Source organism: Eumetopias jubatus, unplaced genomic scaffold (genome assembly GCF_037043125.1).
Source record: "Eumetopias jubatus isolate StellerSeaLion01/CBP00866 unplaced genomic scaffold, mEumJub1_p1.0 scaffold_12, whole genome shotgun sequence".
In the NCBI taxonomy this organism is placed as follows: Eukaryota; Metazoa; Chordata; class Mammalia; order Carnivora; family Otariidae; genus Eumetopias; species Eumetopias jubatus.
In genome coordinates, this window is record NW_028274818.1 from 66986931 (window position 1) to 67105385 (window position 118455).

The 118455-nt window shown below is 56.0% G+C and overlaps 4 protein-coding genes and 2 pseudogenes across 6 annotated transcripts; 4 read left to right on the forward strand and 2 right to left on the reverse strand.

Moving 5' to 3' along the window:
- The first annotated feature begins 2937 nt into the window (after window positions 1-2937).
- On the forward strand, window positions 2938-5517 carry LOC114215766 (left-right determination factor 1-like). Of its 2 annotated transcripts, XM_088016945.1 has the most exons (5): window positions 2938-3187; window positions 3812-3854; window positions 3957-4058; window positions 4633-4875; window positions 5154-5517. In XM_088016945.1, the coding sequence occupies exons 1-5, from the start codon at window positions 2938-2940 to the stop codon at window positions 5515-5517; spliced, it is 1002 nt and encodes a 333-aa protein (XP_087873071.1). The 2 variants fall into 2 exon arrangements, with proteins under 2 accessions (XP_087873071.1, XP_027967775.2); XM_028111974.2 differs by having other exon boundaries at window positions 3812-4058.
- Window positions 5518-13226: 7709 nt separating this feature from the next.
- On the forward strand, window positions 13227-16564 carry PYCR2 (pyrroline-5-carboxylate reductase 2). The gene is made up of 7 exons (XM_028111948.1): window positions 13227-13479; window positions 13698-13768; window positions 14168-14347; window positions 14432-14653; window positions 14840-14932; window positions 15137-15300; window positions 15863-16564. The coding sequence occupies exons 1-7, from the start codon at window positions 13413-13415 to the stop codon at window positions 16026-16028; spliced, it is 963 nt and encodes a 320-aa protein (XP_027967749.1). The 5' UTR covers window positions 13227-13412; the 3' UTR covers window positions 16029-16564.
- A 24786-nt stretch (window positions 16565-41350) lies between these two features.
- LOC114215768 (left-right determination factor 2-like) lies at window positions 41351-43594 on the forward strand (annotated as a pseudogene).
- Window positions 43595-45944: 2350 nt separating this feature from the next.
- Window positions 45945-70862, forward strand: TMEM63A (transmembrane protein 63A). 2 transcript variants are annotated; one of them, XM_028111706.2, is made up of 24 exons: window positions 45945-46072; window positions 48326-48508; window positions 50147-50346; window positions 52117-52196; window positions 53257-53323; window positions 54192-54229; window positions 56225-56367; window positions 57410-57461; window positions 57830-57938; window positions 58600-58670; window positions 60739-60819; window positions 61044-61167; window positions 61257-61390; window positions 62452-62589; window positions 63652-63805; window positions 65327-65433; window positions 65551-65637; window positions 66080-66142; window positions 66537-66699; window positions 67076-67181; window positions 68054-68221; window positions 68892-69007; window positions 69232-69294; window positions 69853-70862. In XM_028111706.2, exons 1-24 carry the CDS (start codon window positions 45976-45978, stop codon window positions 70012-70014), a joined length of 2706 nt encoding a protein of 901 aa, XP_027967507.1. In that variant the 5' UTR covers window positions 45945-45975; the 3' UTR covers window positions 70015-70862. The 2 variants fall into 2 exon arrangements, with proteins under 2 accessions (XP_027967507.1, XP_027967508.1); XM_028111707.2 differs by lacking the exon at window positions 48326-48508 and having other exon boundaries at window positions 45949-46072.
- EPHX1 (epoxide hydrolase 1) lies at window positions 70835-101785 on the reverse strand. Its single transcript, XM_028111708.1, has 9 exons — window positions 101688-101785; window positions 87880-88067; window positions 85183-85363; window positions 76744-76971; window positions 76175-76304; window positions 75471-75676; window positions 74577-74685; window positions 71740-71865; window positions 70835-71237 (listed from the first exon to the last, which is right to left on the reverse strand). The coding sequence occupies exons 2-9, from the start codon at window positions 88060-88062 to the stop codon at window positions 71036-71038; spliced, it is 1365 nt and encodes a 454-aa protein (XP_027967509.1). The 5' UTR covers window positions 88063-88067; window positions 101688-101785; the 3' UTR covers window positions 70835-71035.
- On the reverse strand, window positions 88282-88581 carry LOC114215603 (small nuclear ribonucleoprotein G pseudogene; annotated as a pseudogene).
- Window positions 101786-118455: the final 16670 nt, after the last annotated feature.

Here is a 118455-nt window from a genome sequence, read left to right on the forward strand (position 1 = left end):
AGCCCACCCTGGGCCCCCATCCAGGCCAGACCGTCCACCCAGAGACGCACATTCTCTGGGCCTGCGTCCCAAGCTCTGCGCCACAAAGGCCGTGGCCCTCCCTCCTGCTGGCTAATGAGCCCCTGGTAAAAAGTGTCCCAATCCACATTTGTGTTTTTCTTCTGGTCACTAGCTAATTGCCCAATTATTTTATTTCCCCAGCAAAACTTCAGTCGGCCTGGAATCCACATTCAGGACTAAAAGCCTGTGTCCAGGGAGTCAGGGGATTTGTCCTCTGTCTGTCTGTCTGCTTCTCCGTGGCCCCTGCCCAGCCCAGGCCTGACCCAACTGAGTCCCCAGCCTGTCTGGGGCTGGGGGGGGGGGGCGCCCTGCCCGCTTCAGAGGTCAGGCAGAACTGTGCCCTGGAAAGAACTTCCGGGTGTGGAAGGAATTCGGGCCTAGGAATCGAAGGCCGGCCTTTCTGCCAGCAGCCATCAGAAACTGTGGGAGCTTGGGCAAGTGGTCACCTCTCTGAGCTTCACTTTTCTTGGCTTTAGAAATGGGGGCAGAGGGGGGTGGGGGCAGATTGGCCCGGACAGGCCATGTCGGCTCTCAGCTCCCTGAGTCTACAACGTAGCGGGGGAGCGGAGCAGGGGGCCCCTTGCTGGGCAAACCCTCTGGGGTTTGCCAAATGCTCCCAGGCTCTCCCCGCCTAAGGGAGGTCCCCAGGATCTGGAAGCGTTCTGTTTCCCAACTGTGGACCACCTGCCCACGTGCCCACGGGCCCCGAGGGGCTCCCCCCGAGCACTGGGTTCCAGAAGCCCGTTCCTCAGTCAGAGATGCTGGGTGTTGGCTGGTGGTTTCAGTTCCCACTGAGGACAAAGCTCTAGAATCATCTCTGTGCTTGGGAGGCCACCCCAGGAGCCCAGCGACAGGCCTGGGGGAGGTGGGAATCCAGCAGTGGACGGTCTTGCCCATTGACTTTCTTCTTGGGAAAGTGAAGTTTCAGTTTAACTGGTCGGTGACCCCAGGGACAAAAGGGGCTCGGGACACTGAGGATTCCCAGGGGTCCTCAGCCCTGAGGGGCCTCCTGGGGTCGGGGGGAGAGCCTCATGTCCTCGTGCCTTGTCGGCCAGGGAGTAGCAGCACCGGGGGCCTGACCTCCCCCAGCCCTGGGACAGCAGGTCCCTGTGGAAACCAACACAGGGGGCCACATGGCCTCATTGTGAACTTCCAGCCCCCAGGGGGCTCCTGGGGCCTAGACGATGGGGGCCTGGGGAGGGGGTCCCTGGCCTCTGAGGGGCAGCCCGGGTGTTACTTCCTTGGCACCATCCTGGCCCGTGATAAGCCACCGGGCTTCCTCTCTGCAAGTGGACTCTTGCATATTTATGGAACAGCCGCTCGGGATAGCTTCCAGGGACTAAGGGCCACGGGTCCTGGGTCGCCTGCGAATGTGACACTCTGCACCTTTTGGCTTGACTTAAGGCCCAAATGTTTGCATCAAGTAAGTCCCTGCTGATCACTTGCAAAGAAAAGCCGCAGCTCTCCTCCCCGGTGGAGGCCGCACTTGGCCCAGAGAGAGCAGGAGGCCCGTGGGGCCCCGCGGTGCAGGGGGTGTTCAGACCACAGGAGACGTGAGCCCCTCCCTCCCTCTGCATTGCTCCTTCCCTGAGCGGTATTCTGACTTTGCATCTGGAAGGTGCATGCGGACACCTGCCTTCTCTGTTGTTGCAAATACCTGCTCAGAGCTGAGAACAGTGCCTGCCATGCGGTGAGCACTCTAGAAATGATTGCTCTTGGGGCCATTGTTAGAAAGGCCACGGGTAATAAGGGGGGCAAACCCTTATTGTGCACTTACTGTGGACCAGGCTCTGGGATGCGCCTCCTCCATGTGCTAATGCATTTGCTCTCCAGACTAGCCCTGTGAAAGAGACCCGATTATTACCACCTCTCCTTCAGAAGGGGAAACTAAGTCACTAAGGCCTTGAGGAACTTGCTAGAAGGTCCAACAGCCAGCAAGGCACACAGACCCCATATTTGTACCCAGCCGGTCTAAACCCTGTGTTTGGGAGGCCCCGGGAGGCTCCCACCCCCGTGTGCTCCCCACCTGAGGCTTTGGACAGGACATGACTCTGGGCAGCTATGGCCTCGCTTTCCAGGTCCCTGTCCCTTGGCCCGGGTCCCCCTGAGCACCAGTGTGAGCCCACAGCCGGACTCAGGGCGTGGAGTGCTCCCAGGGTGACTGGCACAGCCTGATGGACCTCCGTGTGGGACTGCGAAGACGCTTGCAAAGTTGCCCTTCGTGGCACAGCCAGAGAGCCGGGCCCGACAGCAGCAGCTTCCTCGGTCAGGGACAGCACACGGTCCTCCGAGGGCCTGAGGAGAGGAGCAGGAGGGGTGCCGCAGGGACAGAGAAGGCGAGAAGATGGGTCACGGGCTTCTGCGGGAGCTCGCTGAATGGGGCCTGGCCAGAGCAGGCAGGAATGCAGAGTCCTCACCCTCCTTCCTTCCTGACGAACACACGGAGACCCTGACTGGCCTCTAGGAAAGAGATTTAAACAGTTGCCCGATAGGATTCTCTTTCTTACAGAATAGGCCCACTTTTTCATAGGCTGGGACCGGGGTAGGGCCCGGGAAATTCAACAGGCACTAAAACAATCCCTGAGCTGCCCAGACAGCAGGGCCCAGAGGCCCCAGGCTGGTGTGGCATCCAGACAGGCCTTTGTGCCCGTTCTAGACGGCCCCCTCCTCCAGGCTCCTGGACCTGCCTGGCCTCTGAGCTCCCAGGAGGTCCGAGGGGTGTGGCCTGGCTCCCCCCACCCAGGCCCGGCCCAGGGCTGGCTATAAAGCCGGCCCAGCCTGACCCTCGGCACAGCCAGCCCGGACCCTCCTGGAGCCTCCCCCAGGGACACGTCTGTCGCCTCCGCTGCTCCTGCTCGTGCTCTCGTGCACGGTCCCATGCGGCCACTGTGGCTGTGCTGGGCGCTCTGGGCGCTGCCCCTCCCCGGCCCCGGGGCCGCCCTGAGCGGGGAGCAGATCCGGGGCAGCCTGCTGCAGCAGCTGCACCTCAGCCAGGTGCCCGTCCTGGACGAGGGCGACGCTGAGGGGCTGGTCACCCCTGCCCACGTGACAGCCCAGTACGTGGCCCTGTTGCAGCGCAGCCACAGCGCACGCTCTCGAGGGAAGAGGTTCAGCCAGAAATTCCGAGGTGAGGCCTCCCTGCGGCTGCGCCCCGCTCCTTGTCGGGGTGCCAACCTGGAGCTCAGGGGTTAGGGACACGGGGCGTGTGGGGAGGGTGTGGAACACGTCCCGCCGTTGGCCCCCGGACTCGGTAGCCCCGCTAAAGCTGCGCACAGGCCCCGGACTCCTCTTGGGGACATCTCCCTGGGCATGGGAGGGAGATGGGAGGAATTCAGGGCTCTTGCTCTGCTTCTTAGGACACTGGGCTGGTGACCAGAGGTCTCCATGGCAGGGCTCTCTGCCCCCGCTCCAGAGCCCCCCCCCCCCGTTTTGTGGTGCCCTTTGCCCAAAGAAGGCTACAGGTCTCTGGGCCTGGCTGGCTCAGCAGGTGGAGCATGTGACTCTTGATCTTGGGGTTGTGAGTTCGAGCCCCCGCTGGGCCTAGGTAGAGGTTACTTAGAAGTAAAATGTTCAAGCAAACAGAAAAGAAGGCTTCATGTCTGTGCACTTGAGGGGCAGCCCCAGCTCCCACATTCTCCCTGCTCATCTCCCTGGGGACTCCTGGGGAAATGCTGTTCACCGGCTGGGGGCCCAGCCCCCTCTCAGCCGCCCTGGTGCTGTACAGGCCTCCTGACCCTGCTCCTGTCCCCAGAGGTGGTGGGCAGGTGGCTGGCGTCGGAGGCCTCCACGCACTTGCTGGTGTTCAGCATGGAGCAGCGGCTGCCCCCCAACAGCGAGCTGGTGCGGGCCGTGCTGCGCCTCTTCCAGGAGCCGGTGCCCAGGGCCGCGCTCCGCAGGCTGGAGCGGCTGTCCCCGCACAGCGCCCGCGCCCGTGTCACCGTCGAGTGGCTGCACGTCCGCGAGGACAACTCCAATCGCACCTCCCTGGTGGACTCCAGGTGGGGGCTGCAAGTGGGGAGGGTGCTGGGGAGGAGGGATGGGGAGGGGAGGGGAGGGGGAGGTCCCAGCGCGGGGCGGGGGGGGGGTGGGGGAGGAGACGGGAGGAGGAGAGGGGAGGGGCGGGGGCCGGGGTCCCAGCGCGGAAGACGGGGTTGGGGGGCGAGGTAAGTAGGTGTCCTAGCGCGGGGCCGGGGGGTGGGGTGGGGAGCGGGCGTGGTCCCAGCGCGGGGGGAGGAGACGGGAGGAGGAGAGGGGAGGGGCGCGGGCCGGGGGTCCCAGCGCGGGGGACGGGCCGGGGGGTGGGGGGGGCGGGCGGGGGAAGTAGGTGTCCTAGCGCTGGGGGGAGCGGGCGGGGGTCCCAGCGCGGGGGGGAGGAGACGGGAGAAGAGGGGAGGGGCGCGGGCCGGGGGTCCCAGAGCGGGGGGGGGGCCAGAGGAGGGGGCGGGGAAGTAGGTGTCCTAGAGTGGGGGGCGCGGGGGGTGCCAGCGCGGGGGGAGGGGGAGGGGAAGGCTCCCCCAGGGGGAACCCGCAGCCCCCAGCTCAGGCCCCCGTCCCCGCGCCGCCCCGTCGCAGGCTGGTGTCCCTCCACGACAGCGGCTGGAAGGCCTTCGACGTGACGGAGGCCGTGACCTTCTGGCAGCAGCTGAGCCGGCCTCGGCAGCCCCTGCTCCTGCAGGTGACGGTGCAGACGGAGCACCTGGGCCCGCCGGCCGCGGGCGCCCACAAGCTGGTGCGCTTCGCCTCCCAGGGGCCTGCGGGCGCCGGACAGGGCGAGCCCCAGCTGGAGCTGCACACGCTGGACCTGGGGGCCTACGGGTAGGCGCCCGGGGCCGCACGGGGGGACCCCACTCCCAAGGCCAGCTCAGTCCGAGTGGGACTTTTCCGGGTGCCGTGGGAGTGATTGCCCGCAGGAGAGTCCCCTTCAGTCTCAGGACTAAGGGCTCACGCGATGTACCGTTTGGTTGTTGACCGGTCCTTATCCTTTTGAACGTAAGGAGCGCTGGGTGGCAAAGCTCCTCCCAGATGCCCCCCAGGCCCTCCCTGCCCCCCTCCCCGCCCTCCCCGCTGACCTCTGCCTCTCTTTGCCCCCGCAGAGCTCAGGGCGATTGTGACCCGGAGGCGCCCGGGGCGGAGGCCCCCCGCTGCTGCCGCCGGGAGATGTACATCGACCTGCAGGGGATGAAGTGGGCTGAGAACTGGGTCCTGGAGCCCCCGGGCTTCCTGGCCTACGAGTGTGTGGGCGCCTGCCGGCAGCCCCGGCAGCCCCTGCCCTTCAAGTGGCCGCTTCTGGGGCCTCGGCAGTGCATCGCCTCGGAAACGGCCTCGCTGCCCATGATCGTCCGTGTCGAGGAGGGAGGCAGGCCCAGGCCCCAGGTGGTCAGCCTGCCCAACATGAGGGTGCAGAGCTGTAGCTGCTCCTGGGACGGGGCGCCAGTGCCCCGGAAGCTGGAGCCTTAGGTGTGGGGCGTCGCCACCGCGGCGCCGCCCTGGACAGGTGCACAGAAGCAGGTCTGGCCGTAGGTGTTAATTTCCTCCTTAGCAAGTGACCCCTGGCCCCACTCACCGCCCCTGTTTTACCTTTCCTGCACGTTCTTCCTTTTCTTGTCCTCCTGTGCATCACCCACCCTAAGCACTTACGTGAGTAACTAATGCGGCTGGGATTGCTGAGCTCTAGAAGGAAATCCCAGCCTCCTTGTTAAAGGACACAGCCGGGCATGGGCAGACTGTCCGCGGGGAGCCTCTCTATGGCAAACTCTCAGCTGAGTATGGACAACATGCCCTATGATGTGAGCTGGGGAAACAGACTGATTTACTCTACTGCATGATGGGAATTAAAACAAAAATTTTAAAAATCCCCCACTTTCCCCTAGGTAGGGAGGAGGTCAAAAAAAGAACACCCCTTCCCCCAAACGTTGACCCGTTCTGGACTCTTGTAAACATGCTTGGTCCCCCCTCCCCTGAGAGATTGCTAGGAGGGAGGACGATGGGCTTCCAGCTGGGGTGCTTGGTTTCTGGATCAAACAGGGTCACAACTGTGACCTCAAGCCAATGGGGAAGCCTTTGGGCCACCATTTCCTCTTAAAAGAGAGGAGGTGGGAGTCAGCTGAGTCATTACCCTGGGGGTCAGAGAGCCCAAAACTCACTGGCTCCCCTGCAGACCCAGCTTTTCCAGTGCGTAGTTAGGTTATTTCCCCCACTGTTTTAGAAGATTTACCACCAGAACCCACATGTATTTACTTCTTAAAAAATGTAGCCAAAACAGTTGAGTGTAGATAATCTGCTGAAATAAAATGATGGTTTGCTCTGTGTCTCTGCATTTCGTTTCTGGTACCCTTTACACCAGAGAGGAGGGAGTGGTGATGGGGACGAGATCTCATAATGATGTGAAGAGATGGGGAGACCAAGACCTCCGGTCTCTGGGGGTGCCAAACATTGCAATAACTAGGTTTGGATTAAGCTTTCATTTCTAATACTTATATTGTCCCCCAGCTCCCACTCCAAAACCAGTATCATGAACAATCAGTCACACGTGCCACCTCTTTAGAAAACACTTCCCCCCCGGCAGTGGTTATGGGGACGGGGACAGACACGGGGTGACAGTGGTGTGGCAAGCAACCTAACATTTATTGAGCACTCACTGTAAGCCAGGGTGCTGGGCCAGGCAATTTTGTATACCTTACATCACTTAATTCTTGCAATGAATTCCTTAAGGTAGGTATTATGATTCCCATTTTCCAGATGAAGAAATCGAGGCAGGGCGATGCAAAGCTGTTGAATCTCTACACTGAGGCATGGGTTATAACACTCCTTCCCACTGTGCTCCCCCCACCCCCCCCACGTAAGCGTGTTCTGTTGATGACACAGGCGTTAGCCACCAGGTCATCTGGAAGCGGCCACACCTGGCAGTGCCCTAAAGTAACCTTTCTAGGCAGCTGGGTTTCCTTATGCTTGGCTGTTGAAGTTCTTGGGCTCTGTTTTCACCCACAAAGCTCATTAATAACAACGGACTAGTGGAGGGGAAAATGGAGCCAGTCTCTGGACAGCCAGGATCTGAGAATGTGGCAAGCGTATGGCTGGAGGCAGGGGAGAGGACTTGGCTCGGACAGAAAGGCCTAGATCACCTCCATCAGACGTCTGAATGAAGCCCTTCTGCATGGAATGCTGTGAGGACCATGCAGACCATTGTTTTCTTTACAAGAAGGGTATCCATACCTTCTAAAGAGTTCCACCAGCTACTCAGTGACCTATCTGTGGACTCCCAGCCAGTCCATTCAATCAGCGGCAAGGATGGGCCTGCTCCCATCAGCCCCTGTGAGCTAAAAAGTCCAGGAGATCGGCCTCATTTCAAAATATAAGGATGTGTTCCTCAGCACAGGGAGATGGTGTGGTACATAGAATGTTTTCCCCAATACATCCATGCCTCCCAATCCTTGGAGCCTGTGACTCTGTCATCTTATACTTCAAAGGGGATTTTGCAGATGTGATTAAGGTTACAGACCTCAAAATAAGGAGACGATCTTGGATTAACCAAGTACACGCAATCTAATCACAGGATTCCTTCAAAGTAGAGAACTTTGTCTGGCTGGAGGCACAGAGATAAGGCTTTAGGGAAGGTCAATGAGAAGATGTGACCACCAGTTGACCCGTGAGCTGGACCTGGGCAAGGGAAGCTCCTCATCCCCTCTCCTGCCCTTGGAATGTTCCAGTAGCCTTGCCCAGAAGCTTCCCCCAGGACAGCCTTGAGACGGTTGATGTAGTGCTGGGACCATCAGGAGGGAGGGGGGTACAAGACCAAAACCTCCCCACTGAGGCCTCTCTATGAACGGTTAGGATGTGGCCAGCGGGTGCAGGGGTCCACCTTCTCGCAGCCCCCAAGACAAGCCTCGTAGGTCGGTTCCCTGAGCTCGTTCAACCCACCTGGAGTGGCCTGCCTCCTTCCACCGTCGCTCCCTGTCCACTGTGTCTGGGCGCCGGGTTGAGATCACACCTGGAGCTCCCAGGAGGATGCGAACCAACAGAGGCAGAAGAGGAGGCCAGAAAGATTTGAAGCAGGAAAAGGACCGGACCTGCCGTTACTGGTTTGCAGATGAAGGGGACCCTGAGCCCGGAATGTGAGAGCCTTCGAGAAGCTGAGAACAACCCCTGGCTGGCAGCCAGCACGGAAAGGGGACCTCAGTCCTACACCCTGAGATCATGACCTGAGCCGAGGCAGACGCTTAACAGACTGAGCCACCCAGGTGCCCTTAAACCTGATTAAACACGGAGCCAAACTCCGCCAGCCCCCTGAATGAGTCTTGGTGCCGAATCTCCCCCAGAGCCTCTAGAGAAGGACTCAGATCAGCTGCCATCTTGATGTGGCCTGTGGGACCCAGAGCAGAGAAACCAGCTGGATCCACTGACCACTTGTGACCTGCAACACATGAGGTAACACCTTTATTCTGTGATGCAAAATTTGCAGGGCATTGTTATGGCAGCAGCAGAAATGAAGACAGACAGTCTGCCAAAGTCCATTAGAAGTGAGGTGTAATTATAATGTTTTCACTTAAAAGACAAAGTAACAGCATTAAAGGTAATTTTGAATGACTTGAAAATTGCCCGTAATCCCTATGATTTTTGCATGTCTCCTTTATATACAACCTGACCTGTTCACATACAACATGAACACGTACTTATTTTAAAAATCAGGTTTAAGGGCGCCTCGGTGGCTCAGTCTGTTAAACGTCTGCCTTCGGCTCAGATCATGATCTCAGGGTCCTGGGATGGAGTCCCGCGTCGGGTTCCTTGCTCAGCGGGGAGTCTGCTTCTCCCTCTGACTCTGCCCCTCTCCCCCTGCTCGTGCTCTCTCTCTCAAATGAATAAAGTCTTTTTTTTTTAAAAATCTGGTTTAAGATGTGCCTGACTGGGGTGCCCGGGTGGCTTAGTCGTTAAGCGTCTGCCTTCGGCTCAGGTCGTGATCCCAGAATCCTGGGATCGAGCCCTGCATCGAGCTCCCTGCTCCGCGGGAAGCCTGCTTCTCCCTCTCCCACTCCCCCTGCTTGTGTTCCCTCTCTCGCTGTGTCTCTCTCTGTCAAATAAAAAAATAAAATCTTAGGGAAAAAAAGAATATTAAAAAAGATGTGCCTGACTTACAGGACAAAGAAGTGTCGAGTTATATTCCAAAGAGTCACATTGGATCTCTTTAGGTGGTGGGATTAAAAGCAATGTTCATTTTTCCATTTGCTCAAATTTAAATTTTTTCTTCAGTCTGCATAGGTTACTGGTGTGATTAAAAAAAAGAAAGAAAGAAAGAAAAAGAAAAACCCATGCAAAATGTGCCTCCCTGGAGAGGTCCCTAAGTCAGGACAGACTGGGGTCAAGGGGACTTGCCACAGGATTAGCTGGAATTAGCTCAGGATCCTCCCTCATTCCCTGGATCTGTCCATTGTTAGAACAGATGAGCCCCCAGCTCATTAGATCAGGAAGGAGGCCCGGGGGCCCTGGGGGTGAAGAATCGGACAAGTGGAGGCAGAAATGAGGCATTATCCACTTTGGGAAGCAGGAGGGGGAGGAGCGGGACTGTGGGGAGGAAGGAGGGGGGAGGGCAGCAACAGTTGACCTAACTGACCAGGAGAGGAGGGGGAGGAGGGAGGAGGGGGGGGAAAGTGGGCAGTCCCCGAAGCTTGGTGAGCTTCCCCATTTTCCTTCTGGGCTTCTCTGCCTGTTCAGATGGAGTAAAATGGAGAGGACACAGGTGCCGGACATGGAGAGTGTGTGTCCCCGGCCGGATGGCAGCACCAGGCTGGGGCCCTCCTGTGGGGGGGGGCCCTAAGTACTGGGGGAGGAGGGCACTTTCCTCCCTGCGTCTTGCCAAGGGAACCCCGGCAGGGCCTTTAGAGTCAGCAAGTCATTACTTACTGGAGAAGGAAATGGGGGTTCCTATCATTAAAACAGAATAAAACTGGGCGCCTGGGTGGCTCAGATGGTTAAGCGTCTGCCTTCGGCTCAGGTCATGATCCCAGAGTCCTGGGATCGAGTCCCACATCGGGCTCCCTGCTCCTTGGGAGCCTGCTTCTCCCTCTGCTTCTCTCTCTCTCTCCCTCTGTCTCTCATGAATAAATAAATAAAATCTTTAAAAAAAAAAAAGTTAGCTGGAGAAAATAAAACTTTAAAAAAAAAAAAAAACAGAATAAAACTGGGCGCCTGGGTGGCTCAGTTGGTTAAGCGACTGCCTTCAGCTCAGGTCATGATCCTGGAGTCCCGGGATCGAGTCCCGCATCGGGCTCCCTGCTCAGCAGGGAGCCTGCTTCTCCCTCTGACCCAACCCCCTCTCATGCTCTCTCTCTCTCTCTCTCTCTAATAAATAAAATCTTAAGAAAATAAAAAAAAACAGAATAAAACTTTGTACATATAAACTTTAAACTTTGGAGATGGAAAAAAAAAAAAGATAGATCTCCAAGTACCACAAAAAAAGAACCAGTTTCTGGCCAGTGGCTCACCCGTCCAGGATCTGTGAGGAGGGCCACGTGCCTCGGCTGTGCCCTCTCTCATGTGGCCTGGCCCGGCTGGTGGTCAAGTCAGCACGGGGGCCACCAACATGGCCTCCCTCCCTGGGCCCCGGAGTCCTCCTCACATCTCACCTCTAGTCCTGGACGCCGGAGCCGGAGACGCCACAGCCACCAGGTCAGGGATGGGCGGTTGTGCGGAAGGACACCGCACTCTGCCCCACGCCGATCTTGTGTTGCAGGCCAGAGCCAGCGACCAGGGGAAGCAAGGGGACCTGCAGCCTTCCAAATGGACTATGGGGAGCCCTGCTCCCTGGGAGGAGCTGACAGCATTCAGAAGCTCCTACCTTCCCTGCTGCCTGCCAAAGATTCTTCTACAAGAAAGGAGGCCAAGTGGGAGCAAGTAAAGACCAGAGAAGAGAGGAAGGATGTGGCAGTGCTGGGCCCCAGTTCTGGTCCTTGGGCTCGTCCTGATGCAGGTGCCCCTTCCAGATGGCATGCTCCCAGCACCTTCCCAAAGGCTGTACCACAAGTCCCCCTTTCTTCAGCTAGTTTGAAGTGTTGAGTTGCTGGTGCCGCTCAGCCGCTGTGGGGAGCCTTTAAAGCCACTACACACGGAACTAAACATAATCAGAGTTAGACAAAAATTTTCTCACAGTAGTATAATTTTTAAATTATTTTCTTATTTTATTTTTTTAAAAGATCTTATTTACTTATTCACGAGAGACACAGAGAGGCAGAGGCGAGGAAGAAGCAGGCTCCCTGCTGAGCAGAGAGGACGCGGGGCTTGATCCCAGGAACATAGGATCACGACCTGAGCTGAAGGCAGACACTTAACTGACTGAGCCACCCAGGTGCCCCTGAATAATTTTAAAAACGGAGTAAGTTTGTGAGGATAGGGACCTTTGCTTTGTTCATGGCTGGACCCCCAGAACCTGGCTCAGTAAGCATGTGTGGAATGAATTAATAAACCTAATTTTGACCTTTGGGAGAACGGTTAGTGTGGTGCAGCCATATAATGGAATACTAAATACTAAGTAGTAACAGATACCTTGTTTTAGACACCTTTTCAGTGACATTGGGAAATACTTATTATACATATCATGTAGAAGTTTCAAAACTCTGTGTATCATTTATTCCCAAGGATGGGGAAGAGTATATATGCATAGACAATAATAATGTAAGGAAATCCACCGAAAATGTTTCCAAGAGACTAGGAAGTTTGATTATGAGACTATTTTGACCTTTACTTTTTTTGGATTTCCCATATTTTCCTCAATATGCATGTACTCCTTTTCTAATCAGAAAAAGTTATCCAAATGTTATTTTGCTTAATAGAGAACATTTGGTCCGCACCTTTAAGGGTGCAGGAACCAAGGAAGTGGGGGCTTGCTCAGGGATATGAGCAGGTAGAGGAAGCTTGCAGCAGGGAGAAACTTGCAGGGAAAGGGGTGGGGGGTGCTGCAGGGAGGGGGCGGGGCAGGGGTGCAGAATCCCCAGCAGACAGGCCGTGGGGAGCCCACAGTCTCCCCCGCTCCTGCGTGTCCTCCAGGGATGCCGCCCCCTCCCTCCGTACTTTCCTGACACCCGTTCTGGAAGCCCCTTACTTACTTTTACTGCTGGTGGAAATTCAAACCTACCGTCTGGGGAACGTTTAGAACAAGTGGGGGCTGGGGGGGTGGGCTGGAGTCATAGACTTCCCCTGTCTTGGCTGGGCCCTACCTGCAGCTGGGGTGCCGCGGGGCAGAGTCACCTGGCTCTGGAGGTCACAGACAGACCAGGGTCAGCCACTAACCACTCACCAAATCAAAGGCAGAGAGAGGAGGAGGTGAAACAGGAAAGGAGTCTATTTCAGGGAGGCCGACACCGGGGAGACAGCCGACTAGTCTCATAGATGGTCTCCCAAGTGCTGCAAATACATGCAGGTTTGCATCAGGAAAATGCAAAGGGACAGAGGTTAGTGGGAGTGCGGGTGGGGTTGGTCACGGGTGGGCGTGCCAGGGCCGGCTCAGGGCGGTCCCTGTGGCTCGAGGGGCGGTTTCAGTGCTCATGCCCGGGCTGTTTGCCGGGGGAAAGAGGTAAGCCGGCGAGGAGAACTTGGTTGGAAACACGCACAGGTCAGAATGGAGGTGGCGGACCCCTGTTTCACGCTTAAGGACTGGATCCTCCCAAACGCACGGAAGGAGCCGATCCTCAATTCTTAGGAACCGTGCAGGCTCGGCGGACAACGCGGCTGCTACCGGAGCCACCACCCCTCAGGCCGGGAGGGGGCGGGCAGCAGGGGCTTCCAGCCGCCGCGGCTCAGCCCTGCAGTCTGCAATCCGCGGAGCCTCCCGCCCGGCAGGGCGGCTGACAGTCCGCCCCACACACAACACTAGCCGTCTTCGGCCGGAATCCCCGCCCCGGGCCCCACCAGCCTCGAGAGCCGACCCGTGTCCCGGGCGGGTCCGCGGGGCTGAGACCCCGGCTGCCACGCACCGCGCCGGAGGTTCCCACCCACAATCCCGTGCGCGGGGGGGCGGGCACACGGCCCGAGCTCCCGGCCGCCGATTGGTCCGCCCGAGCTCCCGGCGAGGCTTGGTCCACCCGAGAATTGGTGCCCCACTCCCGAGCTCTCGGCCACGGATTGGTCCGCTCGAGCTCCCGGCCGAGGATTGGCCACCCTGGCGAGGCGGGGCGGGGCCCCGTGAGGCCCCACGGCAACCTCCTGCCAAGCAGGCGGTGGGGAGGGGTCCCGGGAGCCGGCCCGGAAGCTGCCGGCAGCCGCCTGGGTCCTGCTTCCGGGGCGTGCGGCTTGTCGGGATCTCTCTCCGTCCGGCCTCGTGTCTCCTGCGGCGGCTCCCTGGTGGTGCCGGACGCGTTCCCGCCGCCATGAGCGTGGGCTTCATCGGCGCGGGCCAGTTGGCCTGTGCCCTGGCGCGGGGCTTCACGGCGGCAGGTGGGCGCGCGGGGGGCGCGGGCCGCAGCCTGGTCCGGAGACGCCCTCCGCCCCGCGAGCCCGAACGGCTGAGCGTCTGACGGGCGGGACGAGGCTCGTGGAGCAGCGAGGGCCGCGAGCCCGCGCGGGGCCTGGTTGTGGGTCCGACCTGCCCTCCCCGGGAGAGCGCGGGGGCCGGGGGGCCGTGGTGCCCGGCTGACGAGCCCCGTCTTCCGCAGGGATCCTGTCGGCTCACAAGATCATAGCCAGCTCCCCGGAAATGGACCTGCCCACCGTGTCTTCGCTCAGGGTAGGGGGGCGTGGGGCACGGGGGGGGGCCCAGCCCGCGCCCACCTCCCCCGAGGAGCGTCCGGCCCTCCGTGCCAACCCCTCCGCGCTCCCATTTCACCTGCCCCTCTGCCCGTGCCTCTTTCCGGCCGGGGGAACTTCCTTGGCAGAGGGGTGCCCGGGTGCCCGAGGCCTGGTCGGGATGGGAGACGGCCACAGCCCGATGGCCTTGGGGAAGCGTGTGCCTGCCTAGCACCTGGCTCACTTGTCCTGTAGCAACAAGGGAAGACTTCGGCGGCGGCTGGGGTAGGGGCAGACCCCGAAGGGACAGGGCAGGGAATTCCAGGGTGCTCCGGGGGCAGGGGTGCCCGGGCCCAGGGAGTCTGCCTCGCATTGTGAGCTGGGCAGTTTCCTCCTGCAGAAGATGGGCGTGAACCTGACCCGAAGCAACAAGGAGACGGTGAGGCACAGTGACGTCCTGTTCCTGGCTGTGAAGCCGCACATCATCCCCTTCATCCTGGACGAGATCGGGGCCGACGTGCAGGCTAGGCACATCGTGGTGTCCTGTGCTGCTGGTGTTACCATCAGCTCTGTGGAAAAGGTGCCCGTTAAGAGGTGGTTGTGTGGGGGCCTGGGGGTGCCGATGGTGCCCTGGCAACTCACTGGGGCCTCTTCCTTGTCCCAGAAGCTGATGGCCTTCCAGCCGGCCCCCAAGGTGATTCGCTGCATGACCAACACACCCGTGGTGGTGCGGGAGGGCGCCACGGTGTACGCCACAGGCACCCACGCCCTGGTGGAGGACGGCAGGCTCCTGGAGCAGCTCATGAGTAGCGTGGGCTTCTGCACGGAGGTGGAGGAGGACCTGATTGACGCCGTCACGGGGCTCAGCGGCAGTGGGCCTGCCTACGTGAGACCCCCTGGGGACCCAGGGCAGCGGGATGGACTGGCAGGCCGCTTGGGCTGTGGGGCCGGGGCGCAGCTAGCTGATGGAGGAGGGCAGCCTTTGGAGCTAGTTGCGGTCATGAGGAAAAGCAGGCCGCGGGGCATGGCCCTGCGTGTCTGCGGCCCTGGGACTCAGTGAGTGTCTCCACAGGCATTCATGGCCCTGGACGCGTTGGCTGATGGTGGGGTGAAGATGGGCCTGCCTCGGCGCCTGGCGGTCCGCCTGGGGGCCCAGGCCTTGCTGGTCAGTATACTTGCCCTGTGTGTTCTGGACTGGGGTGTGGGATAGGAGCCCCTGGAGCCGGGGGGGGGGGGGGGGGTGCATGAGCTGGGGGCGGGGCTTGGTTGGGAAGCTGGGATAGCAACTGGGAAAGGGCAGTGGGTGTGGAGCAGCCTGCCCTAAGGTACACGAGCAGTCTTCTCCTCTCATCCCTCCTGCCTGCTGCAGGGCGCTGCCAAGATGCTGCTGGACTCAGAGCAGCACCCAGGCCAGCTCAAGGACAATGTCTGCTCCCCCGGGGGGGCCACCATCCACGCCCTGCACTTCCTGGAGAGTGGGGGCTTCCGCTCCCTGCTCATCAACGCCGTGGAGGCCTCCTGCATCCGCACGCGGTGGGTCGCTCCCCCTCTGTGCCTGGGCCCCCTGCTCCCAGTGACCCCCCGGGCTGGGCCCCGTCCCGCAGAACCTGCCGTCTGTGGTCCCTCAGCAGTGCTAGGGTCCCACGCTCTGTCCATAAGCATGGTTTCTTGGACTCTGTTTCGCTGAGGGTTTGCAGGCCTTTCTACATTTAACGGTCACTGCAGTTCTGTTGGGTGGGGGGGGAGGGGTAGCTTGGATTTATAGAAGAGGAGGTTGAGGCCCAGAGACGGTTTTCCTGAGCTCAGGCAGCTAGTACCTAGTGGAGGCGGGGCTGGACAAGTGTGTGACTCCAAACCCGCTCACTGTTCCATCCGTACCATGTTTCCGTGTGATCGCAGATAGCACGCGGAGCTACACATGTGCATGGTCACCCACACGTGGTTAAATAGCACTTCTGAGAAGCTCGGGGGAGTGTTTGATTTAGGGTTCTAATTTTGGGTGGTGTCCGGTCCTCTGGGCTTAGGGGTTATGTGCACAGGAAAGCCTTGTGGAGCTTGGGCTCCTCCTTCAACCCCTTTGGGGCTTTGTCCGCAGGGAGCTGCAATCCATGGCTGCCCAAGAGAAGGTCTCCCCTGCTGCCCTCAAGAAGACCCTCCTGGACAGAGTGAAGCTGGAATCCCCCACGGTGTCCACGTTGACCCATTCCAGCCCAGGCAAGCTGCTCACAAGAAGCCCAGGCCCTGGGGGCAAGAAGGACTAAGGTGGCCTCTGCCCTTCTTTCTAGAACCAGAGCCCTGTGGGGGACCGAACAGGGCGAGGGCAGGTCCGGCAGTTTCAGGTCCTTGTGATAAAACCCCCTTGAATCTGTTCAGACCTGGCCATACTAGTGTCCCGTCTTGTCCATGTTGGAAGATGCTCCCGGTGGGGAGGGGGTGATGGTGGTGGCCAGAGGCAGGCCCACACACCTGTTGCGGGAGAGAGGCTGCGACTCCAGTCTGAGCCCCGCTGGGTGCAAGGTCTGGAGACCTTCAGCTGGGGTCCTCCGTCTGGAGCCTGAGCCAGGGTCTGCTTGACGCCAAGTCAAGGCAAAGAGAGGTACGAAACATGACAAGGGCTTTGCTATCTGAATTGTAAGTGGGAAAGAGGCGAGCAACTTAGAATTGTTACAGTTAATAAGAAAAGCAGGAAATTAGGCCATGCTTCTATTTAACTCTTGCTTCATAGGCGTCCTGTTGGAAAAGTGTTACTGAGCGCTCTTAAGTTTAGCTGCTTCAATAAAGTTTTATTTTTTTATTACCCTGCCTTTTTTTTTTTTTTTAAGTAAGCTCTGTGCCCAGTGTGGGGCTTGAGCTCACGACCCCAAGATCAAGAGTCGTGCACTCTACTGACTGAGCCGGCCTGCTTTTTTATGTTTAATCTTAAGTCCTCATTCTAGAGAACTCCAGGACCTGACCAGGCGTTCCCTGCTTCTGTGGGGAGCGCCGTCTGAAGGCAAGAAGTAGGGAGGAGAAGGGATTACAGGCTAGACCCTGAGAGCCATACAGACGCCCTGCTCCAGCCTGACCCCCAGGGTCAGGGTCAGGAGATGGTTCTAGGATGGGCCAGAGCTCATGGCCGAGGAGAGCCAAGCCAGGGGGAGGGCGGCTGCCCAGACACAGAGGAGGAAGCCGCCTGCTTTGTAGTCGGCCGTGCACCTGCCAGGCTTTGGACCCAGGCGGACTGCCCTCTGAGGCAGGAGCTACTTTTTCCCTTACTTGACAGAAGATGCCGAGGCCGGGAGGGGACAAGCAGCTTAGCTCCTTTAGCTGGGCTCATGGGTGGGGCCGTGGGTGGGCCTGCTGTGCACACAGTGGGATAGAGCCTCCCGCTCGTCCCCAGGAGCTCGCCGCCTGTGGCATTGGCCTCGGCATCCTCTCTGGGTTCAAATCTTGAGTTTCCGCCACTTTTCCCCCACAATTTGCGGGTAGATTTGTTTTTTTTAATTTTAATTCCAGTTAGTTAAGGCATACGATACAGTAATTCAAACTTCCAGGCGTTGCCCTGTGCTCATCAAGACAAGTACACTAGTTTCTGCCACTTTCAGCTAGGGGACCTTGGAGAAGCTACTGAATCCGGTCTCCAGATTTCATCCCCTCTAAATAGGAGGTCCTGCTCCATCAGAAGAATCTGGTGGGTTTGCAGTGAGACCTTGTGGAACGGCTCAGCAGAACATGTGGAACACGGTGGACCCCTCAAGCCTGTGGTGCTCATCCTTCACCCCCAGCTGTGGGAGGGGGTCCTCGGTGAGGACAGCAGCCCAGCTCCAACTCCAACCTGAGAGCCGTGGGCGAGGCTCATTCCTGTGGGGCCACAGTGACAAGCGCCAAGTTCAATCCTCTGCAAAGCTATTGTAAAGCCCCCGTTAGGTGGCAGGCTCTGCATGCTCTTTATAGGAAGTCTTAGGGTGTAAGAACTGGGTAGAATAAGGCGAAGCTCGAGGAGGTTAAATAAGCTGCCCCCCAAAGATTCGAAGAGACATTTCACCAAAGAAGATAACATGGCAAATGGGCCTGTGAGGAGATGTTTACGTCGTCGCTGACTGGGGAAATGTCAAAGCCCAGGGTGGTGCCACAGCACAGCCACTCATGCGACTGGTTTTGGTGGTGCCGGGGTTTACCAGAAAGCGACGTTGACAAGGATGTGCAGGAATCACAGCCCTCCTGTAAAATGGGGCGGCCACTCTGGCCAACAGTCTGGCAGCTCGGAAAGTTAGAGAGTCACCATATAAGCAATGCTATTCAGGTACCCACCCAAGGGACACAGCAGTTGTCCACACAAACGCCTGGGCGTGAATATTCAGGGCAGCATTATTCCGAAGAGCCAAGAAGAGGAAACCACCCAAACATCTGCCAACTGGTGAGCGGACACCCACCAGCGTCATATCCACTCAACGGAATAGCGTTCGGCGATAAAAAGGGAGCGCTGGTCTCGTCTCACTACACCATGAAGGCGCCCAGAAACATCACCGGAAGTGAAAACCCAGTCGCTGTTGGCTGCACATTCTTTATGATTCCGTGGATCGGAAATGGCCAGGAACTGTGCGGTCTGCAGCGCCAGATCGTGGCTGCCCAGGGCTGGGTGGGAATGGGAGGAAAACAGGCTTTCTGCTGGGAGCCGCAAGGCGATTGAAGAGGCGATGGTTGCACCACTGTGGACATACGTGGTCACCGAACTGTACGTTTAAGTGGGCGAATTTTAAGGACCGTAAATCACACTAATGCTTTAAGAAAGCGAAGGAAGTTTCCCCAGGTTAGTACCAGGACTCAGGTCCGTCCCTGCTACTGAATCCTGTTCTCTCGGCACCGTGGCTGCTGGCGAGCGGTCCTTGGGGACTGGAGACTCCCCTCATCTCTCCCTCGCCCCCACAAGGCCACCCCCTCCCAGGCCTAAATCCACCAACGTACATTTCCTGAGGACCTATGCCTTGGTGCCTGGGGTCTGCCTGGCTCAGGTGAATCCTCACCCGCTAAGGACCCCTGCCTTTTGCTTCTGAGCTTCCGCCCCGCACGGTCAGGCTGGACTTGACTGAAGGTGGCTGTGGCCACGGTCCTCCGGGGAGAGGGGGGTGAGAGGCTCAGGCCTTGGGGAACAGTTCTGCTCCGCTCTCCCCAGCCCTCGGGCTGCCCACCTTCTCACTGCGGGCTGAGGGGTCCCGGGGCTGGAGCCTGAGCTCCAGGCGGTCACAGCCAGGGGCTGGGGACTCCCCTCGAGGTCAAGGGGGCCCCCCGAGTGTCAGGCCCTGGCCAGGTTGAGAGCTTGTGGCCTGAGCTGCCTGGAAGGCACTTGAGCGTCCCCTGCAAGCCTTCCAGGAGTAAGAGCTGGTGTTTGAGGCTAGCGCAGCCTCTCTGAGGAGTCTGTGCCGAACGCCCCCTCTGCCAAGTGCCTGTGAGGCCTGGGAGCCCCCTGGTCAGCAAGACTGTCCTTGCTCAGAGCCACACAGAGGCCCAGGACAGATGTGGACACAAGACATGTGAAAAACAGAGGGCAGAGGGAGAGAGAGTAGGGAAGGGGGTAACCAGGTCCCCGCTGCCGCCCCCAGCCCACCAGGATTCTTGGGGCGCCGGGCCTAGAGCGGGGGGGCCTCAATCCCCACGTCACAGTTGGCTTCTCTCAGGACCCCCAGAACTGCCTTGCCTGCTGCCTCCATGTTGCTCTCCCATAAAATGGGGCACGAATCTCGGCCCTGAATGTTCCCAGTCATTACCTTGGGGGAGTGGAGCTGAGGCTGGTTCTCACTTGATTTTCTTCCTTTTACTTTAGATCATGGCTGGCAACATGCAGGCCCCACCTTTTTAAATCCATAGTTAAAGGATTAAAAATTGGGGGCGCCTGGGGGGGCTCAGTCGGTTAAGTATCCGACTCTTGGTCTCAGCTCAGGTGGTGATCTCGGGGTCGTGAGATCAAGCCCCGGGCTGGCCATGGAGCCTGCTTGAGATTCCCTCTCCCTCCTCTTCCTCTGCCCCCCCAAAATAAATAAAAGAGAAAAAGAATAAAAAATGTTTGCCCTGCTCCCTACTTCCGGCTGGCAGGCCGTGTGGGGACATATTCTTGTCCCCGTGTGTGTGACCGTCACTAGGCAGCAGCTCAGAGGGACACTGGAGAGCTTGACTGTGCTTCCCTCACCGGCCCAAGGGCTGTAGACAGGCCTCTGCTGTCTAATCACATCCCTTCAGGGCCTTGACCCGTTCTTCCCTTTTACCAACAAACTGCAACGTAGGCAGCAATGGGTATTGTGAGTCTGCGGAATCAGGAGCATTGAAAAACAATGCACGTGTTCTCAAGGTCTGAGCCAGTGGCGAACGCACTACCTTTATGAAAGGGGGGAGGGCGACGTTGGATGAGGAAGCTCTAGAAGGATACATGAGACACCAGGGAAAGAGGTACTTGGGCAGGGATGATGGGAAGGCCTTTTCCCACTGTACTGATTCAGGAATCACATGACGGTGTTATCTCATCACCAAATATATTTTGCAAATCTTTAGGGGGCCTCCGGGCTGCCCAGGCCGTGCGGTGCCCCACCGGGATGCATCGCCCCAGGTGGCCGGCCAGGGCTGGAGCGAGTCCTGTGCGCCCCACTCTGGCCATGGGAGCGTCTCTCTCGGCCAAAGTGGACAGACTGATCCTCTGTGTCTTACCTCCACCTCCACCCACCTTCTGTCCCGCTAGCCTCCAGGATGGGCTAATCATCTGTCTGTCTCCCCCAGCAGCTGGGGTGCTGCCCCAGGCGGGGGACAGGCTGGGCCGCAGGCCACGCCCCCTGTCCTCGGGCTTGATGCTCAGAAAACACCGTGGAATAAATGCAGGCAAGCAGGCATGGATGAATGAACGCATGGCAGCTCTTCTGCTGACGTGGTGGGCTGGGCTGTTTCTTGCTGTGTCTCAGGAGTTCTCTGGTTTGCTGGAGTGAAAGCCCCGTGCACCTGCTAGCCTGTCTTTGGACCTGGTATTTCACTGTTGGTTAGGTTCCGACTTTCTTTGGTTGGACCAGCAAGTGTTTCCTGAGCCCTTCTAGAATGCCATGCTCAGCTGGCTGGGATGTGAGGAAGGCTTAGTGAATTTCTATGGGGGCCACTCTGTCTCGTGGCTGCTTCAGTAGAGGGGGTGCCTCCCCCATGGCTTCGGAGCCTTTCCTATAGTGTCGGGCTCCTTCAGGTAGGAGGGAAGCACGTCAGGAACATTTAGGTAAAAAGGGATTGGGATGGAAATCAGCTTCAAAGCAGTTTTTAATTGTAGACTGCATACTGTTGGGGCGCCTGGGGGGCTCAGTCGGTTAAGCGTCCGACTGTTGGTTTCAGCTCAGGTCGTGAACTCGGTCGTGAGATCGAGCCCCGGGTCAGGTTCCAGGCTCAATGTGGGGTCTGCTTGAGATTCTCTCTCTCCCTCTGCCCCTCCCCCAACTCGTGCTTGCTAAATCAATCAATCACTCTTTAAAAAAAAGGGGAGGGGGATTGGGATGGAAATCAATTTCAAAGCAGTTTTCCGTTTTAGGAGGGATTACGTGGATAAATGTTTTCTCCCCCTTGAAAATCGCTGACTGAAAATGCACTCGGTGGGCTGGGTAGCAGCGAGAGAGCTCAGGTTGGACATCAGAGACTTTCCCATGCATTGGGGTACTTCAGTGGGGGGTGACCGGGAAAGCCTGAGAAATCTGCCTCTGGTGTGACAAACAGACGATTTGTCATCTTCAGTGGGTGTGAGCGAGCCTCTCGGTTACTGGTCCCCCCGAGTTCCAAGATAAGTGAATTTTAAATTGGATTTTTACACATAGGATCTTGCCGGTGAAATCACGGCAAACGTTTCCCTTCGGCGGTCCTACTGAGTTTCTGCTACACGGAGAGCGAAGGCCTGGGTTCCAGTCTTCACTGGCCAGGAGACCTCAGGCAAGTCGTTAGTCTGTTTCAATTTCAACTGAACTCAGCGTTCAATTCTCCCTCCCTCTCCCTCTGCCCCTCCAATCCATGCTCTCTCTCCCTCTCTTTCTTTAAAATGAATAAATAAGGGCGCCTGGGTGGCTCAGTTGGTTAGGCAACTGCCTTCGGCTCAGGTCATGATCCTGGAGTCCCGGGATCAAGTCCCGCGTCAGGCTCCCCGCTCAGCGGGGAGTCTGCTTCTCCCTCTGACCTTCTTCCCTCTCATGCTCTCTCTCTACCATTCTCTCTCTCTCTCAATAAATGAATAAATAAAAATCTTTAATAAAAAAATAAATAAATCTTTAAAATATACAAGTTATGGGCTCCTGGGTGGCTCAGATGGTTAAGCGTCTGCCTTCGGCTCAGGTCATGATCCCAGGGTCCTGGGATCGAGTCCTGCATCGGGCTCCCTGCTCCTTGGGAGCCTGCTTCCCCCTCTGCCTCTCTCTCTCTCTCTGCCTCTCATGAATAAATAAATAAATAAAATCTTAAAAAAAATAAAATATAGAAGTTATTCAATTCGTTTAAACTAAAGAAAACCAGTTCACCCATTTCATCCACCCCACACCCCTGCCTCTGGCAACCACCAATCTAAGTCTCTGTATCTATGGTCTTGGTTGTTGTGTTTTTCTAAAGATTCCACAGATTAGAGAAATCATACAGTACTTGTCTTTCTCTGTCTGACTTACTTCACTTAGGATAATGCCCTTGAACTCCATCCTAGATGGCAAGATTTTGTTCATTTTTATGGCTGAGTAATGTTCCATTACATTGATACCACATCTTCTTTATCCAGTCTTCTGTGGATGAGTGGATTGTTGTTTCCGTGTCTTGGCTACTGTAAATAATGCTGCAGTGAATAGGGGGCTGCAGATACCCTTCCAAGTTAGTTTTTGTTCTCTTTAGATAAATACTCAGACAGGGAATTGCTGGATTACAAGGTAGTTCTATTTTTCATTTTTCAAGGAGCCTCCCTACTGTTGTCCACTGCGGCTGCCCCAGTTTGCATTCCCACCAACCGTGCACGAGGGTTCCCCTTTCTCCGCATCCTCGTCAACATCTGTTGTGTCTTGTGTTTTTGACTTTAGCCATGCTGACAGGTGTGAGGCGACATCTCACTGTGGTTTGGATTTGCATTTCCCTGATGGTGAGTGATGCTGAGCCCATTCTCATGCACGTGCTGGCCATCTGCATGTCTTCTCTGGGAAAATGTTCAGATCTTCTGCCCATTTTCTAATCAAATGTGTTTTTTTGTTATTGTTATTGTGGTTGAGTTGTGTGAGTTTGTGTATTTTGGATATGACCCCCCTTATCAGATTTATGATTTGCAAATATCTTCCCTCATTCAGTAGGTTGCCTTTCACTCTGTGGATGGTGCCCTGTGCTGTGCAGAAGCTTTGTAGCTTGATGTAGTCGCACTTGTTGATTTTCGCTTTTAGTTGCTTTTGCTTTTGGTATCAAATTCAAAAAATCGTCGCTAAGACCAACATCTCGAAGTTTATCACCTGTGTTTTTTCTTCTGGGAGTTTTATGGTTTCAGGTCGTCTTTAATCCATTTTGCGTTAGTTTCTGTGTATGGTGTTAGAAGGTGGTCCAGTTTCATTCTTTTGCACGTGGCTGTCCAGTTTTCCTACCACTTTATTGAAGAAGACTCTTTTCCCTATTTTATATTCTTGCCTCCTTGGCCGTGAATTAATTGGCCATATGTGTGTGGCTCTCTGTTCTCTCGATCAGTGTGTCTGTCTTTACACCAACACCATACTGTTTGTGTCATTGTAACTTTGTGATAGAGTTTTAATGCCTCCAGCTTTGCTTTGCTTTCCCAAGATGGCTTTGGCTCTTCAGGGTCTTTGTGCTTCCACACAAAATTTTAGGATGGCTTGTTCCTCTGTGAAAAATGCCACTGGAACTTTGATAGGGATAGCATTGAATCTGTAGATTGGTTTGGGTAGTATGGCCCTACCCACCTTTTGGATTAAGAGAAAGGAACAAGAAATGAGCGTTTGTCGACTTCCTTTTCCAACCCCATGGCCTGATTGTCCCCAGAAGGCTCACTTTGCCCTACACGGACGGTCTAGGTCTCTGCTGAGCCCAGCCCTCCTTCCCCACCGCCCTCCCCTCTGCTGCCCTTCTTGGCTTCTCTGCCCCCAGCTCCTTCCCCCACGCCAGCCCTTCACTGGTCCTTGGCATCCTGGACTGGCACTATTACTATTTTCTCCGGAGCACAATGCTTTGCTCTTCAGTAATGTTTTTGAACTGACGAGGTGCTGTGGTCCATCACATCCCATTGGAGTCTCACCAGGGTCCCGGGGGGCGGGTGTGGGGGAGGGTGTGGGCGCCCCCATCGCACACAAGAAGACCCCGAGGCACTGGTCTGAGGCAGCTGGGGCCGGGATCCCAGCCTCTGGATTCCAAGTTCTCCCCAACACTGTCTCAGAGACGAGCGCTCAGGGACAGCAGGTGGCCCCGCTGAATGCCCCTGACAAAGGGGCAGGCCCCGAGGAAAGCATGTTCCGGCCTCAGTGTCCCACTGCCCAGCTGCGCCACTAGAGGGCACCAGGCGCCAGCCGCTGAGACCCCGTCTGCCCCTGCCTCTAAGCGTCACCATCCCCGGTGGGAAGGCAGGTGCCTCCCCGGGGGGCCCTGTGTCCAGGCTTGTCCGTGGTCATCGAGCTCAGGAAGATGCCTGGAGTCACATCCCTCACTAGCCGTGTGGCCTCAGGCGGGTTGCTTACCCTAGAGGAGCTTCCCTGCTGGGCTTGGGGTCTGGCAGGAGGCAGCTCAAATAGCCTGGGGTTGCTCTTGTTTTCATGGGGATTGATCGTTAAGGGATCTGAGGCTTAGGGAAGATGACCAGGGGGACAGGTCCCGGAGCCAGGGCCTGGTGGAGCCAGGGTCAGGCTGTGGCCTGGGGTGGAGGGTGAGGGGCTGGCTGGCCCGTCCATGGCCCCCCGTTCCCCAGGCACCACCGGCTCTGGACCTGCTTCTCAAACCACATGATCGCCTGCCTGGTTTTGTTTGTTTGTTTGTTTTTTGTTTTTGTTTTAAAGATTGTATTTTTTTTTAATTTGTCAGAGAGAGACACAGCGAGAGAGGGAACACAAGCAGGGGGAGTGGGAGAGGGAGAGGCAGGCCTCCCGCTGAGCAGGGAGCCCAATTGGGGGCTCGATCCCAGGACCCTGGGATCATGACCTGAGCCGAAGGCAGATGCTCAACCAACTGAGCCACCCAGGTGCCCCATGTTTTTGTTTTTTATTTAACGTAACACACAACATGGTACTCAAACTCATACCCCTGGGATTAAGAGTCCCATGCTCCACCGGCTGAGCCAACCAGACGTCCCAAACACCTGCCTTTTTTAATTCAGGGAAATAGAGACAAAACTGGTGTTGCTGAGTTCTGTTTCCAATCTTACTACCCTCTACCCTCCAAGATGCTCCCCTGTCCAGACCCCAGGCCCACCTCCACCTGGATGTCCCCCTCCCTGGTTTTGCTCACTTCATTTCCTCCCCTGGAGGAATGTGCCTCTCTGAATGTGGCGGGTCTTCATCTCCCACCCAAACCTCAAACTAGAGGTTCCGAAACTCAGGCGGAAGGGGGGCCCCTGCCCGGCACCGCTCCATGAACCCCACAGACACCTGTTTGACCGAGTCAGGCTGACTGTGGCCTGCAGCCAACATGGGTCTTGGGGAGACACAGCAGACAGGAGGTGAAGACCCGAGATTACCAGTCAATATGTATTTATTTACGGCTTATTTGGGGGCCCACGAAATACAGAGTATCCACTTACCGAGCCCCCCGATGTGCTGGTGTCAGTATCCTGCAATGTCCAGGGCAGCCCTGGGGAACGGAGACCCAGCTAGGAGCAGCCCCAGGGACACGGGGGCGGGGGACAGGCAGGGCAGAGACAGGAGTGCCCCCACAGCTGCGGGGGTTGAAGTGGGGCAGCTGTAGGAAGAAGCCTCCGGTTCAGTGGGACTCACGGGCATGTAATCCGTCTGCACATACGGAGCACTATTGTGTACCAGGCACCGGAGCCCCAGATAAAACCAGACCCATTCCTTCCTCCCCTAAGGGGGTTCCCGATCTGGTGGGGAAGAGTGACAGGGAAGCGCCCATCCTACAGGGTGAGAAATGCTCTGACCGAGGCGGTAAAGAGCCCTGGGAGCAGACAGGAGGTGCTCGGGAAGGTCTGGCAAGGGAGGTGATGCTGGAGATAGGTCTGGAAAGGTAAGGGGAGGGGCACCTGGGGGGTTCAGTCGGTGAAGCGTCTGCCTGCGGCTCGGTCGTGATCCCAGGGTCCTGGGATCGAACCCCGCGTCCGGCTCCCTGCTCCGCGGGAAGTCTGCTTCTCCCTCTGCCCCTCCCCCTGCTTGTGTTCCCTCTCTCTCTCAAATAAATAAATAAAATCTTAAATAAGTAAATAATCTTATTAAACAATAAAGGAAACTCTGTAAGCCTTGAGACCCGCAGCTGTCCAGGGAAGAGGCGGGAGGGGCGCTGAGGAGGGAGGAGGGCTGCGGGTCTCAAGGCTTCAGGTCCCTTCCCCGCCCCCACCGCCCCTATGTCGTAGCTGATACTTTAAAATTGAACTTGTCTAATTAACGTGCAGATAAGCTGCTGTCCCCCGCCCCCCGCACACACAGGCTTCACCCTGCGTACTCAGGAAAGCACTCTGGCTCAGTGGGGTGCTAGGTCGGGCTAGTGAAGCAGCCGCAGATCTGTGGATGGGGGCAGGCCGGGGGTGGGGGTGGAAAGCAGGTGTGGCGGCCCCGCCGAGGCTTCCAGCTCGGTGCCTCCCTTCACTGAGCCGCCAGGTACTGCAGGAGGTCGGGCTCCCTACAGGCTAGAACAGCAGGTGCCCTTCGCGGACCACTGATACAGGTCACGTCTGGGGCCCGGCCCTGCATGCAAGCTGCCCACCTCCTCCCAGGCGACCCTGTCAAGTGGGTGCCTCGGTTTCCCGCTTTTACAAACAGGGAGAACGAGACTCACGGTGTGCCGGGGGCTGTGGTGGGCGGCCGCAGAGCTAGAGCCCGTGTGCACCCCCTCTGCCGTGGGGAGCCCCCCTTCCCCGAGGAGTAGGTGGGGACCTGGCCGGGGCCGGGTGCGGAGGTGCCATCTCCCACCATAACTTAGAGCCGGGCGGAGTTAAGTGTTGTGCGCTTCCGCGTGGGAAGACCGTTCTACTTTACTCACCTCTTCACAGGCCGTATCTCCAAGGCCAGTCACATTCCAGGGTGCTGAGGGTTACAGCCGCAGCATGGGAATTCGGGGGGACACAACACAGCCCTTCACAAGCAGAGTCTGAGGAACGCGGAGATTTCAGGGCTCAGGGGCAGAGAAGGACCAGAGAGCAACAGGAGGGGCCGCCCTGTTGGTGGTGCAGGGAGCTCGGAGGCCGAGGGCGGACCAGAAGCCCCCAGGCTGGCAAGTGACACAGGCCCCGGGTGATCTGGGTGCATGGGGCCGAGCTCCTGAACCCAGAACTTGGAGGAACGGACAGCTGCTCGGGATGGAAGGACGTGGCTGGCGTGGCCACTCCATCGGCAAAATCACCTGTCAGCCCCGCTCCAGACAAAGGTCAGCGCGGCTGTGGAGGGCGCCTCTGGTCATTGCCGGCCGGGGCTGTGATGTCTCCAGCTCCGTTCCTTGTCCTCCCCAGGCTGTCCAGGTCTGGAATCTACCAAGAACTGCTCCTCTCTGGACACCAAGGGACCCTGGCCTGTGAGATGGGGATGGGCCAGGCCCTGTTATTCTGGGGGCCTCGGGGGTACCCGGCACAAGGACCTGGCCTTCCCACTAACACCCAGACACAAACATTTCCTGGGACCCCCGTGAGCCTGGTTGTGTCCCTCAGTCCTCAGTGCTGACCTCAGTTGGCTTGTGGGCAGAGAAAGGGTTGCACCCTCACACCCCAGAACACGCTTCTGTTTTACTCAGTTGCTACTAACACCGAGCTAACACATCTCCCAAAAAATCTCTGTAAAAACGGACTCCTCCAAAGGAAACAGAGACACGTCGTGGATGATTCCTAACCAGAGGAGACAGCCATGGTCTAGAACCAGAGTCGCTGGAAGGATGTGAAGACCGTGCAGGTCAAGTGCCTCATTGTCCAGAGAGGGCCCTGGGCTGCCCAAGATCCCACAGTGCGCTGGGCCTGCCTGTGCCTGTGCAGCCCCCCTTAGCTGGTGCTCAGGCTGACCCCGAGCCCACCCCGGGCCGACCGCTGTCCGAAGGCGCTGGGGACGCTCTCTCCCGGGCTGGGGAGCCTGCTGCTTTGATCTGAGGTGGGGCTTCCCACCTCCCCCTCAGCCTCCATTCCCTTTCAGGGTCCCTGGGCAGGACGCTGAAGCCCCCTGTGGGAAACGAGAGGCTGGTCCCTCCCTCCCTTTACGTCTTACTCCATTCTTAATTACAGAGCCAAGGAGCAGAGCCTCCCAGGCTGAGCCAGAAATAGTCAGATTTTTAATTGGATTTTTGTTCTCCCAAAGGAAAGCCCCATGGGCCCACGGCACCGAGCCTGCAGGGGGAGCGTGCAGGGGGAGCATGCAGGGGGCACAGGGCTCACTGGGGCCCGGAGTTGGTGATGTGGGGGGATCCTGTGACTGAGAGGTTTGCAAGTAAGGTGACCTCAGCAGGCCTCAGTTTCCCTGTGGGAACGAGACATGGGAGTAAGCTTCCCCTCGGGGCCTTTCCCCCCCTACTGATCAGGAAGGTCGGGTCAGCACTTGACAGCCGCCCCCCCCCCCCCCCCCCCCGCCGTGGGCGCCCTTACAGCCTCTCGGGCCTCTCCCATCTCTGGGCTCTCCTCTCTCACTGTAATGATGAAGGCATTCTCTGTCCCCCCCCGCCCTGCCCCTGCTTGGAGCCCTGCTTGGAGCCCTGCCGTGACTCTCTGCAGTGCGGTGGGCTGGGGCGGGGCCGGGTGTCTCCTTCGGCTTGTTTGAAAGTTCTCCCCTGTCCCATGGAGATGCCCTGGGGGTGCGAGGGCCCCTCAGAATGCTCAGGGGGCCAGAGCCTCTCTTGGGCCTGGGGAGACCAAACAGTGAAATGAAGAGCTATTTTCCTGAGAAGGAAATGCAGTGGGGCACAGCTCCCCAGTAAGGTCCTCCTGCAGGTACAGGGTCAGCCCTGGACCCCAGAACCTACGGGGGCCACTGTGTGGACCGGGAGCCCTGCTCTTTGCTGGAAGGGGGTCCTGGGAGGGTGCAGACATTTCCCATCCACACCAGGGCTCACTGCCTGCAGGGGGGCCTGGTGTTCCCAGAGCTCTGGGGCAGGGGGCCCACAGTTGGGGAGCCGCCACCTTCCTGGTCCAGGGGAGGCTGTCCTTGGCGGGAACCTGCAGCATCTCATGCGGACAAGGCTTTGTCGGGGGGGAAGCCCAACCACCTCTTCTCCCTCTCAGTGCTTTGGAGCTAGAAGGAAAATCCAGTTTATCTCCCTCGTTTTACAAAGACATTGAGATCCCGAGATGCTCATAAAGTTTGCACTGAGCTAAAACTCCCATCTTTCAATTCATTGATCCGTTTATTCATTCAACAAATATCAGTGAAGTACCCACCGTGAGTGCTGGTCTTTTGTTCTCTGTGCAGGGACACAGCCGCGAACGGGCTGGACAGTCATGGAGCCCAGGGAGAATCTACATCCTAATGGGGAGGTAGTCCACAAACAGTCAAACAAATAGATAAAGACGATAATTTTAGACAGGACTAAGTAGCAAGAGGAAAATAAAGCTGGATGATAAGAGAGATCTCGATTGGCGGGAGCAGGAAGCGGATGCACGGATTTTATGAAAGGGCAAGAGAGGGCTTTCTGAGGACCTGACCTCTGATCTGAGGTCTGAATGACAAGAATTAGTGAACCCTGTGAAGGTCAGGATGCAGAGCCTTGCAGGCAGAGGGTGCAACTAGTGCAAAGGCCCTGGGGTGGAACCAGTGTGGCAGGTTTGAAGACAGTGAGAAGGGCTGTGTGACAGGTTGTCAGGGAGCAAGAGGGGCAGCAGGAACAGAGGCAGGAGGGTGAGCCTGGCCCAAGTCAGCCTGGGCTTTCAGGCAAGACATTTGAGTTTTATCCAAAGTGTAGTAGGAAGTCGTTAGAGGTTTTTGTGTTTTGTTTTGTTTTTTTTTTGAAATAGACTTTATTTAGAGCAATTTTGGTTCACAGCAAAACTGAGCAGAAAGTATAGGGAGTTCCCAGATACCCCCTGCCCCCACACATGCTCAACCCCCCCGGCCATCAACAACCCCACCATCGTGTGCATTTGTCACTAAAAATCCTGTGCCCCCCCATTCATTCCCCCACCCCACCCAGCCCCTGGCAACCTCTGATCTTTTTATGATCCCCATAGTTTTGCCTTTTCCAGAATGTCATGTGGTTGACATGTAGCCTTTTCAGATGACTTCTTTCACTTAGTAATATGCATTTCAGATTCTTCCATGTCTTTTCATGACTTGGTAGCTCATGTCTTTTTAGTGCTGGATAATCTTCTATTGTGTGGATGGACCACAGGTTTGTTTTGTTTTGTTTTTTAATCTATTTACCTAGTGAAGGATGTCTTGGCGGCTTACAGGTTTTGGCAATTATGAAGACAGCTGCTGTAAACATCCATGTGCAGGTATTTGCATGGACAGAAGTCCTCAACCCCTCTGGGTAAATACCAGGGCGTGTGACAGCTGCATCTTACGGTAGGAGCACACTCAGTTTTGTTAGCTTTTTTTTTTTTAAGAGATTTTATTTATTTATTTGAGAGAGAGAATGAGAGAGAGAGCACATGAGAGGGGAGAGGGTCAGAGGGAGAAGCAGACTCGCTGCTGAGCAGGGAGCCTGATGTGGGACTCGATCCCGGGACTCCAGGATCATGACCTGAGCCGAAGGCAGTCTCTTAACCAACTGAGCCACCCAGGCACCCAGGAGCACATTCAGTTTTGTAAGAAGCTCCAAACTGTCTCCCAAAGTGGCTGCGCCCGCTTGCATCCTCACCAGCGGGGAAGGAGAGTTCCTGTGGCTCCGCATCCTTGCCAGCATGTGGTGGTGTCAGTGTTCCAGAATTCGGCCGTTCCAATAGACGAGTGGTGGAGTCATCCTTGTGTTAATTTGCGTTTCCCTGATGACATGTGATGTTGACTCTCCTCTCAAATGCTTATTCGCCATCTGTATCTCTTCCTTGGTGAGGTGTCTGGATTTTTTGCCTGCTTTTTTATTTGGGTTGTTTGTTTTCTTATTGTTAAGTTTCAAGGGTTCTTGGCATATTTTGGATAATGGTTCTTTATCAGATGTGTCCTTTGTGAATGTTTTCTCTCAGTGTGTGGCTTGTCTTCTCATTCTCTTGACAGGATCTTTTGCACAATAGAAGTTTTTAATTGTAATGAAGTCTAGCTTATTAATTGTTTCTTTCATGGATCGTGCCTTTGGTGTTCTGTCTAAAAGTCATCTCCAAACCCAAGTTCATCTAGATTTTCTCCTGTTAATCTTCTAGGAATTTTGTGGTCTTGCCTTTTTAAAAATTGTCTTATTTTATTTATTTTTTAAAGTAAACTCTACCCCCAACGTGGGGCTCGAACTCACAACCCCAAGATCAAGAATCTCATGTTCCAGGCGCCTGGGTGGCTCAGATGGCTGAGCGTCTGCCTTTGGCTCAGGTCATGATCCCAGGGTCCTGGGATCGAGTCCCGCATCAGGCTCCCTGCTCCTTGGGAGCCTCCTTCTCCCTCTGCCTCTCTCTCTCTCTCTCTGTCTCTCATGAATAAATAAATAAAATAAAAAGTTAAAAAAAAAAGAATCTCATGTTCCACTGACTGAGCCAGCCAAGCGTCTCTATGGTTTTGCATTTTATATTTAGGTCTGTGATCCATTTCAAGTTAATTTGGAGAGGGTTTTAATTAATAGGGTACCTCTGATTAAAGTCTGTCAGAGATCTCTGTGGACTGTGGGGGGCAGGAAGGCAGTGGGGAGGGGTAGATGGGAGTTGCAACCACGGAGGCAAGTGATGGAGGGTCGGTCCCAGATAGTCACAGCCTTATTTTGCCGGTGAGGACACTGGGACTTGCCGGGAGCGGAGTCTGGAGGGCGTGGGTCAGAGGCAAGAAGGAGCTGGTGTGGGGGCCCCGCAGGGTGTGGGAGAGGGCAACGGGTGTCTGGAAGCCCTGGGATGTTTGCTTCCGGGCCCAGTGGGGTGGTCAGGTTGGAGGCATCTGCAGCCAAGAGACAGGAGGAGACCACTCAGGAGGGAAGGGAGGCGGGTTCTTATCCTGGCCTCTTGCCGTGTGCATCACGAAGGGGCCCTCTGGCTGGCAGTCAGAGAGACGGTGAGCCGCCTGTAATACAGCGGGTTGATTGAGTGTGGACCCAGCAAGGCGATCCGTAGAGGCAGACGCAGGGCAAATCTCCCAGACCTGTTATCCCTCTACAAACACAGGCCCTTTCCTGAATGTGGATTCCACTTGGGTTCAAGAGTTTTGCTGGGGAAATAAAACAATTGGGCAATCAGCCAGAAGAAAGCCGTGTGGATTGGGAGACTGATGGGCTGATGGGCCTGCAGCTGGGAGGACAGACTTTTGTCATGCACAGGAAGGAGCCCAGCTCTGCAGGCTGCGGAGCTGGGTGGGAGCCTGGCCTTCTGTGGGGTTGGATTGGACCTGCAAGTCATCCCAAAGCCAGATCTGCTGTCCTGGAGGAAAAGGGAGGGCAGGGGAGAGGGGGGAACGAGGAGACTCTCAATGGTCCTGACCCAGGGCCTGGAATTGAGGACATTTGGGGACAAGGGTGATGGGGGCTGGGATAGGCAGGTATGGGGGCAGGGGGTGGGGTGGAGCCAGGATGTGACCCCAGCCGGGAGTCCAGGCTGCCAGGTGAGGGCCACGAGAAAACGTGGGGTCAGAGGTCATCCTCAGCCTCCATGGGTGGGCCACTTGCTGGACCCGGTCTGGGCTCAGAACCAGAGGGGACTCAGGTCGATGAGGCTGGAGCCCAGGAGCGGCTCCACGTCTGCATCAGAGCCCAGCATCTGGAGGGCTCCAGGGGGGCTCCCGTCCCCTTCCCGTTCAGGGCAGGCACTGCTGTGGGTGTTCCAGGGATGCCCTGAGGCCCAGCCCCAGGTGCCCTGGGCCGTGCCAACCCTGCACCCATCAGCCTCCCGGACCCCAGGCCTGGGGGCCCATGTGGCCCTTGGGGTCTCCAGACAAGCTCCTGGCTGGGCCCTGCCTGTCCTCCCTGGGGCTCCCTGAGCAGGAATAGGGACCCATGTTTCAGTTCACCCAGCCCCTTCCTGGCAGCCGTGAGCCCTGAGCTGTGCCACTCAGGAGCTGTGTGTAATCCGGTGAGTCACTGAGCCTCATCTGACAGCTGTTTGAAAGGTAGTTGGGCGAGGCCAGGAGAGCCCGGCTTCTGAAAAGAGCAGGGAGGTTACGAGAGCCGATGCGGATTGGGCGCATACTGGGGTCTGTGCGGGCACCCACCCCTCCCTGCGAGCTCCCGCAATACACATTACTCACGCTCCCATCTGAGGACAAAGAAACACGCATGGTCAGGTGCTGTACTTGGCCCTCGCAGGTCCCCTCAGCGCTCTCATTAACATCTATGACCTTGGGCAATGAGCCTCCTTAGTGAAACGTCAGCACTGCTTTCCTCTGGTGAAGGAGCACCGTGAGGTCCGAAAAGCAAAGGGGGAGACCAGGCTGCACCAAGGTGGGGGTGCGCAGTGTGAAACCACCCAAAACCACCTCGGGCTCCGGAACCCAGCTTTGCATGGTGTCTCCCTTTTCCTGGGAGCCCCCCACCCCGCCCCCCTGCACTGGAGCTTCCTTTCCTACCAGCTGCTTCTTGGTCTCCTCGGGTGTCCCCAGGACACAGAGAAATGGCAAAATCATCAATAAATATTTGCTTAATCATTTGAAGAGAAAGGGAGGGAGGAAGAGGAGCTTATGGAGACAAATGGCTTCTAGAAGATCCTTCTTCAGGGCAAGGTTTGAGGAGAGAGACTGGCTTATATGGGCATTTTTCTTTTCGTGCACTTTTTACTTGGCGGTTAAAAACGAGACTAATATTGCTAATGCCTCCCCCCACCCCAAAAAGAAAAGAAAGAGAGAAAGAAAGAAAGAAAAAAAGAAAATCAATCAATCAATCAAACTGGGTACAATCCTACCACCTAACAGTGATACTCTGTGAGTTTCTGAGTCGAGGGAAGTCAGCTGTTTCAAGCGGGAAGGAAGGCTGCTGGGAAGTAGCCGCCCCCTGGAGGCGTGAGGCGGAGGAGGAGGCCGGCGCGGCTGGGGACAGAGACTAGCAGCCCTGGCGACAGACAGCCCCACCCTCAGGGGTAGGCACTGTTATTCCGGGGACAGAGACTGTGTCAGCCCCGTGGCGCCCACGCGCTGGGGATGGCCCGAGGCAAATGCTCAGCCTCCGTGCATACCTCCTAGGTGTGGTCGTGAGGTTGCTAGGCGCTGGTAAACCTTACTGTCCCGCCTGTCATAGCCGATTTCAGTGTCTGCCGGGTCTGTGTGCCTCGGTTCTGGGCAGAAGAAGAGCGAAGACAAGGTCTTCAGATACATCTGTACAGTTGGTGGAGGAGGCGCAAGCGCACCGCGAGCTCAGCAGAGCTAGGCCGCGAAGGGCTCTGACCCCGCCTGGACGTCCTGCTGTGGTCCGGCCCCCCCCCCGCCGCCCCCCCCCCCCCCAGGCCAGGTGCTCTCCTCGCCCCCAGCCCTCGTGGAAGACACACAGGGCGGGATGGGAGGTCCTGGAAGAGGAGTGGTGGGTCACCGTGCAACCACGCGTGTCCACCCCTGCTCGGGATTGTGCTGAGGCTGGAGGGCGTCCCCTCGCCCCTCCCTGCGGTGGCGTCGACAAAGCACTGGGGGCTGGTGGCCTTGGAGCCTCCACTCCCCACACACTGGCAGCCTGAATCCGGGGTCGAGGAGCCTGGGAAGGCCCCATCTCGTCTGACAGAGGTCAACCAGTGTGTGGAGCCCCGAGGCAGGCTCCGTGACCCAAGCAGGAGCAGCCCGTCCCCGGAGCGGGGAGGGACAGCGTCCGTGGGATGATGGCTCAGGACCGGATGGCAGCCCCCTGGGACTCCGGTGGGTTCTGAACATGGGGCCTGATCACCCCCACCTCCAGTCCCTCCTGACCCCCATCAGGTACTTAGGGGCTCAGAGATCGAAGCAAGACTGTTGTGTGGGAGAAAAAGGGCCAAAGGGCCAAAGAGGGCTCTGCAGCCGCGGTGGGAGGCTCCCTTCCTCCTGCTACTGCTCTCGTGCATGTCCAGGCCACCCCTCCACCCCCATACATTCCCCCCAAGTTCGAAGTGCCCCCTACGAGACAGCCGTCTGGCCCGAGGGAGCCTCCAGACTCCAGACCCCATAGCTGCCGGGGTGTGTGCCTCCCTGGGTGAGGACCTGTGTCCCACGGCCCCCTTCCCCCCTCCTCCTTGGCGGGTTCCTCCCTGGCCCCCCAGCCGACTCTATGGAGCAGCCTCTTCTGCTATAATGGTTTTCTAATTCGCTTGGCACTATTAAAGCACTACATACAATATTTTCCTTATTTGTCCGAGTGAATGGTCAGTCGCCCCTGCATTCCCACCCCACAGACTACGGAGCTTCTAGGGGCTGCGTGTCATTCCGGGATCCTGGCTGGTGGCTCCCCCACACCCTGGCCCTGTGGCCCTCTACACCGGGTTTGAAAAGACTCGGAATTCCTCAAGAAGGGGGCAAAGCCTGCTTGCTACTCTGGGATGGAGATAAGGCTGAAAATGTAAACATCCCCAGGGAAGGAAGCAGGCCCACAGAAATTTCTAATGGGATTATACAGAGATCTCTGTATAAACACAGATTATAAAATTAAAATGTCATCACAGTATAGTACTGTTTTGAAATTTGCTTTTTTGTTTGCATTTATTTTATCAGGGACCTGTTTCCAGGTGAGTACTTTTTTTTTTTTTAATTGCTCTTTAAAAAAGTAAACGAGTGATGCCTGAAAATGTTCTCAATGTCAAGAATCCCACCAGGGCAGGGGCGCCTGGGTGGCTCAGTTGGTTAAGCGACTGCCTTCGGCTCAGGTCATGATCCTGGAGTCCCAGGATCGAGTCCCGCATCGGGCTCCCTGCTCGGCAGGGAGTCTGCTTCTCCCTCTGACCCTCCCCCCTCTCATGTGTGCTCTCTCTCTCTCATTCTCTCTCTCAGATAAATAAATAAAATCTTAAAAAAAAAAAAAAAGAATCCCACCAGGGCAGGGGTGCCTGGCTGTGGGTAGGTGGAGAATTCAACGCTTGCTCTTGGGGTCGTAAGAGTGAGCCCCATGTTGGGCGTGGAGATGACTTAAAAATAATAAAAAATTTAGAAGAAAATTCCAGCGGGGCAGAAGTCTATAGAGAAAGAAGCGGACGTCTCCCTCCCCACCTCACAAATGCTCACACACTGGGCTGCTCCAAACAGTCTCGCGGCTGTGTTGGTCAGAGGTCTGAGCTCGCTCAGCTGGAGTCTACGCTCCCGGGTCACCCGGCTGAGGTCAAGGTGTCTGCCAGGCAGGACACTGCTCTAAGCTCATTCGGCTGCTGGCAGGGTCCAGCTCCTCGGCCTGGAGGGCTGTGTTCTTTCCCTCAGTGGCTGTGGGCTGGGAGCCCCTCTTGGCTCCTTAAGGGCATGACTTAGCTCAGGCCGCTGGACCCGAAGACCACAGACGGGGCAGCTTCAACACCCAGCATGTATTTCTCGAACTTCTGGAGGCTGGATGTCCACGTTCAGGGTGCCAGTGTGGTGGGGTTCTGGTGAGAGCTGTAGACAGATGCCTCTTGCTGTGCCCTCTCCGCACGTAAGGGCGCGGATCCCTTCATGAGGCCTCCACCTTCATGACCTAACCACCTCCCAGAGGTGCGCACCTCCAAACACCATTGCCCTGGGGATTAAGGTTTCAACCTGTGAATGGGAGGAGGGGAACATTCTGCCCTTAGCAGGGTGCCTCCCTCCCTCCAGGCAGCCCTTCCATTTTCATGCCTGCTACTATGTGTCAAACGCTCCTTAGGCTTTGAATCCGTCTGACTTTCTCTTCTGCTACCATCCAGAGAAAGCTCTCTGCTTTTTTAAAAAGATTTCATTTATTGAGAGAGAGGATCTCCAGCAGACTCCTCCCTGAGCGTAGAGTCCAACGTGGGACTAGATCCCAGGACCCCGAGATCATGACCCGAGCAGAAACCAGAAGTCTGGCACTGGGCATGGAGCCTACTTTAAAAAAAGAGAGAGGGAACTATATATACTCTTTAGCCTAGTGTATCCACTTGTAGACGTTTATCCAAAAGACATATTCATACAGGTATAAAGTGGCCTGTTTATTGCACCATTATTTGTAACAGTAAACACTTGGCAACAATGTGAACTTCATTCAGAGGAACCTGGTTACATAAATTATGCTGCATCATACAGAGGAATTTTATGTAGCAGTAAAGTAAAACAAAAGCATGAGGCAGCACTGCATAGAAGATTCTCCAAGACATATTGCGGTTTTGTTTGTTTGTTTGGTTTTTTTTTTAAAGATATTTTTTAAGTAATCTCAATACCCAACATGGGGCTCGAACTCACAACCTCCAGATCAAGAGTCGCGTGTTCTCCCGACTGAGCCAGCTGGGCTCCCCTCCGAGACATATTGTGAAATGAAAAAAAAAAAAAAATGAGACAGTATGTGTAGTATGCTAATCATTCAGTTTAACAAAGAAAGGATGGGGCGCTGGGGTGGCTCAGTTGGTTACAGCTCTGCCTTCGGCTCAGGTCATGATCCCTGGGATGGAGTCCCGCATGGAGCTCCCTGCTCAGCGGGGAGCCGCGTCTCCCTCTCCCTCTGCTCCTCCCCTTGCTTGTGCACAAATAAACAAATAAATAAAATCTTAAAAAAATAAAAAAATAATAATATAAAAGAAAGAACAAAATGTATGTGCTTGTGTTTGCCAACATTATCTCTGAAGGATACCTTAGAACGACAGTATTTCCCCAAACCTAAGATCCTCTGCTGCTGGAGATTTTTTCACCTGACCGGGACTGAAGTGTGTTCTCCAGAAATTCACATGCTGACGTCCTAACCGCCAGCACCTCAGAATGTGACTGGACTCAGAGATGGGGACTTTAGAGAGGCGATGAAGGGAAAATGGGGTCATGGGCCTGAGTTCTCATCCAATCGGACCGGTGCCCTTCTAAGAAGAGAAAATTTGGACACATGGACCCCAGGGGTGCCTGACACAGAGGATCGACCGTGTGAGGACAGCGAGAACATAGCCACCTGCAAGCCAAGGGGAGAGAGGCCTCGGAAGAAACCACATTTGCTGGAACCTTCCCACCTCCAGAACTGGGAGAAAATCCATTTCTGTGGCTTAAGCCTCTCAGTCTATGATCTTCATTATGGTCGTCTGAGCAGACTAAGACACCAAGCGTCATCCAAAGGTTGTACAAACTTATCTCAGCTGTCTCCTGGCTGACGATAAATTCTAATTTCAAGGAGGCTATGGTGTCAGAGAAAATAAGAAAACTCTTTTGAATCAATTAAACCAATAGCACTGGTTCAGGGGCAAGGCTGGAGGGGCCAAGGAGACTGGGAGCCAAGCCTGGCCGAGACTACATTATAACAACAAATTACAATTACAATTTTGGAAAGAGGTATCGATCAGACTGTAAGATTTGCACACTGGGGAGAAACGTCTCTGCAGAGCACGGACCGTCTTGGGGGAGGGGAAAGGGACAGATGAGGAGCGAGAGAACGAGCCGGGTGTTCTCTCATCCTGGGCTCCCTGGACTCTTGTACTATGGGTGTTAATTGTAAAAAGATTTAAGAAACATTGTTTTTTTTATTTTATTTTTATTTTTTATTTTTTTAAAGATTTTATTTATTTATTTGAGAGAGAGAATGAGATAGAGAGAGAACATGAGAGGGGAGAGGGTCCGAGGGAGAAGCAGACTCCCCGCTGAGCGGGGAGCCCGATGCGGGACTCGATCCCGGGACTCCAGGATCATGACCTGAGCCGAAGGCAGTTGCTTAACCGACTGAGCCACCCAGGCGCCCAACATTGTTTTTTTTTTTTAAACAGATCTTTTTTTTTAAGATTTTATTTATTTATTTGAGAGAGAGAGAATGGGAGATAGAGAGCATGAGAGGGAAGAGGGTCAGAGGGAGAAGCAGACTCCCTGCTGAGCAGGGAGCCTGATGTGGGACTCGATCCCAGGACTCTGGGATCATGACCTGAGCCGAAGGCAGTTGTTTAACCATCCGAGCCACCCAGGCACCCCAAGAAACATTGTTAACTTAATTTTCTTAAAGTAAAACAGTGTAAAAATTAGTAGCACTGTGAAAGACTCCTGCTGTTTATTAAGCACCTACTGTATACCAGGGGTCCCTGCCAGGCACTCTGCTGACCTCTTGATTAATACTGAGGATTCCTTGCAAAAAAAAAAAAAAGTACATTGTTCCCATTTTATAGGAGGAGACACACTGAAGAGGGTAGAAAACTCATCCGATTACACACAGCTCCTGAGTGGCACAGCTCAGGGCTCACGGCTGCCAGGAAGGGGCTGGGTGAACTGAAACATGGATCCCTATTCCTGCTCAGGGAGCCCCAGGGAGGACAGGCAGGGCCCAGCCAGGAGCTTGTCTGGAGACCCCAAGGGCCACATGGGCCCCCAGGCCTGGGGTCCGGGAGGCTGATGGGTGCAGGGTTGGCACGGCCCAGGGCACCTGGGGCTGGGCCTCGGGGCATCCCTGGAACACCCACAGCAGTGCCTGCCCTGAACGGGAAGGGGACGGGAGCCCCCCTGGAGCCCTCCAGATGCTGGGCTCTGATGCAGACGTGGAGCCGCTCCTGGGCTCCAGCCTCATCGACCTGAGTCCCCTCTGGTTCTGAGCCCAGACCGGGTCCAGCAAGCGGCCCACCCATGGAGGCTGAGGATGACCTCTGACCCCATGTTTTCTCGTGGCCCTCACCTGGCAGCCTGGACTCCCGGCTGGGGTCACATCCTGGCCTGTAGGGGCAGGGGGTGGTGGTGGGCACATGGCCCTACTCCTCACCTGCCCTCCTGCCTCAGCCCCCAGGACTACCTGGGCCCTGGGTTTGCGGCCCATGCCCCACGCCGGCCCACTGCCCTCCACCATGCCCTCAGCTCTGGGCCCAGGGCCAGGTCCAAACTGGCCGTCGGGCAGTGGTACTGATCCCCCACTCCCTCATGACACAAGATCTGGCTCCATCTCCTGCCCAAGGGACCCTGTGGAGATCTGGGCCAGACCCAGAGCAGGTGCAAGTCAAGCATGAGGACGAGGGGCTCCTTCCGCTGCATGACGAAGGGTGGGGACTGACGTCCAGCCCCGGACAGTCCATCAGGCCACTGTCACAAACCTCCCAATCCACACTGGCTTTTTCGGGCCTCTGGCCAGGGCTGCCAGAGTTAGCAACTCAAAATGTAGGACTCCCAGTGAAATCTGGACTTCAGATAAACAGCAAATGATTAGTCTAAGTATGTCCCCAGCTGTCTCCTGTATTTTATCTGGCAGCATTATCCCTGGTCACTGCCCAGGTGTTTCATTTCCCCAGTAAAACTCTTCAAGCACCTGCAAGCCCGCCACCCCTTGCAGGGATCCTTGGGAAGCGGGGGATCGATCCCACCCCCACCCGGCCCCATCACTGGACTGAGTCCTGCCCTGGCAGCTTCTGGGGTCAGGCAGGACTCTGGCTGGGAAGAGCTGGAGGGTGTGGAAGGGTTTGGGCTGGCCCCGGGAAGGCCTGATGTTAAACCTTCCTGCTTTTTTCAGAAGCCGGGCTCTCCTGGCCTCACCCAGCTACCTAGCAGACAGTCGCTGTCAGTGACTATGGGAGCGTCAGGAAGGGGTCACCTCTCAGCCTCAGTTGTCTTGGCTCAGAATTTGGAGGGAGCGATACACTGGCTGGTTCTTCCACTTCTAATCTCTGAATCCATGAACAGCCAGAGAGAGGGAGAGATGATGGGTCCTTATTGGACAGACCCCACTGGTGCTAAATTATCACAGGTTCCGTGACCTAGGCAGGTGCCCTGAGAACAGTGATTTCCGCCTGTGGTCAGCCCAGGGTCTCAGCAGCCCCTGGAGCCCTCAGGGCACCAGGCCAGATGCGCATCGCTGCCCCCAGGATGGGTCCTGAATCCAGGAGCCCTGGTGGTGGGGGGAGAGTTTCTTGCAGCCAGCAACCAGACTCCAGCTCCACACACCAGGGAGTCCAGTTGGCTCTGTTGACTGGGCAGACCGGGAATCCGGCACAGATGAGATGGGACTGAGATCCTGGCCTCTCCTCCACAACACAGACCTTTAAAGCCCGTTGGTCAGGCCCCCCGAAGCAAGGCAGAAGCTCATGGGCACTGGACAGAGAGCCAGATGTCCACAAGCCAGACAGGCCTTTGTGCCCGTTCTAGACGGCCCCCTCCTCCAGGCTCCTGGACCCACCTGGCCGCTGAGCTCCCAGGAGGTCGGAGGGGTGTGGCCTGGCTCCCCTCACCCAGGCCCGGCCCAGGGCTGGCTATAAAGCCGGCCCAGCCTGACCCTCAGCACAGCCAGCCGGGACCCTCCCGGAGCCTCCCCCAGGGACACGTCTGTCGCCACCGCCGCTCCTGCTCGTGCTCTCGTGAGCAGTTCCATGTGGCCGCTGTGGCTGTGCTGGGCGCTCTGGGCGCTGCCCCTCCCCGGCCCCGGGGCCACCCTGAGCGGGGAGCAGATCCGGGGCAGACTGCTGCAGCAGCTGCACCTCAGCCAGATGCCCGTCCTGGACGAGGGCGACGCTGAGAGGCTGGTCACCCCTGCCCACGTGAAGGCCCAGTACGTGGCCCTGTTGCAGCGCAGCCACAGCGCACGCTCTCGAGGGAAGAGGTTCAGCCAGAAATTCCGAGGTGAGGCCTCCCTGCAGCTGCGCCCCGCTCCTTGTCGGGGTGCCAACCTGGAGCTCAGGGGTTAGGGACACGGGGCGTGTGGGGAGGGTGTGGAACACGTCCCGCCGTTGGCCCCCGGACTCGGTAGCCCCGCTAAAGCTGCTCACAGGCCCCGGACTCCTCTTGGGGACATCTCCCTGGGCATGGGAGGGAGATGGGAGGAATTCAGGGCTCTTGCTCTGCTTCTTAGGACACTGGGCTGGTGACCAGAGGTCTCCATGGCAGGGCTCTCTGCCCCCGCTCCAGAGCCCCCCCCCCCCCCGTTTTGTGGTGCCCTTTGCCCAAAGAAGGCTACAGGTCTCTGGGCCTGGCTGGCTCAGCAGGTGGAGCATGTGACTCTTGATCTTGGGGTTGTGAGTTCGAGCCCCCGCTGGGCCTAGGTAGAGGTTACTTAGAAGTAAAATGTTCAAACAAACAGAAAAGAAGGCTTCATGTCTGTGCACTTGAGGGGCAGCCCCAGCCCCCACATTCTCCCTGCGCATCTCCCTGGGGACTCCTGGGGAAATGCTGTTCACTGGCTGGGGGCCCAGCCCCCTCGCAGCCGCCCTGGTGCTGCACAGGCCTCCTGACCCTGCTCCTGTCCCCAGAGGTGGTGGGCAGGTGGCTGGCGTCGGAGGCCTTACCTGCTGGTGTACAGCATGGAGCGGCGGCTGCCCCCCAACAGCGAGCTGGTGCGGGCCGCGCTGCGCCTCTTCCAGGAGGCAGTGCCCTGGACAGGAACTGGCTGTCCCCGCACAGCGCCTGCGCCCGCGTCACCACCAAGTGGCTGCACATCCGCGAGGACAGCTCCAACCGCACCTACCTGGTGGACTCCAGGTGGGCGCTGCAAGTGGGGAGGGTGCCAGGGAGGAGGAATGGGGAGGGGAGGGGAGGGGACGGGGTTCCTAGCTGGGGGGGGAGGGAGGTGGGGGTCCCAGTGCGGGGGCTGGGGGGCGGGGAAGTAGGTGTCCTAGAGTGGGGGGAGCGGGCGGGGGTCCCAGCCGGGGGGGAGGGGGAGGTGAAGGCTCCCCCAGGGGGAACCCACAGCCCCCAGCTCAGGCCCCCGTCCCCGCGCCACCCCGTCGCAGGCTGGTGTCCCTCCACGACAGCGGCTGGAAGGCCTTCGACGTGACGGAGGCCGTGACCTTCTGGCAGCAGCTGAGCCGGCCTCGGCAGCCCCTGCTCCTGCAGGTGACGGTGCAGACGGAGCACCTGGGCCCGCCGGCCGCGGGCGCCCACAAGCTGGTGCGCTTCACCTCCCAGGGGCCTGTGGGCGCCGGGCAGGGTGAGCCCCAGCTGGAGCTGCACACGCTGGACCTGGGGGCCTACGGGTAGGCGCCCAGGGCCACACGGGGGGACCCCACTCCCAAGGCCAGCTCAGTCCGAGTGGGACTTTTCCGGGTGCCGTGGGAGTGATTGCCCGCAGGAGAGTCCCCTTCAGTCTCAGGACTAAGGGCTCACGCGATGTACCGTTTGGTTGTTGACCGGTCCTTATCCTTTTGAACGTAAGGAGCGCTGGGTGGCAAAGCTCCTCCCAGATGCCCCCAGGCCCTCCCTGCCCCCCTCCCCGCCCTCCCCGCTGACCTCTGCCTCTCTTCGCCCCCCGCAGAGCTCAGGGCAATTGTGACCCCGAGGCGCCCGGGGCGGAGGCCCCCCCCTGCTGCTGCCGCAGGGAGATGTACATCGACTTGCAGGGGATGAAGTGGGCTGAGAACTGGGTCCTGGAGCCCCCGGGCTTCCTGGCCTACGAGTGTGTGGGCGCCTGCCGGCAGCCCCGGCAGCCCCTGCCCTTCAAGTGGCCGCTTCTGGGGCCTCGGCAGTGCATCGCCTCGGAAACGGCCTCGCTGCCCATGATCGTCCGTGTCGAGGAGGGAGGCAGGCCCAGGCCCCAGGTGGTCAGCCTGCCCAACATGAGGGTGCAGAGCTGTAGCTGCTCCTGGGACAGGGTGCCCATGCCCCGGAAGCTGGAGCCTTAGATGTGGGGCGTGGCCACCGGGGGACTTGGCTTCTGTGGGCATCAGGGGTGTTGTAGGGCATGGGGAGAGCCGGGGGTTGTTGCTGATGGGCAAAGGCTCTGTGTCATCTACTGAGCTCTCTGTCCATTCAGCTCGCCTCCTAATTTTTGCTTCCCAGAGTCAAGACTCCCTGGCAACTGGGTAGCCCCCGCCTGTGTTCTCTGTTCATGTGACGATATCCCAAGCAGTTACCTCTGCCAAGTCTATAACCTAAGAGCACGAAGCCAAGTTGTCATTGTTTCCTTGAAGTGTCACTGGATCTGGGCTGAGCTCTGTGGAATGGGCCTGTGGTAGGGTCAAGTATGGGTTGTGTATTCCCAACCCAAATAGGGCATTTTCTAACGAACAAACGAAACGTTTTAATCTGTATTTCTCTATTTTACCCAGAACCCCCAGGGAACAGAAAGTTCTAAAGGGATTAGGTCCACCTTATTAGAAAGCTAAGGAAGGAGCTGGAGAGGATTCAGTCAAGGTCAGTCAAGGTCTCCGTTAGTAATACAGGAAGCTAGGACTGAAGCCATTCAGAGCCAAGTGCACTTGTCCTGCTAAAATCCAAGTAGACATCTTTTTTTTTCTTTTTTTATTTATTTCTGAGAGATGGAGAGAGAGAGAGAGAGAGAGAGAGAGAGAGAGAAGTAGAGGGAGGAGCAGGCTCCCAAGGAGCAGGGAGCCTGATGCGGGACTCAATCCCAGGACCCTGGGATCATGACCTGAGCCGAAGGCAGATGCTTAACCATCTGAGCCACCCAAGCAGACATCTTTTTGTCCCGACGTTTTTACCCTCCTGGGCACAGGGAGTGGGCTTTGTTTCAATTCTACTTGCTACAAAATAAAAAGTCTGTGATGAAAAAAATCATCAGTACTGTAAGGCTGTAGGTCACGCCTTTAGCTTTTGGGGCAGATGAAGGGAGCAAACGCTGAAAATGTTGGATGTGACATTTTCGAGTGCCCGGATTACAGGGGCTGATAAGCTGTGACTTCGATCCCAGCCTGGCCATCTTGAATGCCTAGCCAGTGTGCAGAGCTCTTATTAGCTCTGAATTCCATACCCTCCAAACCCCTATCTCCCTCCCTATCCAACAGAATAATCCCCGACTCCCAAAAACTTACTGGAGATTTAAGGCAAAGGTGTTTTTACCAGCAGCCCCCACACGGATGATACATGACAGGGGTTACGGCCATCTCAACTTTTACACGGGTTTTGGCTATCTCAACTCACATTCGGACCCGAATGGCCTTCTCTTGATTTTGAAATAAACTTCATTTACTGAAAATCAAATTTAGAAATCCCTTTCCTCTCTGAAATTTTGAAATCAAAGATTCTAACATTTCTCCTTTTTTTTTTTTTGGTCAGTGGCTTCACCATTCTACCTCCTGGGGATAGACCCTGGTACTTCCCCGGGGACCCCGCAGTGCAGAGCAGGCCGGTGGTGGTGCCGTTAATTGAGGTAGGAAGGAACGAGGGCATGCAGGACAGGGGTGTGAGGGACGGGAAGAGGGTAGACAGTCTGAGAAGTCTGGTGGGGGGTGGGGACGATGAGGACAGACGTCCAGCCAACCACACCCAGGAACCCGGGTGGGGGGAGGCCAAGTGTGAGGCCCTTGGCAGCAGGAGGCAACCCCAGGAGAGGACAGACGCGCAGGCACTTGTCAGGCGGACAAGGGCTGAGCGCAGGGGCCCTCGGCAAACTCCAGGAAATGACTAGTGGCTGGGATTCGGGCGGGGGGACGGGTTGGGGGGCAAGGAGGAGGCCAGATGGGACCGAAAAGAACTGTTGGAGAGGCAGGAGGAGCCGCCGGGCACCCACCCCGGCCCACCCCAGCGCAGAGAGCCACGGGCCGGCTCCAATCGGGCAGGGAGGAACGGGCAATGAAAGAGGAGGGGTCAGGCACGCGAGAGGCCCAAGAAGCTGCAAGGGCGCCCCCCCACGTGAGGGTCCAGTGCCGCCCGGACCTTCCCGATCGGTAGTGCCGGAAAGGCCCCGAGGTTCCCCTGCTCCCAGGCCTGGGGCTGCAGATGCGGAAGTCGAGGCCCGCGCAGGCGGGGCGCGGGAGGCCGCTGCCCGGGGGCGCGGCGCCCCGTCCCGTGCGCCCCGTCCCGTGCGCCCCGCGCCGCCCCGGCGAGCTGCCAAGCCCTCTGCGCAGGCCACAGGCTCCGGGGAACACGCGCTCCCGCCGCGCCCGCGCAGCTCGGGCCCGGGGGCCGTCGGCCACCCTGCGACCTCCGGCCGGAGCCGAGCTGCGCGTCCCCGCGGGGGCCGGGGCTGCGCGCGGGGGGCGGGGGCCACGGGGCGCCGGTCGCCGCCGCAAATTGGGCCGGCGGCGCGCGTGCGGCTCTGCGCATGTGCGGGAGGCGCCGGAGTTTCCCTTTGCAACTTTTAAGGGCCTGGGGACACCGCCCCGCCCGGCCAGGTGGAGCCCGCCGCGCCCGCGCCGCAGGTAGAGGGGAAGGGGCGAGGCGGAGGGGGCGGGGGGTCGGGTCCCGGGCCCACAGCCTTTCCGGACTCCCCCTGCGAGGCTCCCTCTTCCCTCGCCTCCCCTCGGGGACATGTCCCCGGGAGCCCGACCTCCTAGCCGGGACGGGGAGCGAGGAGCGCAGCTGGGGTGGGGGCTCTTCCTTCCCGGACTCTGTGCCCTGCGGGCCTGGGAAGGCGCCGGGCGCCCGAGTCCTCTGCCGCTGGGAAGGGGTAGAAGCCCCCGGGGCTATCTGTCCCTCAGGGACCCCTGCCCGCGGCCCTGCAGGCGCCCCGAGGAGGGAGGCCAGGGGTTCGGGGAGGGTGAGGAGAGTTCTGCCAGGAAACCCAAACCGCCCAGGTCCGCGGACCTGATAAGACTGGCCACCTGAGACACTGGGTTGGCCTCCACCTTTCAGCCGCCGGTGGTGTCCTCAAGGGCAGGACTCCACAGTGCGGGAGACCGAGTGACCGCCAGCTTCCTTCCCCGCCGAACCTGCGCGGCTGCGCCTAGAGTGTCCCCGCTTCCTGGTTCGGCCGGTGGGCTGTGCTCCCCAGGCCCGCCCGGGGCACAAGGCGTGGGGGGGGGGGCTGTGGAGGCGCGCTGGGGCCTTTCAGAGGTCCTGGCGCCTACAGGGTTGAAGACACTCTTGGGGGCAGGGGGAAGATCTCCCCGTCATCCCTCACTGCAGGAACAACCAGTATTTCTCCCTTTTCCCTCCTCCCCTCCTCTGACACCTGTGTGCTTCTGCCTTCGGAGAATGGGAACAGAAGCAGAGGACCCCTCCTCTTCACGTGACCTCTTCTTTGTTTAGTGTGGGGCAAAGATCTCTCTTGAACAGGGCTGTAACAGGGAAAAAACATCAGAGGGAGTCCTGACATTGTCTCCCAGTAGCTGGAGGAGTGACTTAAAAACCAAGGGCTTTCGAGGGCTCACTGGGACTAAGCCCTGGGCCAAGTGCTTCGTGGCACTGTCAGCCCTGTAAGTAAGAGGAATAACATCATCGCCCCCATTTTATGGAGAAGGAGGTCAAGGCACTGAGCATGTAAGCCGCTTGTCTAAGCAACATGGTACCGAGACCCTAAGTGCAGAGCCTGCTCAGGTAACTGCTGGGTGCCGTGCCTCCCCGGGGCTCCAGGGCCCATGTCTATGGAGGGAAACAGTTGTCCAGGGTCCTGGGTCCTGTCTGGTGGTGCTTTAAGAACTTTGTATTCACTTGGCAAGCTTCTCTTGCATCCGGCAGATCCGAGTTAGCTCCTGTGGCCACGGGGCCTACTTGCTGCTTCCCCCCACTGAGCCAGCTCCCCGCCTCCTCCGTGGTTCTTGTGCCCCCAGCTGCCCGGCTCACAGCTTGTCTATTCGGGAAGCTGCGGGGGGGGGGGGGGGGCGGCTGGTCCTGGAGGCACTGTGATGTTTTAGGCGAATTGGGACATGACGTGTGTATAGCACAGGGACAGTTCAGAATTGAGCTGAAAGGTCTGCGGGGGCGGCTGGCTCTGCCCTCAGTTGGGTGCCTCCCCTGGAGGGGCTGGCCCGACAGGCCACAGTCCGGGGCGCCCCGAGGTTCCCTCCTGGGCTGGTAGTATTTGCTGGCTGACCTCACCAGCTCTGACCCAACTTTGTAAAACCACTCTGGGGAGCCTGTTTGGCAGGAGCAAGGTGACTTAGAGGTGTGCCCGGAGCCGACGGAGGAAGAGGACTCACAGGTACCTTCCTCCCACGGGGCTGCTGCCCTTCTAGAAGTCCTGTCTGGCCGCCCCTTCCCAGGGACACTGCTCCCTCTGTGAGCATTTTATGAGGAGGATTTGTTTTTTCTTCCCATGTCACCTTTCAGGCCTTCCTTGTTTGTTGTGCTATGTTCCTTCTCCTGACTCTAGCCCTTGGACAGCAGCTGCCCTTGGGGCCCTGATGAGGTCCTGGGCTCAGAGGCTGACCCGGAGCCCATGGCCACCCCTGCTCCCTTGGGGCGGACACTCCCCAGTCCTCGCAGTGCCTGGAGCCAGAGAGGAGGGCAGAGGCTGCTGACGTTGTGGGGAGGAGAGAGGAGCAAGCAGCAGAGGAGAGCCCAGCACCAGTTCTGGGAGCTGGCGGGTAGAGCAGCCTGGGGGAGCCCCCAGGGAAGAGCCGGAGGCTCCCTGTGGGTGCCTGAGCTCAGAGACGGGGCAGGTGTGAGCGCAGGGCCGTGTGTCATACTGGAAAAGGCAGCCCCCAGTGATTGGGGCTGTCTGTGCTCCTTAGGGAAGCCTCTGAAGGCTGGTGCTCCCTGGTCCTGGGGTCAGGAAGGCCCTGCAGGAAAGGAGGAGCAGGCCCAAGGCATCTTGGAAGGTGGCTGGGGCCACCTCTGTCTGTGCCAGAGCGGGAGGGGGAGCCAGCTCCAAGTGAGGACATCTCTGAGGGACGTGCCCACAGTCCTTCCTGCTGGTGAGTGTGGGGCGGGAGGGAGGGGCGGGCACTGGCCGTGCAGCGTCAGGCCAGGCCCTGCGGTCAGGGTGGGGCTGCTGGGTGACTTTTAGAGCAGGGAAAGCAACAGGATCTGTCTCCTAGAGGTAGTCTTTGTGACTCTGTTCAGAGGCACCAACTGCAAGGCCTCGTATCTTCCAGCCATTGCCAAGTCTCTTGCTGGGGTGAGAAAGTGACTCGGCCTTCTGGGGCCCCTCCCAAGCCCCCGGACCTGCCACCCCCACCCCCTTCCTGCCCTTGCTGTCATGAGTGTGAGACTGTCCCCTGCCAGCCCCAGGGGTCAGAAGTGGCCCTCAGCACCCCATACACACCCCAGCAGCATTCCCAGGTAGTCCAAACACCTGGTTGGGTTGTCTGTACCTTTTCTTCTTGTCCCAAGAGTTTTGTTCCTATAGCAGCTTAGAAATATCAGAGCCAGGGGCGCCTGGGTGGCTCCATCGGTTAAGTAGTCTGACTCGTGATTTTGGCTCAGGTCATGACCTCAGGGTAGTGAGATCGAGCCCCGTTGGGCTCCTAGCTCAGTGGGGAGTCTGCTTGAGGGTTTCTCTCCCTCCTTCTGCCTCTGCTCCCCCCACTCATGTGCTCTCTCTCTCAAATAAAGAAAGAAAATCTTAAAAAAAAAAAAAAGGGAAAAAAAAATCAGACCTAGCAGAATCCCCAGATGTGGGGAGGTGGGAGCTTGAGGGAGGGTTGCCGAGTATTTCTGCTGGCTCTTCGGCCACAGACAGCGTGAGGCGGGGGCCAGAACTTGGGCGCTAACTCTGGGGCCTGGTGTCGGGAGACAAACACAGGAGATTTCCATTAGCTTCACAGGGGTGCCAGGAAGCCTCAGAAAGGAAAGGTCAACAACCAGCCGGGAGGAATATTTGCTTTGGAAATGCTGGGCCTTCCAGTTAGACCAGGGGTACCCAGGAGGGTGGGGGTGGCAGGACAGAGCTGGGATGTGCTCCAGGGGTCCCTGAGGAGCCCCCTCCCTCCTCCCATCCTCCTCCATCTCCCCCCTGCCCCCACCCCACCTCTGGCTGCCCCTTCTGGGCCTTCACAGAGCTAATGTGGGGAGCCAGCCGGGGAGCGTGGCAGGGCCCGAAGAGGCTGGGCCTGAGGCCGACTCGGCGCTGAGCCCCTGAGCCTCAGTTCCAAGTAGAAAGGCCTGCGTCGGAGGCCCGGCTGGACAGCCCAGGGGCAGTGGGGCCAGGGCACTGACCGTTGCCGCCTTCTTGGATGTCCCTTCTAATTTGTTGATTCCTGTGTTTACTCCCTGCCTTTATCTCCCTCCCGTCCGGTCTGTCCCCTGCCTGCCCACTAGAGCTCCGGGGCCCCCACAGGATGCTCCCTCAGCAGCAGCCCCTGAGGCCACGGCGGCCCCTGGCCGTTTGCCCATCCCAGAGAGGCTGCCAACTCTGTCCCGGACGAGCCCTCCCCCTGCCCGGCTGACCCTTGGGGCTGACCCCCTGCCTCCGGCTGTCCCCACAGTGGAGCTGTTCTCGTGGGCCCTGCCAGGCTCCTTGCTGCTGGCCCCCACCTTGGCCTCTGCCAGTGCAGGCGGGGAGACTGCGGGGGCGCCCACGCCCTGACCGTCGGCCCGGGTTTGCTCTCCAGGGAGGACAGGCGCGATGAGCGGCCCCCGCCCCCTGGAGCTGTGGCAGTCCAAGGCGGTGTCCATGCGCGAGCGGCTGGGCATCGGGGACCAGCCCAACGACTCCTACTGCTACAACTCGGCCAGAAACAGCACTGTGCTGCAGGGGGTCACCTTCGGCGGCGTCCCCACTGTCCTGCTCATAGACGTGACCTGCTTCCTGGTGAGACCCCTCCTGAACCGTGTCCCCCTTCCCCCCTTACCCCGTCCCCAGGCCTTCTGGGAAGGTCAGGTGAGGAGCCAGGCCTACCTGAGTGTGGATGCCGGCTCTGCCGTCCACCTGCTGTGGCCACGGCCCGCGTGTGCCGCCCCGTACAGCGGAGGTCAGGAATTAGCTGCGGGATTTCCGGAGAGGATCCCGTCGCGCTCTGCAGGGACAGAGCCCAGGTAGCTGTGCCTTTGAAGGAAGCATCCCCGGAGTTAGCAGCCTGTCGCATGGGGAGGCCTGCGGGCGGTGGGGGTGCTGTCCGCAGGAACGAGAGCTGTGAATGGAAGGTGTGGGTTCCAATTAGAATGGCTGCACCTCCCGGCCTAGAAACGTCACCTCCTGTCCCCACGGGGTCCCGGGCCTCTTAGGGGATCAGCCGTGGAGAAAAGGACAGATCTTGGAAGAGGCCCCCTTCCTCAGAGCCGGCCCACACAGTGGCCTCTAGTTAGTGTAGACCTCCTGCTCCCCAAACAACCCCCAGCCTGAGGTGCACCATTTTTCTCCCCTGTGCCGACCCCGCTTTGGCCAGATGGCAGGTACTGGGGTCAGGCGCACCTTCCTTTGCCTGCCTGTGGGCCGGCCGGTGCCTCCTGATGCCTTCTCCCAACGTGTGACAGAGCCCATCGGAGTAAATGGGGTGGGACGGGGGTGGGGCGGTGGGCCAAGGAGAGACGTCTGGAGACGGAGGTGGACGCCGCTGAGGGGGGCCCGGCTGAGGAGAGGGTTGCTGGCTGTGGTGGATCTTTATCATGGGACATTCGGGGTGCCCCTGGGGGCCAGAGGGGCCTGGAAAACGTGAGCGCGTGGGAAAGGTCCACACCGCAGCAAAGCAGGGCAGGGGCAGGGGGGCAGGTACCTGCCCAGCAGGCTTCAAGTTTACCCTACGACAGGACTCACCTGCCTCTGGAGATGTATCAGCAGCTTCCCCACCCGCCTTGAGATAATCCCTCGAGAGCAGGAGCACGGCCCCTCTGGGGTTCTGGCCTTCTGGATTCCCTTCAGGGGGGACAAAACCCACATTTAAAAGCTCAGCTCCTGACTGGGGCTGGCAGGGTTGTGCTCAAGGAAAATGGCTCCCTCCCTCTGCCTCCCTGAATCTTGAGGGAGGGAGCCTGTCCAGGGAGAGGCCCAGCGGGTCTGAGGACCGGCCAGGGTGGAGGTGTGGGGAGGGAGGAGAGAGCTAGAGTGTACAGATTTTAGAGCTAAAGGGGGCTAGGGAGATGAGCTGAGGCCCTGGCTAGTGGAGCACCAGGTCCTCGGTGGGCACGGCCCCTCCAGGAGAACCAGACACCAGACCAGGCAGAGGTGTCACCGCTGTGCTCAGCCTGGGGCAGCTCTGCCTCCTTGTAATTAGACCTGCATGTCTGTGTGAAGTGAAGAGGGAGGCTGGTCCCCAGGGCAGCTGTGGGCCCAGAGCTTGTCTCCCTGCTCAGGAGCAGCGGAAGGCCTGTCGGGGCTGGGGAAGGGGAGCAGAGAACAGGGCCGATGCGCTGGATGAGGGGGCACGGGGGGGACGGCCGTGGTGCCTCTGGCACCAGAGACGGGCGCTGGCGAACGGGGTGGGCAGAGCCTCCGACCAACCAGGAGCTGTGTGGCCTTGGGCAGCTCAGCACCCTCTCTGGGCCGTCCCAGTCCCGCTGAGCTTAGGCCGGCGGGCTTTGCCTCTAGGACAGCTGTCCCGCGCTCGTTAGAGGTCACCTGATTTGGTTTCTTTTTTCCTTTTAGTGTTTAATTTTGGTGTTTTCCATCATAAGAAGGAGATTCTGGGATTATGGCCGCATTGCCCTGGTGTCAGAAGCAGACAGGTAACAAGGACACGTCACCTTGAGTGTGTGAGCGTGGGTGTCGCCGGGACGGGCGGGCGGCCCACACAAGACGCTGACACGAGATCGTGTCTGTTGCCGGGCTGGTGCCAGAAGTGCCGTTGGCTTCAGGCCGTGGAGGAAGTCTAGCTGCTTGCACACGTAGGGCTTTCATCAGCAGCTGAGAAGGATGCCATTGGCTTTCTCACCTTGAACGTCTTCAAGTGTCTCTTCTTGGCAATGAGCTAGATTGGGGCTGGGGGCAAGGCAAGGCGGGTGAGGGGAGCTGCCCCTGTCCTCACTCGGGGTCGGTGTGGGCTGGTGGCCCTCGCTCAGCCAGTGTCGGAGAGTCTGGCGGAGCAGGGCCCCCCTTGGCCAGACCACCCCCCGCCAGGCTCTGACGGCTCATGACACCTGAAGGGGGGGGTCGGAGTCTAGGCCTGTGCGCTGGCATCTCCAGCCCCAGCTGTTGCCACACGCCAGGATCTTGCGTCAGGTGCAGAATAGGAAGCCGCGGGGGGAAATGCGCGTGTGCCCCGGCCGCCCCCCACCCCAGGGCCTCCTCAGGCAACCCCCCGCTGCTCTTGCTCCGCAGGCCCGTGTTGAAACACAGTCTGTGCGCAGGGGCGCGGCGTGTTGGAGCACCTTCTTTCCCTGCGGCCTTGGTGCTGGCATTTGCGAAAGCAGAGCCATAAAATAGTTACGTCCCTTACAAGTGGTAGTGCTGTAGATTGGACAAAATACAGCATTTGTTCCAAGTTTTATTTAACACACTGGGAAGCAGATCACACACGTCGACGCTCTAAAGTCCCATTAGGTGGACCTGTTGGCATTACGGCGCTGAGGCCCCAGGGCGCGGGGCACAGGGGCGGTGTTGATGCCCGAGCCCTTGTCACTCACCCCCTGTGAGGCAGAGTTTCACGTCTCACACGCCCAGGTGTGGGCATCCGCACATTTCACGGGCCGAGTTATATCTTGCGCCAGACCTTGAGGCAGGCTTGTAGCTTTGGTCCGGGACGTCAGGTGTAGACTTTTCTGTCATTCTTCCCTTTTGTGTTTCTAGTGAGTCCAGATTCCAGAGATTGTCGTCATCTTCCTCTTTCGGGCAACAAGATTTTGAAAGCGAGCTGGTTGGTACCAAAGGGAGCAGTGCAGCTGTGGCCGTGGTGGGGGTGGGGGCGGGCCGCCGCGCACCTGTTCAGCGGCTGACTCGGGACCCTGAGTCCTGAGTGGCCAGTGCTGGCGACAGCTCTTCTCGGCACCGACCAAGCCACCCGACTTGGGGGGCCCAGGACGGGGTCACCTCTCAGGCAGAGGGCTCCCCGAATCCCCTGCCGTTCCAGTGCTCATCTCTGTGATCACACTCAGGGACAAGTGTGACAGCTCGTTGTTGACTTGCTGCTGGCTTGAGCCACCTGTGGGCAGGAACCATGCCTTATCCAGTCCTGTCACCCTGAACGGATGACGACTAGATATGTGTGTCTCCCAGCCGGGGGGCAGCCCAGCTCGGGGGGGATTGTGCGTAAGAGACGCGATGGATGGTAAAACCTACAGACCCCCTCTTCCCTGTGTAACCCCACTCCGGGGGGGGGACTGTCCCTTCCACGAGGCTTGTCTCCCTCTGTCTGTCCCACGTCTCAGCCCGTTGTTCGGGCAACCTAACAGAAGCCCGTGGAAGCTTCTCTGAGGCTCTCCTGAGCACCCTCTCACTGTCTCTTCAAGTTCAGCATTTGCCCCTGGAGCCCATATGATTCCGCAAATTGTCAAAGCTTGAGAGGTTTTTACAAGAGTTCCAGGCATGGGGTGCCTGTCACAAAGGACTGGGAGCGTGGAGACCCTGTCACTTTGGGGACACGCAGTAGCTTGCTGAATTTGGGACAAAAGCATTGCTTTTGCATCATGGGAGGCTAGATGGTTATTTAGGGCACGGACAGTGATCACATCTGCCTCCCAAAGACACACACGTCCATGGCTGACCCCTGCTCTCTGCATTTCCAGGGATGCTGCCCCTGGCTGACCGCCATCTTCCGCCTACAGTGAGTACAGTCCGAGAGGCTGGCGTGCATGCACAGCTGTGTCTGCGTGTGGGTCGGAGCAGGAGCGGGGGGGTGTCTGGCTGTCGGTCTTTGTCTGGGGGGGGTTTTGCGTGTTTGACCTGTGAGGAGGAAAGGTCAAAATGCCCGACTCCGAGATGGGGGTCTCTTAGCTGCTTCTCAGCTCAGGTCCAGAGCAGAATGTGGGGGCTGAGAACAGGGGGCCCAGAAGCTCCTGCACAAGCCCACGAAACTGAGTTTTTGTGCTCTGGGCAGGAATGATGGCTCCTTGGTATTTAACACCAGCACGCCTGAAGGAGGCTCTTCCCGGCAGGCTTCCGTGTCTGATTTAGTGCAGAGAGGAGAAAGAATGATGCTTCAGTACATTCACCTCATTGTGTTAAAAGTGGCCTTGTTTTTAAGATGTGGGGCCTGCGGAGAGAAACCCTATCAAGCCAGGATCCGCTGCGGTTGTAGGCAGCACCCTTTCACGGTGCCGAGATATGAGAAGGACCTCTCAGAATTGATGATACCCCGTAACGGCGGTTACGGGACGCTGGGGACGTCCCTCTCTCTGGGCCTCAGGTTCCCCAACTGTACAAGGGGGAGAGGTGCATTTGCCAACCCCACCCTTCTCCACCACTGCAAAATCGTGTCCCCAGGAGGCATTTCTCCTGACGCTGGAGGTCATAGCGTACTCCGTGTAATAAGTCCATCACAGAAGGAAAAGAATCAGTGAGAACAAATTTGAGGACACCTAGAACCCTCCCCCTGAGGGATGCCCAGGGCATGTTCTTCGGTTGGCTCCTGCGGGGGGGGGGGTGGGGGTGGGGGGGGCGCGGCTGGGTGGGGCTCAGGCCACGCCCCTGCCCCTGGGCTGGGGACCTCACCCCCCTGGGCCGGGCAGGGCAGCGGGGGGACACTGACTTATCATTTCCATGGTAACCCTCAAAGGCGGTGGGCAGATCTGCTCTGCAGCGGGCTCCTCTCCCTTGGCCCTGTTTTCATGGTTCCGTGTCCCCTCCAGCCCCCCTCACACCCCCCACATGGACACGCACTTCTCATGGAGGGGCTGTTGCGGTGCTGCCATGTACCTGCTCTGTCACCGTGACGCTGGCCCATCTCCGCTCCGCGGGTTTTCTCCCTGTCTGTCCCTGTCACAGAAGAGACAGCACCTTGATGTTCCCGAGGCTATAGTTAAATCTAGCAGCTGCTGACAGCCAGCATTCCCACCGACATTCAGAGAGGCCCTGCAGGGTCCTTAGAATTGCCTTTCCCGGCCAGATCGGAAGGCAGAGGTGTGTCCCCAGAAACACCGTGGATGAGAATTGCTCATTCATGGGTTTGAGTCTTCATCAGTACTCCTTCCGGAAGCTGGACCCTGGGGCAGCTCCCTGTCAGGCGACTGGGACAGAGGGGGACCCCATCCTGTGTCCGTGGCATGGAGGTCTGGCTGTCGGCCTCTGGAATTTTCCAGGTCCCCAAGCCAGCTGGAGCTTCCAAATATGGCATCCAGGAAAGGGTGGAGTGCCTGTGGGGCCCCCCCAGCAGGACGCAGGGAGGAGGCGGGGCAGCAGAGGGTCCGAGTGCCGAATGTTCCCTGCTTTGGGGACCGGCTCCCCCTGCCTTGCAATCCTGTCCGAGGGGGGCCCAGGAAAGAGCGGGGGCTGCGAGCCTGGCAGCCGCCCTGCCATCAGTGACTTAGCTTATTCACGGCGGCGGGGAGGGCTGCGGGCTGTCTGAGCTTCCACGCCTCGCCCCTGCACAGATGGCTGCCGAGCCAGCAGCTTCCCGGGGGTGCGGTGTGGCGGGCTAACGGGGCAGGCTTGGGAGGCCCCGACCTCGCTGTTCCCGCACAAGCTGTGTGACCGGGGCCGCGGGCCGCGTCCTCGTATGTAGAGTGGTGGGGTTGGGATGGGAACCCGCCTCCTGGATGGTCCTGAGGACTGAGTGAGGCCCCTGCCGCTCACTGAGATTCCATGTGCGTGTCTTGGCCAGCGATGAACAGATCCTGGAGTGGTGTGGGGAGGACGCCATCCACTACCTGTCCTTCCAGAGACACATCATCTTCCTGCTGGTGGTGGTCAGCTGCTTGTCCCTGTGCGTCATCCTGCCTGTCAACCTCTCGGGTGACTTGCTGGGTAATGACCCCTCGTCCTGTGTGACTCGGGCCTGGGTAGAGCCGCGGGGCTCCTTGTGATAGGGCAGAACCCCAGGACTCATGCTCGGATTCAGATGTGAGGAGTCCTCGAGGTGACTCTCGGAACTTTCCCTTCTGCCCAAAGGTCCGGAGAAGACCCCCGTCCCCAGCCAAGAGCTGCCCCCCCATCAATTTCTGATTCTGTCCGAGTACGAGGAATAAAACCCCAAGATTTGTCAAATCGGGCTTTTGGAGAGTGCTTTCCACTTTCCTGCCCCCACCCGATCAGGAGGACATAATTAGTGGATCTGGAAGATGTTCGTGATGCTCAAAGTCAAAATCGGAGTGTGGAACAATGTTTCCAAGCAACTGTAGGAAGCCAGCTTCCAAAATGCCATCACGAATCTGCTTGTTTCTTTAAAAAAAAATTTTTTTTTAAAGTAGTCTCTCCACCCACCGTGGGGCTCAAACTCACGACCCCAAGATCAAGAGTCACACGCCCTGGGGCGCCTGGGTGGCTCAGTCAGTTAAGCGTCTGCCTTCGGCTCAGGTCATGATCCCGGGGTGCTGGGATTGAGCCCTACATCGGGCTCCCTGCTCATCGGGGAGCCTGCCTCTCCTTCTCTCTCTGCCTGCAGCTCTGCCTACTTGTGCTCTCTATCTCTCTGTCAAATAAATAAATAAAATCTTAAAAAAAAAAAAAGTCACACGCCCTGTCGACAGAGCCAGCCGGGCATCCCCAAAATCCACTTCTTATGCCCAGTGATTCCCATCTTGGTGTTGGGCCCAGCTTAGGATGATTTTAGATTTCTCACGGAATGTCACAAGAATCTCAGAGCAAGAGGAATTCAAAGTTGACTTCGCCACATGGTGGGTTGGGAAGAAGTTGTTGGGTACAGCAGAGGCCTTGGTTGGTGGAGCTATGAAAATACCGGACAGATGGTCAGGTCCTCTGATGGGTCCGGAGCCACACATCGAGGCTGCGGTGCCCCCTCCCCCTCCCCTAGCCTGACCCTGGAACTACATGTCTTGCTTCTCTGCAGACAAAGACCCTTACAGCTTTGGGAGGACAACAATAGCAAACCTGCAGACGGAGTGAGTATGGGGTGGGAGCTTTGAGCGTGCTGACGGGGCGGGGACCAAGGGGAGGGCAGATTCCGGAGCCCGGGCTCGGCCAGAGAGTCCTCAGCCAGTGGGCTGATGTGCGAGAGCTACTCTGTGGCCAGCCCCTCTACGTGGCTGGGCGGTGGGCATGGACGTGGCCCCGTGGGTCTGGGTCCATCTGTCAGGACAGCACCCACTCTAGAGGGGCACTGGCCACGAGGCCTCTGTTGGAGGCATCTGCTGGGATGGAGCTGTTGGCCCTCAGCTCAGCACCCGGGCCCAGCCCCTGCACCCCCACCCTGGCTTGGGAACCCAACCCTGATGGCAGGTGGTGTTCCCCCCCTGCCCCCACCGCCCAGCAATGACCTTCTCTGGCTGCATACCATATTTGGGGTCCTCTACCTCATCCTCACCGTGGGCTTCATGCAGCATCACATGCAGTCCATCCGGTGCAAGGAGGAGAGCCTGGTGAGTGTGGCTGGGGGCACAGGAGGGCCAGGGCCCAGCGGCACCCCCGGCTGGCGGGCGGGCGGGCAGGTGGATGGCCTGGGACTCGGGAGCAGTGAGCTTCAACAGAGAGCCTCTGTGGAATGTGGCTGGCATGTCTGCACTCAAAAATGCCATTCTCTTTTTAAAAAAAATTCAGATTATTTTAGAACTTGGATTTTCCCCCCTCTGTGTTGCCAACTAGCCCTTAAATTTGTGGGGTCCAGGCTTATAGTTGCTGATCCTAAGTACCTTCTTGAAGTTAGGATTGGGAGCAGCCCTCTCTCTTTGTAACCCACAGCTTGATGGGGAGGAGGAATTTCTGTGAGTTGGTTCTGGGCCTGAGTCCTCTCATGTGCTGTGCAACCCCATTTGAATCCCTCACCCTCTCTGGGCTCCTCCTCCCTTTGTCGTCATGCAAGGGAGGCTTGCAGAATTGCTTGGGACAAGTATTGGGTGTACAGCCTGGAAGGCGGTGCTGGGGGCACGGCATCCGTCAGGGCTCCGCCAGGTGGCTCAGAGCTGCCGAGCCTTCCGACCTCCCGCTGTTTCCTTCGGGGAGGCTCGAACAGGGCGGAAGAGTGGGGCCCACCTGAGGACGGGCTTGCCTGGTGACTCCTCTCCCTGGTGCGTTTCTCCGCAGGTGAGGCGGACCCTGTTCATCACGGGCCTCCCCAGAGACACCAAGAAGGAGAGTGTGGAGAGCCACTTCCGGTGAGCGGGGCTGCAGCCCCTGCAGGTGGGACAGGTGCCTTAGGGGAGCACTCCGTGTCCTGCTCGGACACCCGGAGACCTGGAGAAGGGTCTGGCCCTGCCACACGGTCATCGCGTGGCTGCTGGTGCCACGGAAGTGTTCCGGCTGGGACGGCCTGCCCTCTGCCGGCCACCACGGCCGCCCTGGGTGACCGCAGGTGCTGGAGAGGAGGCCAGGCCCTTGAGAGCACAGGGAAGATGATCTGCCATGGGCTTCTCAGCATCAGCTGTGCGGAGTCTGACGCCTGAGACAGAGCTGGTCTCCGAAGGGGAGGGCCTGTGGCTGGCCCCTCCGTCCCTCGAGAGCGTCTGGGGAGGGGCCACCTGTGTCCGGAGCCCTGTCCTCACAGAGCTCACCATTCAGTGAGTCCAAGCTCTCCGGGGCAGGACCTCCTTCCTGGCAGTCCCCGCTGAGCACCTGTCCCTAGGGCTCCTGCGGCGGGTGGGGGGGGGGAGAGGAAGCATGTGCAGGGCTGGGAATGGAGCATCAGGACGGGGGGGGGGGGCAGAGCAGGTGCAGAGGCCCCTGGACCCCCTGGGCTGCAGGCGAGGGAGCCAGGCTTCTACCCGTCTTCACTCCCCACCAGCTCAGCAGTCACTAATCTGTAGAATGGACTAGGGGTGGAGGATGGTGTAACAGCACCATTTGTGAAGAACACCAAAGAGTTGTAAAATGAGTGTTTACAATGTATTGACTAACCTCTTCAGAAACTCTGAGTATTTTAGAAATACTGTTATGTAAACACCGGATACTGGCAGTGCTTTTTCTTTGTTCCTTGAAACACCTCCCGAGGGGCCTGTTGGGCAACACAGAAAATAATTGTTTTGTTTGATGTATAATCTTTTTTTTTAAAGATTTTATTTATTTATTTGAGAGAGAGAATGAGAGAGAGAGAGCACATGAGAGGAGGGAGGGTCAGAGGGAGAAACAGACTCCCCGCCGAGCAGGGAGCCCGATGCGGGACTCGATTCCGGAACTCCAGGATCATGACCTGAGCCGAAGGCAGTCGCTTAACCAACTGAGCCACCCAGGTGCCCTCGTTTGATGTATAATCTTAAAGAGAAAAGAAAAGCCCCCTCCTACCATACAGACACTGGATCAGAGATCTCCTAGCTTAGGGGGCCCTTTTGGTGCACGCGGCCGTGGCGATCCCTGGGGACCGGCGATCCCTGGGGACCGATGTGGGCGTCTGCCCTGTGGCTGGGATGCCCACGCTGGGGCTCCCTTCCCTGGTGCTCTTCCTGGGATCCCGGCTTGTCCTGCTGTTTAAATCAATGGCTGACATGCCTGTGGGCTTTGTCTCTCTCACGAAGATGGACCCAGAGGGTGCCTGGCATGTGTGGGTGAGGACTTTGTGTGTCTGGGGAGGGAACATCGTACGGCGGTGCCAGGCTGCCTGGATTCAGATCATGGCTCCAACAGCCACCAGCTGTGTGGCCTGGGGCACAAGTCCTGTAACCTCTCTGACTCTTATTTTCTCATCTGGAAAATGGGGATGAAACCTCCCACGTTCTGATGAGGATTCAATTAATCCTCTAACGGTACCTGGCCAATAGCAAGGATACGCACAGCACACGAACAAGTAGATGCGATCTTACTATGATGGTTAACGTGTGTGCAGACATTTTCTGGGCTGAGGGTCCTTTGCTTTCATTAAACCCGAAATGTCTGTGACCTTCAAATGGCCCACACACTGGGTAGGGTTTCGGTGATGGTCCAAGGTCAACGTGACCTAGAGCCAATGAAAGATCTCTTCCTCTGGGTGGGTGGAGGACATCAGCAATGGTGTTCAGCCTTTGCCAGAAGCACCTGCTGATTTAAAGCCGTGAGGGTATAAACCTGTCATTTGCAGGCAGTGACTTTCATGCTATTAAAAAAGGCCTCTTTGTATTACATTTCAAAATTTACCCCTTTGATAAAAGACAAGGAGAAAAGAGGTCTCTGTTGGCACACACAAAGAGCCTTGGAGACTTGGGGGTCTTCCCTGCCTGGGGGTCTTCTTTTCCAATGGGCATCTTTCGGGCACAGGGACGCGTATCCCACGTGTGAGGTGTTGGACGTCCAGCTGTGCTACAACGTGGCCAGGCTGTTACACCTGTGCAAGGAGAGGTACGGGGGCGGCATGGGCCCCTACCCCGCTGAGGCCCCGCCCTCCTTCCCGCTGGCTGTGGCCAGAGCCCCCGCTGGGGAAGGCAGGAGGGCGGCTCCGCCCTCTCTTGTTCAGGATGCTGAACTCCTGGGTCTGGTGGTGGCTGGTGGTTGGAGGGTGGTGGTGGGGTGTGCGCCACAGGGTCAGCGCGAGGCTGACACCCCCCACCCCACCCCCCCCGCAGGAATAAGGCGGAAAAGAGCCTGAGCTATTACACGAACCTGCGGGCGAAGACGGGCCAGTGGACCCTCATCAACCCCAAGCCCTGCGGCCAGTTCTGCTTCTGCGAAGTGCCGGGGTGTGAATGGGTGAGGGCCCGGCCCCGGCAGGAGCACGCCGCGGGGTCCCCGACCCCCACACAGGGCCGCGTGGTCACGGGGGGTGTGTCCGCCGGCAGGAGGATGCCATCGCTTACTACACGCGCCTGAAGGACCGGCTGACCAAGAGGATCGCCGAGGAGCAGTGCCGGGTCCAGGAGCGGCCGCTGGGAATGGCCTTCGTCACCTTCCAGGAGAAATCCATGGCCACCTAGTGAGTGGGACCCTTCCCCAGCCAACTCCCCGTCCCCCTCCAGGTGGCTTGCTGTCCCTCTCAGATGCAGGTGGTCCCGCGGAATCCATCCTGGGATTTGCCAGTGGCATTTCCATCTCTTTCCTTCTCATCCCAGCCCGTGCTTGTGACAGCTGGGCGGGGGCGATTCTTCGGACCCCTCTCGGGTTGATGCAGACTCACCCTCCTGCTGGGCTCTCACCAGCTGCCCCAGGGATCCCGTTGCCTCTGTCCAGCATTTTGCCCTCCTTCAGGTGTCCACTCTGGACCTCAGATCTTCTGTGCCCCGGCTTCCCATCTCGTACAAATGCACACCCCTCTGGGCACTCGGGGCACTCCCTTCTGCAGAGCCGAGGCCTGGGGAGGGTTGCAGGGTGCAGGCTGGTATGGGGCGCTGGCTCCCAGAACAGTCCCATGCCTGGGATTGGGAGAGCACTGGGGACAGCAGGTGGCCACACAGATGCCCCTCCCCCCGCCTTCTCTGCGGCAACACAGGTCCAGGAACGTACCCTGCCACAAGGGGAGAGCCGGGAGGGCGCCCATGGAAAGTGGGTGTTCCGAGGCAGGAGTAGGGGGGGCAGGCATGGAGATGGAGAGGGGTGAGGTGCCTGTCCTAGGGTGGGTGTCAGAGTGGGAAGGAGTTGGGGAAGGACCGGTGAGACCCTGGCCTGGCTGCAGGATGTGCCCACAGCGCCAGCATGCGGGGTGGGCGGAGGGGGGGCCTGGGGAGGAGCGGCGGGTTGAGGCTGTGCAACAGCATGGGAGGCAGAGTCAGACAGATGGGACGCACACCTAAGTGGGAGGGCCTCAGTTTCTCTCTCTGTAAAGCAGAAGTCCTCCCTGGCTTGCCGGGTTGTTCCGGGGATTTGACGGAATCCTCCCTGGAGGGTGCCAGGCACGGCTTTTCTAAGCATTACCTGTAATAAACTAATAAAGCCAAGGTCTCCGGCCCCGGGGGCCTCGTTCTCGCTGGGTCCTGTCTCCCATGTCTGTACGTGGCCCCGGGGCGGCCGGGCCCTGGGCACTTCTGCTTTTCCCGGCAGCATCCTGAAAGACTTCAATGCCTGCAAGTGTCAGAGCCTGCAGTGCAAAGGTGAGCCCCAGCCGTCCTCCTGCAGCAGGGAGCTCCGCACCTCCAAATGGACAGTGGCCTTTGCCACTTACCCCGAGGACATCTGCTGGTGAGCCCCCGGGCCGGGCCTGGCCGGGCCAGGGTGGGACAGAGGCCCCAGGGCCTGCAGGAGCTGCCCCGTCACCTGGAAGCCAGGGCGGGGACTGGCGGTCAGGGAGGTCCACACGCGGCCCCTGCTTCTCTCTGGGCCAGGGCTGGGGGGCATGATGTGAATCCAAAATACTGAAAATAGTATCATTTCTACACGGTATCAGTTATTTTTTAGTTGAGATGTTTCTCTTTCTCATACTTAGTATCTTTGAAATGCAGCGTGTATGTTACCTTGGTTGCTCAGCAGCCAGGCAGGGGCTCCCGGCGGGCCCAGCTCTTGGACCCCCCCACCCCGTGAAGCCACCTGTCTGGCCTGGGGACACGCTGGTGAGCTACGCTGTGTCCACGGGCCCATCAGTGAGCCTTGAGCAGGATGCAGGGGTGAGGGCAGCCCCAGCAGAGGCCCCAGCACGGTTGGTCTCAGTCCCCCACCCCGAGAGCGAGCTTTGGGGGCTCTTCTCCACTGGTTCTAGCTTGGCCTCCGACGGTTCTGCTTCTCACGTCACAGGGCTTACCAAACTCGGGCGGTTTGTCTGTTCTTGGTGGGGTGGGAGGCCGGGACAGGCTGCAGTGGGGCCCCAGCCCCTCTGTCCCCTGCCTCCCCCTCCCTGCACCCAGCCCCTGGCCCTGCTGGGGAGGATGTGTCACTAGTCACCAAGGTTGCCAACAGGGCTGAGACATACCGGGTTGGAGCCTTGCTGCCTGGGTGCTCGTGGCATCTCTTTGGTGGGTTCTGGATCCCATGCTGTTGTTGCCGGGGAACCATGTTCGTGGTGGATAGCCTGTTTTCCCTCTGAGCTCAAAGGGACCCCAAATTTGACATGGCTGAAGCTGACGCTCCGTACAGAGCACTTGCCTGTACTCCTGAGGTCGAAATGAGCCCCCCGCCGGAGCCCTCTGTCTGGTGCCTTGCCGTGTCTAAACTTGACCTGCTCACCCAGCTACTCCAGCCACTGTTGGCGTGGTGGGCAGCCAGAGCCTGGGAGATAAGCCTCCAGGGCCTGTGTCCTCCCCTCTGCAGGAAGAACCTCTCCATCCAGGGCTTCCGCTGGTGGTTCCAGTGGCTGGGCATCAACTTCACTCTCTTCGTGGGGCTGTTTTTCCTGACCACGCCCTCCATCATCCTGTCCACCATAGACAAGTTCAATGTCACCAAACCCATCCATGAGCTGAATGTGAGTGACCATGCTTCAAGGCCCCTCCTGCAAGAAGGCGTGGTGGGCGAATGGGAGCCAAGGGAGGGCACTGAGCCAGGAGCAGCGTCTCCGAGCCAGGGTGCGGCCAGCAGTGCGCGTGCACAGGGGACGCTCCTGCTGCGGCCTCTGCTGGGGCTGCCCTCACCCCCGCATTCTGCTCAAGACTCGCCAGTGGCCCGTGGACACAGCTTAGCTCACCAGCGTGTCCCCCAGGCCAGACAGGTGGCTGACACCGGACCTGGGGAGGACTGGGGGGGGGCGGAGGGGGGCTGGGGGGCGGCGAGGAAGGAGTGACAAGTGCTTCACAGATTGGGGCAGCAGGGTGCAATTTTTTTTTCACGTTCAGGCGTCGGATAATCTTGTTACAAAGCCATAGAATCTAGATAAGAAACAAATGATTTTTTAAAATCTTAGATGAATTGAGGGGTGCCTGGGTGGCTCAGTCGTTGGGCATCTGCCTTCGGCTCAGGTCATGGTCCCAGGGTCCTGGGATCGAACCCCGCAGCAGGCTCCCTGCTCGGCGGGAAGCCTGCTTCTCCCTCTCCCACTCCCCCTGCTTGTGTTCTCTCTTTCGCTGTCTCTCTGTGTCAAATGAATAAATAAATAATCTTAAAAAAAATAAAATAAAATCTTAGATAAATTGAGAATAGCTAACACTCCCTAAGTTGGCCTTAAAAAGGTATTGGTTTCCCATGATTAACTCTGCTGAAATATCACCCTAAGTCTTTTTTCTTTTTTCCAATTCCGCTTGGCATTCAGTTAATCACGCTGGGAAAGCACGCAGGGCAGGAGGCTCTGAGGCCCTGGTCCTCGCTCTGCCGTCCCCTGGCTGATGAATTCTGAGCCGTGGATTTTCATCCGACGGCTGAAGTGAAAGCACCTACCTTAGCGTCCTCATGGGGCTGTGGTGATGGTGACCTCATGAGCTAATGTGTGGTCGGAGCATTTACAGCCTGTAAATATTCACGCCTTTGCCAATTAGGTGCCCCTGATTCTGTAGCATTTTTTAAGGAATTGGCCTTTATCGAGTCTTTCTGAAGTACGCCACCTCATTTTCATGAAGTTTTCTCTCTATGGTTATGCTCATTTTATCAGGGAAAGTAGTAAGCTGGTCAGCTTGTGTGATGGCAGCCGTGAGCACGGGGCACACACAGGATTGGCCCCAGCTGGGCCGGCGGGAGCTGAGTGGGCGGTCGTCTGGGGAGGCCCCGCTTCGGCGTGCCCGCTCCCCTTGGCCGCCTCTGTCGGCTGTGTAGAGGGAAGCCAGGGGGCGATGGGTCTGGTTGGTTGGACAGGCGGACATCAGCTGTGTGTGAAGTTCCTTTCTTCGCTCCAAAGAGCTATACTGAAGTCCAGGGCGGTTACGGCCCATTCAGCCAGCATGATGGAATACCTACCCCATACCAGGCCCAGCATCGGCTCCGGGGTGGGGGTCGGGGGCAGCATGACCAGGAGGCTACTGCCCCTCTACCCGTCTCCTCCGTGGCCCTTTTTTTCCAGGACCCCGTCATCAGCCAGTTCTTCCCGACCCTCCTGCTGTGGTCCTTCTCGGCCCTGCTGCCTACCATTGTGTACTACTCCACGCTGCTGGAGTCTCACTGGACCAAGTGAGTGAGCAGTGCGTGCGCCCTCTGCCCCCAGGGCAGTGGGCACCCAGCAGGGGCCTCCTGGGGCCGCCAGGAGCACTTGGGGCACTGGGAGAACCCACCTCTGGCTTCCTGCAGGTCGGGAGAAAACCGGATCATGATGTCAAAAATCTACATATTCTTGATCTTCATGGTGCTGATCCTGCCCTCCCTCGGCCTCACCAGGTACCCACCACCACCTCCTGCCCTGAATTCACGTCTGGTCACCTCTGGAGAGCTCTGTCTGTCCCTGGGAGAGGGGAAGTGGTCTGGGGGTGCATGCCAATCCCTGACGACATCCACGCCGGGCCCACCCACGTGGGGTGTCCTTGGGCTGGCTCACTGATTCTTCTGGAGATACGGTCTTTCTTCCTTAAATGAAGCTTGAACACAAAACGGAGCATGGACCGTCCCCTTCGGGAAAGGAGAATCTGTGTACTTTAGAGGGGGGAGTCACTGTGGAAGCCGGCCCTGACCGGTTATAGTGGAGTAAGTGGCACCTTAGACAGGAAACGTGGACCTGGAGGTTCTGCCTGATGCTTAGAGCAGAAAAACGTGAAAATGCATAGTGAGCACAGGGAGCAAGGAACAGAAGTGCTCACGGCATTCTTTTTGTTTTGTTCCCCAGTCTGGATTTTTTCTTCCGGTGGCTCTTTGACAAAACTTCCTCAGAAGCTTACATCAGACTGGAGTAAGTATTGGCCACGCTGCGTTTGGGAGCCGCTGTCCCGGGGACACGTCCGTTGCAGGCTTGGCCGGGGCTGCACGGGGGGGGCGGGTAGTCTGTGCTCCGGGACAGTCCTCTCCTCCTGCGACCCCAGCACCCCTCCCAGGCGTTGGCGGGGTGAGGCCGGCAGAGCCTTCGGTGGGCACCGTGGGAGCTGACCCACTTTGCGCCACGTGTGCAGAAATGTGGTTCATCTCTGAGGCCGAAACTCCATTGGTGGCCGTCTTGTTCATTCTTTGAGACTTATTCCTGAGAACGGAGCCACTCGGGGAGGAGAGGAGTAGTGAGCCCCGTGGAGGTGACTTCCGTGGTGGCAGAGAGGCTCCCGGGCCTCGGCTCACCCCCCGCGGCCCCCCAGGTGCGTCTTCCTGCCCGACCAGGGCGCCTTCTTTGTGAACTACGTCATCGCCTCGGCCTTCATCGGCAACGGGATGGAGCTGGTCCGGCTGCCGGGCCTGGTGCTCTACACCTTCCGCATGTTCATGGCCAAGACTGCGGCCGACCGCAGGAACGTCAAGCAGGTACAGGGGCGCGGTGGGCGGGGACGGGGTGTAGACTGCCTCCCGGGACCCCAGCCTCCATGCCGGGCGGCTCCCCGGGGGTCTGACCCCAGAGCCTGGGGGGGTCACTCTCCCGTCTGTCCTGAGCACCCTCCCCGTCCTCTGCCCCCCACCCCGCCCCTGACCTGCTGGGTTGACGCGATTGGAAGGAGGGAGACATGAAGGGCCCGCGAATCCTGGTGGCCTGGGTGGGAGCCCAGTGAGGCTGGGGGCTTGAGGAGGGCAGAGGACCCCAAGAGGCAAGGGGAGCCGCGCGCCTCCCGTTTCCGAAGTCATCCTCTGCGCTGTCCCCTGGCGGCCCCGAGTGAGCTCCTCGCCTCCCCGCCTCCCCGCCCAGAACCAGGCATTCCAGTATGAGTTCGGGGCCATGTATGCGTGGATGCTGTGTGTCTTCACCGTCGTTGTGGCCTACAGCATCACCTGCCCCATCATCGCGCCCTTCGGTGAGTGTCCCGGGGGCGGGGGTCCGAGTGGCTGTGCCGTGACCAGCAGCTCTTACTCTAGCCTGCGCCCCAGGTCCTCAGTGTCCTGTGTGGCGCATGCCTGCGAGGCAGGTCTGGTTTTGCAGATGAAGCACCAGTGGGACGGGGTGAGGAGTAGACCCGGCATTTGAACTGGGGACCGTTTGACTTTAGAGATCAAGGCCTTGCCACTAAAATAAACATCAGGTTTCTGGATTTTGGCACCAAAAAAATATACATATATAAATAAATAAAATAAAAATCAGAACTACAGACAGATGGAAGATTCTGGAAGGAAACAGAACACCCAAGAGACTGTTGGCCTTGCTAGCTGGGGTTTTGGGGCAGGAGGAGGTTTAGTTTTCCCTGTATGTTCTTGAACTATTTAAAAAATGTATAGCATTACTCTTCAAAAACGAAACAATTTTGTAAAAAGCGTGATACGATCAAAGAGGCAGCATCCACCTTCTGTACCACCCCTGGGGCAGGACCTCGGGCACCTGTCGACTGCTGGGTGCAATGGGTCAGCAAGGCTGGGGAAGGGAAGGAGCGGGGGAGCCTTGCAGGATGGGGGGAGCGCTCGTGGGGGAGGGCCCAGGACGAAGCTGAGGTCAGGCATCTGGGTATAAAATAGCTTCTCTCTGCAAAATAGTGCTAGACACCTCTACTCCTTGGTGTCAGGGAGAGGCTGGGAGTGGGGAGCAGAGAGAAAGAACGAGGAGGCGAGCATCCAGGTTCTGCATCTAGCCCCGCTTGGGCTTCCTGCGGTCGGACAGATCGCCAGCCCCAGGAGGCGGCTGGTGGAGGGGCCCCGTGGCCCGGCCAGGCCTGCAGCTCACAGCCCGTCTCTGCAGGCCTCATCTACATCCTGCTCAAGCACATGGTGGACCGGCACAACCTCTACTTTGCCTACCTCCCGGCCAAGCTGGAGAAGCGGATCCACTTGGCGGCCGTGAACCAGGCCTTGGCTGCTCCCATCCTGTGCCTCTTCTGGCTCTGTTTCTTCTCCTTCCTGCGCCTGGGTGAGGGGCCCTTCTGACCAGGGCGGGCTGTGGGGTGGACGCAGGAGGCAGCCCGGGGCCTCCCAGTCCCCATTCATAGCAGCCAGTCAGGTCCCTCACCTTGGTGCCCAATCAGAACACGGTGCCCGGGGGCGGGCTGGCTGGGGGCAGCATTGACCGCCCAGCTCCCGAGCTGGCCGGAGCCTGGGGGACCCTGGTGACCCCAAGTCAGCGGAGAAGCCGTACAGAGAAGGCAGTCCCCTTATCTGCGCGAAGGGCCTGAACCGGAAAGGGGGAAACTGGTCCAGGCTGCCCTTTGGGGCGTGGGTGGGACCGGGTCCTCAGCACAGGGCGGAGGTGGGAGCTCGCAGGAGGAGAGGGGGATACTCTCCGGCAAACGGCAAAGGCAGGAGGGCCGTGACCGAGCCCCGGTCAGGTGGGGGGGGGGCCTCCATCCCATGTAGCCAGGGCAGTGGGGCCTGCCGGGAGCCGGCCCAGCAAGGAAGCGGGCAGCTGAACACTGACTTGGGGTCCCAGTTCGTGAAATCTGATCAGGGATAATGCCAGCCATTCAGCGGGTGCCCCCCTGGGTGCTCCCGGCCGCGGGAGAGGTCACACACGGTTCCCGCACCAGCTGCGGCCCCTCTCCCCGCCCCCCCCCCCAGCATGGCTGGCATCCCTCTGTCCCCAGGTCTGAAGGCCCCCCTCACCCTGTTCACCCTCCTGGTCGTGCTGCTCACCATCCTGGTCTGCGTGGCCTACACCTGCTTTGGATGCTTCAGGCACCTCAGCCCACTGAACTACAAGGTGAGGGGACGTGGGAGGAGCAGGGGGTGGGCACGCGCCCCACTTGTCACAGCCCCGCATGCCGGCGGCCTCCCCCCCCCCCCGCCCCACTGTCCTCAGCTGCTGGGAGCTTGGCGCCTGCCGGTCCTGGGATCCCGGCTGTTAACAGTCTGTGTGTTTGGAGGGTACTAGTTCAGGGAGCCCGGTTTTGTTGATCATGGCGAGTCTCTGCTGTTAACCTGCAGATGGAGGACTCGGGGAGCGACAGAGGAAGTGAGGCAGACGCCCCCAGGCCGGCACCCTTCACGGTAAGTTCTGCTTCTTCCCGAGCCGGAGCGGCTCCCGGCGGGTCGGAAGTGCCTTGATCATGTGGCAGCCACGGTTCCAGAAGGAATCCCTAGTCCTGCGGGATGCTTCACCTGCACAGGCGAAGCCACGTTCCAGAAGGAATGGCTAATCCCTGTGCAGGTGAGGCCACATTTGCCCAAGGTGCTGCCCCGCCCCCTGGTTTCCGTTTCCCGCCCTGGTTCCTTCTCTGCAGGTTTAATGCCTGCCGCTGGGCCTCTCAGAGCCAGGGCCGGGCAGCCTTCTCTCCAGCCCCCGCCTCCCCCAGGTCAGGCTGTCTGTAGGGCTGTCTGTCTGTCCCGGGATCAGCCCCGGCGGAGAGAAGGTTCTCAGACTCATTCCCCCAGGACACCTGCCCCTGCAGACCGGGGAGGAGGCAGGGCAGGTGGATGGCCTGAATCCCCTTCTCAGCCCAGCTCTGGGGAAGAGCAGAGGCGGAGTGGGGGAGCGCTGAGTCTGGAGTCTCATGCCCAGGCCCCCCACTCCTGCTCCAAGCACTCAGGCCCCCCATTTTCTGGCAGCCCTACATGCCCCGGATTCTGCAGGGCTTGTCCTCGGAGAGAACTGCCCTGTCCCCACAGCGGCGGCAGACCTACGGCACCATCCACAGCATCAGCGGGACTGTCCCGGGGCAGTACCCGGGGGCCAGGGACAGTGGAGCGCCTGCCTCCCAGGAGGCCTGAGGGCAGCCGGGCCAGGCCTGGAGCCGGGAGAGGAGAGCCAGGCGGGAAAGCGGACTGACTCGGGCCCCAACTGTTTTAAGCACAGCTGCTCTCAAGAGATGGAACTGGAAAGGTGCGCCTGCCCTTGGCCGAGGAGGGCAGGCCAGGACGACCATCGGGTGGCGAGCGCTGGCCTTTCTGGCCAAGCAGCTCTGTGCTCCCACTGGCTTGCCGGGGGCCCAGCATTTCCAGGTCCCCCTCCTGCACAAACGTCCAACTGTGTAGCTGGGACGCCGTCCTGGGGAGTTTGGTATCATCATGTGTTGGAGTTGTGCACCCACAGCCCCGTTCACTGTGGTGATGGTGTCAGGTACGGGGCAGGGGAGAGTGCAGGAGCCCCCCGGAGCCCCCAGCTTGAGGCACACACTCAACCAGCGCATAACCAAAGAGCCTGCGGCCATCCAGGCTGGATAGGGTCCAGATGAGGATGGCGGTTCATGCCGGCTCCCCTCTCTGAACCCAGCCCAACCCCCTCCGGTCCCAGGAGTCCGCTGTGGGAGCAGGAAGGCCGTGGGCCAGTCCGGGTTGGGTGGGCTGCGACTGCAGCAGGAAGGGCAGGTGGCCCCTTCCTTTTCCTCCCTGCGGGGGTGGGGACAACAGCCTCCCACGGCCTCCAGGGGCACGGGGGCGGTGTGCGTGGGGGCCCACCCCGCAGGGGCCGTGTCCCAGGACACGGGGAGGGGGTGGAGCGTCCTGGAGCCAGCAGGGTCCCCTCCCCAGCCCAGACCGCCGACCGGCCAGCTGTACTGGGGGGCCCCATGTCACCTGGTTCCAGCCACTCTCAGGAATAAAATCGTTTATTATCTCTGCTCTCGTGCAGGCAGTGAGCAGGGCGCCTGGCAAGGCGGGGGCGGGCGTGGGGGTGTACGTTGTCACCAGGAGAAGACGGGGGAGGGGGCTCGCTGCTCCTTGGGAGCGGCCCGGCGGGTGGGGGGCAGCCTTCGGCGAGGCAGCTGCAGGGTGACAGCCCGCCCCGCGGCCGTCAGCCCTGCTCCAGCAGCCCCACGAACTTGCCGATGTCCTGGGCCAGCAGCTCCGGCTCCTCAAAGGCGGCAAAGTGGCCCCCACGGGCCATGTAGGAGTAGGAGAGGAGTTTCGGGTACTTGAACTTCACCCACTTTTCTGGCATGTGTATCAACTCACAAGGGAAGGCAGCAAAGCCTGTGGGCACGTGGACCTTGATCCTGGAAGGGACAGCGATCACACTGAGGGGCGAGGTGGCATCCTGGTTCCCTGTCCCCCCACAGCAGGGGGCTCCGGGACGGGGGGCTGGGCGTTCCGACCACCCTCCCACAGGGAGCCAGAAAGGAAGGACAGACCAGGGTTCTCACCAACCCCTCAAGTCCAACCCACTAGAGCTGCCTTCTCCAGAAGGGCTGGCCGGGCTGGAGAACCCGCGGGCTCCCCACGGGCTGAGCCGGACAGGACAGCCGCTAGCCCCCCCAGCTGCGTTTCCCTTTCCCCCCGCTGCCCCCTGGGGATCCGGAAGTCCAGGACCGCCGATGCCATATGGGGCCGGCCCGGCGTTCCCTCGGTGAGTGAAGTGACACCGTGCTCTCATCCCAGGCACCCTGGGCACCTACGGTCCTGCCATCAAAGGACCTCCCTGGGGGTCAAGGGCAGGTGGTCCGGCTGCTCCTGGAGGCCCGTCGGCAGGCGGCCCTGTGCGGGCTCAGCCAGACTCACCGGTCATGCTTGTTGGCCATGAAGCCCTGGCCCAGGTTCTCCTTGTAGAAGCGCTGGGAGGAGGTGATGGTGCCCGTCGTCCAGTAGAGCATGACGTTGGTCAGCAGGTCGTCCAGGGAGAACTTCCTGCGGAAGCAGCCCCGGAAGGCCCCTCAGTGCCAGGTGCGGCTTTCAGGCTGCGAGTGCCGGGGACCCCCGCCCGCCTGGCTTCCTGCTCAGACCTCGCCTGAGGCTGGTGCATTAGCCCCATGGTGCCCGGGCCTGGGCCCGGGGCCGCCAGCTACCAGGCTTGGCCTGGGGCCCTGCGGACACCTCCCCACTCGGCATGGGACCCCACCCAGGCTGTGGGGCTCCACACATGGGGAGGAAGGAGCCATCTGGTTCTTATTGTTGGGGCCCGAGGTCTGTAGACCCTGAAACCCCACATTCTCCTGGCCCCACCTGCCCCTCGGGCTCTGACCTCTTGCTGGACTCCCTCATGCTACCCTGTGTCCAGAGCCCCCTGGAGCACTCCATGGCCCCCCACCCCGTCCAGCTGCTGGTGCCCACCACTTCTGCCCCGATGCCCTCCCCCTGCTCATCTTCCGCCCCTCCAGCCTCCAGCCCTCCCCTGCCCACAGTCTGACGTCCATGCCACCCAGGCCTGCCTTCCCGCCTCCCCTCTGCCCCATCTCTCTTGCCCCCCCCATGCCTCAGCACCCCCCCCACTGCAACTGCCAGCCCGCACTTGCCAGCCCCCCATTCAGGTAGGGGCTCCTCACTTCTCCTCCCTGCTCCTGGGGCTGCTGCTGGGCCTGCTCGTTCCCCCCAGACCACAGTCATTTCCTCCGGTCCGACCCCTCCCCGGGCTCCAGATCTCTGTCTGGTTACCAAGCGGGCACCTCCCACTCAGCACGTCCCTGCCGGAAGTGGCCCCTGCATCTCTGCTGAGCCCCTCGCGGACACACACACTCTCCGATGCAAGTGCACCCACACACGCATGCTCACACGGGCACACGTGTCTATCCAAACCCACGGGCGCTCACACGTGCACACTTCCATCATCCAAAGGCGCACACACACTCAGAGGCTCCCTTCCTCATTCCCTATTTCCTGCTTGACGAAGGAAGGGCGTCCCTGCAGCCTGGTGGGGAGGTAGAAATTTCTACCTCTGCTGCTGCCTCCCCCCTCCCCCCCCAGCCCTGGCTGTCCCCCCTCCCCCCTCCCCCCCAGGCGCCGCTGATGTCACTGTGCCTGAATTGAGGAACTTGCTGATGCTCCCACTTGGCTCCCCAGCTCTCAGCCAATAAGTGTAGTTGATACATCAGGCCAACGTGCTGAATTTGCTTGTGTGTGTCAGCCTCTAGTTGTAGTTGGCCATTTTATCCTCAGCACCACAGTTTAAGGAACATTGAGCCCTAACCCCGGCCCTGCTCCCAACCAGTGCAGCTCCAGCAGGCAAGGGGCGAGGGGTGCAGGAGTGGGGTACTGACATTAGACACAAAAACACGAAGCATTTGTAAGGAGAGAGGCTTCTCCAAAATGAATACGTTCATAAGGCATCTTCCCGTTCAGAAGTAACCGTTCCTTGGGGTCTAGCAACAGCGGTGTGGAGCCGGACAGGGGAAGAAGCGACTTTGAATTGCTCTTTGGAGGACCGTGGAAATCGTCCAGTGAGAAACGGACAGTCAGAATCGTGAATGGTCAGAACCAGCTTTTAGCGAGATGCCCAGGGGCTCCCATCTCCCCCTAGGCTCTGATCATAGCCAGCAAACGACCCCACCGACCCTCCCCGCCCTAGTGCAGGCAGGGATCTTGCTAGAACACAGAGCTGAGCTAGTCTGTGCCCTGTGTCTGGCTGCAGGTATTGGTGGGCAAGGAGCAGGGCCACCCCTTTGCCAAGGGGCTGCTGGTGGAGCCCCATCGCCCCGGGTCCTGCCCAGTGTGGGGCGGGGAACGGATCCCAGGGTGAGGGCTTGTGCGTGGGCTCCCGGTCCAGCCCCCCGCGTACCTGCCCCCAGCCTCGGCAAAGTCAGCCTTTCCCAGAGTGCCTCGCGTTTCTATCACTCTCACCTTCGCTTCTGCTCTTCTCTCTGCCTAAATTCTCTGCTTCTACCCTTTCCGCCGGCAAACTCCTACTCATCCTTCAAGGCCCAGGCCAAATAGATTCTCCCGGTCATTTCCCCTCCCTGCCCGGTAGACGGAGCAGATCCTCTTTTCTCTGGACTCGCACAATCTTCCAGAGCTCATTCGTCTGGTGCGTGTTTGTCGAGCCTCCTTCCTTCCAGGCGCTGGGGCAAGGGCACGACCTAGACACGGTGCCCGTGGCCGAGGCGGGAGCCAGCCCCACCTCGCCTCTCACCGCAGCGCTGTGTCTGGTGCTCTGTGTGCCCCCAAGGCAACAAAGAGGGGGAGGGGTGCTGGAGAAGCTGGGTCAGGGCTGACCTTGGTGGCACCTGAGTCAGGCCAGAGGCCCGGGAGTCACCCTGCAGCTGCCTCCAGGCTTCCCCCAGGGCACATGGTCAGGAGGCCGTGATGATCCCGGGCTCCCGTGGGCTCGGGCGCGGGCGGGGGGCCCTGGCTGCTCACGCCTCTTGGCAATAAAGGGGCACTCACTGCCCCCGGGGCCCGCTGATCCCGGGAGGGTGCTGTCGAGCAAACGGACCACAGACAGTCTCGAGCCCTGCGTCCTATGCCCGACCACTCCACTGGGGGGCTTGGAGCAAGTCGCTAGACCTCTCTCTGCTTCCGCTTCCTCATCCGGAGGAACTGGGGCCGGGTTCACCAGGGTGAGGGCCTGAGGGGCACCCAGCAGTAGCTGGGACATGCCGGCTGGTGGCTGGAGGGTAGGGTCTCACCTCTCCAGGCCTCCGTCCTCCAGGTCTCGGAACTCCGGGTTGGTCCAGGTGGAGAACTTCTCCAGGATATAGGCAGCTAGGCCCACAGGAGAGTCATTCAGAGCGCAGCCTGGGGTGGGGAGAAGCGAGGGAGGGACTCAGGCCTGGGACCAGTGAGCGGTCAGGGCCCCGTGTCGGGGCACAGCTCTGCCCTGACCTTGGGGTGCTCAGGCACCCCCCATCTACTTAACCCTCGGCCTCGGAACTCTCATCTGAGAAAAAGGGGTAAAACCGGCCCCACTGCATGGGCAGCTAGCTTTCTGTGTTTGGGGAGATCCGGATGGGAAATATGTATGAATGCTGGTTTTAAAAAGGTGGGGTTTGGGGTGCCTGGCTGGCTCAGTCCGAAGAGCATGCAACTCTTGATCTTGGAGTCATTGAGTTTGAGCCCCATGTTGGGTATAGAGATTACTTAAATAAATAAAAAAACTTAAAAAAAAAGGTGGAGTTTTTAGTTTATATGCTCTGGTTTGTGAAAACTAAGAAACCTAAAAGTCCAAATTAGGGGAAGAGTTCCAAATGAATATCGACCCCCTCCATCCGCCCCAGTCCTTGAGCTGCCGGGCCCCCAGGCTCCCTCCTCGACTTAGGCTCAGGGTGCAGGGGTCAGGGGTCAAGGCCCCGGAGCACACTGAATCAGCTCGAGCAGGTGTCTGGAATGCGCTGGCCATGTATCAACTGACCTCTGCCTGGAAGTGCTGGGTGAGAAAGAGTTCGGGGCCCTCCCGGGAGGTTTTCATCCCGGAGCAGTGTTGTCGGGTGGGTGAGGCCCCCTGGCTGGGCGCCTGGCTGAATGGGAGGGGTGTGGCCCCCGCCCCAGCGGAGAAGGCCGCAGCGTCCGGAGCACGCACTCACCCACGGTGTCGGGTTTGGTGCACTGGATGTGCATATAACCGCTCTCCCTCATCAAGCTGTAGAAAACCTTCTCCTTGAAGGGGTGCAGCAGCTCTATATCCCTCTGGGTGTAGCCGAAAAGCCTCGGGAAACGCGGTCCCAGGAGAAGGGTCAGGGTGCCGGGATTTAAAACGAAAGCCATGTTCAAGTGCAGGCCTTTCACGTGGCTGAGGGCAGAGAGAGGGTCCAGGTGAGGCTGACGCAGGGCTGGGGAGGGGAGACTAGCAGGAGGCCGCGGGGCTGAGATGCGCAGAGCCAGCCCTCTTGGAATCTGCGCCTCTAGGGCGGCCCCATGACAGGGAGGAGGGGGTTGGCGAGGAAAATACAGAGTTTCTAGAAAGTTCTGGGCTCTTCTGGGGCTTGGTGCACCAGAAATGTCCACTGCCTGACTTTCCCCTCCTCTATCTGGCCCTCTCTGCCTGGGTACCTGGCCCAGACTCCCCAACCCTGTGTGATACCCAATAGAGAGAGAATCCACGTCAAGGTGCCCCAGGCACAGCAGGGTGACGGGGGCGGGGGAGGGAGCCCTCCCTCCCCTCCCCCAGGCCCACAGACACCCCGCCTGGGTGGCCCCCGGCAAGAGGACGCTCCAAGTCTCAGCTAGCGTGCCCAGGCGGAATCCCCTGCACAGATGGCTACCCCACCCACCTGACAGGGACCCTCACCTGGGCACCATCTGGGCCATGTTGGTGCAGATCAGGGACCCCCAGTCCCCGCCCTGAACATAGAATTCCTGGAAGCCCAGCCGCAGCATCAGCTTATAAAAGATCCTGGCCGTGGCCACTGAATTCAAGCCTGGTTTGAAGGGGAGAGGGAAGAGAATCACAGGGAGGTCACTCCCTGGGTCCTCCTGGGCTCCTAGGAAATTCCTCACCCCCCCCCCGTTTGCCCCAGGCTGGGGTCACAGCGGCTCACGGGAGGGCAGAGGGTTCGGGGTCCCCACGGCGGCATGGCCAGCGCCCAGCAGGCAGGCATCTGCGTGGCAGAGAGGGATGGCGAGGGGACGGCCACGCAGCGAGGGCGCGGTGGGCTCAGGCCAGCGCCGCAAGGTTCTGGGGGCCCTGCTGCCCGCAGGCTGGCCTGGGCTCTGGGCTGCTCTGCCCATCCCCTGCCCACGGCACCCGGCAGAGCCCAAGAAGGGGCGCCGGCCATCTGGCCCCCCCAGGCTCCGAAGGGAGCTGTCCCGGCTGGCTCCCCGCCTGTGGGAAGGCCTGGCCCCCAGCAGCCCCCATACCCTTTTTGGAGGATGCCTCCGAGAAGCCGTAGCCGGGAATGGAAGGGCAGATGACTTCAAAAACGTGCTCTTCGCTCAGGCCGTGGTTCCTGGGGTCGGTCAGGAGCGGGATGATCTTATAAAACTCGTAGAAGGAGCCGGGCCAGCCGTGCACCATCAGCAAGGGCTTCGGGGTGCAGCCGGATGGTGGCTGGGGGGGCTTCACGTGGATGAAGTGGATGTCCAGCCCTAGGAGGCAGAGCACGGTCAGCCCGCGGGGAGTGGGGAGGCCCCGCAACGGGGGAGGCTGCAGCCATGGCCCTCCGCATGTCCAGGCAGGCTCTGCAGCCGCCCCCCCCCGCCCGCCCCCCGCCTCCCCGGAGCCTGGGCAGTGGAGGCGGCGCCCTCAGGGGCCCACGGTGCTGGGCTGGCTGTGTGCCTACTCAGTGCTCCGGCCACACGGCTGCCCTGCAACGGACAGACCGTGACCATGCCCCCTACACATCGGGGCACGAGCCCTGCGAGGCCGGGGCAGGGGCTGCTTGCGCACTGCCCGCTTCCCAGAGCCCAGAGCAGGTCCTGGCTCCTGGTGGCCCTTGGGGAAGGCTGCCTAATAATGTGGAGACCGGGGGAGGGGCGCCCGCCGGCTCGGTCAGTAGAGCACTCCTGATCTCGGGGTTGTAAGTTCGAGCCTCGCGCTCAGTGTAGAGATCACTCAAACACAAAACCTTTAAAAAAAAAAAAGATTGAGGGACATCTGGGTGGCTCAGTTGTTAAGTGTCTGCGTTCGGCTCAGGTCATGATCTCGGGGTCCTGGGATCCAGCCCTGCATGGGGGCTCCCTGCTCAGCGGGGGGTCTGCTTCTCCCTCTGACCCTCCCCCCTCTCATGTGTGCGCTCTCTCTCTCAAATAAAGACATAAAATCTTAAAAAAAAAAAGTTTTCGGGCGCCTGGGTGGCTCAGTTGGTTAAGCGACTGTCTTCGGCTCAGGTCATGATCCTGGAGTCCCGGGATCGAGTCCCGCATCGGGCTCCCGGCTCAGCGGGGAGTCTGCTTCTCCCTCTGACCCTCTTCCCTCTCGTGCTCTCTATCTCTCATTCTCTCTCTCTCAAATAAATAAAATCTTTAAAAAAAAAAGTTTTCTCCAAGCAATGAAATTTCAAGTGAACTATTTTTTTTAAAGATTTTATGTATTTATTTGAGAGAGAGACAGAGAGAGCACAAGTGGGGGGTGGTGGGGGCAGAGGGAGAAGCAGACGCCCCACTGAGCCGGGAGCCTGACACGGGACTTGATCCCATGACCCTGAGATCATGACCTGAGCTGAAGGCAGATGTTTAACCGACGGAACCACCCAGGTGCCCCTGAATTATTTTCTTTTTTTGTGTTTCCTGTACTTCCTAATTTTTCGACAAGGGATATAAACTCAAAGCATAACTTTTTTTAAGTGGAGATATTTTTTTAAAGTTGAGTTGCGTGCTGGGCACTGGGAACGCATCCAGGCCAGGGGTGGCTGAATGGGCTCCAGGCCCCCCAGAGTCCCTCCGAGGACGGTCCCTTCCTAGGCAGGTGGCCCGGAGAGCACCTGGGCGTTCAGGGCAAAGAGCCTGCGCTGCCGTCACACCTGCAGCCCTGCACCACAACCAGCTCACGTTCTGGTGGGTTATTAATTCATTACATAAATAATATATGTTTACTGTAAGAAACGGAAAACAGATAAATCAAAAGGGGGAACAATCACAAGTAGTACCACTATCTGGAGAGAACATTGTGCTGTCTTTCCAAATTTTTAAAAATAAATTTGTTATTTTGGAACAATTTATTTTAAGGGATCCCTAATGCCCAAGGTGGGGCTTGAACGCACGACCCCAAAGTCAAGATTAGCATGTTAGGGGCACCTGGGTGGCTCAGTCGGTTAAGCATCTGACTCTTGGTTTTGGCTCAGGTCTTGAACTCACAGTGGAGCCTACATTAAAAAAAAAAAGTCTCACGCTCCACAGAGCCAGCCAGGCGCCCTTATCTTGGAACAATTTCAGATTTATAGAAATATAGTGAGGACAGTACAGGAAGTTCCCATGAACCCCACACCCAGTTTCCCAGTCATTAACGGCTTACGTTAGTCGGGTACATTTGTTACAAGGAACGAACCAGTACTGATACGTTAATAACTCCACTAAAGTCCATCATTTATTCAGATCTCCTTAGTTTTAGAAACATTTGTATTTTAAAATTTTATGGTAGGAAGGGCATTTAGTCCCTCCTTACAAATTGCTAAGCGTGCCATCTGGTACTGCTGACCGCGGGCACGACGCGGGCCAGCAGGTGTCTAGAACTTACTCATCTGGTATAACTGAGACTCTGCACCCGTTAGCGAGCGTCTCCCCGTCTCCCCACCTCCCCACTTCCCGGCCCCCACCATCCGCCTCTCTGCTGCTACGAGCTGGACAATCTGGGAGCTCCCCATACATGGGATCGTGCAGTATTTGTGCTTCTGACTGGCTTATTTCACTCAGCAGAACGTCAAGGTTCATCCATGTGGTCACCTAGGGCAGGGTTTCCTTCTTTTTAAAGGCTGAATAACACTGGTGTCCACAGACAACGGAATACGGCTCAGATGTCCTGAGTTTTTACCTAACGTCCTTTTCCTGTTGCAGGATCCCATCCAGGACCCCACATCACGTTCAGTTGTCATGTCTCCTTAGACTCCTCTGGACGGAGGCAGTTCGGACTTTCTTTTTTTTTAAAGATTTATTTATTTGAGAGAGAGTGAGAAAGAACACGCACAAGTGGGGGAAGGGGCAGAGGGAGAGGGAGAGAGACTCTCAAGCGAACTCTGAGCTGAGCACGGAGCCCGACGCAGGGCTCGATCTCACGGCCCCGAGATTACGACCTGAGCTGAAACCAAGAGTCAGACGCTCAATCGAGGGAGCCCCTCAGGCGCCCCCAGTTCAGACTTTAAAAAAAAATAGATCATAACTTTCTTCGAACAAAAATAGAACCCTACATCCATTGTATTGTGGGGCCTCCTGTGCGTGTCCCTCTAAGTTGCTGTGTTTACTCCTGCTCTAGAGTTCTTTTCGGAAGGTAACCTTCCCTCCTTCGGAACACGCTGCACGATGTGAGAGATGTCTAATTCATCTGAGTGTAGAGCTGGGGAGCCCCATGCACACACACGCGTGCCGGAGTGCACGGGCGATCCCTGGAGGCGTGGGTGTGAGCACGCGTGACAGGGAAGAAGCCGTCCCGGGGCGGGAACCGGTGGCCACGGCGGGGCAGGGGCGAGACGGAGGCTGCCTTTTCACCATGTCCTTGCATACTGTTCGAATTTTAAATATTTGAATTTTAAAAATGAAGAAAAATGTTAAAGCCCGTATTTCCTCATTGACCCTGCAGGAGGCTTCCCTTGGTGGAGGAAGCAAGCCCCCCGCCCCCGGGTTTTTCCGGCTGGGTCTGTGGTTCTGTGCGGTGCTCCGGGCTGTCCGCTCTGAACCGAGGAGCCGAACTGGGCACTAGGCCTGGTGGGTGGCGACGGGGGCGGGGGGGGGCTGGGGGGTGTCAGGGCCCAGGGCCTGAGCCGGGACAGGGGCTTGAGATGAACGGTACAGGGCTGAGCTGGCCCTGGCCCTGAACCTCGGCCTCCCGGTGACTCAGCAACGCTGTCCTCTCTGGAGGGGATGGGCTGGGCCTGAGGCCTCCGAGGCCCTGCCCGCTTTCTCCCAGACTCTGTGCCTAGAGATTGATCTCTGGAGGGAGGCCCAGGCCTCCTCACAGGACAGGGAAGCACATGCAGAGCCCAGAACGCCGGGGTAGGGGCAGAGAGGACCCCAGAAAGGTCTGAGCCTGAGGGACCAATGAGGACGGCAGCAGACGGAGGGAGGAGGGAGGACTTCTTGGACCACTCAGGCCGGGGACCGAGGGAAAGATGCACGAAGGTTTGCTGGGCCGGGGCCGGGCTGCCAGCCCAGGGGAGGTGGCTGGACCGCACGTGGGTTCAGTCACAGCTGCGGTCTGGGATGACTCGATGCCCGAAGCCGCCCCCTTTGGAGCGCTTGCACTGTTTTGTGCCATGATGTCCAGGGGGTAAGGCTTTCTCGAGCCTGCAGCCTCCAGGAAGGGAAGGGCCCCTTCGTGCCGCTTGCCTCTGGGTTTTTGAACATGCTGTTCCCTCCTCCCGGACCGCCTTCCCCACATAAGTGGCAAACTCCTATTCATCCTTTAAGTCTCAGCTCAGATGCCACCTCCTCTAGGAAGCCTTCCGTCACACTCCCAGGTGGCATGGGCTCACGAAGCTCCCAGAGCCTCCTCCCTCCCAGAACCCCTTACCCCGTGCTGGGATGGTTAGCATCACCCCAGAGTGAAGGCAGGGACCCTGTTCTCTGGCTGTGTGTCCCCAGCCTCAGCGGAACGCGTGGGTCCATGAGATTCCTGCCTGTCAGCATCTGTTAGAGGACCAGTGAAGAGCTGGGGCAACAGAGTCACTCAATCACCATGAGGAAGCCAGGCCACCTGGCACCAGCAATGCGAAAGGCAACCTTTGGAAATTATATACAAGGACCTGTATGTACTTTGGCTTGGATGAAGTGGCCTAGGTCCTCTGGTGAGGCTCATGACAAAGATATCAAAGTCCCCTAAAGGGCACAGCAACCTTTGATTTATGTGTAATATTAGTCCTCGCCTTATTAAAGCTACAAATTTAAAAACCTAGCTCTCTATTAAGCCTGAGTTCAACTTACAAATATTGTTCTCTCTATATTCAAATTTTATTATTATTTTTTAAAGATTTTTTTAAGTCATCTCTACACCCAGTGGGGGGGCTCGAACTCACAACCCCCCGAGATCAAGAGTCACGTGGCTCTCCCGACTGAGCCAGCCAGGCCTCCCTTATATATTTATTTAATCTAAGCAATGTTGACAGTTATTCTCCAGAGGCCTCTGATTAACGGATGGTTGCACTTCTATTTTTTTTCTTAGTTCGTATTTTATTGGACTGATTTGACTGATTTTCACCATTTGAGACCTAAAGATAACAGGACTGAGAATGTCAACAGCAAAAAAAGCCACCCACAAATGAGTAAACTGGAAAGGTTCATGTTATCTTTGGATTGGAATTGAGGGAAAAAGCTGTTCAGAGCTGAAGAAGGTCCTTAAATCAAGACTACTGATACAAGGGTCAGTTTATGGAAATTAAGTCCTGAATTGCACAAATGCCCACTAGGCAGGAGAAATGGGCAGGACAGAAGGACGTGGGCTGTGGGGACAGCTCATCTGCACGAAGGACGGCTGGGCTGGGCCCCGGAGGTAGGAGGCTGGAAGTCTAGAGGCAGGTTAGCACATTCACCCAAAACCCTTGTTTCCCAGTCCGTCTCGAGGATGCAGCAGTTTTCCTCAGACAAGGGGATGGTTGCACTTCTACAAACTTGCTTAGTGATGCTCCTTTAAACACGGCATGATTTCAATTTCCTTTTTAAGAACTTTAGTTGATCTGCCTGACTCGTATGTCTTCCACTTACTTTAAGTTAATTCTCAAAATTTTGATAGATTTATAACTATGGTAAATCCTAAATCTTCCAACACTGCATATAAGCTCAGGGAGATTTTCACATAAAATCACAGATCTAAACCCATTACTGTTACACACTCTAAATTAGAATGCAAAAGTCTTGTCTGTTACTTGGAAAGGCCAAATTCTCTCAAACATGACGAATATTTACAATTCCAAAAATGGGGGCGCCTGGGTGGCTCGGTCTGTTAAGCGTCTGCCTTCAGCTCAGGTCATGATCCCGGGGTCCTGGGATCGAGCCCCGCGTTGGGCTCCCTGCTCAGCGGGGAGTTTGCTTCTCCCTCTGCCGCTCCCCCGGCTTGTGCTCTCTCTCTCTCTCTTTCTCGAATAAATAAATGAAATCTTAAAAAAGTTAGGAAAACCTGATAGCTGCTACAATACGGATGAACTCTGAGGACCTGGTGCCAAGCGCAGCAAGCCAGGCAGAAGGACAAATGCTCTACTCGTAAGAGGTATTCAGGTACAGACTTCATATTTAAATTCAGAGACAGAAAGTAGAATGATGGCTTCCAGAGGTGAGGGAAAGGGGAGAAATGGGGATTACTGTTTAATGGGACAGAGTTTCAGTTCTGCAAAATAAAAAAGCTCTGAAGATGGATGGTGGTGATGGTTGCATAAGGATATAAACATGCCGAATGCCCCTGAACCGGGGTTTTATATTTGCTTGACAGTGGTCGAAATGGTAAATTTTCTGTAATGTATGTTTTACAATAATTAAAAATAAATAGATTTTTAAAAAAGTAACACTATGAACTTGAATTTCCTAAACATTCTAGGTGCTTTTTAAAGATTTTATCTTTTATTTTATTATTTTTAAAGATTTTATTTTTAAGTCATCTGTACACTACAACCTGGACATCAAGAGTCACACACTCCATGGACCAAGCCAGCCAGGCACCCCAACACTTCTGTTTGATTCTGAATCTTTCTGGGGTTAAGATAAGCTTTTCCAACAGACAGACAGACCAGTGGAACAGAACTGAGAGCCCGGAAATAAACCCAGGCATATACAGTCAACTAATCTTTGACAAGGACACTGAACGGGAGAGAAGACAGTCTCTTCAGTCAATGGCGCCAGGTTAACTGGATGTTCACATGGAAAACAATGAAGCTGGCCCCCCACCTCACACCACTCACAAAAATTAACTCGAAATGGATCAAAGACTTAAAGGTAAGACCTGAAACCACGAAACTCCTGGAAGGAAACACAGACACAAAGCTTTCCCAACGTGGGCCCTGGTGATGGTTTCTTGCATGTGACACCTAAAGCTCAAAGCAACTGAAGCAAAAATAAACAAGTGGACAACATCAAACTAAAAAGCTTCTGCACAGCAAAGACAACCTGTGGAATGGGAGAAAATATCTGCAAACCATACATTTGATAAGGGGTTAATCTCCAAAATACAGAAAGAACTCATCGACTCAGTAGCAGAAAAACCACCCAATTAAAACATGGGCAAAGGACCTGAACAGACACTTCTCCAGAGAAGACATCCAGATGGCCAACAGACACAGGAAAGGATGCTCAACATCACTCATCCTCAGGGAAATGCAAATCGAAACCACAGTGAGATCCCACCTCACATCTGTCAGAATGGCCATGATCAAAAAGATAAAAACACAAGAGATACCCAGTGTTGGCGAGGATGTGGAGAAAGGGGAACCCTCGTGCGCTGTTGGTGGGAGCGCAAACTGGTGCAGCCACTCTGGAAAACAGTATGGAGGTTCCTCTAAAAATGAAAAACAGAACGACCATATGGTCCAGCAATTCCATTTTGGGGAATATATATATTAAAAAATGAAAACACTAATTCAAAAAGACATCTGCACCCCATGTTCACTGAAGCATTATTTACAGTACCCAAGACACGTCTATGGACGGATGAAGGGATCGAGACATCGTGGTATAAATGTCCACAATGGAACATTATTCAGCCATAAAAAAACGAGGAAGTCCTACCACTCGTGACAACATGACGCCTTCCTTACGCTCAGTGAAATAAGCCAGACGGAGAAAGGATCTCACTGATCTAGAACAACAAACAACAAACTCAGAAAAAGAGATTAGATGCGTAGTTACCAGAGGGGGGTGGGGGGGGCTGGAGGGAGGGGTCAGAGGGTCCAAACCCCAGATGCACGGTAAGTAAGCACCGGGGGTGTCACATAACCGACATGCTGTGGGACTTGGAGGGAAGCTAAAATGCTGAGTTCTCGCCACAAGGAGGAAAGTGTTTTCTCTCTTTGCATTGGATCTGTACGAGAAACTGGACGTTAGCAGAACCTCCTGTGGTGATCATTTCACAACAAATATAACCCAAACCCTCATGCCGTATGCCTCAACCTCACACTGTGATGGGTCTCAGTTATTTCTCAGACTGGGGAAAAATGCTTTTCCACTGAGGAAACTGTTCCCTCAGCCCAAACAATCTTGGGGTGACCTTGCCCAGAGAATCTGAGAGGCGCCTTCCCTGCAGGCGAAGCTGTGGGACCACCTACCCTCCAGGGGGCACATGAGGTGGAGGGCTGCAGACAGAAAGGGCAATTTCTCATAGGACTCTGATGGGCCGAGCAGCCTGAGCGGACATGGTACCCAGGACTCCAAAACCTTGGGAGGGGTTGAGCTGCCCGAGGCCACGTTCTCTCCTCTCCAAGGCTGTTCTGTCACTGGGCCCGATTCTTCAATTCTTTGGCTTTTCAATGATCTCTGAGTTTCCCTGTCTTGCTCGAGGGCCCGCTGGGTTTGTGGGGATTCGCCATTCTTTCTGCCCCAGCGAGGTGACCCTACAAATACATCTGGAGGACCGGTATTTGGATTCTAAGTGGGGTCTAAGTCACGCCCCGCATCTGCGGAGGCCGCTCCCACAACAGACCGCCCTCACCAGCAGCTGTTGAGTAAACCTACCTTCAATCTTCGTCTTGAAGTGAGGGTACCTGTTGAGAATCTCCACCTGCTTCCTCCAGTCAAAGTCATTCCGCCAGTAGGAAAGGATTTTCCTCAGGTACTTGGAATTGAAGCCAAAATGGAAGCGCACGTCCTCCAAAGGTGGGGTCAAACGGACCGTGTCGATCCTCCGGTGTAAGTCCTGGAGCAAAACGTGGGACCCCGGGGAGGGAGAGGGGTTGGGGGGTGCAGAGCACAAAGCAGGCTTATTTCCAGAACACAGAGGAAGCCTGCAGCGACAAGACAGCATGACAGTAGAGGAAAGCTGCCTCGTCCGGTTGGAGGGTGAGGAGGTCGCTGGTCTGTAGACGTGCGTCCTGGGCTGCCAGGGTCACCCCAGAAGAAGCCTCCTTGTTTCCCACAACAGTGGCTGTTCCCAAAGCCTATGTTCTTCGCTTTTTATTTTTTTTAGATTTTATTTTTATTTATTTATTTGAGAGAGAGAGAGAGCACATGAGAGGGGGGAGGGTCAGAGGAAGCAGCAGACTCCCTGCTGAGCAGGGAGCCCGATGCGGGACTCGATCCCAGGACTCCAGGATCATGACCTGAGCCAAAGGCAGTTGCTTAACCAACTGAGCCACCCAGGCGCCCTGTTCTTCGCTTTTTAAAAAATTAATTTGAGAGAGACCGCGCGCATGCGTGCTTGCAATAGGGAGGGCAGAGGGAGAGAGAATCTCAAGCAGGCTCCCCGCTGAGCGCAGAGCCGGATGCAGGGCTTGATCCCGGGGCCCTGAGATCATGACCTGAGCTGAAACCAAGAGTCGGCCACTGAGCCGACAGAGACCCCCAGGTGCCCCTATGTTCTTCACCTTTGACTTCATGTTTACTTCTCCTCTTTGTTTTTAACCCCATGAACGATATGCATCTTTAACTTCTCGGGGCTTACGCATGGCCGGCAAACCTGTTTTGTCAGAGGCCGGACAGTAACTGCTTTAGGCTTTTCTCGTGGCCACTGGGCCACTCTGTCCCCGGAGCCTGGAAGCAGCCAGAGGCAGGACGTGGACGAATGGACATAGCTATGTGCCAATAACACTATTTACGGACACAGAAATCTGCGCACCATGTACATTTCACCCGTCCCAAGACTGTTCTTTTTGGATTGTTTTCAGCTGTTTGAAGATGGAAAAGCTCTTCTCAGCATGGGGGCTGTATAAACAGGTGGCAGGACAGGTGTGTCCCACGGGCTGTGGCCAGCGAACTCCGAGCCTCAGCACTGAGGGAAACACGGTACCTCCGTTGGGATCAAGACACAGACCAGGGGGCGCCTGGGGGGCTCAGTCCTTAAGCATCTGCCTTCGGCTCAGATCATGATCCCAGGGTCCTGGGATCAAGCCCCATGTCCGGCTCCCTGCTCCGCGGGAAGCCTGCTTCTCCCTCTCTCACTCCCCCTGCTTGTGTTCCTTCTCTCGCTGTGTCCCTCTCTGTCAAAAAAATAAAATCTTAAAAAAAAAAAAAGACACAGACCAGGAGAGAAGGCGCAAGCCTACTGGCCGAGCATTGGGCTAGGACGTCCGCGTCCGCTCCTGGGGCCTCCCAAGTGTTACCTTCTCAGTCAGCGTCCTCCCGAGCACTCCAGGCGCCCAGGGTTCGGATGTTTGAGACTCTGAGTCTGAGAACCCACAGAAGGCGTTATCCTCAGGGCCCAGCCTCCACCCTGAACAGTGAGGCGGCGTCAGCCCTACCCAAGGAGCATCAGCCTGCTTTCTCTTGGGTGCAGCCTGCTTTCTGCTTTTTGAAAGCTCACTTTTTATTGGTACGTCTTATGGCATCCTCCATCATTAATCCCTCGGTTACCTTTCCTCCATGCCCAGTCCTTCTCTCGACTACGGGACTGTGAGTGAACGGCGGGAAGGGCCTCTCCACCGGGCACCCAGCACCGCGCCTGCATACAGCAGGTGCTCCGATATGCATAGCCCGAGAGCAAGAATGGGCGGGGACGTCCTGGGTCCCATTCACCCTCCTGGCCCAGGAGCCCACCCCACTGGGCACGGCCCCCTAACTCCAGCGTGGGGAGGGGCACAAGCTCCGGAGTTGGACGGACTCCAGTTTGAATCCTGCTTATTATCTCAGTCACCTGGGGTAAATTCCTTTACCTCTCTGAGCTTCAATTTCTGCACCTCTAGAGGGAACGACAGTCCTCACCCTACAGGGTCACTGCAGGGACTGAACGTGACCACACGCACCTGCGACACAGCAGGCGCATAATTAATGCTGACCCTGCGGCAGCTTCTCTGTACCCGAGCGTTTGATGTCACCATGGCTCGCTTCTCACTCAGGACCTCTGCCCGGGGCCCTGATGAGAACCTGCTGGCTTTCTCCTGCAAGCTCACTCCCAGGGTTTCATGGGGGCGCAAAGGAGGAGGAAGCTGCTTTCTGTGACCTTCGATGCAGGTGCCCGGGGCCAGCTGGCACGCCCCTCTCACCTGGGCCCTGCTGGGCCGTGGGCCGGGGAAGGAGGAGACAGAGGAGGAAGGAGCAGAGGGGACGGGTGGGCAGGGGGGCAGGCTGGGCATGTGTCTCTCTCTGCACCTGCCCGGTGGGAGAAAAGCAGAGGGAAACCCGCTCCCCAGGCCCGTCCCAGCCCCAGCCTCACGGGAACCACTGAAGGGGCCTCGCTGCCCTCCCCTCTGCTCAGCCCCCCTGCAAAAGGTGCCTTACCTCGATCTCCTCCTCGGAAGTCTCGACCTTGAAAGGGCGGATGCTCTCGTCCTCTGCAGCTTCGGGCCTCGCCCCAGGCCCCCACCACCCATCTTCAAGAGGCAATGTTTCCTCCTTGTCCCGGGAAACAAACCAGTAGATGACAAAGCCCAGCACGGAGGTGAGGAGAATTTCCAGCCACATGATTCCTGCAAGAGCGAGGAGACGCCGAATCCCCACCTGCTCTCCCACCTGGCCCCTGACGTCATGTACCTTTTTTTTTTTGACTATTATAAAAGTTGATTTAACAAAAAAGTTCAATATGAAAATGCACACGACCTGATTTTTATATTGTAGTAAAACAGGTACTATGGAGGGGACATGTGGAGGCAGTTGATTTCTTCTGATGAACACACCCATTGTTTATACTCGCTCCAAGGCTTCTAACATGATGATACTATTTCCTTGTATTACCACCATTCCGATATTGTTCTGTTGCCCACTAGTTGCCAACTCCACACACTCATCTATCACAAGATTCATAAACAAATCGAACCCCCGCAATATTCCTTGGACATGTCTGCCACCACTTAATTTCAATGACAATTTCTTGTCCATAAATTTTTTCAACTCGGGAGGGTGAGCTTCGCTCATGGTGTCTACTCCGCGAGCTCAAAGATGCCTCCAAACGGAATTCGTGGCGTCCCACACGCTCCCCCGGTAGGCCCCTGTACTTTTTTTTTTAAAAGTAAGCACCACTCTCAGCACGGAGCCCAGTGCGGGGCTCGAACTCACAACCCTGAGACCAAGACCTGAACTGAGATCAATAGCTGGACCCTTAACCGACTGAGCCCCCCAGGCACCCCAGACCTCAGGTACTTCTGACCTAGAAAAAGAATATAAGCACATAGAAGAACTGGAGCCCAAGAAAAAAAAAGACAAGACTCATCTGTAATTCTACTGAGCTATGAAATTCATTCTTCGAATTAGAAATATACGCACGCAGGGCGGCTTCTCCATAGCCCCGGGTGTGGGGGCTGCACTTCCGTGGCCTCACGTTTCTCTGAGACGCCTTCAACTCTGGAAGCTTCTCTCCACCCTCGTGAGCGTCCCCCTGCTCCGAGGAGAGCTGGGCTCCATCGGCTCCGCCCCTTACTGTCTCTGGAGGGACCTGTCCCCATGCACATCGGGAACCAGCAGGGAGGTTTGGGGGGTGTCATAGGGGGAGTGTTATGAGGCCCGAACATGGCCACATGTCTCAGCTGTAATTTTAAAACAGTTTTAGGAGATGGAATTCACATGCCGTACAATTCACCTGCCTCAAGTGCAGGATCTGGTGATTTTTAATGCATTCGCAGCTACGTGCGTTCAGAACCACCATTTTAGAACATTTCCATCACCACAAAGAGAAACCCCGTAGGTCTCAGCCCCTTGATGCCCCCATGGCGGCCCAGCCCGAGGCAACCACGAACCCCCTTTCTGTCTGTGTAGACCTGCCTATCACGTTCGTAGAAGCTGTCTGAGTCCTCTTTGCCGAAGGACCCGCTGGGGACTTGCCAAGGCCCTGAGGTTGGCTCCTGCCGCAGCCGCCCCCCTAAACCAGGCCACAGGGGCGGCTGGTCCTTGAAATCCTGGTCCGCAGGCATCCAGAAATCACTTAGGCTCCCTGCCCTTCCTGCAGCACCTCAGAGATCAAAAGTCCCTTGCTGTCCCCACCCCACTGACACAGGGGACAGGTTTGTGCCCCCCCTTCCCCCCCAGGCCTTCTCGCTGCTGGGGGCTCGCGGTCTGGGCAGGTGACAGGCAATGTTGGGGAGGGCTTCCTCCGGGCTCTGCTCGGAGCACTCCGTGCCATTCAGCTCACCTAATTATTGTAATAGGCCCATTTTACAGATGAGGAAATGAAGGCTGAGCAGTGTGTCCAAGCCCAAAATGCCCACAGATGGGGGAGGCAGGTTCCCAAGCTGGACGGACACCCTCCCACCTTACTCCCCACGCTTGGTTAGGCAGGGAAGATTTCTCTGCACGATGGAACTGTGTGCCTCTTGAAGGCAGGGAGGATGTCCTTTCCAGCCCTAAATCCTTTCTGTTTCCCTCTAAGGTGGCACGGGGATGTGGACGGCACCATCACAACTGTAAGGGAGCTAACTCCTAGAGAGAAACTAGGATAAATCAAAACCTTGCAGGAGAATTTCCTACAGTCTCTGGAAAACGGGCAGAATCTACTAGAACTGGACCTTGACAAAGTCTGTGACTCAGCAATTACCCGAGGCATAGACCCGCCCTAAACGTGTCCACGTTTGCTAAAAGCCATAAACGAGAACGCTCACAGCAGTTCTATCTGTGCAACCCCCCCAAACTAGAAATGACCCAACACCACCCATCCCGGATCGCGGGGTCTTCACAGTAGCACCCCACACTGCGAGAAGGAGTGGCCCACACTACACACACAACATGTGACTCCCACGGATGGTGCCAAGCCGGAGAGCCAGACGCAAAAGAGCACACGTGGCCTGGTCCCCTTTATAGAAAGGGAAGGACAAGCACAACGGTAACTATGACAAGACTCCGGGATGGTGTTTTCCTCCAGCGGCCGGGGCGGGGGCTCTGCACCCACAGATCTTAAAGCCCCGTGTGATTACAACGTGCAGAAGGGACAGGTCTGCACACAGCCCAGGGAAGAGAGACGTGAAGAGCAAGGCTCGGGCAGGGGCAGGACACAGGTCAGGGGTGCGCAGAGTCGTCGCCGCAGGGACACTCTGTTAGGAGCCGGGGGTGGCCACAGTCACGGGCCCCCTGAGCCTGCGTGCTGCCCCTCAACTGTGGCAACCCACCTGGGCTCTGACTCTTTACTCAGCAAGACAGGCAGCCTGGTTCCCGGAAGCGGGGGGTATGCGGGAGGCCTGACCCAATCGCTGGGTCCCCTGGGGGGGGTGACACGCTATCTTCCAGCCCCACCACATGCCAAGTGACATGCAGACCCTTGTGGGTTTGGGGAAGCACCGTGATCCATCTGGGTATCGCCGTTTGAGGACCCGGTGTGTCTTTCCCGGAGAACCCCCATTCCATGGCACCCCCCAAGAGACTCTGACCACCCTGACTTTAAGAACTGGAACATCTTGGGGTTTACAAAAAGGAAGCCTCTACTGTTTCCAGTAGTTGAAATCCCAGTGCCACCGCTTTCCCGCGAGCTACCAAACCACCCTGCGCATCTGTGGCCTCATAAACTGGGGGTAACCATGCCGGCTCAAAGCAGGTGCTCCGCCAATGTGCCTTCCTTCCCCTGAGTCCCTTTTTACTGTACGCAATCTTCAGGCTGGCAGAGACCCCAGAGGACGCCGTCTCTATTAGACGAATGAGCCCGCACCCCAGCGCCGTGCATGACACAGGCACCTGCTGTCTGGGAGTATCTGCTCCCCAAGGATGTGGCTTGGGAGGATGGAGGCGGTGCGATGGGGACCTCTGGCCATGTGCTTCCTGCAACCCCTGTCCCTGGGCAGGTGCCCGTCTTTGTTTCCGTCTGTCCTGAGAAGCTGCAATTCTCAGCCCCGGGCGGGAAATTTCTGTCTGGCCTTCACGTTTTCGGGGAAAAGCTCTTGCACAGGGTCCGCCCATGCTGCAGTAGAAAACACTCCACCCCCTTCAAAACATCAAGGTTCAGGAGCCACTGTGAAAATTTCAGAAGAGTCATGCGATGCAGAAGGAGCAGGCCTGCTTCGTGGGGTGGGCTCCTGCCGCCCGAGCCTGGGAGGCACGCTCAGAAAGCTCCCGAGACGAGACGTATTTGACCTGACTGCATTGCCCTGTGTTGTTTGGTTCGTAATGCACTTTCCCAGAATCCAGACCAAAGGCTCTGCTGGGAGAGCTGGGGGAGCAGAGGGGAGGAAGTCTTTCCCAACGAAAGCATTTTTTTCCTCGGAGTTAGGGTACCCTTCGAAAAAAAGGATCAGCTTGCCTCGTAAGGAAAATGTAGTTTTTGTTGTAAACCAGCCTGATTTCTTTCTTTCTTGTTTAGCATAATACCTGGAGGACAGCTGTCATGTGGTTACAGGAGATTGTGCTCAGAGGGACGTTGACGACTCGGATAAGAAACGAGATCCTATGGAGTTTAAATCCCCAAATTCTTCCCTGAGGTCAAGTTCCGGACACATACTTATGCAACCCGGGGGAACAAAATCAAGGATCGGGGTGCCTGGGTGGCTCCACCGGTTGGGTGTCTGCCTTCGGCTCAGGTCATGATTCCAGGGTCCTGGGACCAAGTCCTGCTTCGGGCTCCCTGCTCATCGGGAAGCCTGCTTCTCCCTCTGCCCCTCACCGGCTTGTGCTCTCTCTCTCCCTCACTCTCTCTCAAATAAATAAATAAATCTTAAAAAAAAATCAGGGTTCAGTTTGCTGCGAAGAAGTTACTTGGGCAATAGGGTGATCTTAGGACTGAATGTAAAGTACTTGAAAGTGACAAGGGAAGCCGCTGGGGCAGTCAACTGTTAGCCCCTGGGGCAGTGAACTCTTTCCCCCTGCCTTGCTGGGTATGACTTAGCAAGCACAACTCTATAAATGCCCGAGGGCAAATAAAGGAGGCGCTTCGGTCTGCCGCAAGGCTGAAAAGAGTATCAGTCTGATAATTTAACCGAATGCCATTTTTCTGTTGTGCTTGGGGCAAAAACACAAGTTTAAAAACAGACAATTCATTTAAGGACTGGGACTAAAAGCTCAACTCTTTTCTTGTAACTTGAATTTGGTCTGTATAAAGTATCAGGAAGTCATGTATTATTGTAAAGTAAATAGGAGATTTGGATTGGTGCCTTGGAAAAGTAAGGATCGCTTTGCTTTTTGGACCAGAGACGAGCTCAGCAGACACCGCGCCTGTGTGTGACGAGAAGCCCGTTCTTTGCAGGCACAGGGAGTGAGCAGGCGCCCACGCTCCAGCAGGACAGATGTGCAGATGGGACACCTGACACCCTCCCTGGGATGGGCACAGTGACACATGTATGCAGGTGGAGAAGCGTGCAAAGCTAGGCGTGGTTAAGTCGGCCACAGAGGCTTCACGAAGAGGCAGCGGAGCGGAGGGCTATCCTGGAGTCTGCCGAAAGCGCACGTGCAGCGAGGAGCCCCGAGGGTCCCCACGTGGGCAGTGCCGGCGCTGACAGGCGAGAGCTCCGGGGTGCGGGCTCTTGTGTCTGTCCCCTCCCCACCCTTCTGTGACGTGTTAGTTCATCACGGCGACGCCGGGAGTTGTAACTCAGAATCAGGTTTGCCATTCAGGCGCCCCTCTGTAGACCGGGAGTGGGGACTGGCGAGTGGCTGCGTGAGAAGAAGGTGGGCTGGCCGGGTTACTGGGGACCCAGCACTGTGCCCCCGCGGCCTGCAGTGAGCTGGCTGCTCAGCAAACATGCGCCGGGACAGAGGCAGCGCGGCTCGGCGCCAGCGACCTTCCACCCTTCCTTCCTGGCTCGGGAGTTTGCTTTTAGCGGCAAAGCCCAGCTAAACGCTACGTTTCTTGGCCCTCCCCGCAGCTCCGTCTGATGGAGGGATTAGGTGCCGATTAAGAGCCGTTAAGTGTATTTGGCGCAGAGCCACCCGCGGCGCCGACAGCACTGGGTATGAATTGGGAAAAGACGCCCGTTCTTCAAAACGCAATCAGAAAATTAACCTACTGTACTGCTTCGGTCATAAGATGCCTCGTTGTCACCTGCTGGAAAGTACTTGTAAATAAACACGCAAATCCACGATGTGGGTGACCTGCATGGCATCTCTTGGGTTGCACAGTGCGCCACCTGCACGAGGGTGCATGGGTCCTGCACGTGTGTGGCAGACCACGTAAAGGGCGCTGACTCAGCCGGGAAGTGTGCACCTTTTGCCCTTCCCCTTCCTCCTTCATGCTTCTGGGGATACAAATGCGATGCCTGGACCCCGGTAGCCATTTTGGGCCGGGAGGGGATCTTGAGGAGTGATGGGGATGACGGGTTCCCGCTGACCGTGGAGCCAGTGGCCCAGTCCTGGATTACTTACTCCAAACTTCCTCTGGCTGACAGGGGAACTAACTTCTTTATTGTTTCAGCCACTGTCACTCTTGTATCAATCCTCACGAATTGTGAAAGTCGGGGGGAAAAGAAAATATATCCAGTCCTCCCTGTGGACACTCTCTCAACAAGAAACACTCGTCTTCAAAAGGTTCACTGCTGTATTCACGCTCCCTGGCTGAGACATGTACCCAATGAATAAACATTGTCCTGCGGCCGGACCACAAAGAAGGGCCGTTCTCCAAGGGCAGACACAATGCAGCAGCGGGCGGGGGGTCCCTGGAACCTGCGCCCTCATCCTTCTCGAGGACAAAAGAGGGTGTCTTCCCACTTGGCTGCTTCTTTACATGAAAGGCAATTCTGTGACATCTGTCAAAACGTGAAACACGTGTGACCGGCAACTCCACGTTGGGATTTCTCTCCCCAAAACATGGAACCTGCGTTGTCATAAAATGTCTTATGCACAGGAGTATTCGCTGCAGGTTTTCTCCCCCTTCCCTCTCGGTAAAAGGGTAAGACTGGAAACAACCTGAATGTCCATCAGCTGGGGACGGAAATAAGCTGTGACGGATTCATCAAACGAATTTAGGGCCAGCCACCCCAAATGTGTCCCTTCGGCATCGTGATGATTTTAAATAAAAGTCACTTAGGAATCAGCCGGTGCGAGATCCCTCAGACCCTCCTGTGTCCCCCTGAAAGCAGGAAACAAGCCTCCCAAATGGAAAATGCCCTTCCTGTTGTAAGAAGCAAAAAGACACCCTTACTGCCAGAGATGAGGACTTGAGAGCCGAGGAAGCAGTAGAAACAGGCCGTGTTCCGTGTTTCTGATCTACTAGCTGTGGTCTAAATCCTGATTAGAATTCCCCCGATTAAGGCTCGCAAACACCTGTTTTCTTGATCCCGTCAATTCCTCACACATTGATTGTCTCTTTGTCTCAAAAGTTTAAAAACTGTCTGCCTTGGTCATTTCTTTGGGCCCCAATGTCTTTTTTTTTTTTTTAAGGTTTCATATTTATTTGAGAGAGAGATAATGAGAGAATACAAGCAGGGAGATGAGGAGAGGGAGAAGCAGGCTCTCCTCAGAGCAAGGAGCCTGACATGGGGCTCGATCCCAGGACCCCGGGATCATGACCTGAGCCGAAGTCAGATGCTTCACCAACTGAGCCCCCCGGGTGTCCCAGGCCCCTGTGGACATCCGTGCACAGGTCATAAAACTTTGGGGTTTTTCTCCTGGTAAATCTGTCTCGTGTAAATTGAATTCTTAGTCCAGCTGAAGACCCTGAGGGTAGAGGAAGAATTTTTCCTTCCCTACACTATGCAGAGTCTCGAGTCCACCTCCGTGACCACCTCCCCTGGACCAAAGCAAAGCCCCGGTCCATCCCCTCCCACGTGCGCTGCCCCCTCCCACATCCTCTGCAGTCAGAGTGACTCTCTGGAAATAAAAACCCGCTCGCGTCCCATCCCTCCTTAAACCTCTCGAGTAGCTTCCCGCTACCCTTGGAACAGAGGGACACTGGCTTGGCCTTCAAGGCCCCTGCGGTCTGGGCTGCCCACCTCTCCCCTCCTCGCCCTCTCTGGGCCCAACCCCCACCTTCTTGGGGTCCTTCGGGCTCACCACGCTCCCTCCTCCCTCGGGGCCGAGGCCCGTCCCTCAGTCTGCTCTTCCCTCCTTTTCTCAGCTGCTTAACTCCTGCTCCTCCTTCAGATTTCAAATCTAGTGTCCTTTTTCCCGGCAGCCTAGCCTGACCTCTTTCAGCTCGGTGCGCCTCCCATCCCTAGCTCGTGTCACGGTCACGTTTTTTTTTTTTTTTAAGATTTTATTTATTTATTTGACAGAGAGAGACAGTGAGAGCAGGAACACAAGCAGGGGGAGTGGGAGAGGGAGAAGCAGGCTTCCCGCTGAGCAGGGAGCCCGATGTGGGACTCGACCCCAGGACCCTGGGATCATGACCTGAGCCGAAGGCAGACGCTTAACGACTGAGCAACCCAGGCGCCCTCACGGTCACGTTTGTTTGAGGTTCCGTGCTATGGGCCGCCCCCGCTGGAAGGAAGCTCCTTGCGGGTTGAGAACCTGTCTGCCTCGGCTCCCCTCGGGTCCCCACTACCTGGCGTGCACTGGATGCTCAGAAGTATCTGTCGGATGAATGAGTTTAACGATTCTTCGAATGACAGTGTTGAAACTTTTTAGAACTTTGGAACCAAGAGATGGCTGAATGCTCCCCGAGGAATCATACAGGACCCACTTCTCAGCCTACTCTGTAGATGAAGGCCCCCTGTATCTGAGATGCAGGGAGAGGGCTGGGTAGGTGGCAGGGGGCGCCACGGCAGATTTCCCCCAGAAGGAAGAGTGGACTGCCAGTCCGCCAGGTGGACTGCAGATCTAGGGGTTCTGGATCTAAACAGAGGAGGATCAGACTCAGGACCCTGCTGAAGGCAACAGGGGGGGCTCTGCTAGCCTGCTCCCAGAGGCCCCCTCCCTCACACCCAGGCAGGTGGGAGAACCCCACCATCAGTAAGTGCTCCTGAACTCACCAAGAGTTGTAGCCAACCCGGGCCCTGCACTTACCCATCCGGCCTCAGGCCAGGGCATCCCAGGCTGCTCTTGGGAGGGGGCCCAGCTCTGCCACCCCGGGGGGGGGGGGGACTCCGCCCGAGGCCCCGAGGCCTTGATAGTTTCCTGTGACTCACACTCACACGGGAGGGAGAACCTCAGCCACTTCTGGGGGAAGTGTGTCTCGACAGAGAACTCTGGGGCAGAGGTGTGGGGGGGACACGGAGACACCACGGGCCCCCCTGACACCAGGCCAGGCAGAGAGGTGGCGCTGGGGGTCTGCGTGCGCCCCCTGGCCCCCGGCCCCTGGCCGCCCTCCCCAGTCTGGCCGCGCCTGCCTGGGCGAAGGCAAAATGACATCCAGCAGGGAGGGACAAACAGATGGCTTCCCTTCCAGTGCAGGGCCAGCCTGCCAAGGCAGGACGAACGGGAATGTTCTGCCGCCCACGCACTGCTGACAGCCAACGCCCCAGCCAAGGGGCTTCCCGAAGTTCCCAGAGATTCCCAGGCCCTGCTCGCTGGTGCCGAGACCACCCTGGGGGTGCGGCTGGCCCGGGAAGGAGGTGGGGGGCACAGCCCGCCCGGTCCAGCACAGCCTCTGCCCCCACAGACCTTTCCCCGGGACCCCAGCGGCCAAAGGGGCCTCAGAGTGGGCGAGGCCAGAGACAGCCGCCAAGCAGCACGCCCTGCCCCCCTACCCCCCCCCCCCCCCCCCGCCCTGGGGCCTGGAGCACAGCCTGGGACAGCAGCCTGGAGCCAGGCCCCGAGGTTGCAGGCAAAAACCAAGCAGAAGGAAAGAGCAGTAAAAACAGCTCAGGGGCGGGGTGCGGGTTTCTTGGGGGGAGCCCTGCTCTGGGCCTGGTGGAGGCACGGTGCCACCTGCCATGCAGTGTGTCCCCCACCCCCCAAACCGACTATTCGTGCCTCTGTGTAGACAGAACACGACTGGTGTTGCTGGTCGGATGGAGTGTTCTCGGAGCCAGGAGCCAGCCGGCTGCTGGTCAGGCACTGGCTGCCCACCTCCAGTCCTGGCCCTGCTGCGCAATCCAGGCCAGGGACCCCACTTCTCCAGGCCTCACCAAACTGGGGGGATTCAGAGAGTCACCTACATGGGCACTCACTTTGCTTGTCAGTCCCCAGAACACCCCAACCCATGTCCTTATCCAGCACTTTTCCTGAGGAAGTGCTCCCTGAACCGAGATGGGGAGCTGAGCGGTGGTCCTCAGAGGAGGAACGGCAGAAAGTGAGGGGCACCCAGCCTGCCGCAGCGGGAAAAGGGAGGACCAATGGCAGGGCTGGCCGACCCCCAGCACCTCTGGAGAGGGCCCGGGGAATGCAGACTTAGCTGCCGAGCAGAGGCCCACACAGACCCATGGACACAGCCCTCCACGCAGGCCTGGGGCTGAGTAACACAGGGAGCCCAGGGGTCACTGGAGGCTCTGCTCCCTCTCCTGGGCTGCCCCAGGAGACCGGGCCAGTTCTCCACTGGCCTCACCTTACAAGAGAAAACCCCGAGCAGAGCTCAGGTCACTGCCTCTGAGGAAAAGCAATTTACCTTGCGTGGGATTTCAACACTTGGCATCCCATTCCGAGGAGTGGGCCATGCAGGCTGAAATTCAGTCATGGGCATACTCATTCTCCTTCCCCTCTGCCCCCCAGGGCGGCCAGCCCTCAACAATGTGCTCCCTGGTCTGGAGGCTTCCTCAATGTTGTGTAAGGCGATAGCACTGTTGGCCAGGGCCGGGGCCTCGCTGAGTAAGCTAAGCCGGCTTTCTCCTCCGGAATGTGGCGAAAGGCCCCATCCAGGAATGTTCTGGGCTGTTGGTATCTTGGTGGGGGTTAGTTTGCTTGTGGCAATGTCTGGGTAGCAGAAAGGAATAAAAAGTTGCAAAAGGCTAAAAAGACCTCTCAGGTTCGGTGGAAGGTCCTGGCGGACACAGCAGCCTGCCTCAGAGGGAGGGAGGCAGGCGCAGACCCAGGCAAGGACATGCCACCTTCCCGCGCGTGGTGGCTGGGTCTGCTGGCTGCTGCCTCGCAGCGACCATGTGGTCCAGCAAGTGGGCAAAAAAACAAAAACAAAAACAAAAACAAACCCTGGGAAAGCGGAAAAGTACATCCATGTCCTGCCAAAGACTTGGAAAGAGAGTCAGACTCCCTGAGCTGCACATGTCACTGCGTGGACCCACCAAGAAGACATCTGAATTCAGTGTGTTTATCAATCTTCCCCAAAGGTAAGGGCAGCAAAAACTCCTGTTCCCGACCCGGGGACCTCCTGTTCCTCGCATGGGCTCCCTTTGTGGGTCAGCTATAGAATCTTCTGGAACGTCTCTGAGCTCCTCGGAGACAAGAACCTTTTGTCCCCTGATGGGAGCACCTCCGGCGAGGCCTCGGAGAGGGAGGCTTTGCAGCAGCAGGGCCGCGCACCCACGCGCCGGACACAGTAGGGTGTCCACGCCAGGTCTGTGAGCCCGGCTGCGGGAGGGCCTGGGCTGGACCTCAGAGGGTGAGGAAGGGTGAACTGTGACCTCCCTCAGGAAGGTAAACACACCTTGATGGAAGTGAAAACCCCAGTTTGAACTCGGTTTGCACCGAGTGTGCTTGGTTATATAACCAAGGATGGGACTGCACTCGCGCTCTCCTCGGCGAGAGGGAGGTTTTCCCGGAGCGCGGGAAGGCAGGTGGCTGGCTCCCTGGCAAAGCTTGGGTCCCCTCTTGGGGAACTGCTTGGGGGGCCTTCTCCCAGCTGCACCCCCAACCCTATCCACACAGCAGCCTGGAGTGCAGGGCCCAGCGCAGGAACACCCACAGGCAGGTGGGTGGCGACCCCAGGGGACCAGCTGGGCTCCTTCAATCCCGAGCCGCGGCCCTCTGTCCGAGGGTTTGCAGCTGCCCTCCTCCCCTCCATAGGCGGCAGGGCCCCCCCCAGGCCCCATCAAAACTGACCGCTCCCCACCGACACGTTTCTTTCCCTGAAGGTCCATTTGGACTTCTTAACTGCACAGTCATCACATACTAGAGCTCTGTGGCATTGCAGACTGAACAGCTCAACCCCCTCATTTTAGGGGTGAGGTCCGGGGGTGGGGAGGGACACACGGATGGCACAGGTAGGGCACGCGTCCACTCTTCTTTCTAGGCCAATTCGCCTTCTGCACCACTGTATTACCTCAGCGGAGAGAACTGCTGAGGATTCGGGGTCGAGGGTCCTTCCAGAGGTTGGTTTGGGGCATGAGCTCCAGGGGCCCCGCAAACCCACAGCTGCTCATGCTACCTGTGGTCCTCAGGGCCGCGTGCGCGTCCTTGGCGCGATCCCCTCAACAGCGGCCCCCCCTCATTCTGGGTGCCCAGCTGCGCTCTGCAGCTCTGCGCACCTCCACTCAAGAACGGAGAAATGGAGTCTGGCCGTCCCCGTGCCTCCTTGGGTCTGGGCCTGGGCCAGGATGCTGAAGAGGAGAGTCTGGGTGCCTGGAGAGCAGTTACTAAGCCTGGGGCCTATCGGGCTCGTGGGTCCATGGCCGGGGCTCCCTGTCAGCGGCAGTGGGAGCCCGGGACAGGCCCCTCTGCCCAAGTGCACTTGGTCGCTTTGAAGAGACACCCCGGCGAGAGGGCCTCAGGCCCATGAGGGCACACGGGTTGCAGCAGATGGCCTTGAGGTTCACTCTGGCTACCCTGCTGAGCAGTTACTGTGTGTGTGTCTGTGGAAGTCTTTCCCTTCCTGGCTCTGGGTGGGGGGCGGGGGCAGGTGCAGAAAGTTCCCGAGTCCTCTTGCTCTCAAGCTGGGCCACTGCCGTTTACACAGGAGGTCACTCACACCAAAGGCCCTGGTGGCGGCCAGGCCCACACTCAGAAAACACGGATAAAGGTCATCTGTGCCAGGAGCTCTCCTGCCCCGGGACCTTTGCTCTCGCTCTTCCCTCAGCCTGGAGCACAGTCATCCCCAACGGCAATCTGCCACTCGTAACTCCTCAGGATTATTCAGACCTCACCTCTCAACCACGGCTTCTCTTTCACCTGACACCCCTTCCCTCTCCAGGGTTTTACTGTCTTCTGACGTACTTACATTTTACAAGTTTATTTTATCCACCGCCTCTGCCTCCTAAACCTGCCGGCCTCATGAGGGCATGTTCCCTACGGAGCCCCCTGCCCAGGCCAGAGCCCGGTGGTCCCTGAGCACTGCCCAGGCCTCCCAGGGAAACAGGACGGTCCTCCCACGGCCCTCCTAGGTGTGCAAATTTTGGGGGAAAGTCGCTGCCAAACAATTCCGGAACGCTTTGCTAAAGCAGTCGCGGTGGGGCTAGGCCCTGAAGGAAGCAAGCTCCCACCGGGCGGTGTTACTTTCTGCAGCTGGGATGCTTCCTGAGAATGTTGATCTTCAGCGAGGCTGCACTCAGGGGAGGCCCACGTCCCGGGCAATTTTCCACACAGCTCACCAGTCCGAGCAAAGGCTGAGCTGAGGGCAGAGGTGGCAAAAGCACGTCCCCCAGCTCTCCCCTTCCCGGGGTGCGGGCTGCAAGCGTCGCAGGCTGCCCGGGCCAGAGAGGGGGGTCTGTCGGTGCAGGCGCGAGGGCAAATCCGGGCTTTGCGGAGCCCGACGCTTATACCTTGGGGGGCGGGAGGGCAAGTGGGCCACGCAGCCTTAGAGGAATAGGTCAACCTTGGCACAGCAGGATTGTGCTCAAGTGTCCCCCGGCTGCGCGGCGCGCAGGCCTTCTCTCCAGGGCGAAGAGCGGTGTGTGTGTGTCGGGGGGGAGGGGGGGGACCGGGCGCCGGACGCGGAGGGCAGGAAAGCACACTCCAACCGCGAGATCTGACACAGCTTTCAGGACTCCGGCGACAAACAAGGGCATTTCACTGCGGGGCGCGACGCACCCTGGAAGCAAGACTCTCGGGGAGTGCGGGGCCTGGGGACCCCCGCCGCGCTCCCCTTCCCCCCCCCCTCCCCCCCCCGTCCCCTTCCCCTGCCTGAGCGCGCTCGCAGGGCCTGGCCGGGCCTCTTCCCCCAGCCGCGCGCTCCTGCAGCCCCGGGGGCCGAGGCGTGAGCAAGTCACGCCTGCAAGTCCCACTGCCGCCCGCGCCCCCACACCCGGCACCCAGCAACCGCGCCCCCCGCAGCCGTGCCCCCACACTCGTCCCCTCGCCCCTCCGGAACCGCATCCCCACAGTCTCCCGCCTCATCCCTCGCGCCCCACACTCGGCCCCCAGCAACCGCGCCCTCGCACCCCCGCACCCCCACATCTGCCCGCGCCCCCGCGCCCCCTTACGGTCGTCGGCTCCCAGGCCCCGAGGCTCCCGCGGCGGCGGCTGGCGCGCGGTCCCTCGCACTCCAGCTCTGGGGCTCGAGTGGCCCCACGCTGACCCCGCCCAGGCTCGGCACCCGAGGGGCGGTCCGCGGTCGCGCCCAGGGCCTCCGGAGGACCCGGTTGGGTCCCGCCCCGCCCCTGTTACCGGTCGGGTCCCCCGCCCCCAGGCTGCGCCCCTGCTGGAAGAGGGCGCCTCCAAGTGCCGGGCGTGGGCCCCGGGTGCAGCCTCGGAGCCGAGGCGTTTAGGGACCTGGAGCAGTTCGGGGCAGCCGCTGGGTCGGCTGACTCCGGGGGCGGAGGCGTCCTTCGCGTTTCTTCCCTGCAGACTTCGCTGCCCCTGCACCTCGCACACGTGTGGGGCCTGTCGCGCTGGGCAACTTAAGTCCAAACCCAGTGGTCTGCACGGAGGCAGGAGCTGCCCGCAGGTCTTCCCAGGGAGGACCCGGGTCTGCGGCGCCGACACGGAAGGGGTGGGGGCTGGGGCTCTCCTGACACTCCCCACGCGCACTGATCGCAGACCTCCGCCTGGGGACGGCCCTGCTTCCCTCCTCGAGACCCCGCAGCGCCTCTCCTGAGCCCAGGAGGCGGCTGCTCCCACGCCCGGCACCCTCAGGCCTCAGTCGGCAGAGGGCTTGACGCGGGGGGGCGGGATGCTGGGGGACCCGCCTCCGGCCTGGCCGCTCACCCGGGCCCGGGACTCTGCCTTTCAGGGAGAGGGGCTGCCTCTGGCCGGCGGACGCCCGACTCATCGCCGCCTCTGGGCCTTGGCTCGTGCCGCAGCCGTGGACAGGATGCCTTCCTGCGGCCGAGGTGCAGTGCGCCCGCGCCTTCATTCTACACCCTCCTGCAAAAGCCCTCTGTCACCCTGCGGTCCTGGGCATCTCTGTACTCATTCAAAACTTGCCTTCTGTTACACCCCCCCCCCCCCCAATCCTTCCCCCAAATCTTTCAAACAGAAGCTCTGGCCATGTTACCAAGGAACTCAAATTTGCTGTTATTCTTAAAACGGCAGTAATGATGAAAACATTTTAAAATTAGATCTTGGTGACTGCACCTCCACCTCCAACTCTGTGAATATGCTGAAAACTACTGATCTGAACACTTTAAGAGGGTATAGTATGTGATTCATATTTCGGCAAAGTGGGTATTTTTTTTTTTTATATATATAAAATAACCGCAGTGACATCCTAACCTCAGGGCTCCTGCCTCTATCCTAACACCCTCCTCCTTGGTTAGGGCATCTGTCCAGCATTAGAATATGAACTCTAAGATAGTGGAGATCTTTTTCTTTTTCTTTCTTTCTTTCTTTCTTTCTTTCTTTCTTTCTTTCTTTCTTTCTTTCTTTCTTTCTTTCTTTCTTTCTTTCTTTCTTCCTTCTTTCTTTCTTTCTTTCTCTCTCTCTCTCTCTTTCTTTCTTTCAAGATTTTATTTATTTGACAGAGAGAGCGAGCGAGAGAGGGAACACAAGCAGGGGGAGTGGGAGAGGGAGAAGCAGGCTTCCCACGGAGCAGGGAGCCCGATGCAGGGCTTGACCCCAGGACCCTGGGATCACGACCTGAGCCACCCAGGTGCCCCGATAGTGGAGGTATTTCAAAGCACAACCTGTATCTAGGCAGTCGGTAAATAAATAAGCCAGAGTCCACCTTGGCCAGGCAAGCTTTAGACAGTAGATTTCCACTGCTTTTGGTTAAAAGCCACCCAAAGGTTTATGAAGCAAAAAGGTGGGTAAAATGTGACCCCCAGAATATGTTCTATATTTTTAAAAACGAGAACAAAGGCTGTTCCTGTGGATAAACTCCTGGAGACTTTCCAGGGACATCAGGTAGAATGAAAAATAACGTGGGGGAGGGGACGCTTTTAAATAAAAACTGTAGATCAGTTCCTGATTCACCACCAAGGAAACAGATTCTTTATGTCAAAAATGCATGCATGAGGAAACATCAGTCAAAAACCAAATAGAGGAACATTCCAGAAGCTAATGGCCCGTATCTCCAAAAATGTCAGTGTCAAAACAATGTCAGTGTCAGAAAACACAAAACAAGGCCGAGAAACTGTTTCTCACTGAAAGGCTAACGAATCATGAAAACCAACTGCAATGCTCTATCTGGACTGGGCCCTGGGCTGGGAACAGTTCTAGAAAGGATTTATTGGGGACATCTGAATCAGGTCTATAGATTAAACAATAGATTTATAAATGTTAAATATCTTGATTTTGAGAACTGAATTTTTTCTGAGTGAATATTAGGAAAATATACACTGAAGTATTTAAGGAATAATAGAACGCCAGGTCTGAAATTGTTCTATCTCTCTATGGAGGGAGAATCATAAAGGAAATGTTGCAAAATATCAACAATTAGCCACTAGGTAAAGAGTATTTGGGAACTCTTTATACTATTCTTGCAACAACTTTACTGTAAGCTTGGAATTATTTTGAAATAAAAAGCTTAAAAACTTGTGGATCAGAGAGGGGCACCTGGGTGACTCAGTCGGTTAAGCGACCGACTCTCGGTTTCGGCTCAGGTCGTGATCGCAGGGCCGTGAGATCAACACCCCCATGGCAGGCTCCACACTCAGCAGGGAGTCTGCTTAGGACCCTCTCTCCCTCTCCCTCGGCCCCTCCCCACGCACCCCCCCACCCCAACCCTCGCTCTCTCTCAAACAAATAAATCTTTTTAAAAATCGTGGATCGAAGAAACATACGCATTTATCTCAGTTACTGAAAACAACATGGAAATAACTACAGAGGGATAAAAAAATATATATTCTACAGGGACAAAGTGAACAAGAGAAAAGGTGACAGCAGAGGAGAAACATCAAGTTTCTGTAAGGCTGAAAGTAGGGGGATTGATTCAGCAAAACAAATAAAGCTGAAAACCTTTCTACAACCAGAAGCAGGCACATTCTTGCTCTAGACCTGCAGAGATCAGCAAACTACAGACGGGGCCAAATGTGGCCCACGACTTACTTTGGTAAATAAAGTTTTACTGAGGCAAGGTTGCACTTGTTTGCATATTGCCTATGGCTGCTTTCCTGCTACAACAGCAGAGATGAGCAGTTACCCATACAGCCTAAAAAGTTTATTACGTGGCCCTTTCTCGGAACAGTTTGCCAACACCTACCTTACAGCCCTGCAAAGTCTTAGGAGCCACAGGCATCAGGAGCCTCTGAAGGCAGGGATGTGGGTGGGTGTGGGGAACAGTGATCGGCCACACACCCTGAGTGTCCCTGCATGGCAAGAATGCAAGGCAAAGACTCAATCATAGGGCATGATCGCTTAATGAGGAGAGAGTTTCAGTTTTGCAAGATGAAAAGCGTTCTGCAGATAGATGGTGGTGATGGTTGTATAGCAATAGGAATCAACCTAAATGTACACTTAAAAATGGTTAGGGGCGCCACGGTGGCTCAGTCAGTTAAGCGGCTGACTCTTGGTTAGGGCTCAGGTTGTGACCTCGGGGTGGTATTGAGCCCCACATGAGGTTGTGCGCTCAGCGGGGAGTCTGCTTGAGATTGTCTCTCTCTCTCTCTCTCCTTCTGTCCCTCCTCCGTGCTTGCTCTCTCTCTTTCTCTGACTTGCTCTCTCTAAAATAAATAAATAAATATTTAAAATGGTTTAGATGGCAAATTTTATGTTATATGTGTTTTACTTCAATAAAAAAAAATTGGGGGAAAAAACCCTAGAAGGATTAAGGTCTGTAAAAGAAGTTATATCCCCTGTCCCTGGTTCTCAGTCCAAGCCCTCATCTTGGCAGCTCAGCAGTTTATTTCCTAGAGACTTCCCACTCGGGCACGCGGCACAAGTAGGATGGGGATGAGGCACCTGGCAGAAAACAGGAGAATCGAGTGAAAGTGTTCACGCTCAACTATGGGTCCCTCCTTGGCCCCTTCCTGCTGTGGGTTCACAGAACACTGCCTCCGGGTAATGACCCCCAGGCAGAAGTAGAGGATCGGTCTCTGAAATAAAGGAGCAGTTCCCGGGGAAAAGAGCCACAGATAATGACATTTGGGGGCCTCAAAACACAACTGCTCGCTCCCCGTCTGATCGCCCTCCACTGAGGCCAGTGTGGGGTTACTGCCCACCACTCACACGGAGCTGCCAACTGGTGTTTCTGTGTCTCAGTCCTAAATATTAAAAGAGCAGACACTTGGAAAGCCTCTGACATGAAAGGCAAAGTACAGAAGGAGTTTTTGAAGGCAACAGAAGAAATGATAACATCCACAGAGATAAGAAATTAATTGTATTTATGAGGCAAGAACAGGAGGCAATAGACAAAAAAAGCATTCAGACAGTTAGAAAACACTTTTTGAAATAAAATTTTTGACGGAAAAGTCAGAGCATGGAGTTGAGGAATTCTCCCAGAAAAAACAGAACACAAATCAAAGAGATAGATGGTGGGGAAAAAAGAAAGAAAGAAAGCAAAAGCAAATCAGAAGATCGATCCAGGAAGTCACCAGACTAATATGAGTTCCATAGGGGAGAAAAAAGAGGGGCGCCTGGGTGGCTCAGTTGGTGAAGCATCTGCCTTCAGCTCAGGTCATGATCTCGGTCTTGGGATTGAGCCCTGGGTCAGGCTCCCTGCTCCGTGGGGAGTCTGCTACTCCCTCTCCTTCTGCTCCTCCACCATTATTCCCCTGCTCGTGCTAGCTCTCTTGCTTGTTCTTTCTCTCTCTCAAATAAATAAAATCTTTAAAAGAGAGAGAGAGAGAGAGAGAAAAGAATATAGAGAGAAGGAAGTAACTAAAGAAATAATGCAAGAAAATTTCCAAAACTAAAGGACAGGAGTCTCCAGATTGAAAAGACACAATAAAAAGCCAGAACCACACCAATGCAAGTCATTGTGAACTTTCAGAATACTAAAGAAAAGATAAGCTCCTAAAAACTCCTAGAGAGAAAAATGAAAACATAAAGAGGTCAACACAAACAACAATCAGAATGTCTCAGTCTTCTTAGCAGTAACACTGATGCCATAAGAGTGATGCAAGGCCTTCAAAAGTTGGAGGGAAATTATCTCCAGGAGAGTTCCAAAATGAAGTATGAGGGCAAATGCAACACATGCAAAAAACAAACAAATAAAACAAAACACATGCAAGGGCTAAAAAAACATTTTTACCTCTCGAGTACCATTTCCTGAGATGTAACTAGCAGATGTGCTCCAGCAAAACAGGGGCGTAAATTATGAAAGGGGAAGACATTGTCACTAGGAGCAGGGGACCTAATACAGACCGGCAGCAGCAGGGGACAAGTGTGCAGCAGGCTAGGAGAGCAACCTGTCCACACAGGGCGCTGGGAGGCAGGGCTCCAGGGAAAAGATGGATTTAATACATTAACCGATAGAATTAAGCTTTTGGAAAATAATATGAATAGACACTTGTGAGATCTGATGGCATATTTGGGAAAAAACTAAAGAAAGGAACATGGAAAAATAAGCAAAGGGGAAAAATTGAATAATTACAAGAAAAACAAAGTTGTTCAGGAAAGAAAATGTAATCATGATGCACTGCTTTGTTCTGCAGTGAGCAGCATTTATGTAGCCATGATTGTGTAAACTATTGATTTAACAAAAAGCGACTATTACCAAATTGGGAGGATGCAGCAGGAGTGGTAGAAGTGTATATAGTCTTTACTATAAAATCAACAGACAATGTCCAAAATTGACAAATCTGGAAATACGCATTATAAGTATGTCATTCATATATACAGAAGTAGACGCTAAAAGGCTTGGAAGGTAGAATAAGAAAAATGAATGATGGGGGACTGTTCTATTTTATTTTAAGCCTTGATTATTTTATTTTTTAAAAAACCATGTGCAAGGATAAAAGTAAAAATTAACTTGGGGACGCCCGGGTGGCTCAGTTGGTCAAGCGTCTGGCTTTGGCTCAGTTGTGATCCTGGGGTCCTGGGATCAAGCCCTGCGTCGGGTTCCCCACCCTCCTGCTCTCTCTTACTATCCCTCTCTCTCTCAAATAAATAAATAAAATCTTTAAAAATAAAGAAAGAAAAATAAACATTAACTTAAAAATATTGTTTTCTGAGGTCATGGGACCCTCCAGATTCATTGCTTTTTCCTGTAGATTCTAGAGCACGTCTTGTGCTCTTGCAAATTCCAGGCTCGGATGGCTTCCCACAAACTGCTCTTCCTCTCTCTCCTCCCCTCAGGCTTTTCCTCTGCTCCTATTGCCCACGGGGCTCCTGCCCTGCCCAATCTGCTATCTGGACATTCCTCCTACTTACCAATAAGTCCCTTTACCAGATACCAATCGAGAGCTTACTGATTGCATCTGATCCTGCCTGCATTTTATGACAATTAGATTCTCAAAAGGGCATAGCGCCCACTACTCATTATTGCAAGATGAACAGATTACAAATCCACTTAGACACTAGGACGTGAGGGTGGGGATGCCAAATAGGTATTTCACAAAATGTTCTAGAGAGAAAGACTTTTGTAAGATTATTAGTTATATAGAATAGTTTCATCTCTGTGTGTTCTCTCATCATTTTTATAGTCAAGTGTATTTACCAGTCATCGGTCAGCATATGGTGCTACCAACGAACCAACCAATAAATAAGATGCAAGCAGAATCCCCAGTTTCTAGAAACTTGCCCACGTACAATACACAAGATAATTTGCAAAGGTACCTGTGGGGGAATATCAGGAATGACAAGATAATATATAGTATATCCTATGTGCTGAGTTACTACTAACAGAAAATGATCTTAGATTTTCTATAGATTTCACATTTATAAAGAATGCAAAGAGGAGGAGAGATGCAATTTATTGCATTTTAAAACATTTTCCCCGTGTCCACAGAAAGGAGGAAGGATAGATTATTACTCACGGATCCCCAAAGTTCTTCTAAATGATTTCACACTGACTCTCCAGACCACTTTCTCCAGCTGTCCCGGGTTCTCTGACTGTACCGTTCTCGGGGCTTCAAGAGCAATGATCAAACGATACAAGTGCGTGAAGATCAGATCAGCCGAAGGAAGTAAAGCTGACAAGTACACGAACTTCCAAGGCAGGAAAGGCTCTCTTGGGCCCTCTGTGGATTTGCACTGGACACTGCATCTTTTCTATGCCTTCTTTGACTATGAAAATAATTTTGTTCCCATTCTGAACAGATGGCGGGAGTGGGGGGTGGGGCTCTTATTTAAACTTCGTGTTTTAATCAATTATTTGAAGCATCAGCTGAGTCTGAGAGGTGTTGAGGACAACAGCAGTTTCAGCCCTTGTCCCCATTCTACCCTCAGCCCCCATTCTCCTGAAAGAGTAAAAACCAGGTTTAACCCTTCTAGTGGATTCTCTTTATATTTGTAAATTTATATTTGTTTCTTTTTTTCCTACTCACATCTCAGGCATCTCAGACATCAACAGATATGGAAATTAGCTCTTTCTTCAACTGACGTCACTCCATGGACTCCCATCCTCCCCCAAGTCATTTTAGTGTTTCACTGTTTTCATTGTTCTGAAGGGAATTCAGCGCTGATCTATAGAAGTACGATTTTCTTTTCCTGTTTAACATGTTTCCCCTAACATTAATATTTTTGAATTTTGCATAATTTCCTGTGGATCAGCCCCTACTTCAACACCAACCCCTCAGTAGTAAATTAATTCACGTTGGATTTTCTTCGATTACATTTTTTTAAAGTGCCTCCGGACTGCTGACCTGCCTCATCTGGTCTGGTTGCTCCATGCCTGGGGCACCACCGCGGCCGGGCTCCCCTTCACCCCCACCCTGGGGATCCTTTTGGGGCTCTCTTGTTAGGTGTCTGCTTCCTGTACCCCCTTCTCCTTCTTCCTTGACTCACTCTTTTAAGGTTTTAGAGGAGCGCATCCCTGATCGCTTCTTGTGAAGTTTTGAGACATCGTGTAGATTACTGTTCTCAGGGACTCCTGCCCTTTGCTTGGCCTCCAGTGCCTCCCTGCAGATGAATGTAATTCCCCAGGGTCACTGATGCCAGGCCTGGACATGTCACTTGCTTTGATCAATAGAACACGACATGACATCTGAGCAGAGGTTTCAAGAGCCGTTGGGAGATTTTCTTTCCTCCTCGATCCTGGAATCGAGACATTGTGAGTGGGAGCAGGCTTGTGGAGCTGCAGCTCCCTCTGATTTGAGCAAAAAATTAAACTTTTTTTAAGGTACTGAGATGGGGAGGTCGTTACCTCAGTAAAATATAATCTAAGTGTGTCTGGAAAACATGTTTATTCGATGCTTCCCATTAATTAATGTACCATTCCAGAATGGAAGAATGGAAAGAATTTTCCTTCAGAAGAGTGATGGTTCCATGATCTCCGGGTTTCTAGGACTGCGGCTGACAAGTCCAAAGCCATTCTTTTTTTTTTTTTTTTAAGTTTATTTATTTAAGTAATCTCAGGACCCCAAGAGCAAGAGTCGCAGTGTTCCAAATGAGCCAGCCAGGCGCCCCAAGTCCAAAGTCATTCTGATGCTAGAAACTTTTTAAAGAACCTCTTTTTCCCTCTGGAAGCTTCTGGGATCTTTTCTTTGCCCGCACAGTTCAGAAATTCCAACATCACTGGTTTTGATACTTGGTTGACTTTCATGCTCTATACAGGGCACAAGGAGGGCCCTTCCAGTCTGGACACTCACGTCCTTTAATTCCTAAACACTTCTTAGGTCATCTTATTGACAATTTCTTCCACTTGATTTTCCTTTTTCGGGAATTCCTGTCATCCAAATCTTGAACTGCCTTTTTTTTTTCCCTCTTGGCTCCAATTTCTGAGATATATTTTTTTTGAAGATGTTATTTATTTGAGAGAGTGTGCCCATGAGCAGGGGGGAGGGGCAGACGAGAGGGAGAAGCAGGCTCCCCGCAGAGCAGGGAGCCGGACATGGGACTCGATCCCAGGATCCTGGGATCATGACCTGAGCTGAAGGTAGATGCTTAACAACCGAGCCGCCCAGGCACCCCTCTGAGATTTTTCTGTAATTTTTTCCCCCTTCACATTTTTGTATTTTCATTTCAGTGATCATATTCTTAATTTCCAAGAGCTTTTTGTTGTTGTTTTTCTAATCCAGGCTCCCCTGAAAGCAGAGTGTAAGACAAGGGGTTGCATGTAAGGAGTTTATTTGGGACGTCATCAGAGGGACAGGAGTGAGGGCGGGGAGGTGAAAATGTAGAGGAAAAGATATGAGGATGTGTTTTCTTTTCATTTTGGGGGAGGGGATGCAGAGGGAGAGGGAAAGAGAGAATCTCAAGCAGACTCCCTGCTATACGCAGTCTGATGCGGGGTTCATTCCCACAACACTGAGATCATGACCTGAGCTGAAATCAAGAGTCAGACGCTCAACTGACTGAGCCTCCAAGGCGCCCCATGAGGATGTGTTTTCGACTTCGCCACTGCTCTGGGCGGCTGGTGCTTGCTTCTGTGGAACCTTCTGAGCTTTCTAAAATGAGTCTCCCAGAGCTGTCCACCCAGGGGACGAAAAGTGGGAGTGAGAGCTCCCATCCCTCATTGGTCCAGGGTGACCTCACGGGCTTCGGCTCCCCACTACTCGTGAGTCGTGTGTGTATGGATGCCAAGAAGAGAGATGTCAGACCCGATTGTAAAGGAACAGAGTAGGACAGTGAGTGGCTATCATCCAAATCTGAAACTTGTGTCTGACAAAAGCTTATCTGTAGCAGGCTGAGTAATGGCTCCCCCAAAGATACCCATGCCCTAACCCCCAGAGCCTGTGAATTTGCTGACTTATGTGGCAAAAGTGACTTTGCAGATATGGTCAGCATGGAGACATGATCCCGGGCTAGGTGGGTGGACACTGAATGTAGTCCCAAAGGTCTTTACGAGAGGAGGGGCAAGGAGGTCAGAGGAGGCAGAGGTGACGGGGCAGAAACAGGGTGGGAAGGTGATGTAACGTGGGGCCATGAGCCAGGGAAGGAGGACAGCCCCCCGGGGGGCTGGCAAGGGCAGAGAAACGGATTCTTCCCCTGGAGGCTCTGAAGGAACAAACCCTAGTGACACCTTCACTTCAGCTCTTGAAGACCCGTTCTGGACTTCTGATCCTCTAAGAGAAAACATTCCTGTTGTTCTAAGCCAGCGAACTTGTGGCGTCCTCGTGTGTCACTGCAGTCCCTTCTGTGCACGGGCCCTTGTCCCCAAGGAAAGCACCCAGCTGCCTGCAGTCACTGTATTTTGCAGTTTTTGCAGCTGGAAATTTACCCACGTTAAATCATTCAGCATGTACTCAGAGACCCGGCTCCTTTGACTCAGTATGGTTTGAGGTTCATCCACTTTGTCGTGGGTATTGGTAGTTATTTCTCCTTTTCCTCGCTGAGTAGTATTGCTATGTATGAATACACCACAATTTGTTTATCCAAAGACTGGACTTATTGATGGACTTTTGGGTTGTTCCCAGTTTGGGGCTATTAACGAATAAAGCCACTATGAACATTCATGTACAAGTTGGGGCTCCTGGATGGCTCATTCAGTGGAGCGTGCAACTCTTGATCTTGGGGTTGTGAGTTCAAGCCCCAGGTTGGGTGTACAGATTGCTTAAAAATAGTATCTTTCTATTAAAAAAATTTTTTTTTTATTTGAGAGAGTGCATGTGAGAGAGCACGAGCAGGAGGAGAGGCAGAGGGAGAAGCAGGCTCCCCACTGAGCAGGGAGCCTGATGCGGAACTCGATCCCAGAACCCTGAAATCATGACCTGAGCCAAAGGCATCTGCTTAACCGACTGAGCCACCCAGGTGCCCTAAAAATAGTATCTTTAAAAAAAAATTAATGTGCAAGTCTTTATGTGGACAGTAGATGTATGCATAATTATTTTAAAGAACCTGCCTGTTCAACTTTATAACAATTATAAATAAACCTGTTAAATTTTTCTGGACAATGCCAGCATTTGGATTTTTTTAAAACAAGTAAATTTCTTATTGATGGCAACTAAATGGTGTTTGTAGCATTTTTATCATACAGTAGATCCATCCATTCGCTGTACTTTTCTGAGTTGTCCTACATGCAAGTACGTGTTTTAATGTTGTCTGTCTTCTGTGCTGTTCCTGTAAGTTTGCTATTAAAATACATTAAACTATAAAAAAAACAAACAAACCTGCCTGTTTTCCAAATGGCTGTACCAGTTTACATTCCTACCAGCAGTATGAGAGTTCTAGTTGCTCCACATCCCTGTCAGCTCTTGGTACAGTCAAGCTTTTAAATTTTAGCCATTCGAATAGGTGCGTAGTGGTAGCTCATGATTTTAAATTACATCTCCTTAACAACTAATAATGTTGACCATCTTTTCATGTGCTTATTGGCCATGTGTACATCTTCTTCAGTGAAGTGTCTTTTGTGTGTTTTTGGGGTGGGGGTTTATTGGGTTTTGAGGGTTCATATATATGTATTACATGTGTGTGTATGTATATATATATATATATATATATATATATAGCTTTACAAATAATTTTTTTGATATGTGGCTTGTCATTGTCTTAACAGTGTCTCTGGAAGAACAGAAGATTTTAATTCTGAAGTCCAATTTTTTTTATAGATTGCATACAGATTAAGAAATCTTTGCCAAACCAAGGTCACAACGATTCTCTCTTTTCTTCTACAAGTTTTGTAGTTTAGGGGAGCCTGTGTGGCTTAGTTGGTAAAGCGTTCGACTCTTGATTTCAGCTCGGGTCATGATCTCGGGGTCCTGGGATGGAGGGTGGCATCGGGCTCTGAGCTTAGCAGGAAGTCTGCTTGGATTCTCTTTCCTCTTTGCCCCTCCCCCCCTAGAATAAATAATCTTTAAAAAAAGTTTTGTGGTTTTATATTTAGATTCATGGTTCATCTTTAAAATTAATATTTGTACATGGTGCAAGGTAGTTTTAATTTTTTAAACATAGGAATATCGAATCATCCCAGCATCATTTGTTAAACAGACTGTCCTTTCTCCATGGCTTGCTTTTACATCTTTGTAAACTAACAGTTATCCATATATGTGTGGGTCTGTTTCTGGACTCTATATTCTGTTCCACTGATCTCTTGTTTATGTTGGTGTGGTCCTAAAGAACTGTAGTTTTGCAAGGCATGAAAGAAGGTGGTTTTAGCTCTGCACTCTAGCTCATCTTTTGCAAAGATGTTTTAGCTATTCTCGCCTGGTCTTTCGCTTTCCCATGTGAATTTCAGAATCAGAATATCAATTTCTACAAAAAAAGCCTGCTGGGATTTTAACTGGGCATACACTGAATCTATACCTCAATTTGAGGGAAAATGACATTTTAATAATACTGATTCTTCTGACCTGTGAATAAGATAGATCTCTCACTTAAGTCTTCTTAATTTCTCTCAGAAATGTTTTGTAGCTTTCAGTATGTATCTTTTGATATTAAAAATACATGTCAATTTAATTTCCATGTTTGTTGCAAGTATATAAAGTTGTATATATTATATATATCAATCTTGTAACCTGCAAGCTTATTAGTTTCAGTGGCTTTTTTTGTAGATTCCATAGGATTCTCATGTAGGCAATCAGGTGGTCTACAAATAGTTATTTCATCTTCAATTTGGATGCCTTTTCTTTCTTTTTCTTGCCTTACTGCACTGGTCAGTTTCCTGTATGACATCAGTGAATGTTCCATATACACATAAACTCATGTGTATTATATACTGTTGGATGGAGTGTTTTATAAATGTCAATTAGGTCCAGTTGGTTGGTGGCATTGTTCAGTTCTACATCCTTGCTAAATTTCTATTTATTAGTTCTACTGCTAAGAGAATTATTGTAAAGAATTTTTCTGGTCTTTGTTCCAGGAAACCAGGGTTCCTGGGAACTAACCTCTAAATCTTTGACATCTCCTGAGTGAAAGAAGTACCTTTGTTATTCATGGTGGGTCCCTGGGACCATCTCTGAGTTTATGCTAATGAGGTAATTCAGGAAGGGGGCTAGCCCTGCCAGAAAGACCAACCATGTGATTAGAGGGTTGGGGTTTTAAGGAGGGTTTTAGCCCATCCCCTGGTAAGGGGAAGGGTGGCTGGAGATTGAGCTCCAGTGCATGGCCAGCGATTCCATCTTTCCTATGTAATGGAACATAATGGACAGCCAAAGCTTGGGTCAGTGTCCCTGGTTGGTAATCGTTCATGAATGCACTAGGAGGGTAATTTGTCCTAAGGACATGGAAGTTTTACATTTTCTATCTTCCCAGACCTTATCCTATGTCTCTTCAATTGACCAATCCTGATTTATACCTTTTATAATAAAACTGTTAGAATATAGTTGGTTCTAGGTTTTTTTTTTTTTGACAATTTCTGTGTCCTTAAGACTTTTGGCATTTAAGTATTGATATGTTTGCCTTTAGGTCTACCATTTTATTGTTTTGGGTTTGTTTCCTGTTTTATTGTTGTTGTTCCTGATAGCCCTTTCTTGCCTTTTTGGGGTCATTTAATTTTCAGTTTTTCATTTATCTATCTACTAAAAGAACTATTTGCAGTTATTTTGGTGGTTGCTTGAGAGGTGAGAATACACGTTTAGTTTTTCAGTCTACTAGGAATCAAGATTTCACCACTTTGAGTGGACTGCAGAAACTTTACTGTCATACAGGTTCCATAATCCCCCTCCTTTGTTACTGGTGTCTTAGGTATTCCATCAGTGAAAACACCATCAATGTCATATTTTACTTCTATCATCAAACAAATTTTAAGAACTCAAGAGAATCATTTAATTCTCTTAACCCAGATCATGACTATTTCTGTTGCTCTTCCTTCTTTCGTGAATGTTTCCATTTTTCTTAATGGCGTCATCTTCTCTCGGTCTGAGGAATTTCCTTTAGTGGTTTTAGACCAGGTCTGCTAGGAATGAGTTTTTTGTTTTTTTGGTTTTTTTTTAGATTTTATTTGACAGACAGAGATAGTGAGAGCAAGAATACAAGCAGCAGGAGTGGGAGAGGGAGAGCAGGCTTCCTGCCGAGGAGACAGCCTGATGTGGTACTTGATCCCAGGACACTGGGATCATGACCTGAGCCGAAGGCAGACACTTAACAACTGAGCCACCCAGGCACCAGAGTTCTTTGTTTTCCTTCATCCAAGAGTGACTTTTCATTTAGTGCCTGAAGGATATTTTCACTGGATATAGAATTCTGGGTTGTCAGTTCTTTCCTTTTAGCATTTTTGAAATGTTGTGCTCCTTCGTTCCAGCCTCCCTTTCTGATGAGAGATCCAGTCATCCAAATCATTATTTCCCATAGATAATGTGTTTTTCACTGGCTGCTTTCAAGCGTATTGTCCAGTTTTCACTTCGATTGTGTTGGGTGTGGGTATCTAGGACTTTCCGGAATCCATAGGTTTAAATTTTTCACCAAATTGGGAAGCTTCTTGCCAGTATTTCTTCAAATATTTTTTCCCAGCATCATGCTTTCTCCTCTCCTTCCGGGATTCTGATGGCACAAATGTTAGACCTTTTATTATTGTCCTGCAGATCTCTGAAGGTCTGCTCATGGTTTTGCTTTGTCGTTTCCCAATCTTTTTCTCTGGTATTCAGATTAAATTCTCTTGGTTTATCTTCAAGGTCACTGTTTCCTCCATTATGCTAGACTATTCAGGGAGTTTTTAATTTTGGTTACTGTGTATTTCATTTCTAAAATTTTCATTTTATATATATATATATATAATTTCCTTGCAGAAATTTTTTCCCCCATTAGCTACAAGAGCATTCTTGATTATTTGCCGGAGCACTTTTATAATAGCTGCTTTAATGTCTTTGTCAGATAATTCCAACATCTGATATCTCAGTACTGGGATCTCCTTTTTCTAGTTGAGATTTTCCCCATTTCCTGGTGTGCCAGGTAATTCTGGATTGTATCCTCGACACTTTGAACACTGTCATTAAACTCTAACTCTTGTTCAAATCCTACAGAAAATACTGAGTTTTTGTTTCAGCAGGCAGTCAACAACCTGGTTAGGTTGCAGGCAAAGGTTTTATTATGTTTTTAAAATTCCAACAAAACAGACATAAAATATATGAGTTTCAGGCGTGTAAGATCAGGCAAAGGTTTTGAAAGCTAAACTGACGCCTTCAGAAGGCAGTTTGGGATGGCAGTTCAACTTTCAAAACCATTGCAGGGTTTTTTGGATCTAGTGCATGTGAATGCCTCCTGGGTGCCGGTGTGGGATTTGGGTGGTGGTCTCTTTGTATTAGAGTCTTTGGTCTGCTGAAAAGGATCAGATCCACACATACATACAGCTTGGCAATGGACCCAGGGGTTCATCAACAACTTAATGAGGTCCCTATCTGAGTTCCTTCCTGTGATCTCTTTGGTACTTTCTGGTTCCTTCTATTTCTAGTTCTCTGGCCAGAAGACTACTTTTGCCACTGTGTCTGCATCCGGGGCCAAGTGGACAGAGGGCAGAGAGAAAAGTGCAATGGGGATTGGTTCTACCCTTTTGGAGACAAAGCTGTATGGGAGAGGATCATCTCCCCAAGTTTTGGCTCCCGCAGGCTCTGACTGCCAGCAGTGGATGCTGTCACCATCATGGCATTGCTGGGGTGGGTAAGAGAATACAAAAGAATAAAAAAACACAAAGGGTTTCTACACTCTCTTGGGTACATGAGAAGTGCCCCTTGTACTCCTTGAGGCCGACTGAGAGAGCTTGTGCCTGTCTGTGCCCCAGTACCCCCTCCAGCTTTCCAACGTGCTGTCTTCACGCTGGGGTATACCAGAGGGGAAAATGGTGGACTCCTCATGGGTTCATTGGTACTTCAATGAACAATGAACAACCACCTGCTGTTGTCTTTCGGAACTCCACGCACTCACAGCTGTATCTGGTTCTACCTTATCTGGAACCAGTCCAGCTAGTGTTTTTAATGTATATTCTCTACCCCCACTGTGGGCCTCAAACTCATGACTCTGAAATCCAAGAGCCACACTTCTCCAACTGAGCCAGCCAGGGGCCCCCCAACTAGTGCTTTTAATATAAGAAAGAGGGAACGAAATTATTTTGGCTTTCTTCTCACATGATTATAAATTTCAACTGCAGTCCTACAGGATCATTTTCCCTGTTGTTTAAAGAGAAATAACCCTAAATATGATGATATTGCCATTACCACAGGGCATTTTTAACTATTTTTTTGACTAAGATGAACAGTAGGAGGCAATAAATGTAGGGCTTTGGTTTTCAGTAGGCAAAAGGACAGGAGCTCTTACTGTTCTTGGGCAATTAATTTCACATTTCACTCATTTTGAATTAGTTTTAGAATACTCTGAAGACTACTACCATCATACAACTGTTACTGTTAGATGTTTCTAAGGGTAACAGAAGGTATCAGCTATAAAATGCTGTCAACGCTGCCTCTGATCAAGGACTTAAAGCTGTGCCTGAGAAAGAGACTACACATATACATACACACACACACACACACACACACACACACACACTTTTTTTTCTTAGAGAGACAGCACAAGCAACTGGGGGTGGGGCACAGGGAGAGGGAGAGAATCTTAAGAAGGCTCCAGGCTCAGCACGGAGCCTGACGCAGGGCTCGATCTGATGACCAAGATCATGACCTGAGCTGAAATCAAGTGTGGGATGCTTAACCAACTGAGCCACCCGGGTGCCCTGAGACTTTATATTTTTAAGACAGAAAGTTGGCAGACTAGGAACCCCAAGAGGGAGAATCCAACCCTTTATGTAAGTAGAGAACATATATAGCCTAATAGCAATGTTTAATGAACTCTGTGCTCCAAGGAGAGTGGGTCCTTAGAAGAACAAAATGAAATTATTTTAACTGCGAA

Excerpts from the sequence above, each read along its gene's own strand:
- TMEM63A (XM_028111706.2), top strand. The coding sequence starts at position 45,976 with ATGTGCGGGAGGCGCCGGAGTTTCCCTTTGCAACTTTTAAGGGCCTGG. Across the intron at positions 57,939-58,599 it reads GGTGCAAGGAGGAGAGCCTG|GTGAGGCGGACCCTGTTCAT; the intron begins GTGAGTGTGGCT and ends GTTTCTCCGCAG. Across the intron at positions 61,168-61,256 it reads AAGTGCCGGGGTGTGAATGG|GAGGATGCCATCGCTTACTA; the intron begins GTGAGGGCCCGG and ends GTCCGCCGGCAG.
- PYCR2 (XM_028111948.1), top strand. The coding sequence starts at position 13,413 with ATGAGCGTGGGCTTCATCGGCGCGGGCCAGTTGGCCTGTGCCCTGGCG. Across the intron at positions 13,480-13,697 it reads GCGGGGCTTCACGGCGGCAG|GGATCCTGTCGGCTCACAAG; the intron begins GTGGGCGCGCGG and ends CGTCTTCCGCAG. Across the intron at positions 14,654-14,839 it reads GCGGCAGTGGGCCTGCCTAC|GCATTCATGGCCCTGGACGC; the intron begins GTGAGACCCCCT and ends GTGTCTCCACAG.
- LOC114215766 (XM_028111974.2), top strand. The coding sequence starts at position 2,938 with ATGCGGCCACTGTGGCTGTGCTGGGCGCTCTGGGCGCTGCCCCTCCCC. Across the intron at positions 4,059-4,632 it reads ACCTCCCTGGTGGACTCCAG|GCTGGTGTCCCTCCACGACA; the intron begins GTGGGGGCTGCA and ends GCCCCGTCGCAG. Across the intron at positions 4,876-5,153 it reads CTGGACCTGGGGGCCTACGG|AGCTCAGGGCGATTGTGACC; the intron begins GTAGGCGCCCGG and ends TTGCCCCCGCAG.
- EPHX1 (XM_028111708.1), bottom strand. The coding sequence starts at position 88,062 with ATGTGGCTGGAAATTCTCCTCACCTCCGTGCTGGGCTTTGTCATCTAC. Across the intron at positions 76,305-76,743 it reads GGAGGCATCCTCCAAAAAGG|GCTTGAATTCAGTGGCCACG; the intron begins GTATGGGGGCTG and ends CCTTCAAACCAG. Across the intron at positions 71,866-74,576 it reads GAGGACGGAGGCCTGGAGAG|GAAGTTCTCCCTGGACGACC; the intron begins GTGAGACCCTAC and ends CTGCTTCCGCAG.